The following is a 143,779-nucleotide window of genomic DNA, read 5'->3' as shown; positions in this document are numbered from 1 at the left end:
ATGTCGGTGAGTCATACATTCACGCCTCGACATGCCCGGCTCAGACGCTTCGCTATCGGCGCGATCAACATTCGATGGCGCGCCGACTGAACAAGCCCAGGCATGTTTCAAGGACACAGAGGCCCCGTCGGTCGCAGCGGAATCCTCCTCTCTCCCCTCTCTCGGACTCAACGTGCGCCGAGGCTACCGACGACTCGCGAACTGTGGAAATAGCGTTGTGTGTGTCTGTGACGTTCGTGGCGTGTTGCTACTTGTTGGCGTTTTGACCGTTGCGGCTTTTGGGTATAAATAGAAGCCGCCCAAGCGCTGTAATTCATTCCTGTTTGAGCAGCGAATCCATGCTGTCGCTCTGCTCGAGTCCTATATTGTAACCTCGCCCGTCGGGGCATTGTTTTTTTTTTTTTTTTTTTGGCTTCGGCTCACCTCTCGCTATGAAGTAAACAGTTACGTTAGCCTACGGCTTTTGGACTTCTTCACGGCTGCAACAGCGGCTGGCCGCTCGCATCATACACGCTACCACTCGTATGTCGGAGGCCACGGAGCTCGGATCGGGTGCCCCCGCCCGGTCGCAACAACTGGTGTCAGCGCTGGGATGACACGGTTGCAACACCGCCAGCACGACACCGCGAGGGAGGAACTACGGGCCGCACTCCAGCGACTCAGTGCACCAAGCTAGAAGCTGGAAGACTTCCTGTTCCCCACGGGATCGGACGCCTTACGACGGGAGGTCTTCCAGCACCTCCTCATATTCTTGGTTGTGACAGGACTAGTGCAGCGTTTGTAGCCGTCGAGACTCGGAAGAGACGATCGCGACATAGACTGTGCCCCACTCTCTTCCTTCTTTCCTCTTTCTCTCTTCCTATCCTTTGAAACCCCCCTTCCCTTCCCTGGACTGGGTTATATGAGGGTGAACTCCCTGACTGAGTTCAACAATATCCCCAGTTCTTTTCTCTTCCCTGCTTTCTTAATAAATCACCACCACCACCCACCACCTATTCGGTGTTGGTTGGAGGAGGGCTCTGAGAAACGACGACGGAAGGGTAGGCCGCTTCCGAATGTGCAATACAAGCCACCTTGAGAGGCGAAGGTACCGACAGGGGGGCGAACAGGAGGCTCCTGGCGATGGCGGGCGAGCCGAACGAGCTTCAGCGGGTGCTGCAGCGGGCTTGTAAAGCGGTACCGCCCGCGGCCGCAAAGTTCAGCACTAAGTTCAACAGCAGATCAACAGAAGGTCGTAGGCTTTCGCCTTCACATTCTTAGAAAGTTCTAAGCATCCCCGTAATTCTCAGCAGTAAAGGGGGGGGGGGGATATTGCTTTTTGCAACTTCCAGATACGTCAGAAGAAAACAGGCAAGCTGACATTACCAGTCAGCTTTCCGGCCATCTTGGACTGGACCTGCTCATTCTTTTCCCAATTCGCAATTTGGGCTACAATATATAGCAATGTATGGCACCCAACGCCAACTCTTCATCAGAAGTGTCCCTTGCTTTTTGTGGGCCATATGCGATTTACCTCGGTCGTGCTGTACGTTACACTATATAACTACCGCCAAACCAATTTGACCCCGAACTGACGACCTCACAGTGACTTATCCGTATGATCACGGACATGCCGTCTCTGTATGTTACGGCACGTACTTGTTTTACCCTACGTGGCATTAACGTCATAAAAATTCGGACTACGCTCTGTTCTATTTCGTATACCCGCAGGAACCTGCTCTGTCCTTGGACGCCTTAACTCCACTGCCGTCTCGTCAAGCACGCATGTATACGCATGTCACGACTGCCGCTCTGCCTTCCCTTCCCACATCGCCCGTGCCCGCCTCTCTGCGCCACATTGCTAACATGGGTTTCTTTGAAATCACCCGCAAAAGGAAATATTTAGCTGTGTGTAAAATAAATGCATAATGAACGCAAGGGTAGTGGCCAGCCCCGATTCGACTGCCTAACACCGTTTATCAGGTGCTGCAGTAAGAGGCTTGTCTTTAACGTGTGTCTATGCGCACCACCTGCCTCTGGCATATGGTTCACCATGCAACAATAAAGCGTACCTGGGGTGGCCCACACCATGACTTATAAGAACGCTGCATGCTACAACTCTTATCACGAGCATCGTTTCAGTTAAACTACCCAACAGTTACATATGTGATTTCGTGCTGCATGCAAGTCCGGAAGAAATAATAACGTCAGCTACCCGCAGTGTGGCTGTCCGCCATGGGCTCGAACACATCGACCCGAGTGAGAGGCGCTGCCGCATTCATCTCATACGGTGGCAGGAAGTTGGAGGACGTGCCCACCAGCCTAGAATATTTACCTCCAACCGTGGAAACACTGGTGCTCCACGTCGGAACTGTGGATATATGTAGCAGCAAGGGGATCGTCGTCATTTCGGCAGAAGTTGAGGATGCTCGTCAGGGTTCGCCTCCATCTCCCGGCATTGAGGAGAACATGTCTGACGTGGGAGAGACGGGCGATTTGTTGCATTTTTCAACCACGAGGTCCACCGCCTGTGTCACCGGAAGGAGCTGGGGGACGACGTGCGATACATCGAGCACGCATTCCATGAACTGCCTGCACGAAGAGTTTTCGATGCTGACGGTTTGTACGCAAGCGAAGGCGTTGCCCCGTTGGTGGAGTACTTCCGCAACGTGATCTCCATCAGAGCGCTCGGCTGGCAGCAGATATCCTACCACGAGCACCGGACAGTCCAACACCAGGTGCAACGCCGGCACAGCGGGAAGGCCAGCAAACTCTTCCTTCTGCAGCGATTTCGCCCGCCACAGTTGTGACACCATAGACTGCGCCACGCCAGTGCAACGGGACACGCCGGACAGGTTGTCGGACATCTTCCCAGGTGATCGGCGCGGGTGCCCGTAGCGACGAACTCTTCCCGAGTAAAGGTACGGCCCGCACGACATGACCCTGGTCTCGTGCCTTTATCTTCGCAAAAGCATTGCTAAGCGCGTGCGCTACAAATTGCGCAGTGCTACGTTAAAATCCTATCTATCAGGACGTAAAATACCGCGAGTGCGGCTAAGGCTGACCCCGGCAATGACTGCACTTAATGCAGATGAAATGGCACGGTAGAACAATATTCTCGAGGACGCATCGCGGCAGCTCATGAAGAAGATGTCGGTCGGGATCGGGATCGTCGAAAGGGACGCGAAGAGTTTTGGTGAATTAGTCGTTTGGCATGAGCCATGGCCTCTGTAAGCGTATATATTAATGCTCTGAATGGAGTCATATTCCATCAGGAGTCCTCGATGTTTGTCCCAATGGGTGACGCATTCCATTTTAATCTTGTTAGACCCTGGCGTTGACGTAGTATCCTTCGTCGCAGTTATTGCTGTGGGGAGATAATAGTACACGGTGAAACATGGCCATACGTAGCCAGAATTTTTTTTAGGAGGGGGTTATGGGTGATCGGAAGGGAGGAGATTTGCAGAAAGGAACACTAAGCCTTGCTTAGGCGCTGCCTGGAAAAGAATTGCGGAGGGAGTTCAAATTTCGGTTCCCCCCCTTTTGGCTACGTTCCTGCAGTTCAAGAAAGACATTAGAGTTGGAGCGGTCGGAAAACTCCCTTCGTAGCAATGCGTACATATCCGGAACGGAAAGATTGGAAGAATGTGAATCACGAAAAGAAGAAGGTACAATGAAAAAAAAAAATAAAAAGATGCAGGTATACGATATTCCCATTCCAGATAATTTGACTGCTGAGCCTTTGGGTGAGCAGGAAAGCGGATGTTCTGAGAGTCAAACCAGAGCTGAAAGTTCGGCACATCCTGGGTCAACCGTTGTCAACCTATCGGACGTACCACTCCTGGAATCGGAACTTCATATATTATCAACATGTCTCACTTTGTCCATCCACGGGAAAATGCAATGAATTTAAGCTGTACCGGGACTTAGACAATTACGCGGGGAACCCGCGCCTTCGGGAATACTTCTATGACCGGGAAACGAACCCAGACAAAACATTTCCGGGAGCATCAGACAAATGTTAGACACCAAGCGATGGCCGTGACACACATCTTGACATGTACATTTCGGCCGTTCAAAAAGACGTGCCGAACGCATACAAAAAAAAAAACTGTGGTTGATTCCTCTGTCATAGGAATCGGTAAAACACGAAAGTGAAATGTGCAGCGAAATCTCCAGCTGAGCATGATTTGCGGGTCGGCGGCTGTCTTGTGGGTGTGCTTGGCGAGCAACGTCCTGCAGTGCTGGCGGGTCGCTTCGGCAAAGGTGTACTGGCATCATTTCCGTGACGGATATGACGTCAGTGAAATCTTCGTGTATCCCGGCGTAATACACTTTCGTGTTAAAACATAAAACCCGAAAACGAACAACCCTAAATATAACGTAGTCTTTAGTAATAAAGGTTGCTTCCCCGCAAGAAGGCCCTGTGTGCAGGGATGCACCCTTTACAGGCCGCTTGCTTCGTTGTACTGGCGTCACTCCCGTGACGAAAATGACGTAAGCGAAATCTTCGTGAATCCCGCAGTAAAACACTTTCGTGTTTAAAAAAAGCCCTGTCCGCAGCAACCTATCGGCTGATGAGCGCAAGGCCCTTTTCTCCCTGCCATCGTGATGACATTGTTATAAAGCTGGCGGACAAGGGCGGAGCAATAGTCGTAATTAACAAAACCGACTACATTAAAGAAGGACTCGGACAACTGAGTAACCAGAATTTTTATGAGAACGTCCTGCAGACCCAACACAACAATTCGAATTTCGGAAATCGCCCGTGAACTCCCAACACTTCTTGAAAATGGCGATATAGCTAAGGACATGTTCAAAGCAATGAAGCCCAGCCAATCTGTACCTAGTTGTTTTTACCTACTTCCCAAAATTCCCAAAACTGGTAATCCGGTCCGCCATATTGCAATGGTACTTCAACAGAATCGATATCCAGCTTTCGTGATTTTCTATCGAAGAACGCAGTTCCCACAATACCCGCCACGGTGGCTCAGTGGCTAAGGCGTTGTGCTGCTGAGCACGAGGACGAGGTTTCGATTCCCGGCCGTGGCGGCCGCTTTTCTGATGGAGGCGAAAAGCAAAAACGCCCGTGTGTGCGAGATTTCGGCGCACGTTAAAGATCTCCAGGTGGCCAAAATTAATCCGGAGCCCTCCACTACGGCGCGCCTCATCGCCTGCGTTGCGTCGGCGCGTTAAACCCCACAAACAGTCAACAACAACAACAGTCCCACAACACCGGCCTACATTAAGGACACGAACCACTCTTTGAGAGAGATGTCTGGATTGGTAATCCCTCCTGGCAGCTTCCTAGTGACAATGGGTGATGCATCGGTTTACACTAATATCCCACATTCAGACGGCGTCAAGTATACCGTGGAAACATGTCGTAACGCTGATATGCCTTGAGCACGCCCTTAATACACTACTCAACTCGGTGCTTCATTATAATTATATTATTTTGCATTCGAAAATAAAAATTTCCTCCGAATTAGCGGCGCAGCTACCAAGTTACGCAAGCTTGTTCGTGGCGTCGATCGAGGGACCCTTTTTCGAAGCGCAACCCGTTCGCCCGCTCATATACAAGAGGGTTTCAGATGGCATCTGTTTTGTTTGCCCACATGACGAAGCAAGTTTGCCGAGTTCATTTCGGATTTTAATGCAGTCCAACCGTCCATATCGTTCAGATATCGGTGAATTTCCTGGACGTCACCATTCAGGTGGAGGGCACGACTACCTCCACAGAATCTATAGAAAACCAATCGATCACCAGCAGCACCTGCACTTTGAAAGTGACCATCCACGACATTATAAGATGATTAATCCGCATTCCAGGCCCACAGATACCACAGAATTGGCTCTAATAACGCCTGCTTTGATCGCAGCTCCCAACAACTCAAAAATGCCCTCATTCGTCAAAAGTATCGAGCAGCAATGGTCGAGGACTCTCTCAATAGACCTCGTAACCTAAATGGAACGAAACCCAGGAATGAATAGAACCAGAAAATCCTTGTTCTGACCCACTCGTTTGCGCTGCCTAACACTATTCTTTACAGACATAACAAAGTAGCCGCCTATCTTCAATCTTCCCAAAGCCTCCCCCCCCCCCCCCGCCCCCCCCCCCGCCGAGTGGTTTATCGCTGTGGAGAAAACTTGAAAGATGTGCTATTCACAGCCAAGACGAGTACCATTGAAAACACCCAGCAGAGATGCTAGCCATGCCAAAAAGCGCGTTGTAATGTCTGCCCACATATGAGAACCACCGCCAGCTCCTCGTACGACGTATAGAAAAATAAATGCACATCTAAACTCTGACAGCCTTAACGTCGTCTGCATGCTTCACTGTGACGTCTGTGGCATGCAGTACATCGGACGAACAGAAACCGCCTTCCGAAAGCGCTTTATTAATAACCGTTCTCACGCTAAAACACAACCGAACTTGTCCCTATCAAGACATGTGAGCCTCCCGGGACATTCATTCGACCAAATAAAAGTCACTCTGCTAGAGACAGGTTTTCACACATGACGCGACCGTGAGCAGAAAGAATCGTACGCATCTAATTTATAAGTTCGAAACGCTGACTCACGGTATCAACGAGAGCGCGGGCAGCATGTCGTGCCTCCGGAGGACCACGGACGTCGGTTGACAACTGGACATGGATACACATTGGCTTCCCTCCCCCACCCCCCACCCCCTTCCCACACACACACACACACGCATATTATAGAACTTTTTTTTTTTTTCTGGACCGCCCGCCAATAACACGGGTAACGGACGCATAGAGAGGTGAATGCTGTCCAAGAAAAGCCCCCAAAGTCTCGCACTCCAGTGTGTAGCCGGTGGCTGTACGTGCTGTGCGATAAAGGGCTGTCCGCGTTGGGACAATTGAGAAGAGAGAGAGAGAAGTCAACGTGGAACGGGAGTGCCGGTCTTGCCGTACCTGCTTATGGTAATACAAAATTGTGTTTTTATGACCCCCCCTCCCGCTTTGCTTTGCATTGTCGCGTTGTGTTTAAACATAGCGGTGGCGTAATCCAGAGGTTTTCTTTTTACGGCCCTTCTTTCAACTTCACGCCTTTCGCGCTATATGTGTACCTTTACTTTGCTCTACACTGCCGCTGAGGCCGTATGGGGCAGTCGTCGTGTTTTCCGACATCAGCGCGCCGACCGCCTGTAACATGATCCGTGTCTTTACTGCGGTCTGTCCGCTTTGCGACTTGTCGCTGACTACCTACCGCGAGAGTCTTTCTCTGTCGCCATGACTCGGATGCAGAAAGGGCGTACAAAGTAGTAGTATCACCGGTTTCTTGGTAAAAGCAATGCCTCTCCTCTTAACGGCCTGTCATGCGTTCATCCGCGCAGCAAGTGTCGGCCCAAGACTGCGCCCTTAGTTACACCACCGCCCTGTCCTTCCCCGGCTGTATACATGCGTTGTCTGTATTTTGTTGGTTTCATTTTCATCACCGTCGCGGATAGCCGATTCATACCTTTTTGCCCGCTCCCCATCCCCCACCCTTTTCACGATTGGACTATGGAAGTGTTGCTTATGGGTCTGCAAATAAAACATCCCCCAAAATGCTCGACCCAGTGCTTCATCTGGGGCTTTGCCTGGCATGTGGCGCCTTCCGCACTAGCCCGGTCGAAAGTCTTATGTGGAGTGTAATAAATGGAACCTAGAACGTAAGCGAGCATACACAGATCTCCTTTATGCTTTTAAAATTTCATCCATTCCTCGTTTTAAATAACTTTTTTATGATACATCCATGACTCAACTCCTGCTAAATCGACCATGCATCGACCATGCAGCTTGCTGCCTCCTTTTTAGATACCATACAAACTTCTGTAACAGATTTTATAGCACCATGGCATCTCCGCCCTGTATCATGTGACTCATCTTTCACACATATAGATAAAAACCGAGCTCCCAGATGTGCAATTCTGCAGAACTTCTTGTATTTGCAGCAGAAGCAACAGTGTCCTGAATTTTATACGGACGCCTCTAAAACTGCCACCTCTGTGTCCTGCGCTGCGCATGGACCCGGCCTTATAATGTCACTAAAACTCTGAATAGTAATACTAGTATCTTTACGGCAGAGGCTTATGGTGTACTTCTTGTTGTTAATCATATATTTCAAAGCCACATTCCACAATCAATTATCTATACAGATTCCCTCAGTGTTGTGCGGGCATTGTCGTTAACAAAGTCTTCCAAAGACCACGTTGTCAATCTGATCGTCAAGGGTATTATGTCTGTATATGTCCACAAATTTGAATTGGTTCTTTGCTGGGTCCCTGGCCACTGGGGTATAGCCGGGAACGAAGCCGCGGATCGAATGGCTGCTGCTGCTACACTCTTGACTACAGTAGACATAACCACATTACCTTACACCGACGTGAAGCCACACATCAGACAATAACTTCGCAAAACATGGCAAACACACTGGAGTGAACAAACAGACAACAAGTTACACGTAATAAAACCACACTTGGGACCATACACCACCGACACACGCAATAGATACACAGAAGTCGCCTTGGCTAGATTACGGATAGGGCACACACATGCAACGCACTCGCACCTTCTCACTGGATCTCCAAGACCTCTGTGCAGCAGGTGCGGAGAGGCCCTATCCGTGATCCACATAATCACACAATGCAAGGCACTAGAAACAACACGACACAAACACTTCGCACAACTCTACTCACAACACTACACCCATCGTACTTCTTAGGAGACGACGCCATATTACCCACAAGTGTACTTTTAAGTTTCTTAGTGATGTACAGTTTTTACACCTCATTACTTACCATGCATATTGACACCCCGGCCCTTTACACCAGTCATCTAGATTGGTTTTTAAGTCATCTTATGTGTGTTTTTAGCTAGATTTACTATCACTTAGTTCTCGTAAAACAACTCTCCCGTGGCGCTCTTTGCCTTTAGTCGGCCTTGCGCCATAAAAACCCAATAATAATAATAATAATAATAATAATAATAATAATAATAATAATAATAATAATAATAATAATAATAATAATAATAATAATAATAATAATACTCAATCAATGTTTATTAGAGTGCCCAGGAACAGCCGAGGCCTTGGTTCTGGCGCACTGAGGAAGACAAAATGCGACACTAATATACAGCAGAAACTCACAATATAAACAGTCAACAAGAAGAACGAGCGAAGAAAAAAAAAAAGAGCAGTAAAACCCTAAGGATAATAAAAAGGTATTCCAAACACAATTAGACGATTAAGAAACTCTAATGGTGGATCAATGGCAAAAGTATATGGAACAATGGTCACAGCAGTTGGATGAAGTAAGCAGACATAAAAACATATTCGCAGATATAGGCGAAAACACAAAGCTTCAATTAAACATGAATGTATGAAACAAAATACAGGAACTGATTTATGAAAAACAGCAACAGAAGATGGAAAGTACCAGACACATCACAATAAATCGGGTGCGATGGAAAGCAAGTAGCATACCGTAATATATGACAAGTCGATGAAGCAGTTACAGCCACAAAGTCACGAATATATTGGACTTACAAACCAGAAACAAGAACTATGAAGACATTTCATACATAAAAACCATATAAAAACTATAAAAAAAAGTGCCGAAAAGAAGAGCAATTTTTGTATCACAGCTAACAACCCAGTCAAAAAATAATAATAATAATAATAATAATCCCCCACCCTTGCCCTGTTTTCTCATTCCTCCGCCCCCCGTTTTCTTTTCTTTTTTATTTTAGGGGCTGGGGCTGTTGGCGTCTCCTGTCATCGTCGTCGTCGTCGTAATCGTCGTCTCATGTACTAAAACACCGGGAAACTCGTTTACGCCTCGCGCTAGTACGTAACGCGTACTGAAAAAAAACACCGGAACACTCGTTTACGCCTCGCGCTAGAGAGCTTCGTGCTTCAAAGGCAAGAGAGAGAGAGAGAGAGAGAGAGAGAGAGAGAGAGAGAGAGAGAGAGAGAGAGAGAGAGAGAGAGAGAGAGAGAGAGAGAGAGAGAGAGAGAGAGAGAGAGAGAGAGAGAGAGAGAGAGAGAGAGAGAGAGAGAGAGAGAGAGAGAAACTTTATTCTGGAGCCGTTGGGTCAACGACGAGTGGTGACCAGCGCTTGGAGGGCGCCGGTGACCTGGGCTGCTCGTTCAGCGAGTCCTTGCTGGACCCGCGGATCCGAGCTGCCTAACGCCGCCTCCCAGTGCTCCACACAAGAGATGAGAGGGAATGAGTTTTGAGGGCATTGCCAAATTATATGAGCAACTGTTTCGTGGGCTCCACAGTCGGGACATTGGGGAGAGGAAAATACAGATGGATAAATTGCATGTAGTCTGGCGCGACAGGGGAGGGTGTTGGTTTGGAGAAGGTGCCAGTATCGTTCCTCGGTGATAGAGAGTGACCAATGGGGTGGAGGGTAGCGCCGGCGAGAGAGGCGGTAGTGGCAGGTAATTTCCTGGAAAGTCAGAAGGCTGTCGCGGGTTGATTGGGCTCCGTGGGAAGGGGTGCGACGTGGCCCAGCTCGGTGGGTTAGCTCTCGAGCTGCAAGGTTAGCCGCCTCGTTTCCTTCCAGCCCCGCATGGGCTGGAGTCCAAATCAACTCCGCGTGGGAAGTGGGAGGATTTTGAAGGAGAATTTTAAAAGCCTGCGGGGAAATAATCCCCCGGGCGAAATTTCGAATGGCCGTTTTCGAATCGGAGATAACAATTGTTGGGGTAGGCCGATGAGTGAGTGCTAGCGCAATAGCCGCCTCTTCCGCAGTGGCAGGGGAGCGCGTTCGGATAGTGAGTGAATGGTAAGAGGTTGCTTTTGGATCAAAGATGGCGGTGACTGCGTAGGCGTTGTGACGGGTATAACTCGCGGCGTCCACATAGGCGGTGGACTGGCCCATGGGGTATTTGCGGCCTAGGACGCGTGGGCGATGTTCACGGCGTTCAATATTGTGCTCCGGGTGCATATTGCGGGGAATCGGCCGCACAAGCAGGAGATTGTGCAAGTCGGGTGGAATGTAGACTCTGGGGTCAGTAACAATCGGTGCATGAAGCCCTAGCGACTCTAGGATGTATCTGCCAGTAGAAGTGGTAGAAAGGCGGGAACGTTCACTGACAGAATGGGCTTCTATGAGCTCTTCAGTTGTGTTGTAAATGCCGAGGCGTTCCAGTTTGGCAGTGTAAGTACTTTGAGGTAGTAAAAGCGCCGTTTTGTATATTTTTCGTATTAGGCAGTTAATTTTACACAACTCCGTTTTACTTAGGTTAAGGTACGGGAGGGCGTATGTCAGGCGACTGAGCACGAAGGCTTGAACCAGCCGGAGGCGCTCAAATTCCGTCACTCCTTTGTTTCGAGCTGCCATGCGACGGATGAGGCCAATAGTTTGGTTACCATGTGAGGTGAGTTGAGAGATATATCGCGTATTGGCTCTGTTGCGCTGTATGGTCAAACCGAAGGGATTATTATATGGGATTATTCTGTATTCGTATAGTTACGTCTGGAGTGGAGCGTGACCGGTGGGGGGCAGGGAGAGTCAAGAGCTCCGACCTACTTGGGGAGCATTCAAGACCGGCCAGTGCCGCTTCTGCTACGACGATGTCTGTGCCTGACTGAAGCGCCTCCTCAATTTGTGCATCGCTACCTCCGGCGCACCACAGAGTAATGTCATCAGCATAGAGACTATGTCTAAGATGTTGAATTTGAGCTAAACGCTTAGGGAGATTAAGGAGAGCCAGATTAAAAAGGAGAGGAGAAAAGACTGCACCTTGAAGATTACCAAAGGAGGGCATGTGAATGGTGCCCGATAGTCACCGACGTGAATCACGGCAGTACGATTAGTAAGAAATTCTTTTATATAAGTGTAAACCCGTTGCCCGGGATTAAACATTGCGAGATTTTGGAGTATAGCTCGGTGTGAAACCCTGTCGAAGGCTTTGGTGAGATCTAGTGCTATAGAATAGCAGCTGTATCTACTTTGGAGGCCGGGATAATGATCTCATGTTGAAGTTGCAAAAGGAGATCCTGTGTCTAAAGACCCTGCCTGAAGCCTAGCGTGGTGTGGGGAAGTGCATTGGTTTTGGTAAGATGTTGAACTAAGCGGGCATGGATGGTGTGCTCAAGAACTTTCCCTACACATGAAGTGAGGGATATTGGGCGGAGATACTCCAATTTCAATGATTTGCCCGGTTTAGGTATTAGAGTTATTTTAGCGTGCTTCCATGAAGGAGGCAAAGTTCCTGTGGTCCAATAGAGATTATAGTACTGTGTGAGGATGCAGATGGAGTTGTCGTCTAAATTTCGAAGGAGTTTATTGGTTACACCATCTTGCCCAGGTGTTATCCAGGCCTAATCTTCATGAGTGCCGCTCTGACCTCCGTTTCGGAGATTTCTCTGTCTAAGTCCGGGTTACTATCGCCCATGTATGACGGCAGCTCCATGGTATCCCCTTCAGCAATGTAGAGAGTACGAAGGTGGTCTAGGAGTTGTATATCTTCACCGGGAAATTGTTGAGTAATTTTCATGATCCGATTATTTGTAGCTATTCGCGAGTGAGTGGGATCCAACATGTGTTTAAGGAGGGCCAAGTACGCCTCATGCTGAGATTATCTTTCATCTGTTCACATACCTGGCCCCATTGAGCACGAGCAAGTTCAGAGGTATAAGTCTCTAGCAAGAGAGGCTAACCTAACTTTAAGGCGCTTATTGTGTTTTTGCTTACGCCATCTACGCTGTATGCTGCGATAAGCGTCCCACAGATGATAAGCGTCCCACAGATGCCCACAGGCGGGCATCTACTAATTCCGCAGGTATTTTTACAGCAAAGCTGTATACCTCTACCCCCCAACGGTTTCATCTCCGTCGGCAAAAACGACAAGGCGCCAAGAATACACTTATACACTGCATGCTTCGCCCCTCCCCATGTTTCCCGTTAGTAGAGACGGCCCGGGATTTTTTTTTTTAAGTTCGCTTCCGTTTACATCATCCCTCAACCCCCAAAAAATCCGCAGAATGACCAAAGCAAATAACCAGACGTACTCTGGTAGCAACGCAGGTAGAGCTTAATATGCACGAGAATTGTGCTGATTGCCTGCTTATCTACACTGATATATCGTGCACAAGCAACTATTTCCTCTTTGGTTCCTTCATTTCCCTTTTTTTCCTCTCCTTAGTTTTTTACCCTCTCCCTCTCAGCCCCATGCGCTACTACTGCCGTATGGTTACTGGATTTATTTATTTTCTTCGAGGCGTCCTCTTTGACGAGGGTGAGCAGACAAGGAGTTACAGTCGAACCTCGTTATAACGAACATGGATATAGTGAATTATCGGCTATAGCGAACTAAATGTGAACTTTGGTTGGTTTCAGGGACACTCTTTCTTTTTATAACGAAACCTTAACAGCCAGAGCCACGCACGATATCGGATATAACGAAGAAATATTTGATTCGCGTGAGGCTCAGAACTCAAAACTTAGCTTAGAACTCAAAACTTAGCTCAAAACTTAGCTTAGTTTGTAAAACTAGAAAAGTAGAAAAGACCCTTTTGTGCGTGGACATTATGGAAAACATCATTCTGCAGCGTTGTCAAATGCCGCCAGACGAAGTTCACATCCTTCTTCAAGTAAACAAGAATGCAGGCCTGTTTTGCCAAATGAACTTTGTTCTGTTCTTATTTCATGTTTTCATGTACCGGCCCATTTAGTTCGAAATTCCGCCAGGAGACAGGTAAGGATTACTTCGTTTATAGCGGGTTCGAAGCCAAGAATAATGCGTGTTAGTCTAGGAATTTTGCGTTAGTATCCAGGATATTCGAGCCGAATTTTGCGTCTACTGTTACGACGAATATCGGATATAACGAACTAATTTACTGATCTCGATACATCTTCGTTGTAACGAGCTTCGAATGTACTCCCATGCAAAGTGTACATAAGCGTTTTGTGTGCAGTGTAAGAGACTCCCCGACGAAGAAAGTTCCCACTTTCCAGACTGTTGGGCCAATTTGTAATAAATAATTAACCGCGAAGTTGTTCATATCTCTCACCTAAAAGTTCTTTTTGGCCCGTTGCAAAACTCATTAAATTCATATATGTGCGTGCGTGCGTGTGCGTGCACGTGCGTGCATGCGTGTGCGTGTGTGCGTGTGTGTGTGTGGGCGTGTGTGCGTGTGTGTGTAAACAGCTTCGTTAACTCCGGATGCGCACAGTTTCCCCTGTTTATCTACAAATGTTTTCCGGGCGTATCTCGGATTCCGGGTAGCTAAAAGTATTGTCTAATGGAAGACCGGAAGCAGATCAGGAGCTTAGAGTGATTTATTCGGTAAGGGGCGTCTGCTGTGCCCTAAAAGAGGGACAGGCATCACGGAACAAATTAAGAGAAAGTGTTCAGTCACAGCCACAAGCGACGTAAAGTGCGCTGAAAATTTCAAGGGTCGGTTATGTTTGGCGCCTCATCGCTTAGCCCCTCTTCGCCCCCACACCGCATCCACTGTTTGTGTACGCTAGCTCTCTCCCCCGCTCCCCTTTTCTTCTGGTACCATTTTTTTTTTCAAATCAGCTCTCTTCTCAATCAAGCGACTTTAAGAGCCTTCACAGGAAACACATTCGAACGGAAAACAAAGCAACAATAGCGTGATTGCCTGTTGTCTTGGCGAGTTCGAATTCCCATGGTGGGCATCTTCTCAGCACGAATTGTGCTGGATAAGATACTCCCCCAAGCTTTGTATTTTCAAGAGCTAACCGGATGGCTTCTTGACCTAATAAGGATATAGATCTGCGACCTTCTCTTTTTGTTTGCTGAAACGTTAGCGCCGAAAGTTAGAACATTCGGAGTTCAACATTTTAAAATTCTTTTTGACTGCATCTGTGTCGCCATACGCAGATTTGACAGCGTTTGAAGGGGAAAAAATTAAAGGGGGGGTCTTGTTTTTAGGTTACACTGTAAGGATTCATTTTGTCACAACGACGGCAGAAGACTCTAACATGAGCCTCTATAATCTTAAACAAAATACAAACTTTACACAATCTGCCCTGGGGGGTTAATTATCCACCAATATCATCTTGCAAGAGATTGTGCGTTCATGCATAGAATGTAGAAGGGGGAAATAACCATTACGCCGTTAAACCTCGCGCCCACGTCTGCTTCTTCTGGAGCAAATCTAATAGAGAACACCAAAGCCCTAGCGAACGCCGGGTGAAAAAAATATATGTCTAAACTTCTCTTCGCAATTCTAATTCCCATCGCCCAGAATAGAGTCTGGATTTATCCGTGGCCCCGGTAGATCGATTTCTCTCTCCCAACTGCGACCTGTGTTTACCACTGCAGCTGGTTGGCACTCGCCGAGGTGTATTGGATTCTCAAGATTCTCGTTGGGCGCAAATCCGCTGGATCAACGGACTAGCGTGCCAGAGGTGTTGCGGCATTTTTTTTTTCTCAACTGCTAGAGAACGAAAAGGTTAAGGCATGCCTTGGACGACCAGGTGACACAACAAAGAACTTGCACGAAATCAACACGGAGAAGATTGGTTCCGCATAATCCCCAATGGCCAAAAACAACACTCCACTGTTGCCCGAAACGCTCTTATTTATTGGAAGAACGCGGCCAAATTTTTAATGTCGCGGCCAAAATTTTAAAGTCCCGAGCTTTGTGATTACCACCTCTCTCCCCTCCCCAAATATAAAGCGTCTTTTGGATACAGTTGGACGCCCGAACGTCCAAGATTTATAAACTTGGCCCGCGTGCAGTCTTGCCTGCAAAATTCGGGTGAAATGTGCTTTCACAGATTGAAAAATCTGTTCACAAAATTTAGGAGCAAAAATAAACAGATGGAGATGGACTGTTAGTAACGTCCCTTTCATCAAAACAAGTCCAGTAGATTTTGTACTGGGAACTCCGTTTGTATGCCAGGCAATAAACGCGACCTCTAAGTTGTTGCTTATGTGCTCGCTGTTGAACAAAATTAAACAAAAATGTGTTTGCGTGCGTGCGTGCACGCGTGTGTGTGTGTGTGTGTGTGTGTGTGTGTGTGTGTGTGTGTGTGTGTGTGTGTGTGTGTGTGTGTGTGTGTGTGTGTGTGTGTGTGTGTGTGTGTGTGTGTATGTGTGTGTGTACGCGCGCGCGCGCGCGTGTGTGTGCGCGTGTGTGCGTGCTTGTGGGTAGGGGTTGCTGGTAATTTCTTATGCATGCAATGACCCCCGTACTGGCTGTGGTCGTTGATTGTGTTATTACTGGGAACGAATAAACTATTCACCAGATGCTTACATGCTGTTTGTATGAACTGGGCCGCTCCTCCCGGATCTTCGCCGGATCCTCTGGTCTCGCCTCTCCCTACACGCTGCCCACGCGCAGGAACTGGATCCTGCGGAGGGAGTACCCGTTTAGGCGCTTTCCCGGCCCACCAGAACCCCACCTTCGGCAGCCCGAACTTCTGCTCTCTCTCTCTCTCTCTCTCTCTCTCTCTCTCTCTCTCTCTCTCTCTCTCTCTCTCTCTCTCTCTCTCTCTCTCTCTCTCTCTCTCTCTCTCTCTCTCTCTCTCTCTCCTCTCTCTCTCTCTCTCTCTCTCTCTCTCTCTCTCTCACACACACACACACGTGTACACACACACTTACAATACTGGCCCATCTGTCTAGATTGTTGACGATGGGGTAAGATACGGCTGGAATCGACGCTTGTAGTGGGTAAGAGCAACGTCAGGGTAAGACACGGCTGGAATCGAAGCTTGTAGTGGGTAAGAGCAATGTTTGTGTTAAAAGCTAAGGTCTGAAGAGAAATCAAAATTAACGGCATTCGAGAAAAATTATCAAGTCATGGGCAGTAGCTTGTCTAAAGTCGCATTGAAAATGCTAGCAAATTAGTAATGAATACGTCCAGTGTCCACAGTAGCGCTTCTTTGTCTTGGACGTTCAGCGTTCGGTAGCTAATGAAATTGTCCGCGCATCTGCTCACTTTGTCCGCGAATCTGCAAATGTATTCGAAAGACGACAGTCTTCTGCCGCCTCTGCCACGTAAATGCCACTCTGCTCGCCCCCGCCCACCGCTCACGCTCTTCGCCTCCCATCTCGCCGTCCCCACGATAAACGCAGTGGAGGTTTGCTCAGGTAAATTCAATTTCACCGCATTCCACTGCTCGCGCTCCATTTACTAGAACCCTTTGTTGCTGGCGGACGTTTTGGAATACCGCCTCGAGAGGGCGCTGGCTCGCTTTCTGTAATTTCGGGGTCAATACATTTTTTTTCAAGGCGTATTTCTTATTTGCCATCGCAAAAATCAATCCGCCATGTATTTTTGAATAAAATAACAGTGCACATACATCACTTTTGTATTGAGGTTATGGCTGGAATATGCCTAATGTGTTGCTTTTTCTCAGCAATGTTGACAAGCATGAACACTGACACCAGATTCAGTAGTTTGGAAATATTTTGCCTATATAAACGTCTGGTTCAAGAATATTTTTTTCAACTTTGGGCCGGGCGGCTGAATTGAGGTACAGACAGACAGGTATACAGTCCATAGAGTATCGTACTAATATATACTAGAGGGAAATCTGGTACCGCTGTCTAGAGGAACTACTTTTCAGCCAGCGTTTCATCAAGTACAGGGCAAGCACGTTCCACTTGTCCTTGACATGGCTCATGAACAGACTGATAAGCTGCCTCTCGCTGCAAAAAAAAAGCAACAATATTACTGTAAAAGGTTATTCAAATTTGTTTTGTTATAATGAAATTGAAGCTCCAAAAAAGGTTTAGTTGTCAGTGCTTATTTAGAAGCCTCACGCAAGATGAACAAGAAAAAGGTGTTGCACTTTTTTGTTTATTTTGGCTTCGAGACAAAAAAGAAGTCATGTGGCTAGCCAAACCAAGTAGGCGAGGAACGTCGTTAGCTGAAATGTCGCCAAGTTTCCCTCTAGTATATATCACTATGAAACTCTTTAATACAGGCAGACGAAAATTTTCGCGTACGTTTCAGTAGCCCAAAAGAGACCATCTTTTTTAAAAAAAATCTGCACCGAATCACGCCAATGTGATTCCGTAATTTTACCAACACAACAGCCGGTCACCGCTTTTGCAACTCTACTCTCAACTTCTTTATACATTGGAGGAGGCTCATCGCGAATCCTTAAAGGAATTTCGGATCTCCAGGTACGTTAGCACGCCCAGCCAACAGCAAGCGAGCACGCAAGCAAGTCGGCACGCCGCCAATGGACACGCTTGTGCCGCACGCGTCTCGGGCACAAAGCATGCCCAGCGAGCATGCTCACGAAAACTATAATCCGTGAAACCTGCTATAGTGGAAAACAATAGCAATAACTTCCGTATTTACTGCTGAGGCATCAAAAAGAACTAAAAAAAAAAGGAGACAATTTGGCGGCGTCAACCACGGAACATCGTGCGAAAGCAGCTGCAGCATACGTTTCTGCGTCTAAAGCATTGTCCAGTACGCCAACATGCATGTGCTTCTCTGTGGGTGAGAGACACTTTTTTTAAGCTCCTTATTACGCACGCAGTATTGAGAGTATAGGTACAAGTTTCTCATAAAGCATTGTCTAATAAACCATCACTGGTATGCTAACAGCAGCAGCAGCGGTCGGGTATGCGCCCGAGCTTAGAAGCTTAGGCCTAACGCAGCAACGCTACACTTCGACGTGTTCCCGAATGAGGATTCATAAATTCACAGTCCACGAATGTCCCGCCAAATCGGCACAGATATATCGGCTATAATAGGATCCCCACCCCAACGGTTGCAGAATGGCTATACCATTGAGTTGCTAATCTGTAGGTCACATTTTCAACTTTCGACTTTTCGTCTGCTGTGGCTCTGTTTTTTCTAACGAAAAGCGCGAACACCCATGTGTGTGACATTTCGTCTGACGTTAAAGAACCGTAAGGGAAGGAGGTAATAGCCGCTCAAATCCCAGGGGCTAGGGTGCGTAAAACCCCAATTTCAAATTTTTTCTCTATCTTTCCTCATTCCAAAAATATTAATGGAAAAGAATTACTCCTCGTTGCGCGCCAATAGCGGTATGCTTTGCCCTTTTTTGATAATTTTATTCTGCGTGAACTACCTGTCATTCTTCAGGTTCAAAAGACGAGAAATGCATCAAGGAATGGCCGACTAAACATGTACCTGTCACCCGGCAAGCGAAATTCGCCTTTGTGTTGGTTTTAAACAGTCTGTTATTAATTTTAACTGGTGGAGAAAAATGCAAATGCCTTATATGCAATAGCACATGAACACGACGTGGTAAATTGATTTTCATGCGTATTAAAAGGAAAATTTGGAAAAAAGAAAGAATAAGAAACTTCTTTTTTAGCTAAGTCATTTCGCAAAAAAAAAAGATAGAGAAAAGAAAAAAAAACGCGTTGAAATCCACCGTGCGAAAGTCGGATGAGTCGAGGTCCAATCGTACTTTCATTTGGCGGAGTGCATTAACGAAATAGGAAGAGAGATAGAACAGACTTCAAAACAGAGGCGATGAGTTCAGCTGCGCTCATGACTCGAAAAATACGGCCTGTGGACTGTGACATTTCAGAAAAGGATTAAAGAATACCGTTTTGCACTGCGCGATATCACAGCGGAGATATATTTCTAGTCAAATCGCATGTGGGCTTCATTGTACGTCGGATTTGCTCCCTTGGACGCAGGATTCGGCGGATGGTTGAGGACACCCACGGGAAATGCTTTAGTGCCTGTATGCTTGGAACATTTCACGTTCGCTTAACCTTTCCGCTCTATTCGCCTTCGGACCAACGCATGGTGTTCATGGCAAGAGTAATGGCGCGTCCGTGGCTTCACACACCATTCACCCTGTAATAATATGTGCCAAGATTGCTTCCAAGAGCAAATTTTCTGCTTCATGGATCCGCACTGCCTGCTGCTCGTGTTCATTTTTCACTCGACTAATAAGGAGCAAGTTGCAGTATTTGCTTGCATTGAATCTGTAAAATCCACAGCCCATTCGTTTCTGTCGAGCGTGAACGTCCTTCTTTACAGCTCTAGCCGGAAAAAGAGAATTAAATAACAATAGAAGGAGAGCTTTGTGTACGGAGGCTTGCAGCTCCTGTGAACGCGTAAATCTTTTCATCGGCGCCATGTCGACTAGCCAGTCTTGGGCTGTCTACGAGTTTGTCGTGGATCTGGTGTTGTGCACAACCAGCAAGGAAAGAAAAATAAAATGGTGGGCGGGGGCGGACAAGAGCGGGGAGTTTCAGCGGCCGTTTCGGAGAACCCTCTTTGGGGACACGCCGACGGGTTGGAGCGGTATGGCGTCCAGAAGCGGGGGGCAGAGCCGGAATCTCCGCCTCGAGAATGGTGGTGCCCAGGACCTTTCCAGCAGCGTACGCAAGTGCACGGAAGCTCGTATTTCCGTTGGAGAGAGCGTCTCGGCACTTGCTTGCTTTGGCTACTTGCCAGTGCATACCACTTCGTTGGTCGTCAAACCAATCGGAATATGTTTCGTGAATAATTTGGGGGCGCGCTACGCACCACAAAAGTGTTTAAGTTAGCTATTTCTCTTTAGTGCGAGTTTGAGTATGCATATGTAGACTGAATGGAGAAGCTCTCTGAAACACGACAGTCAATTGCTTTCCACGGGCACGTGGAGGGCAAAAAAGAAAAAAGAAAGTTGTTTACTGTGTACAAAGTGGCTACTTTATCCTGCCTATCTTTAACATGACAAGAAGTTGTTTATCAACTTTGATATCTATGCCTATCTTTAACATGACAAGAAGTTGTTTATCAACTTTGATATCTACAAACTCGTGGCCAACCTCAATGGCCTCTTAATGCCGCTGTCTTTAAACGTTCTCTGTGTGTTTCGTAGATCTTCTTGTAGTTTGTAAAAGCCCGCACTATAACGCTGCCTCAGATTCCCTTTTGGGCGATGGACCGCAGTAACGGCTAAGAGTGCCTTTGACCGCGGATGAGTCAACAAGCGAAGGTGAGTTCTTTACCATACAGTGGTAGTGGGAAAATGATTTTGTTAGACGCCGAATCACGCCTAAAATACGTGTAATCTGGAGTCCAAGGAGTGCCCAGAAGCCACAGGTTCCAACTGCCTAAGATCTAAATGCACGTAGCTCTATCCAGATAACTTCAAACTTAAAATCTCTTGCTGGGTGGGCTGTTGGAAATCTGTTACCTTGACGAGAGGTAGAAAAGCCGTGGCTTACTGAATTGTTGCTTGCAGTCTGAAGTTTGCTTATTTCAGCATTTCTAACGTACAGAAACGTAGGGAACAGGGTCAAAAAGCTTTTCATACAACTTCAAGGGGTTCCGGTAACCGTGGCATAGGAAATGACAGGCAGTTTTATGAAGTGTTAACACTAAAAGCAACGCAACTCAATAATAAAACATGCGAATGTAGCTCTCCTAAGTAACATAAAGGCGTAGCATAAACACAGATGCAAATGTTATTTTCTTAAGTACAATAATAGCTTATGCATATACAAGCTGCACCTGATTGGGTGTAACGAGTCAATAACTGACCAGAATATCAGGTGTACATGACAATACCCTCGAGTACGCATTGTTATTTCCGCAAATGCGTCCCAGTACCGATATCCGTCAATAGCGCGGTGGGCGAGCGGCAAGCAGGAGAACCTCCATTTCGAACGACGAGGAGCCGAGAGCAAAACTTAACTGATTTAATTCATGTCGAGAAGAGAGTAGCAATGATACAGGAGCAGCGCCCATGACAGTCGAACGGACAGAGCAACGCTTTCAACAAGAACCCGGGGGAAACGGCTGGGTAATGGACCTTTTTCCAGTACCGCTCTGCGCATGCGCTACTCTCGCTCCCAGCAACCGATACGCCATTATTGGAAGGGGGGGGGGGGGGGGGCAAAATGTAAACAAAACGACGCCATACTGGATTAGCCAGTTACGAACGCCGAGCCAGCTAAGTGCTGCTCCGTTTTCTGAGCCCTGGAAGAAGTTGTTTATCAACTATGACATATATATGCCTATCTTTAAGATGACAAGAAGTTGTTTATAAACTTTGATATCTACAAACTCGTTTATATTTTCTATAACTGTATCTGACGTTGTAAATATAAATACCCCAGAAAGTGAAGGAGAACACAGTCGCCCAGATAGAATTGGTAAGGCATTCGCGATCTAATCGAAAGGCATGGGTTCGGTCCCCACTCTGGGCGCGTGTTTTTCTTTCTTCTTTCTACGTAAATTAATAAAAATATATAGCTTTACTAACGGTCAAAAAATAGTCTAACCATTCCCTTATGCCTCCTTTGGCGTTGTAGACTGCCGGCATTTCTTTCTGTCTATATATATATATATATATATATATATATATATATATATATATATATATATATATATATATTGTGGGGAGCGCTTCGGCGCCCCTCGCCGCGAGCTCTCTTTTCGGGCCCTCTCCGCCACCGGACGCCAACCGGCCGCGCATGGCCTCCGAGATCCCCCCGCACACGCTTTGCTGCCGCGGGACCTGGGGACGTCGGGGCCCGAGAGATGGCGCTGGCGGACACGGGGCAGCGGGTGGCGAGGTGAAGAATCGGGCGGGGGTGCTGGAGAACCGCGCGCGGGGACTCGGGACTCGGGACGCTGGAGAGTTTTGGTGTGTGTGCGTGTGTATGCCCGGAGGGGCGACAGCGAGGTAATGTAAGTAAAGAGTTCTTTCACGCAACCGCAGTGTGCCTCATTCCTTGGCATGCCGTAGAGAGCAGGGACCACCTGGGGATCTTTAACGTACGCCGAATCTCGGACACACGGGCGTTTTTGCTTTTCGCCTCCATCAGAAAAGCGGCCGCCGCGGCCGGGAACCGAACCCGCGTCCTCGTGCTCAGCAGCACAACGCAGTAACCATTCAGCCACCGCGGCGGGTCTACGGTCCCTTCCACCAACTGGTGACAGAAATTCGATAATTATTTCACCAGGCCGTCATAAAGAGCCATACTATTTTATTTCAGTGGCTGCTTAGTCACTGTGGAATCACCATTATTGCTTTGGCTGATGCAGGTGCCCGCACAGGCCACGGCAGTGAAAGCACCGTCTTGCCGGTGCTCTCAAGGGCCGATGCCGCTAGGATGCTTCGTCGTTTCGTGCGTATGAGCTCGATTAGTCAATGGAATACACCGGACTTTGTGCATCCGCGCCTCCACTGCAGGACCCTTTACTTCAGCGCCGTCTTCCGCGTGAGCTGTCTCGACCACAGTCTATTTTACTTTGTAGACTTGCTGGGAGTGGCCTTCCCGTAAACCTACTCCTTCCTCATCGCGAAGGCCAGTACCGTCCACTGCGACACCTACGGGGTAGAAGAGACAATCGAGCGTGCGCTTTGTCGTTGCCGCCAGTATTCATCGGAAAGACGCGCGTTGGCCGCCGAACTCAGCTGATTGGTCAATCAACAGTTCACAGTAGATATCATCTTAGGAACTGGGTCCCTTCCATCGACTTCGCAGAAGGCAACAAAAGCCATTCTACGTTTCATGCAGGACGCAGGCTTAAATGAAAGACTAAGAGCCCACAAAGGGACGAAAGTGTGTGCGCGCCCCGCTCCTTTCCCCTCCTTTTCGCATGCCTTCTCTTTCATGCCCTGAACACCCCTACTCCCAGTGTCGAGTAGCAAACCGGGCTGTACGCCAGAATAACCTCTATACCTTTCCGTTCAGTTTAGATGAGAAGCATCTCATGCCCGGGGCTGTGTCCCTCCCTCCCTTGTTGTTCTCCGCCGTCCGCACTCTACTGCGCATGCGCGTCTCTTCAGCCCCGTCAGCGTTTGGACTGACGTCAGCGCAGTCAACTATAAAAAGAAATAGTTAGGCGGCGCCCGGTTTCGATCCCACAACTCTCTGGCCGCAACGGGAGGTACGTGGCGCTCTTCCCACTGCGCTACAAACCGAGACGGGAGCATCTGCTACGAACGCGGCTTATGTCCTTCACTCATTCAAACTACGTCAAGAAGCTACTGATACAACGAAGGCACGCGAAGCTGAACGTCAACGGAAACGACGAACTGAAAACTTTAAAGGAGTATGTTGAATTTCCTGCGGGAAAGATGTGGCGGGAAGCGCCACGCGCCTTGCAGCTCAACCAGAGAAGAGGACGAAGAGGGCGGGCAGCGGGGTAGGAGCGTGCAGCACGCAATTAAGAAAGACGAGAACCAGGAGGTGTTCGATCAGGTAACGCGGGTGTCGGTCTCTTCGCTGTCTCTACATTTCTCTGTCTCTACATGGGGGTTCACACTACGTTCCCATTCGTGCTCCGATAAATGAAACAACATAACGGCAACACAATGGAACCTACACGGAACCCCCATGATGCTTCGCATCCTCTTCATGGTTCCCCACGGGAAGATGGTGTAATTTTTTTCTCCTCCTCCTCTCCTCCTCTCCCTCCCCCTATAGATTCTCTTTTTAACACGGAAGTGTTTTATTCCCGGATACACCAAGATGTCAGTGACGCGCCAGTACAACGAAGCAAGTGGCCTGTAAAGGGTGCACCCCTGCACAAAGGGTCGTCTTTCGGGGAAGCAACCTTTAGTACTAAAGAATACGTTATACTTAAGGCTGTTCGTTTTCGGGTTTTATATGTTAACACGAAAATATTTTATGCCGGGATACACCAAGATTTCACTGACGTCATATCCATCACGGAAAGGACGCCAGTACATTGTTGCCGGAGAGACCCGCCAGCAGGACGTCGCTCGCCAAGCAGACCCACAAGACAGCCGCCGACCCGCAAATCATGCTCCGCTGCAGATTTCGCTGCACATTTTATTTTAGTGTTTTACCGATTCCTATGACAGAGGAATCAACCACATTTTTTGACAAACCTTTCTGCCAATGCAAATATGTGGTGTCACTGCATGATCTGGTGCACTCATATACAGTCGAACACGGATATATCGAACACGGGTATATCGAATTATTGTCTATATCGAACCCATAAATTATCCCCTTGAAAATTCTGTGTAAAAGTATAGGAATTCGTACGTTTATATCGAACCGTATTTTTCCCGACATCGGGTATATCGAACGCCGCGGGAGCTGGTAGGTGCTCTTCGGCGGTCGCTGCACCCCCGATTGAGGTTGAGGAGGATGTGGAGGAATGCGCGGGCATGGCGAGGTCGGGTACAGGAGGCGACTCCTCGATAGGATTTTGATAAACCTCCCCGTGGGCACCGAGCTTAAGGTTGACCTGCTGGGAGCCATACATATGATGACAAGCGCTTGGAACGGCGTGAAGAAGGATACCCGGGCCAACTGCTTCCGGAAGGCAGGCTTTGTGACGGCCGAACTTTCCGAAGCTTGCGAAGACGGCGACGACGACGACGAGTGCATGGGCGACACGTTTAGTGAGTTGTCGTCCCTTTTCCCGGCTGCTGTTCCAGCCGGAGTGTCTGCCGACGACTTCGTGAACGCTGACACCAATGTTCAGGCTGTTTCGAGCCTCGGTGACGAGGATATTGTAGCTGCGGTCGCAGGAACCCAAACCGATAGCTCGAGTGGTGAAGATCGTCCGGACGAGGAGGCGGCTACACGATCGTACTCCGCGGGCGAAGTGGCCGCTGCGTTCAGCTTGATTCGCCGTTGTTGCGGCGACATGGAAGGAACTGGGCTGTCGCACCTGGACGGCCTCGAGAAGATTAAGACCAGCGTCTTTAATTTCATTTCCACGACGAAGAAGCAGGCCAAGATCAGCGATTTTTTTTCACGGAAATAAAGCGTCCTGTTGCGTCGTGAGTGCGGAATTAGTTGTCATTCTTGAATGCGCCCATCGGTAAGTGATCGTTCGCCATAGGTGAGGTCTCAGAGCCCATATTTTTTATATCGAATTTTTCATATATCGAACTATTTCGCGATCCCCTTGGAGTTCGATATATCCGTGTTCGACTGTAGCACATCTTTTAACGTCGGCTTTTTTGCAGAGCACACCAGCTGTGCAACAAAGCCAGACACACAAAAGCAGCATATACAAGTTGGGAGACTTCTAGCTGCAAGAGGAAATAGTTTCGCAACATGTATAAGCATGAAAGTCAGCCTCGAAAGGTTGACACTGGTTATGTGCTGGCGACTTTAGCTGAATGTGAAAACTGTTTCCCATTATGACACGGACGAATGTAGGTCATTGCACTTTTGCAAGCCCAGAAGGCGTCCAAAGCACTTTCATGTTTGGGAACCGCTGCCTTAGCCAACTGTTGTGCACACATTGATGTTGCTGCAATTATCACCTCGTTGCAGTCGTTATGGCTACGAAGAGGGGCCACTATGGAGCGTCCTTCAAGTGCGAGGTAGTTTTACTTGCCGACTGCAAGACGAAGCGAGCAGCATCACGCACGCTGGGCGTCTGGAGACTAAAGTGTGGGATTGGCGTAAACAAGGCGGAGTCATAGCTGCACGAAAGGCTTCACCGGCGCTGATCACTGACGTTTTCGAGAGCTTGAAGACTCCTAGGTGCAATTCAAGTTCCATTCTTGAATTTGTACCATCTTACCGTTATTCAGGAGTACACATATTCTCTGACCTTATTTGGTCAATTCACTTTAATGGTATAATTAATAATGCCAACCGAACGCTAGGCTACCTCCGTCGTTACTTTTCTACTGCCCCTATCGGCCTGAAAACACCTCCGTACCAAACATTAGTTCGTTCTAAACTTGACTGCGCTTCTCCGATCCCAGCTGAGAACTTTTGACTGACTATCTCGAACGCGTTCAAAATAATGCCGCCCATTTCATTTACCGTAGCTATAGTCGTACATCGAGTGTCACTTCTATGAAAAGCGCACTGTGTTTAACAGAATTAGCAACTCGCCGCAGGTACTTCCGTCTTTGTTTCTTTCACAAGATTTATTACCATAATCCCGTTCTCCGCACCACTTCCATTCCTTCCCCATCTTACGTTTCCTCACCCACAGATCATCAACATAAAGTCGGGATAATACATTGCCACACTAAGACATGTTTTCAGTCATTTTATACCTAAAACATCGCAGGACTGGAACAACTTTCCCGGGCCAACCGCTGCCATTGAAGAACCCTCACAGTTCCGAAGAACTTTAGTTGACACTGTTTTTTTCTGGCACAATATAATCATGTGGAACATCAAACACGCTGCTTTTGTTGTAATCTTTGTATAACTGCACCCCACTCCCCACTGTAAAGCTTCTGGCATTGAGGGCAAAATAAATGAAATAAAGGAGCAGCGAAATAATTAAAGGTCCGTCACGTCTAAAAATACGAATGCCCAGGCGATTGAAATAGCAAACACTTTCAATGTTACCTGCTCCAGTTTTAATGCCAACAAGAACTGGACAGGCAAGTTTGTGAAGCACAAATGATTTGTGCTGCCACGGTTGCGTGCATTAAAATTTCGTCTGCCAGGTGCGTGGTGTTATGTTTTTACATCTGCGCGGTGGAATCGGCGTCAAACTATTTTTCGAATTTTACTCAATAAACTTTACCTGCGCGTTACAACCGTGGGCGCTTTAGTATAGTGCAAATACTTAACGTGTGGGCGAAAAAAAAGGAGGAGGCAACCGGCAAGCTACGGTACCGGCCGCCACCGAAGGAAGGGCTAACCAAGTGTGCCTAGAAAACCAGTGGCCAGCTGACCTCCATGCGGACGCAGGCCATTCCTATTGACGAGCCACCTGGGGCGTGCGCAGGTTGGGAGAAGTCTTTGGAGAGCCATCGTCGTTCAACCGCATCCTCCTGGAAGGCCGGCGAAAACCGGCGGAAGAAAATGAGCTCAGAATCCCCAACATCTCGGTCGGCGAAGAGCTCTATCCGCAACGTCATCGGATAATCTGTGCGCAGCTCGTCGGCATCGCCAACATGAGTAGCAGTGCCGCCAACAGTTCGGCGCTCTCCCTGTCGCATCCATTGCCCGCCGGAACGGCGGCCACAGGTGTTCACGCTCACGCCAGCCAGGCCAAGCAAACGAAGGGAGTCCCAACGTTACGACGTTACGATGGCCAACGTTACGACGGCCGCACTCTCGACCCAGGGTAGCGTCAGGCCTGGAGGTCCATTGAAACGCTTCAACTCCTTCAAGGTGCCGGCGGAAGATCACGTTCCGTTCAGCGCGACGTGCGATTCCAACTGCCGCACGGACCGCTTCTTGTCCCTACAAGAACGCGATAAGACGATCAAGATGGATACCCCGATCAACGCATTCGCTGACGCCTCTCAAGTGTCCGTTAAAGAACAAGCCATCGTTTCAGCTTAGCCCGATGAGGCTGAACACAAAGACATGCTGGGGAAGCTAGCAACCAGGCGTCAAACATCCAAACAGACGACGAAAGCACTAAAGAACACAAGAACGCTTCTGCCGCTTACAAGGATGTTTAATTAAGCGACCGTGGTCGAAGAGCACAACGACAACGCCAACAAAAGCGTCAAGAGTCAAGGCCAGCTTAAACCATCCCGACAGCAAGGACAGCATTACGCGTGTCTTTTGGCGCGCAAGATATGACCTTTCTGGAAATCACCATGACTCACTCGTCAACGGAACAAATCGTAGCCCCGGCACAAACCGGAAAGGAAGACTTGAACCGAGCAGCGATACATATCCACCGACAGGAAACCTATAACGAGCTCCTCTGCTGTTCGTGGGTCGACCGTCAAGCCAGAACCAGGGGCCCACACAAAGAGTTTAGTTGGGTTCAAGCTTATATATATATATATATATATATATATATATATATATATATATTATATATATATATATATATATATATATATATATATATATATATATATATATATATATATATATATATATATATATATATCCGCCGCGGTGGATCAGTGGCCAAGGCGTTGCGCTGCTGAGCACGAGGTCGCGGGTTCGATCTTTTGAGACAGAAAGAAAGTGGTGAAAAAATGCCCGCCGGGTGGGCATTTTTTTCAACACTTTCTTTCTGTCTCAAAAAATTCTTCATCTGGTTCTATGTCCTACCGCATTTTCCCCTTTGCTTTCCGAGATTTTCTTGACTGCCAACCCTTATACAGTCTAGTCCACTATAACAATATCCAAGTGCCAAGGAAATCCCATCGTTAAAACCAATAATTGGTATAAACGGGTTGCGAAATGAAAAGACGGAACAGAGCGCAAAACATCTTATTCGCACGCCAGCAAGGTCGTACTACTACTAATTTGCGGAAAAGAAGCCACAGTCGGTCACCTTTGTTTGGCGCGTGTGAAGCTAGCGCAAATATTTTCCAAGAGCATCTAAAGGGGCTTCACCTAGCTGAGGTAAATATTCTTGGCGGAAACAAAGTCCCCGAGGGGCTGTGTCACGCATTGGGCCTCCTACGAAGACACTACCTGAGTAGGCTGCACAACCACGTCACTGTTGCATTTTTGGTGCACAAGATTACCGGAATCAATCGTTATATCTAATAGCGTGGCACTGGAGCATTGTAATAAGCGGTTTGTTTTACCATATGAAGAATACAAAAGTGTACGGTGCCATAGCTGTTCATCGTTATATCCGATATATTGTTATAAACGGTATCGTTATAAGTAGACTCGACTGTATATATATATATATATATATATATATATATATATATATATATATATATATATATATATATATATATATATATATATATATATATATATATATATATATATATATATATATATATATATATTGGAAAGCTGACACGAACAACTTTAGCTTTACATAAGTTAAATACCCTCATAACTGTGGAAAACTGTGGACTACTACTACTACTACTACTACTACTACTACTTATTATTATTATTATTATTATTATTATTATTATTATTATTATTATTATTATGCTGCAGTTGTCTTGTTGCGATCATGCCAAAACCATTTCGTAATTACTTACTCTAACCTACACGCTGAGTTATGAATCGGACTAGCTATTGACGTACCCATGAGCGAAACCGTGTGTGAAACCACACCGTTCCCGGCAAAGAAACTTGTGATATGTGTTTTTGGAAGGTTTTCCTCGAAGTGAACCGGCTACGTTACCGCGAAGTCGGGGGGAAATCTGTTAGCATTAATAGCAACTTATTACAAAAAGCAGGGGGCAATTTCTAGAGCGTAATTCAGAGATCGTGCCGTTTCCAATTAAAGAGCCCGCGACGCTCCTGCGTTGCCGGCCGAGCTGCGCGTAACGATAGCAGCACGGCGGAACGAAAAGTAGATCGAGAAAGAGATCGACGCATCGCCGGGCCATCGGGTTTTTCTGGTCAATCTTGAGTCATCCCTCTCGGATGGTGATGACAACACGCTCAATGTGTGTAGGTGCGAGCTGCTTTCGCGTAGTGAGAGCGATGCGCGGAGGCCGCACATTCGGTAGAGCGGGAGGAGAGATGAGCGCTTGCTGACGTCACGGGCACGCGCGCCTCTTCCACCAATGGCAAAAGTTTGCGCCCGTGACGTCACGCACGGCGCGCCTTCTCGGTGGGCCGGTCGCCGCACCGAGCGAGCGCAACCGGCGTGTGCGGCCGTCAGTTGTGGAAAACGCTGCTGCCGGCGGGTCGTTTGTGGGCGCGCGCGCGCTGTGGTAGCGTTCTCCGTGCTGCCGGGACTTGTGGAGGATAACCGTATCCGCGCCGTGGCGGCACCATGCTCAAGCACGTGCACACGTCGACGACGACGCTGTCTCCGTTCCGCTGCATCAAGCCGCAAGCCAACGATGCTCTGAGCCTCAACAGCAGCATGAGCTTTGGTAGCGGTGGCGCCGAGCAACTGTCTTCGCGGTCGTCGAGCACAAGCAGCCTTCACGAGGCACTGCCGCCTAGGAAGGTCAGTTGTTGCGCCCCTTGGCTGTCCACTTCATTTGCGGCGTTTTCCAGCGGAGAAGCAAGCATATCAATCATTTGCTCCAGCTTAGTACAACACGAGCTTCGCGCATGCGATTTTTTCAGTGATTTCAGGTTGCAAACCCCGTTTTAATTAAGAGCAAACGCTTTTACTCCTGCTCTACCCCTGGAAATAGCCCCTCTGCATGCATTTTCCAGTTATGCGCGGCGGCTGGTTTTGCATGCAACGTTCCATTTTTTTTTTTCGTGTGTATTATGCAAACAGTAGGTGCTTTGAGCAACTTCCGAGCGGCACTCGAGGTGTTACAGGGCGAATGGGCGCTACTTTCGCAACAAACATCACTTTGAGTGCCCACTGAGAGCAACAGTAGGAGCTGCTATCCTTATCTCAAACCTTGAAGACGGTCGGGGCTCCTCTCTCGGATAGCGAAGCGCTGCTGTTGGCATCCGAGGGGAGGACGCGTGTTTGCCCTCCGGCGACCGTGTGCTTCTGGTCCCCATGTTTCCCCCGGAATTCGCTCGGGGGAGGGGACGACGGGCATGCGGCGCCGGCAAAGCCGCAGCTTTTGACGCCGCGAGGCGGGGGACGGGCTCCCAGTGCCGACAGAGCCCCTGCGGGGCTGGGGTTCTCTTCAAGGTCGACGGCTGCGGTTGGTGCCCCCCCCCCCCAAGTTCGTTGCCCGACGTGTAAAACACCAAGTAGTTCCGAAAGGAAGAGAATGCGGCGGAACATTTCTGGTTTCAGTCACCCAATGCGTACTCTACGTCGTCTTTCTCCGGTACCGCGAATGCTTTGCACCGCGGCAGGTAGTAGATGGGTAGAAGTTCTGTAGAACAGGGCTAAATCCTGGACCTGAGCATACAATGAAATATAGCTTTACTGTACCCCGTTTCATTTCGGTGCTTTTAAATGAGTAAAATTAAGACAAAAATGGAGATGTCCTTAGAAGTTGTTGTCTCTAGCCTTTACGTCATTTCCCTGCTGAGATTGCCCAACTGAAGTGACGCTAACTAGGTTCTAGTAGTAGTAGTAAAGAACGTTTCAGTGAGCCGGTGAAGTGGGAGTGATTCCGTATTCCAGGAAAGCATATGAAGAGCGGGCAGCTTTCGCTCTGGAGGCTGGTTGGGTGCACGAAATAAGGGAGCGCCCCGCCCCCGCCACTTCAATAACAAGGAACCTAATGGGGAGAGTGCGTTTGCCGATCGGAGCCCTGGAGAGATTCTTTTCCCTTTTAATTCGACTGTTAATCGACCAGATTTAGGGGAAATCCCCAAGGTGGAGTAAGTTTCTGCGAAGAAAAATTCGACATACATCTCAATGCAGCCGTACGGCTACAAAGGAAGGCCGTACAACTCTCTCAGAAACTTCGCAGTTGAAGAAAAATTCGTCCTCGTCCAGGATTCGAACCCGGGAACACCGCCTATCTAGGGCAGCCGCTCTACCAACTGAGCTAATCAGGAGGCTAGCCGTTTGTAGCGCGAGAGCGAATTGATCACCAATTCGAAGTGAAGAACAGGTGTTAATCGACCATATTTAGGGGAAATCCCCAAGGTGGAGTAAGTTTCTGCGAAGGAAAATTTGACATCCACCTCAATGTAGCCGCGCGGCTGCATTAAGGTGTATGTCGAATTTTTCTTCGCATTAATTCGATTGTGTTCGCTTCCTACTGTTGGAGCATCGCGGATGGGTCCTCAGCTCTCGTTGGAGTACAGCCTTTCAGTGCAGCGGCCTTAGCCCTGACCAACAAACGAATGAAATCTAATGAAAAGAGCAAGTAATATCTTCAGAATCTGGATGTAGCACAAAAGAACAACTTCGCCATGGAGTGGCGGCGAGTGAAAAAAAACATGCACCTTCATGACACCTACAAATCGAGATTTAGTGTATCACAACTACGAACGGCATCGTAATTTATAATAATGACGTTTTCATAGTCGTTACTTGTTATAAGCGACAAGAAAAAAAAATATTCCGTAGGTCTACTGTGCAGTGGTAGAGCCAACGCTATATGGATGAATAACGGGGCCAGGCGTACGATTTGACTTAAAAGAGCCATCTGCGCGGTGACATCACGCAATGCAAAACGTAATCGTTATGTCATATCCCTCATTTTGCCGGTCAAATCGCGTGCCGAGACTCGTCATTGGCCTACTGTGCTCGTTTGATGGCAATTCATTCACGAAAGTGCCCTCTGGTCACGAAAGTGCCTTCTGCTGAGCCGGAAGAAGGCAGTTGATTTACTCCGGGGAACAAGAGCCTTCAAGTATGTATGTTCAACTTCCCATCCTCGTGCAGGCCATACATTTTGTAAGCATAATAATACAATTCGCTTCGCGTCAACGGAATATAAATCTCGGCATGGCAGTCAGCAGTGTAACTGTCGCTTTCATGACCACCGTTATTTGCTTACCTTGAAGTTTTGATTTCCTTTTTCGTGATTCGATTTACCTCAGCCGGATGTTAGCGAGCAATGAATCCATCGAACAGTTCAAATCTGTCTTGGGCAGACTTCGGAGGGAAGAATCTCGAATTGTGATGGCGACACACCGATTCGGAGGAGATCTGAGCTCTTGTTTATCGCGTTGCCGCAGCTGACAGGGGCGACAGATTCCGCGAAACACTGTTCTCCTGCTCCGTGGTGGACGGTGAAGTAGACTGCTGCTGGAAGTCCCTTCCCCAGCTTAGGTCTCACCTATGCCGCTCGCGAGTGTAGTAAGGCGCGCGGCCACTTTCCGGTAAGGCGAATGCAACGCTGTGGGTGCGCCCGGCCTCGACGCACGCACGGCGTCGCTGCTTCTTCGGACACCAGCGGCCAGTGAGTTCATTCCCGCCCTCCCGCACTGCTCCAGTGTTATCGCGCCTCGACTGACACTGCGGAATGGATGATGGAGCCATGCTGTGAGGCATTTGTTTCTGTCCAAATTAAGCGCGCCGCCCTCTTGGCCAAGCGACGGAGCGGAAGCAGGGCGGGCCGGGCCCACGACTCGAGGGCGCTTGCGAAATGTGTGTTTCGGCCGGCGTTAAAGTTGTTCACGCCCAGAAGCGATCGGAAACAAAAGGACGACGCTGCTTGGGCGTTTATGCGGCAGCGCCGGCCGCCGCAGCAGCACTGCCTCGGTGGTTGCTGCCGTGCTGGCGCGACCCCTTTTCGCGCGCAAGTCGTTGGTGTGCAGCTGGACGTACACAGTTTATACTCGACTCGGCCGCTAATGTTTCGCGCGCCTTGTTTTTGCAAACTGTGTTTGCTTAGGCGGTCTGCGGGACATATTGTTTCGAATCGTTGCCAATGGCTTCCATGTGCCGCAATCCGGGTCCCACGTGCGGCGGGCTGCTGCCGGATGGGCCCTTGCACAACAGCCTGCGCTGATCCATTGCGGACACGGTTCGCAGCTTGGCAGTCCCCGCTCACCCGGGGCTGCTTGCTTTTGTTGCACGATTAGGGAACGCTGGGCCTTCTGTCTCGTTTTATTCCCTACCCGGAAATACGCCGAACTCGACCAGGTCGATGTCGAAGTGTGTGTGTGTGTTTTTTTTTTTTTTTTGTTATTCCTCGCAACTCCATTTCCCGTTTTCTAGAGCCTTGCGGGTGATGTCAGTTGGGACCGCTGTTTCATACCGTTACTTTCGGTCTTGGTGTACAGCGTGCTAACAAGCGTCTAAGTAAGCGTATCCTAAACATGTGGTTAATTGCGGACACAGGCAGCCAAATGCTGCAGCAAGTTTTAAGTGCGAATGCACTTTATAAGCGACCCCAAACCATCCACCGCCGGCGGCGTCGGCGTCCGCAGTGCTCCTCTATATTTAAAAAAGAAACAGCATCCGGCGCCAGGTTTCGATCCGAGGACTTTGCGGGCCGCAGCCCGACGCTCTACCAAATAAGCCACGGACGCGACGCTCATATCGGTGTCAGTAACGCGCCTTATATCTTTAACGCATTCAAACTACGTCGTCAGCGGCGTGCGTTGGCGACTCAGCGGCGTTATAGCGGCTTGATAACTGCGTGGTGTACACGTGATACTACAAACCCGATGGAAGAGATGGAAGAGAAGGCGGCGAGGCGGTGGGCTGCGGGGGCCGAGCGCAAGCGCCGCAAGCGGGCCGACAACCGTGCATTCGCACTTTCACATTCTCCCCCTCGGGGAAATGCGGGGGAATTTTTTCGCGATGCCTCGTAGGAAAACGTTCCTCGCTTTCAGACATACTCAGGCGTTTTACCATGGTCCGAAAATCGCCATTTACCCCTGTCGTGTTTAACCGATAAGCCAACAACAGAGGGGTAGGTAGTTTTTCTATAGAGAAACAAAGGGCACCGGCTTACAAACGAGATGTTGATGACCAGACGCCTAGTTCACACTGACCGTCTTGTGGCATTTATTATCATTGTTATTAATATAGTGTCAGACAGCGCGTGGAGTAGACAATCGAAATCGTTATCTTGATTGTTTACATTTTTTTTCTGTTCCCCGCTGTACCCGCGCCTTTGTTAGCGATAGGTGGGGGCGGTCATTCCGCGGTTCTGTCTCGGAGGCTGCTCCCTGCACATTCTGGCCGCGCAGCTTATCAGCCGCCTTGTCGTCGGCGGAGGTCTCAATGGCCCCTTGTCCGGATATCTGCAGGCGTCGTGGAGCCACAAGCGAGGTAAATAAGTGGAGAGGGAGGCATTGAGGGAGTGCAGCGTGGCGGCCACGGCACCGCGCTGAGCGAAAGAACAGACCCCGCCGTGCGACCAGTGGTTACAGGCAGTTATGTCGAGGCCGTATTTTACTGCTGTGAAGATTCGAATGCGTTCCGCTGCTGAGCTAAAAACCGGAAGGGGGGGGGGGGGGGGGCATTGCTGGTTGCGACGTTTACATTTCGGTATAAAGATGGAAAAACGCCGGTGTACCGATATTTCGATATAGATTTGAGAAGTTCTGGTGGTCCGCATTAGCCTAGATGCGTTTTACCCGCCTCAAGGGTCCTCAAGGGTCTTTGGGGTAACCTCGAAGACCCTCTAAGAACGGTTTCACCTATGTACTACTATCTCGAACCTTCGGGGTTCCTCTTCAAAACATACCAAAAAGTACGCTTTGCTGAGAGAAAGCGCGTAGCGGTGTGCTAGAGAGATGTTTGACGGTGGCCTGGATTTATACCTCAGCAGCGTCCCCCACCGACGTCATCTCGGCGGAAAAGCGTCATCTTCTGTCTCTGCAAAAATAGCCCACGAGCATATATGAGCGCAGTTTGTTTTGAATCTCGTCTGCTGTATCAACACTCCTCGCGCACGCAGTCTGCGGCAGTGGTGGCTTAAAAATGCGTCGTTTCCGTGTGGACGTTACGTAGTGCCTCCTCGTTGTATGGGACGTCGTGAGTCATGCTTGTTTGCGCTGGCGTCGCGCTTTTCACTCCGCGTGGAATGTCGTCGGAAAACGCTTCCTCGAGGTCCGTCAAGACCGGCTGCGTACTGCCTCGTCTCCATCAGGGCCGCGTGTTGACTTTCTGCCGAAATCCTGTTGGACTGCTGCCGCGAAGGCTCTTTTGAAACGAAACAAGTTATCTGTTAGCGTGCTTGTGGTCCGTCGAAATAAGTTTGAGCAGCAGTTGCAGTGAGGTAATATATGTTTATTATATAGTCGGTACCACTTGGTGCTATAACCAGAAAGGCTACACTAAGTAATGTGCAGCAGGAATTAATTCGATCGCCTCTTGAGGCAGCTCATATTCGTTGTATTAACTTCAAGTTTATTGTGCGTGACTGAAAGGTTTCCACGTGGGGATAACACGAATTTCAGTGGCACTTTTGTATAGGTTATTATCAACTTTCCGGGACATCGTATCGGATACATATGCCGCAGTGTAAACCTATGGATGCGTCTAAGTAAGCAAAAGTTATTAAGCGCTCCTCAACGTTTTCTGGTCGTGCACTTGACATATTGAAAGAAACCTCTTGCCGGAAGCGAAAAATTAGGCTCCATGTTTCAGAAACCTGGTATCTTGCACGTAACTTAATGGGTGACTGACCCGCCGCGGTGGCTCAGTGGCTAAGGCGTTGCGCTGCCGAGCACGAGGTCGCGGGTTCGATTACCGACCGCGGCGGCCGCTTTTCTGATGGAGGCGAAAAGCAAAAACGCCTGTGTGTACGAGATTTCGGCGCAGGATAAAGATCCCCAGGTGGTCAAAATTAATCCGGAGCCCTCCACTACGGCGCGCCTTGCGTGCCGTAGTGGAGGGCTTGCCTTGCGTCGGCGCGTTAAACCCGACAATGAAATCAATGGCTGACTGTTGACTGTTCTGTATTTGACTTCTTTCACAAAAAAAAAAAAAAATCGTCTTTGCCCGTACTGTTACTGAAGGTGACACGATTGTTTGCGATGTATCACGCGTAAAGAATGGTCCTGCAAGGCGTACCTCTTGTGCAGAATTTCTTAACGTGCGCGCCGCGCCCTGCAGCATTTTCTGGCAGCATCGGTAACGCGAATGAAACCTACCCAGTCTTGATTTCCTAGAAAGGGGGCGGCATAGTAGCGGCGTATAGTTGAGTTGGCAGCAGTGGTTCGCACGCGCGAATACTTGCATACGCTTATAGCTCAGGCCCGTGGGATAGCCACTGTTGGCTGGGGGAGCCTGACGTAAAAGACAACCATTTTACGCGGCCAGCGATCCGTTCATCCCGAGAGCGCTGTCGGGCGAACGTAACTTTCTCGCTAATATGACTGCGGCCCACCGCTTTGCTTCGTGGGCTCCGAACAGCTTCTGGTTTCTCCCGCTCGCCGACGATACGATCGGCTGCCGCAGACCGCTCGCGTTGCGGCCAGCGAGCGCGTAAAAGGCGACCCTGAAAGCTGTCGCGTGTGCGCACTCTGCACAAATGCCCCGGGGCTTCTACCGGGCGGTGATTTTTAATTGCGGCCGCTGTACTCCGATTATTACGTCTCGCTGTCCCCCCCCCCGATTCGCTATCGGGCGCCGAAATCCGTCCACGCATGTCGGAGTCAGCAAAGGCGTTCCGTGGGAAAAGCCTGGGCGGCGTTCTAATGGGGAGCGGTTTAGTGGTCCGCGTCTTGGACGCGTTCCACGTCGCGTTCGTCTGTCACCGCCTCGTACTTACGCGCATAGCGGCGCCAATGCGCCTGGACAAGTAATGCGTGGCCGGCATGACCGCAGTTTGTCCGCTGCTTTGTCGCGTGGGCTACGAGGAAGCGTCTTTTTTGTGCGTGGAGCGCGGGCCTCATTCAGCGCGAGAGCCATGAATGCCACTTCGTAATGAGCTCGGGGGCCGTGGCTTTCGGGTGTTCCCAAGGGCGCTGGAGATGCTGGCGCTGGCCGCGGCGAGCCATTGTAGGCGTTCTCCGAGGCTGTGTTCGTGGCCGAAAGCGATACTGCGTGGGAATCGTGCGCCTGACGAGGGTCCTTACATTTAGGCGTTGGAGGGATTTCATCTTCTGCCTGCGTGCACTCGCTGTTTCGCCAGGAGTGCTTGATTATCCGAGTACGGGTTACCGCGAACCGCCTTTCACGCGACTGTGTACATGGTGACCTTTCTGTAATGAGATATAACCAGCTCTCCACCTTTATTAGCCGGAAAAATCAAACTCATTGCCGCTGACCACACGTCATTTCTTCGAGCAATATGACTGATAGTTCAGCTGTGAGAGCGAAACGCCTGCGTGGGCGAGATTTCGGTGCACTTTAACTTAAGGGCAACTCTGAGGCCTTTTATTTTCGATCACGCAAAGCTGGTGCTTCTATTATGTTCCCGATCCTTTCATTTTTGCAGTGTGTAATTTCTCAAATTTCTAGGGAAGTGTTTTTTTTTTTTTTTTAACAGAGAAACAGTGGAAGCGAAATGTAAACGCTCATATTGGCGATATTTTTCGGCGCACTCCGCGGCTTCCTTGGTCGTATTGAGTTCATGGTTGTATTATGTTTCAAATGGCTTCCTCTGGAGTTGCGCGTCTCTTACGTTATTTTTCAAATTTTATGAACATTTCAAATTGAAAATGGCAAGGGTGAAACGTAAAACTCATTTCTGGGTAAGAAAAATTTGGCTCACGTAAAAGGCAGGCACACTCAGAGGATTTTTTGTTCATGTTAAGTTGACGGTTATGCATCACCTGGTGGCTCCTTTTTTTTTCTGCTGTATATATTTTTCTCGAACGTCTAAATTATATTGAAAAAAAAAAAAACTGCGAACCGAATACTCTGCAGTGGAAAGGAAGGGATGGTCTTGGGGTGCCGCCGATGATGTGGGATGTAACCAACCCGTGTGTGCGGTGGGAAGCTAAATTAAGTATGCATGGTATACGCCGTATCGTTGTCGGGTGACCTTCACTATACGGGCCACCATCACAGTGACCGTTGCCCACTTCTGCGGGACGCACATACTGCGGGTATACTATGCAAGCGAGTAAACAAAACGCCAGCATGTCGCACTGAAGATGTGGTGGCGCGGCAGCAATAGATCCTATAGTTTGCGGAAAGGCTTAAACTCTCCTTTAGTTGTGACCGCTTTTCGTCAAACGGGCCGCACACGTTTGGTGAGAAGCGGGTGACGCGATTCATTCAAGGGACAGGAATGGAGCTAGTTTACTGTGGCAGCGGCCTGCCTCTGTTGGTGTGGCGCTGCATGTATGTGGTTGCATGGGAAGACGGGGGCTGGAGAGTGGGTCTCGCGCTTTCGGGGAGGCTAGCGGCAGCGCGGGTCATCTGCAGAATTACTTGTTTCCGACCGAGCCTAATCTGTCGGAGCGCGCAATCTGGAAGCGGCGAACCTGTCTTCGCAGCCAGCGAACACACGCACCTGTCGCGAGGAGAGGACCGTTTCATCGCTCCTGCACGAGCGCGTAGGCAAACCGTCCTCCGAGAGGGAGGGAGAGAGGAGGCACGGATGCGCAAGAGCGACCGCGCGGGACGGAGCCGACAGAGCGTTTGCGTTGGCGCATTAGGCACTACAAGGCATTTGCGACCGTTGTTCTTCTGCCCGATCGCCCAAAGGTACACACCAATAAATATCGCTGGCCAGTATGTAGGACAGCGATGCACCCGGAGGGGTCCGCACTCACGGGCCTGGCTGCTTGGTTTGTTTGAACGAATATTTTTTTCTGGGTCACGGGGAAATAAAAAATCAGTTGAGCGAGCCATTTCTAAAAATGTGAACGAGCGAGCTCGTGTAGTGCCTGGCTACTGGCATAGGAAGCACGCGGCTTAACCGTTATAAAGTGGCTCACAGTCATTTTATCGCCCTTGCTGGGAAGTTGAACAGTCAGTTGGACCGTAACGGACGACTTTATGATATGATTTCTTGGGTTGTTTAGTAAAGTTTTTAAATAAATGACAGCACAAAGAGGAGGGCAATGAGGAAAAAAAACAGGAGGGACTTCGGTTGTGGCGCTTTTGGCTTAAGCACCTTCTCAAATGAGCTTCATTCAAAGTAGACATATATATATATATATATATATTAATATCGAGGTTTTAGCGACAAGACGCCTGTAGGGATTCCCCAATAGCCTGTCACTTATAGTACGGTCCCTCTCTTATTGACAAATTCTCCAAATCTCTCGGTGAACTTGATTGCAGAAGCAGCTACACGTTGCTTTCTGTGTCGTGTCGCGGGCTTCCGTGACAGCATGGTGCGCGTTGCCGGCCATGGCCGCAAGTACCAGCTCCCGAGTTGTGTGCGGACGGTCGGACGGTCCTCCCCCTCCGAAGGGGGTGGAAGGAAGAGGGCAATTTGGGGCGCTGGCTCGTCATAATTGAGGCAACGCAGCGGCGCGCGCGACACGCGGCCAAACTGTTTCCGTGCTGGCTGGCTGCGGCGGCAGAAACGCGCCAGCGGCGACCAGGACATTGGCCCTGCCGGCGATACGCGGCCGACAAGAGGAGCGGCCCCCGGATGAGCCGTTCCTCCTCCTCGCCCAGGGCTTTGTCTCATCGCGCGCTGTTATAAGAGGCCTTCCTGCCTTCGAGTAACTGGATGCAACAGGATTGGCGACGACGCCATGCTTCCTTGCTTCTTCTTCCCCAGCAGGCGCCGTCCTCGTCGACGCTGCCACTGGAGACTGCAGTACCCCCGTCTTCGGCGCAAAAACATTGTCTTCGTTTCGGTGCTGCGGACGCTGGCTTAGTTTCTCAGGCCGGTGGCTGCAAAGTAATGATAAAAGAAAGAAGCGGTGCGCGTATAGTAGTTGCTTTGCGCACAGAGCAGTAGGATGCGCCCAAGAAAAATATCCAGGGAAGGTAATTGCCATTGTTTGGCAGGCGGAAACCGGTGTGCGTGAAACTGGGCGCAGCTTCGCTAAATTCACCACCCCGGACGCGCACTAAACGGTGCTCACACATTTTAGCGCCTTGAATTGCAGGCAAAACGCAGGAACAGTGAAGAAATAACGCAGAGCTGCATTGATGCGAACGTTTAGGCTGTTCAGAGTTTAGACAGGAACTTTCTGATTCTTCGTGAGCACGCTTTTCTTTTTCGACTTTCAAGCACGAAGACGAAATCGTTCCTTAATTGTGTGTAGGTTGTAAGTAGTTGTGATTTGTGATTGTTTACGAAAAACGCCTAGATCGCTAGGGCCCGCTGAAAGGCACGCAGATCGCGCTGGTGTTGCTTTCCTGGGTATGCTTCAGTTTTCGGCTTCTCGTCTTCTTGCGCCGCATTAAACGGCCTGTGGCCAACACGAAGATGGGCAAATGTAGGCGTGATGACAAAAAAAAAAAATGGCAGCGTAAACGGAACTAGAAATGGAACTTCTTGTGAAACCCATCGGGATGAGAATCAGCTTTTTACGCTTCCGGCTGTTTAGTTTTTCTTTTTCTTTTTCTTCCTCCATGTTTTTTTGACCTCGTTGGCCTCGTAAGCCTCGTCTCATTAATAGGGTTCTCGCAGTACGGGGACTCGAAATGACATCCAAGTTGCGTCGCGAGTGACATCCGATTTGCGCCCCGGCCGTCATTCGATTTGAGCCATGAGTTGCACCTTGATTATTTCCTAAATGAAACTGCAACTCACGGCTGAAATGGAATTTCGCTTGATTTTGGCTTGATGGTGGTATGCGCATAGATGGACGCGGACGGCGGACATTGGGAGCTCGTCCTAAGGTACTCCGCACCGTTACAGGCGCGGGAGTAAGCCGTTTGACTCTCGGGTACTAACTCACGGTCGTAGCCCAATGGGTAAGACGACTGACACTAACTCTGTCTGGTCTACCAGACACAGGCTCGAATCCTGCCGGTTCCTGTGTGATTTTTTGCGATTGTAAATGCTATGCGCACGGACGCGGACGGACATTGCGCGGTCCTAAGGTACTCCGCACCTAAGATAGACGTGCAAACGTTGAAGACCTACGTTGGTCTGCTTTGCAACAGTGCACCTGAATGGCCAATCCCAGCTGCGTTCGAGGGAGCGAATCTAGCTGGGAAACACTGCTTGTGCTGTGAGCCTACGCAGTAGAAAACGTCAAGCTCGCATCGCGTAATGTAACAGCACAAAACGCGATAGTCAATCGTATGATGGACGTTGTCGTTGACCCACTGTGCAGCGTTGGTCGCTTAGTTTGATCATTCAGCTGCAAAAAACGGCTCTTCGTAAGACTGCGGAAAACTCGGTGTTGGCGCCTCGCGGAGAGAGGTGGGAACGTTTCCTTTCGTACATGCGTGGATATATATGTGCCTGTCAGCACGGTGTTACGCGTTGAATGATAACGCCGCATATGGTGATCATGTGTTTATACAGCCAGTGCCTCTTCAGGAGGTACTGCACAGCACGCTGGTATGCCGCCGCCGCGGTAGCAGCGCGCGGCGCAATTTGCGCCATTTATCGGCCCAGCCGCCGCATAATCGGCGCGGTCGACAACCGACAGCGTGGCCGCCCATTGATATCGGAGAGTCGAGCGCGTTCCCCCGCTGTGCCCGGAGAGAGAACGCGCGTCGGGCGCACTTTCATCGTGCTGCTTGCCGAAACAAGCCGTGCTAGCAGCGCGTGCCACAGTACACAACGGTCGTTTATAAGACGATCATCTCGTGCCGCCTGCAGCAGCTCTCCTGGGAAGCGCAGTTTGCACCGCGTCCGTGCTTCTGCAAATAGCCCTTGCCGTGTCACGAGGAGAGGCAGGCCGGCCGATGCGCGCGGCCGCCGCCCGCGGGCGTGACGCCCGTGCTCGCCATCGCGCCGCTGGCGCCTTGGCGTGGTCCGCCGACGTCTGTGTCGCCTGGTACGGTGCTGATCTAGTTTGCGCGCGTGTCGCGAGGACAGCCCCCTCGGAGCGCCGCGACACCAGCGTGGCGCTCGATTCGGATGTGGGACGCGAAAAGCACAGAGCGCCGTCCCATAGCTGCGCCACCGTGTGATTGCGACAGGTGGAAGACTCTGAGGCGACCGTGATTTTCATACACCGCCGCCGCCACGGATCGGTAGAGCTCAGCGGGTGGGCGTTGCTCGTGCCGAGCTCTCGGCTTGCGTACCGAGCAGCAGCCGGGTCAGCGGCCCTTCTTCGCGCCCCTCTTTCCGACACGACGTGGTCGCCCAGGCTGTCCGCCTGGCGTCGACCGACGGCCAGCGCGCACACATGAGGTCACGCGCGCGGTCGACCTTCGTGGCTCGATGGCTACTGCGGCGGCGCTAATGTGCACCGACTCGGTCGGCCCGCGCCGTCATTAATTACCGCGTCGGCTTCGGCGCTTTGTGCCGGCGCGACGCCAGCCGGGAGTCGGCAGCCGGCCGCCGATCGGATCCACGTTTCGCATCCTTCGGCTGCCGTACTCATCGATCACGCGACACTGCCGGGACAGCAACATCCTGCCGGGATTCCTGTTTCGCGGCAAGTTCCGATGCTTTCGCCGGCCCCTTCTCACGTCTCTAGCTGGGAACGAAATGCGAACTTGCTGTTTTTCTCCGGCGAAGCTGAAAAATACGATCCAAGTTGCTCCACCTATACGCGTGGATACTGGCACGTATCGCCGAGCCCTCTCGTCAATCATCCTAACATTCGACGGTTTTTCAGTGTCCGTTACCGCATAGCCCGAATCTGCATGTATGTGGTTCGTTTATCGAATTCGATCTCACGTCCCGGCTTTCCCAAGGACGTGTACGTTGCCTTCAGGCCAATATGTAGCGAATGTTCCTACGCAGTGAAGAAACAGTGAAAGAGAAAATAAACAGCTGACGTCTTAGAAGAGCGGACAGTGAACGCGAGGGTACTTGCTGCGGCTCTGTTCCGGTGTTCTCTTTGCTAACCGAGCGGCGACGAGCTCCCACGGTCCAGCGTGCGTGCCTTCGTGCGGCATCTTGATTGCGCAGCGCCCTGCCGGCCCTCGCCGCGTTGCCCCTGGGCAAGGAGTTTATCGCGGGCGGGCGAAAATTTCCCATGGCCGGTGGGGGAAAGGCCTACTTCCATGTTGCGGCCGATGTTGAGTCGGTGCTCGCGACTGGACGCAGCGCAGCCGGAGGAGCGCTTCCTGTCGCCGAGCCGTTTTGAATGGCGCCGGCTTTGGTGCATTCCTAGTTTTATCTCGGACGGGTATCCATTCCGCCGTTTGCTCCGGCGGATACTCCCTTGTGCCGCGCCTCTGTATAAGTGCTTTTATCAGATTGTTTTACTCGTTTCTCAGTCATGCATGGAGCCGCGGAACAAATTACACGCTTTATTATTTTGTTACGTGTGAATGTTAAAGGTTGTAACATTTTGCTTTGGAGCAATTATTAATTCCGAGACACTTCTTTCATACATGAAGTCTTACTTTTATTACTTTTACCTGCGTACTATTATTTAATGTATGTATTGGTTGCCGTAAAAAGCGTGCACCCGGATCGATAAGCGATGATCCCGGCGGCATTTCAGTGTGACATATAAAGGCAAAATTCGCAGACCGAAGAAAACTTGGAATATTACTCTGAGAAAGATGTTTTCTCTACGTGCCTAGAAAAATTTCTGTCGTCTCGTACATTTCGTTTTTTTTTTTGTCACTTTCGCTTCTTTTCAGCAAAAAATTTCTCACACGTCTAGAACATGTTCACATGAACGTCCAACGCTTTGTTCGAGCCGGCTCTATCATCTAATGCGGACACAACGTTTTCAACGGTTTTTGTGGACATGTTTTCGTACAGTTAGTCTGATAAGTTCACAGATAGGGCCTCCACCCCGTGAAAGGTATCCTTAGCCTAGGATGCCTTGGTGCTGGCTGGACGTCCGGGCCTACTCCACCTGTCGGCCGAGAGCTCGCAGCTGGTCAGCTGCTACATCCGCCGCTACTCGGTAGGATTGCGATGAGGGGCAGGAGAAATGTGGCATAGTGTCACGGGACCAGTGGACATTGCCCCATGGCGGCATAGCTCGGCATCGAAGACGACGTGGAAGAGGGCACGTGCAGACTCGGCGGACTCGGCCATGGCCGCTTGTAAATGCTGTGAATAGAGTAAATGGGGTAAATACTGTACCCCATTACAATATTAAAGCAGGTTGCAAGTGCAGGAAAGCCCGCTGTAGTGACTCCCTCGCATAAAGTCCGTTTGAACATTTTCTGAATGCTGTTTTCGCTGCTTGCATGCCAGGTTTCTCAAGATACGCTTGAGTGAATGCTCGGTCAAGAGAGTTAACAAGAATTAACTACATTGAGAATTAACGATGTCGGACCGAGGCGAAAAGCAAAAACGCCCGTGTGTACGAGATTTCGGCGCACGTTAAAGATCCCCAGGTGGTCGAAATTAATCCGGAGCCCTCCACTACGGCGCGCCTCATCGCCTGCGTTGCGTCGGCGCGTTAAACCCTACAATCATAATCATAACGATGTCGGACCGTGAAGCTGCGAGAAGCAATACTTGGGCAAGTATGGTTCGTTTTTAAGATTACCGGGACGTCAAGGAACAATACGGCGAGCATTGCTTGTGCAGCGAGCGATGCGTGGAATTAAATCTGGATAAACTTTGGTTGTTAAATAGTGCAATATTCGGGTTTGCGTTAGACTTTACTACTGCGCACAATCAGTACTTGTCATCACTTCGGCGCGATTTTGTACTTGCGCGCGCGCACACACACACGCACACACACAGACAGACACATACACGCACGCATGCACACACGCGCGCGGGCGCGGAGCTTTTGTTTGTCCCAGTGCGTGCTTTAGGCAAAATTGTGTGCTTCAAGTGTATGCTTTCATGGTGGGCTCTAGAAGTTCGCACTTCGTCCCATTCATCCTATCAAGAATGGGAAAAAAAGTAAGTCGACTGTGGGTGATACTAATGCACCACTGTAAACTCTGCTGCAGTCTGTAGTGTGAAATATCTTTTGCTGCTGCTACTGGTGTTGCAGCACTTGAGCGAGAAGTTCATTCCTTCTGCCCGTATTAGATAAGGGCGAGATGGCGGTAGCAAAGCGAGGGCTGTCCGCATAACTTTACTTGCCCCCCACAAACGTTGGAAGATTTTGAGATGTGCGTGCCGCGCTTATGTAGGGTGGAGCCCGCCGCGGAAAAAGAAGACGAGCAGAGCCTGTGGGAGGGGGTTGTAGTCGCGGGATAAGCGGAACCGAGCGAAGGAGATTCACGACCGGAAACGTGCTGTGTGTAACCCGGTGAAGGGGGACGCGGTCCACCGAGGCCCCCCCATCGAGCGCAGCGGCGGACGTGGCCCGAAGGGCATCCAAGCGTCGCTTTGTGGCAGCGCCCGCGGCATCGGAAATGAACGAGAGGAGGAAGATAAATGGCAAGAAAAAGCAAGATGCACCCACTGGAGATGGCGCCGAGGCCGTTGCCTCGTCCTTGTTTCCTGTGATTGTTAAGCTCAGTGTTTATTCGTGCGCAAATTTAGAACAATAATTTAAATGCAGTATCGGAATTATGGCCATAGCAAGCTGCCCTAACTGAGCCCCCTTATACACGTAATTTGCCGCGCCAGGCTGTTCCTAAAAATTGATTGCCGTGGAGGTTGCGGGGGAAACTACCGGGAGGTCAAAACCTGGCGTATTTTTATTTGCTGTACCGTAGATAACAGCGCCTTCAAAGCACGACTTAGCGGTTGGCACTGGGGCCTGTCATCATTCAATCAGAGACTACATTAAGACAGCGCTTTCCGAGCCCCCAGTGACAGCGAAAACAACCCGGTCTGGACTCAGGAGTGCGGTGCATACATTATAATTGAGTGTGCCGCGAAAAGAGAGAGAGAGAGAGAGAGCGTCAAACAAACCCGCTAGCGTAATCTTGACAGCGTTTGAAGAAGTTCTCGGTGCGACCCCGTGAGCCGCGCGCGCCGTTCCCAGGCGGGAGGCCCGAACGCGGTGTTCAAAGGCTTGCGCGCACGCTCGGGCTGCGGCAGCTGCTCCGAAACTGGTTTCGCAACGCCGATGCCGTCGGCCGCTGTCGCCGGCGAAAGTGACACGCCAGTTTTTCCCACTGGGTGGCGCTTGTTTTTGTCCGCTTGTGTTGTTCGTCGCTGCGGGTAATGGGCTCCGTCGCCAAGGCCGTTCTCCGCCGGGGAGGCCCCCCTCCCTCCCCACCTGGCCGATCTCACGGGAAAGAACGCCGCGCCCCTCGGAGCTCTCCTGGTCGGAGGGGCGAGCAGGATCTGCGGAGGAAGCGCTCGCATCCGCCTGGCGTGCCGTTGCGGCGCTCTTCTAATCGGCCCGGTAGTGGCGGCAATTCTTCTTCGTTCCCCCCGCCTCCTTTCTCGCCGGAGTACGAGAATGAACGTCCCATTGAAGGCTCGCCGTCATCTGATCGAGCCGCTAATAGGCCTCGCGCTGCTCGCTCTGCGTGCCCCCAGCGTGGGCCCTCGTGCGCGCCGTGGGCGCTCCTCTACGGCGCCGGAATTTCGGCCAGTGTGTTTGGAGACGCGCCTAGGTAGTGGATCATGGGCCTCTCGTAGTAGCGTGGATCTCGGTTCGTACGCAGCCTCTTGCGGTGGTCTCGCGAGTGAAAATCGCGCATAGGTGCCGGCTGCAATCTAGGCCCATTCTTTCCGAACCGGTGTATCACAGTGAGAGCGCTAATGAGCGAAAACTCGCCCACGGGGGCTGCAGCGTGCTCTCTCACCCTGCTGCTCCCCGGATGCTCTGGCGAGCCGGACTACGGAAATTGTGTGTCGCTGATCCCTCACGCTGCGCGATTTTTTGTAACTCTATTATTATTATTATTATTATTATTATTATTATTATTATTATTATTATTATTATTATTATTATTATTATTATTATATGAGTATTTGCTTGTGTATTTTCAATTTTTCGCGTGCCTTCAACGTTTTGCTGGCCGGGTGTCATGGCTTCTAACACTAGGCTTCCTTTTTTTTTTGCTGTTTTGCTTTCTGGGATCTCTCTAACTATTTTTACCTTATTGTTTCTTTCATATATATGGTCTTCTGTGTTGTATTGTCTTGATTTTAGTTTGTTTTTATGAATGCTTGTATATGGTGTACCAGTACCAAGACCCTAGGGTTGTTCCTGGGCACCAAAAATAAAGGTTGATTGATTGATTGATTGATTGATTATTATTATTATAGTGGATGGCTCTGATCTCATTTTGAGGACGGGGATATTTACCGGGCGCTGAAATACCGACGCATGCATCCACGCAAGAAACTACCGCCTCGGCCGTTTTTTTTTTTTTAAGTAATTGCGTCGGTTAAGGTTGTGTTGATCAAACTTGGGAGCCCCCTCGTCACTGCTAATTGTTAATTATACACGTTATCATTCGGCTCCCTGGTGCCCCTGACATTTCTCCTCGGCCCGAGGGGCGAGCGCAATTTCCGCCGCTCGATGAAAAGAGCGTGTGTTTGCTCCGCGTTGCGGTCCCGATGGAAGTCGTCGCGCAGGAAGGATGGATACACTCCGTAAGCCGTTGCTCACCGCAGCGGCCGTGGTCTCGTTACACTGCCCGCGGCGAGGGAATCGCGCGGTGCTCCAGTTGGTGGAGGGCGAGGGCGTGCTCCACTTGGCCGGCGCGCGTCCGAGGCCAGTCGCACCGCGCGGCCTGTTAGCGTGTCGCAGTCGATCAGGGCGCGCCGCCTTCTCGGCCTGTTGTGGCGTTCTGTTGGACGCCCGCGCAAGAGCCAGCGTGGGAGACGCGTGTGACTCGGCTTGCTGGCGCATTCGTGCGAAAACGCGGATGAATATGTTTACCGGACGGAGAAAAAGTGCCGGCGATCGCAGTGCCGGCGGTTGCCTGCCAGACGCGGGAATTTCGGCACACGAGAAATCGAACCTTGGTTTGCAGGATGTCCTTACGATGATTCGACAAAAAACCCCAACGCTAACAGCAAGTGCTTACAATGGCCTACTTGCACGAACTTGCATTCGCGGAAAATATTTTCTGGTGCTTTTCACACAAGATGCGAGTGTCCTGGAACGATGGAAACCGAAAACATGCCTACTGTGGAGATACGCAGCACTGTAGCTTACGTATTTACGTATGTTAAGGGACGAGAGTTGTACAAAAGAAAGAAAGATAAGCAACATGAGCCAAACGCACTGCGTGCCAACCTGCAGTTTTTGCTGTAGTTTTTACCCGTAATGAGCGCTTGCTGCAATATCAAGTGTTTAATCAGTCACTCTGTGACAAGAGAGGGGATAATGGATCGGTGAATAGAAATCACCCGGCCCAGCTCCCCGAAGAGTATGATTAAGAGGTTTCATCCATACGGCAACAATGACATCCTGGGCTTCTTTTTATTCCCCGTTGCCGGTACACTGTATTCTGACAGCTAATGCTAGTAGCACTACGCTTGACTGCGTGGGAATGGAGCGCGTTAAGAGACGCGAGGAAACCTGTCGCTCAGCCACAACAGACGAGACGTGCGTGGTTCTGTCGGTTGCGGGTCGGCTGGCTGGATGGCCCTGACCTGCCATACGGAAATACGCAGCGGCGCGCACGAAGGCCCGAAAATTCGCGCGCGATCTTCGCCATTGCGCCACTCGCTCGGACAGCTGAACCGGCGGATGGGTCACGAACCTTCTTCCGCCCGTGCGGGAGTCCGACGTCGTGACGTCGCTTTCACGGGGAGCCCCCACCGCTCGATTCGCGGTGCGTGGGGACCGTTTGGGACCGGAGGACGACCTTGGGCCGCATTTGCCTCCACTCTTGTCTTTGTTTGCACGACCGCAATTCCCGGCCGCATCTCTTCTGTGTGGCGTACGCAAGCTTCCGCGCCTCGACTTCCGCGTCCACATCCTGCGGACGACTTTCGGAGTTGCCTCCCCCTTGATGCAATAGCGCTGGCGCCGTGGCGCAGCTTCATTCCTATGGCATAGGAATGAAGCTATGCCGAACAGGAGCCATTTAACTGTGCCTCCCGATATATTAATCAAATTGAAGGTTTGCGTCAGCCTGCGTGATTTTCGTTCTTATGCGAATTGAAAATTCTTCTGCGCGCTCTAGCATCTTGATTTTTATGCTTCGCCTAACCTTTCGTCGAAGTAGCACAGTTACAGTGTCCGCAAAGGTGAATAAAAACGAGAGTGAAAGAAATGGAGGGAGAAGGGGATTAGATAACAGTAGACCTAGATTAAGACCGACTGTTCTTGCTGCAGAGTAAGTTTCTTCGTCACAGGCACGTCCCAGTTGGCCCAACTTTGTCCTTTTTGTCGCTCTTTCGCTTCGTCTCCGGCGCGGACAGAATGGTTTGCTCGTAAAGTGAGAAACCGTTTCTGAGCAAATGGAATCGTCTTCACATTCGCGGCGTTGCCGTCGTCTTTGGCTGGGAGGACGTCGCCTTCTTCCGCAAAGTAACTAACCGCTGAGCAAATCGATTCAACCCGGCGCGAAGAACAGTTCCGCGAAAGTAGGTTTCCAGATAGCCGGCCAGTGTGATGACGCCGGCGGAAGCTAGCGCGGAATGGTCTCGCTTTTCTGCGTCCCGCCAAAGCGCCGCTCGCTTTTTTCGACGTCCGTCTTTGTTCTTTTACTTCTTAAAGTTTTTGTCCCCCTCTTCAGATAGAGCTGACCCGAGCGTGGCGCAACGAGGGAAGTGTCAAAAGCGTGCTAATATCGCTGCTAGATGGGTGGGCGCATAGTCGTTGACCTGGTTGGCGCGGCTAAGCGGTTGTGCCCGTTCTGGCGCCGCATGCCGAGGCGCTCCCATTGTCGTGCCAGCGTTGTCCCTTTGCGCCGACTAATTGGTCGTTTCGTCCCCGCAACGTTTCCGTCCGCCATCTTGCCTGATGTTCTCGAAAGCGCCGTCTCCGGTTGGGCGCATGCGCACCGTGACGCGTCAATTGCCACAATTTAGACGGGCACTCCTTGGTCACTGCCCCGGTAAACATGTGTCGCCGCAGGTGCAACCCTTTGCCAGCCCTCCTGCGTGATGGTCCAGCGGCTGCGGCATGTCTCTGCAGTTTGAGACGTTTGGGAAAGTTGTTTGTGAGGGGGGATGTAGAAGTGGTCAGCCGGCAGTGCACGAAAGCCGGAAACGGGGGAGGAACGCGCCAGAAAAAAATTAAAATGATAGCCTTACCAGCTATGACCGGAAGCATTGCGAAACTTGTACGTGTATCTCACCATGGTCGCTCCTCGATCGAGCGTGGCATGTAACACACGACAAGTTTTGTGCGTGCAGTTAAAAAAAAACAGATTAAAAAACTTTCAGGCTGCGGGGTGTCATTGGCGGAAAGACGTCTCAATAGTGAGCTGCATATGCTGTCTTTTTAAGAGCATGTGTTGTTACCTCCAAAGGCGCTTGTTTTTGTTATTAGGCGTATGTTCCTATCGCATCCCTCCACACAATACTACTGAGTGATTAAAAGTAACAGTTGGAACTATTTACGCTTGGTTGACCTATGGTGCGTGTCTTGGTCGTAATCTTACCTGTAGCCAGCAGCATGCAGGCCATATGAGCGAAAGTGCACTAACTAAGCACAGCGCACTAACCCAAGGGTTCAAACCTATAGGCTGCTGTTAGTATGGGCTTACTGTAAATGCGCTCGCAACGCCGTCTTGTGCTCTTCTGGCGTTTGTCGTGGTTTGTCTAAATTTTAGTGTGTGAAAGATTGCAACACAAGGCGTTTCACTGGGCCCTATATCAATCTACAATTGAGAGCATCTTGTTGCAAATTGTTTGATGAACATTGACGTGATGTTTCACAGCACAATCGTGACCGTAACCGTAAGCCACGGGAAGAAAAGGCTAGGAATCCGGGTGCGTCTGCGACTCTCAGCTGCTGTTAGGAGCGCGTTTTGGTGCTAGGCCACTGTGAACAGGCGTTCAGCGACGAAATTTGGGCTGGGTTATTTTTTCGTACACCGACCCCGGTGCTCGAGGGATGAACTCGCTAGAAAGTGAGTTGAGCGCACTCACCGCATCCCCCCCCCCTCCTCCTCCTCCCTTACTCCTCTTCGGAGGTACTCACTTCCCGTGCCGTGCACTGAGGCACGGTTGACGTGCACGCAGTGGAGGAATAAGCTGCTGCGCCTTTATGGCGCCCGAGGTCGTAATCGCTCAGGCGCAGCTTTTCTTGGTCTTCCGTCGGCAGTGCTTTTCTGGCGGTGCGTGCGCGGGGCTCCTTGTTCCAGCCTGGTCTCGGTGCTGTCCGCGCCACGGGGTTCCTCTCGCTCAGGGCCGCCGGGAGCTGTGGACTGTGCGCGGAGGAGGACGTCGCGCGAGTTGCGGTCGGGCAGAGCCCAGCTCGGCGAATGTGTGTCCGCAGGCAGTAATGCGTCGATAATGGCGCCAGGAGGACCCACCTGATGCTGCCGCCGCACGCATCGCTGGCGCTGTCCGCGCGGGCCGGAGCCGAGGTCGTTAGCGGGAACCGAGGTCGCTGGTGCGGATCCCACCGCGGACGATGATGGATGGGTGCCGCCGAGCAGCCGCTCTTGTTCTTGTCTGCGGCCGCCGACGAGAACGCCCCCTCTTTTCCTCCCGTCTCGTTTTCATCGACGGAATGCCGTTACAGCCCCGGCGGCGCCATTTTATGTGCCTCGCTCGTGCCACCCTCGTTGCGCCGCCGCCCCCCTGTCATCACTCGTGGCCTTAGCGACGACGGCCTTATCAGGCGCGAACCCCGGGATTGAGCGCCGCGGACGAGTCCAAGTTCGCGGATTATCAAGTCGAAACCCTGTTGCGATGGGACGGCAACTTTCGCGTCCCAAGTAGACAAAGGCACACAGGCCAGAGCGCCGTCGCAGGCGGCCCGTGTCAGCATTGGAGCCGTGTGAACGGCGGTTGAGTCGGCGCGTACTGCGCCTATATGAAATGAGCCCCGACGTCGTCATTGTCGCTTTGGCTTAGTCGGCTGTGACGAGTGCCCGGAGCAATGAACTGGCGGGCGTGCTCGTTAGCCGCAGCCGCGACAGCCACCTTCGCTGCTGGGGCACCCTGAGGTTTCCCCCTCCCTCCGCTGCTTTTTCCCCGCGATGGAGGAAAGGCCCAGCCGGGGCAGCGAGTACCGCGACCGGACAGTGGTTCCTGGCCTCTGCCGCTTGTGACGTCTGCTGCGTTTAGCCGACCCGTGACTTCTTTCCCATTTCATAGGAGGCTTTTTCCAGGTCTTGATTTTGACGCACGTTATTTTTAAACAGCGGGACAAGTCCCGGCGCCTTGTCTTCGCTCTCTGTTGCGCTGGAACTACTTAATATGAACTCCGGGATGCTAATCTAGCTTCCTGGATGTAACCCCATCCCGCTCCTCACCCACTAAACGTGATCACAATATCATTGATTGTAGAGTTTAACGCGCCGACGCAACGCAGGCGATGAGGCGCGCCGTAGTGGAGGGTTCCGGATTAATTTTGACCACCTAGGGATCTTTAACGCGCGCCGAAATCTTGTACACACGGGCGTTTTTGCTTTTCGCTTCCGTCAGTGATCACACTATCAACAACTCGCCCAACAGTAGACGTTGCTGAACCGAATTTCGCTGCAATATTGCTCAGGCGAAGTGCAAACTTGCTTCACTAGCTACAATTCCGAACCTTGATGCGGGATCGGTATTTCCACTCGAAAGCCGGGATCTTCGATTGCGGCCAGGCCCACCCGAGGCAAGCCTGAGCGGCGGCCGACCCCTCCTCGCCGTTTCCTCCCTCCGCGTGCACGTCCCTCGTGCGAAACTCGTGATCCGTTGCCGAAACAGCTGCCCCTCTCGCGCGTGCGAACTCTCCCGGCGTCTTCTTCGTGCGGCCGCTCCTTGTCACGCCGCTTGGCTCTTCTTGATGGCGGCGGCGGCCTTCATTAGCGCGGGGCCGGGCTCCGTTGTATCTCCTCTGGCCCCCTTACTAAGCTGTCCCTTGCGGCCGAGTAGTACGATGGCGAGAAAGTCTACGGGGAACCCAAGGGTCGCTGGTGCACGCGCGTTTTTAGTCCCCTTTTCTGATGAAGCTTCTGCGGGACGCCGCCATGTAGTGTGGGAAAGCCACAAATGTCGCCTCCGACAACTTGCTCCGCGCGTTTTGTGTGGTTACAGGGCCGGCGTGGTTCCCCCAGGAATGGGTGTATCTGCAGCACGTGAAGCGCCCGTGGTTTGAAGGAATGCCGAAGTGCTGAGACGGTCAAGAACAAAAATGTTTAAGCACAAAAATATTTGCAGAAACTCCCTGCCTGGTTTTGTCGTATACACATTCCAAACACCGAGCCTCATTTAAGGTCGGCTTCACTACTATAAACCAATGCATTGCTGGGAGGACATTTTTGGGGTCTATATAGTAGTTAGTTTGATAACAAAGTGCGAAGGCCCTGTTATCGAATACCTCCGTAAGGCACCATGTATCCGTAAAAAGTCGGGTTTTAAAAGTCGAGGCTTTTTAAAGTCGGATTCACCACTCTACACAAATGCAATGGTGGAAAGACATTGTTTGTGGGCAATATAACAGTTCTAAAGAAATATGAAGGCCATAAAGCCTTTTAATCAATATAATTTTCGTGTGCGTCCTAAGTGTGACAGACATCAAGCGTTACAGACGGGCAGACGGGTTTTCTTGTTGAGAATCCTTTAAGCATTTCTATGTGGAATACGCATTCAGTTATTCAAAGGTTTACATTCAGTCTTACCGAGCTGGGAGCTGTGTGCACTGTACCCCTTGACCATGAAACGTGCAGCAGAGTGGGGCACTACGAATTAATTTTGGCTGCGTGGGCCCTCGAGCATGCTCTGAAAACCTCGCACACAGGGGCGTCTATTTCGCCTCCAGCAGTAATAATGCAGCCTCCATCGATTTGAATCGAACTCGCGGCGTCGTTCGTAGCAGCACAACGCCCTGGCCACTATATGCCACCTCTGCTGGTCAAAAATAATGGTTGTCTTGAATTGCCCTGAATCCATCACGAGCTCCACGAGGCCTTCGTTGATTCGCGCTTTGACGTCGGTAAAATATTCTCGCGCTACGCTTCCAGCGTTGCTTGTTCTCGCTGCAATCGTCGTGAAGTTATCTCGATTTCCCCGGAAGGCTGTGTATTGCGTTTGCGTGTCTTACAGTGACAGTGCGACAGACACCACCTGAAATTAAATGAGGGTACGCGCACTCGTATTGCCGTGTTTTCTTTTTATTTGTGGAGTGTGTCGCGCAGTTACCGTGCTATCATGCAAGCGGTCCGACTAGCCGGGATTCGTCTATGTTCTCCTACGTGTGTGGCGTGCGCGAACTCTTGCGCGTTCATTTGAATGCCGAAGCAACCGTCGCGACATACTTAACAGTTCTCGGTGTTAATCGTTTGAGCTTACCGATTTAGAAATGTCGGGGAATGTGGCTAGACTGCGGATATCAGCTTGACCGGCTCTTAGCTCACAGGTCGCTGCCGTCCGACTCGACTCGTTCCTGGAGGCCGTCCAAAGACGTTCGCCTTCACCAAGGCCGAGCGACTTACAGCGTCCGGAGCAACGTATGCCTTCGCGAGAATAGCGTCTGCCAGGTCATGTCCTGTTTTCTGGAAAAGACGGCCAATTGAGACGTATTTTCTCGGTGAGGGCCAGGCACCTCACCGGCGACGACACGCGATTCGTTTCGGTCGTACGTCGGGGCTTTGTGCGCTTCCATCCTCGTATTGCAACGAATGTGTTCGTAGGTATCGGATTGGCCCTATGGTCACGTGTAGGAAGGGCGATAGAAGCGGACTCTGGATTCTGCGCTAATGTGATCGTGACAGTTTCCTGAACATGCACTTGAGAAACAGGTGGCTATTCACGTATTTAATACAGCCGGCAGACACTCGTATCAATATTCATGAGATCTTTCAGCGTTTGTCTTCTACCGGAACTGAATAACAATTGTCCTGGAAATGTAATCAAACTACGTTTTTAATTGCCTGTACCGTGTTAAACAAATTCGTGTTTCAATCTCCGGGTCAATAAATTCTAATATAATTACAATAATGAGAAAGAATTGTCTGATTAGGTTAAAGGGAAATAGAGACGAGGCTGTTTGTTTTTTGAACAACGGCGCGTCTCGGGCGTTTTGCTTTGTTTGTATTATCCTGGAGAGGACTTTATCACAGTGAATACGGCCAACACCCCCGCCGTGACTTACGCTGTGCTGGCATGACAGCGCGTGCGCAGTCTTATCGATGCGGCAGATCAACCTCGCCCTCCCACAGATTTTTTCCCGCTAGCTATTCCGTTAGTCACTGAGTCAGACATATTGTACAGACATCTTGTACATCTTGCTACATGTCACTTCTGGCTGACGCTGACGTTTAACACGACCGAGTTATGCTCGCTAATGTCTAAAACTACTTACAAATGACCCAATTACCCACAAATCCAAATGATAAATTGGTGGCCAAGTATTGGTCGTGTGACACGTGTGTGTGGAGAGGGGTGAATTCATTTAGGATAGCTGGGGTTACTCGGTGTGTACCGTCATTCCCAATAAACGATGTCATTTTTTTTTTCTTTAGGCATGTTAAGTGCCGTCTTTCTAGAATGGGATAGAACATTTCAGTTCGCCTTCGAAAATAGTGGTCCTTCCAACCACTTTTCGCCACGGGATATTTCACCGCAGAGTGCGAGCAGCGTTCGCCTGCTGCGTAGTCTGTCTCGTTTCGTTTCGTTCCTTCATTCAAGAGTATTACGTTTCATTTGCTGCGTGACGCCGATTACTTAGTGCGACAGAAGACACTTTGGTGCGGGTGCTGCCCTCAGCCTAACTGAACCGTTGCTCGTGCGCTGCTCATTAGGGTCTGAAGCGGCTGCATTGCAGCGCAAGTATCGCCCGAGAAGTCGAAACTGGCGCGCAACAGATCGAAGGGTATTCCGTCAGTGTTGAATGGCGCCGCTACGTCGCCTGCGCTCATTCTGTACTCCTAGCGTGCGGGGAGCCATTAGGCATCGGCTCCCGTCGGATGCGTGTTTGTCCTCCCCCCTCGGAGCCGTGCGTAGCGCTGGTCGTCATCTGTTTGTGAGCGCGCCGCCGCACGTGCTGGCACAGAAAGCCGTGTCCCCCGGCCCGGCGCTGAGCCGAAGACAACCGGGGTCGGCGGCCAAGGGAGTCCCCCCCGGCCGGCCCCCCAAACAACGGTTGCACGCATGGCTGAGAAGCGCAGCAGGTGCCCCCGCCCGTCCTCGGACAACAATGGCGGGCTCCCCCGCTCTGGAATGCGGCGCGGGGGGGAGCCCTGCGCAAAGAAACCGGCGACCAGCGGCCCCAGGATAGCCGCGCCAGACCGGAGTCTGCGGTTGACTTGCAGGGATCGCGAAGCTCTCTTTCGGAAGGGCCCCCACTCCCTCCCGGTGCCCCTTTTGCTCGGTCCGAGTTCTCTGGCGTGTGCCTCGCTTTGCGAACTTGCCCCTCGGCACTCGCTCGACTTCTGGGGTTCCCATCTTTTAGAGGGCGACGCGTGGCGTTTCTTGATAGTAAAGATAGCGGCTGTACGAAAGCCTGAGATAACACGGTCGCGTGAAAGTGCTATGACAGCTGCTGGCTCGGACTCCATGGCTGGCGCCCAGCGCGGCCGTTTGGAAATATGGTGCGATACATCTTTAGTGTTCGAGACATTCGGACTCTCCGGACTTTGCCTGGCCAAAATATTTTCTGCTCGGGTATGCACTCGTACCGCCAGCCTCCGGGAAGGCTGGCGCGGGTGTTAGACGTGAACATGGCTGAGCAAAATAAGCAGCGTGCCGTTCCCCTAATTGCTGACTTCCCGCCGAATGACTGCTCGATGCTCTGGAGTCCGTGGCAAGCTTGACTGTGTAATAGCCCGCAAATAATGGTCATTGTTATTGCCAAAGTCCGGCTATCCGTGTGTTCGGAACTTAAAACAAGGTCACTATGGGAGACTTGTAGGTGAATGAAGGTGACGAAAAAGAAAACCTTAAGCAGCTTTTCTCAGTGGCCGCGCAAATCTTACTCGTGGCTGCATACACCTAAGGAGTCTTCTGCTCAATAGTGCTCGGGAAGAGAAGTGGTGGAGCGTATGTCATTAACCGGGCACTGCATGGACTAATTTAGAAAATAAAAATAAACTATCCATTCTGGCTTCATACACACAGTACCTTGCCCGCTTATTTTTCTTTCTTTTGATTGGCGTTATTCCGCAGATATTGGAATGGTGCCGGGCATTAGTTCATTCTCTGCCGCCACCCGTTCCCAACTACGTGTAAAATGCATAAAGAGGGGCGCTGCAAAGCGATAGATGTCGTGTTTCGAACTCGGAAACCTGTTGCTGGCTCACTGGCCGTGAAAAGGACCCGGTATCTGTCCTCTCCACTCTGGCGTCCGCCCCCTCTCCTTCGTTGGCGCGCGGAAACGAGCGAAGTGCGCGGGTCAGTGATGGATTCGCGTATGGTCATCGCGGAGCCAACGATCCGGCGGCCTGACCAGTGGCGTTGGTTACAAGGAGCCGTAATGCCGCGGGCGACGGCTCCGCCAGGGCGGGATTCCAGCGGCGGTGTCGCTGGCGGCCGGAGTGGCGCGTCGGGTTCCATGCTGATCAGGGAGACCCTCCGTGGGAAAGGCGCCCTGGGAAAGCGGGCCCCCGGATAAGGACGTGCCGCTATGCGATGTCGGCGCCCTGCCCGGGCCAGCCGTGCGAACAGGTGTCCGACAACCACCGCCGGCCGATTCGTTCATTTGTCGATGCACCCTTCCGATTTGGGACGCCCGGGCGGAGCTTCGTCGGTCCAGAGATGGCGTACACCTCCCGCGGAGGGGCGGAAGCCAGGACTCCGACGCGAAGTCGCTAAATGTCGAGGGCGCTGTCGCGACCTTGGTTGTGCGATTATCGCGATGCGCTGAAACATCCCTTCCTGCTATTACCCACCGTCGTGGTGCCCCCGTTTAGGCAGTGCCCGATGCAGTGCCAAATACCGTTACGTATGCGTTGGCTGCGCGACGATGGCGCAGTGGCGTTCGGCTGCTACCCGCTAGGTCGCGGGTTCGGCTGCCTGACACGACGGCTGTAGTTTGCACGCAGGCCAGATGGAAAGGACGTCCGTACCGATGGTGTTGAAGTGCATGTTAGACAACGACGGATGAACTAAATGAACCCGGAGCTCTTGACTTTACCCTCGAGGTCCGGTGAGGGTTAAACTCTAAATTATAATAAATTCTCGACGGATCAGCTCGTGGCAAAAAGATTTGAGTCAGTGTAGCCATCCTAACCGCCAACAGAAAACACTTCCTTGCACAACATTATACTTCGAACGAATCTTCCTAGTAAGGCCGGTCACTACTCCCGAAGGGCTGCTTCACCAATTTCAATGTTAACCGCAAAGATAGCGGGGCGATCGGTGGCACAGAAAAGGCACAATCAGGCCCTGTGGCTCTGACTTTTTGTGTCCTGCGCCCGATACGGGCCCAGCCGATGTTCGGGTGCTTCGGTGACTGGACGGGAACATCTATAAGCTCTTGGCAGCAGCGTTCCGATGTGGTTGGACGCCTTGCAGCATTACCCGTGACTCCAGGAAGCTCGTAAGTGCGACCAGGATTGGCCGCGCGAGGCTGCCTGACGTATCTCGTGAGAACGAGCGAGCGCGGCCCGGCAGATAAACGTCGCGCGGTTACCCTGCCGACCCAAGAACGCGCGTCGGCCGAAATCTCGTTGTCTCCCCTCCCTTGCCCTTTGTTTTCCGGGGGGAGGGTGGGGGCACTTAATTCACAGCCTCCTCCCCTTCTTCTTTCTCGTATTGCGTCCACGCCCCGCTGCGTTTCGTGGCCACTGTCCTTGCAAGGCCACGGGTGCCGTGTGTCCCCAAACTCTACACCCCGTGCATGCTCAGCTCACACGGTCCGCCTCCTTGTTCGCTGCTGCTGGAGCTTAGCGCTCGTCGGGATTATCCGGCTGGTATTGTTTCGCGACCCCCGCCGATATAGAGTGCACGCGCTAAGCCGGCCAGGGTTGACACTTGAAAGAATAGTGCGGCCACGGTTTGCGTGCGTTTTGTTCTGGAGGAAAGCTAGATCGCGGATCGCTCGACGTCTGATGCGAGCGTATATACAAACATGCACCTCACGCGCCGACCTCGTTCCCTCGTGGACAAAAGAACGTCACCAGCGCGTTCCGCGCCTATGCACCTACGAGCACGCGACGAAAGAGGACGAGAAGGAAAGTGGGTTTTTCTGGGTGATTCTGTTCACTCTTGGTTCAGTGAAGCGGAAACTTTTTCCTATTCACGTCTCCGACGGACAATTGTGTTGTCCGTATGTGATCTTGTTGGATCAGAAGGTGTACTGGAAAGTTTCTTTTGCGTTTGAAAGGAAGTTGCTCCTGGTATAATTGTGCGCTGGTTGTTTAAACTGAATACAAAGGGCAACACATGCATGCGCCGCGCAGTCCCCTCGTTGTTCTCGAATTCCATTGCTCCGGCCATTGAACTAATTTCAGAAAGTCTGCGACAAAGCACGTCAATTCTTCAGCACATATTGTCGTGCAGGAAGCGAAAGGGGCGGCTTGTCTTTCGTCTCGAGTCGCGGCTGATCCACCGGGGGAATAAGGTATAAATAGGTGAAGGAAACGAGGCTCCTTCTCCCCCACGCGTGGTCCTTTTTCTCTTCAAGTGCTTCGAATTTCATTTCCTTGTCCTGGACATTTCTTTTCATTGAAACGCCTTTTCGTCTTTTCTCCGCCGTCGCCTAACGACACTTTAATCGCGTTCATTTGTTGTGCGATCCTTGCGATAGAGGCGCTTAACGCGCGTCAGGCTTAGCGACGGCCGGGAATGACTGACTGCCCGCACCTAACGTCCCATTGTCTTCCCGTAACTTAGAGCGAGGTAATGCTGTCACGGATATGGGCGGAGATGCCAAAGCGCGTTGCCTCTCGTTGCCCCTTTCCTCCGTTGTTTTTTTATCCACTCTTGCTTACACGGAGCAGTTTGGACGACCGGCCGCCTCGCATCATTGCCGCCACCCCCTAGTCGAGAGAGGATGTCGAGCCACCGCCTCGGTGTCAAACCCATTGTTCGCCGGCCCTCAGCGCTGGTCGGTTTAGGGGAAATAGATTTATCGTCTCGGAGCACGTATCGACGGCGTGCCGAAAGCGGCGCTTTCCTGCTGCCCCGAGACGGCTCGGATGGTCTCGAGCTTGCACTTTTAACCCGGAATGCGGCTCGCTCCGGGCCGACGGGCGAGCGCGAGGGGCGAAACGCGGGGCCCGCCGTCTGCTTCGGTACGGCTCTGTGGGCGCCGCGTCACGAAGCGGCGAAATTCCGCCGTGCACCACCGCTGCTGCTATCGCTGGCTCTCTGAGCACAAGAGGGGCAGGCGAGAGCAAAAGAAAGGGAGAGGGGCGGTAAACGAAAAAGAAGTGGACGCCACGCGGGGAGGTGTGGGAGCGCAGGGTGGAGACGAGAAAATTACACGTATTACGGCTGTCCGTTCGAATTCCAGGCCAGTTGATCCGTCTCGCCTGCAACTGGTGCTCGTGGAGCCGATTCAAGAAAGTGCGCTGCTGGAGGTGAAATGTTCTCGCGCACTGGCCGGATGTCACTCGGCGAGGAGGAGAAAGGGAGAGAAAATGCTTCTGCTTGAATGGGAATTGAGCGCTCCGGAGCTGCGCTATAAAAACAGTGCTCGCGGTGCTACTGGAAACGTCCCGTGGATCGCTGAATGACCGCTGGCTGCTGTGGCGCTTCGCTACCGGAGAAGCCGCTGTGCAGCGCCGTGGTCGCGCCGTGGGCGCTGTGCTATGCGGGGAAGCTGGCCGGCTGCACTGCCGAGTTCAGGGAGGTGCGTTGTGTTCCCAGTGTGGCGTAATTTATAGGCGCAAATGAAACGTAATTTGTGTTTTAACATTTTAACATCCCCCAAGAAGAGTGCGAAATAACGCCACATGGATCGCAGCGCTACCGCTACTACTTCGCCGTATGAATGGCGATGGCTGTTCTGATATAACCTTGTATATATTGCGGTAGCTAGCGGTGGCTAGCGTGGTGATCTAGCGAATAAGAAAGACCGAAGATGACGTGAGCGAAGGTCGCGCTCTGCACGCTCCGAGCCGTGGCTGCGCACCGGGGCTCGGGCAGTGGGTTGCTGGGCCAGAAGCGGATCGGACTCAGTGGTAAAGGTGTAACTTCCGCTCGGCGCAGTGTTGTTCCCCATAGCTGGTTGCTATAGGACCCCGCAGCCGCTATATATTGGAGGCCGTACCATTACGGTTACTGTGACAGTTCCGCCCGCCGCAGCGATGGCTCAAAAGCTGTCCTTATGCGCTGGTTTCGCGGCCGTGGTGGCCGACGCTTTGTGCCCCGCATGGGCGGCGTAACTCGCAGTACGTAGTGCATCTTAGCCCCTGCTCGTTAACAAAAGAAACGTTTATTTTCAAGAAATGCGAGGGACGTCTACTGAAAGCGAAACTGCACGTTGTTAGTAGCCGATGAAGGCGCGCAGCATTCTTTGACGACTTTTTTTTTTTTTTTTTTTTTTGCGCGCTTCCCGGCCGATGTCCGTTGCCAGAGACGACTGTGGGCGCCCATTCGCCGTTTTCCTTGCGGTTTCGCCCACTCTCGCTGTGTACACAACGCCGTGACGAGTTCGTGAGAAGATGGGGCTCCGCAGCAGCCTTCTTTTGCTCCTCTCCTCGTTCGCCGTTCGGGGCAAAGACAATGGCCGCGAAAGGACGGCGGCATTAAGTTCGCCGGCTTTCCTTTCAGCGCGGCTATTTCGAGTGATTTGGAGAGTTCCAGCTCAGAGCGACGCGCCTCGGAGTTTTAGTGTCGCCCGGCCTTCCGGCTTCTCCGCGGTCTCCTTGGGCGGAATGTGGGTCAGGCGACGGCGCCGAATGCACTCCGCGTCCACGCGCAATTGACCGACCGAGCCCACGAAGCCCATGTGCGCGCGTCGCACGAGAGCCCCGAGGCCCGGCCCGGGGAAAACGGGGGGAGCGCGGGTTAAGGGACCGCCGCCGTCGGCTCGAAGATGAAAACCATCTCGTATTTATAGCGGCGCGCGCGAACATCTGCGACGCATCGTTGGGGTGAGCCGCGGTTTTGTCGGGGTCCTTCAAACGAGCCGAGACGGCGACAATAGCGGACGCTGATGAAAGGCGGCCGTCGCTGTCGTCCTGGCGCCCGAGTATTTACGCCGAGCTGCCGGCAGGCTTTATGAGCGCACGCGTGGCGCATGTCGGACGCAGATGGGGCGACGAGATCGCCCGCGGCTGGCGTGGCACAGCTGGCCCGGAGGAGGACCAATTGCTCCGTGCCAAGGCTGCTGCTGGCCGACTTGCACTAATTAGGGCTGCGGGATGCGCTTTCGCCGCCGGGGTGTGAGCCGATGTTCCGCCAGGGCTGCCCCCCAGAGAAGAAGAGATGACGCTTTCTAGTCACGGCCATTGTTTAACCAGAGCGTGTCGGAGAGGCCTGGCACCGCCATGAGCAAAAAGCGTCGGGCTCGGCAACCTTTGTTCTGCGCTGTCCAAGATGTCGTCGCTGGTTCCGCTTTTCCCCGCCGCTGAAATATTAGCAGAGGTCCAGAGGGCCAGCACAGCGGAACACAGATAGGTTGGGGAAATTATGAAGCAGGGGTCTGATAGAGTGCGGTATAGCATTCCGATTCCATATCTCGCAGCTGATCGGAGCCCAACGCATGTTTTCCCCCAAGTTTCTTTAACGAGGCTGTGGGGTGCGTCTTGCTCGTCCCATTGCCAATGTGCGGTGTCGAGCCGAGAGACGCGCTGTGGTGGCTAAATCGGGCGGTAGCAAAAACATCGTCGTCCGAGTCGAGAGTTACTGGCGAAAACAGGAAAGCTGGATTGGGCTTGATTGCAAAAATAGCGGCCGGGGGAATACCGACGGGAAATGTGGTGACGCATCGAGCCGGCTACCGGCGGATCTCCCCGCGTCGGGCCTGTGCGGGTTTGTTCCGAGGCCCATCCGTCTTGATTGGCTCTCGTCGGCGGCGGCAGGCTTTCGCGCAGGCCCGGCAGCGCTCCCGACTCGCACTGCGGGGGAGCCACACGCTGAGGCGACCTACTTCGACTCGCGCGCGACCCTCGGAGCTCGGGTCGGGGGCCGCGATTAGAACTGCATACTAGACTGTCTTGAAGCTTTTATCACGGCCGTGAACGATGCTACTCTATCGTGTCGTTGATTTTTACATGTGCGAATATCTCACTAGTCGACACTTAATTAGGGACGTGAATGTTTTCCAAGTTCGGACTGTAGGAATCACTAGGGGAATTTTCCCCTTTCGTACAAGGTACAGATGCGCGACGACAACGGCTAGCAGTTTCCCCAACGAAATTGCGAGTTTTTAGGTCGATGTGACAATGGGACTCAACGCTGCGCCCACTCGTTTTGAACAGTTAGACAGATGCTATCGCAGAGCAGTTCCTAGTCTCTTGTTGAATACTGTATCGGCAGAGGCGGAACAGAAAACGTGGCCTGCAATACAGAAACCGCAAATGCGAATGCCTAAAGCCGGATGTTTCTGTGACGGAAAGGATAACCCAATCCAAGTCGACGAAAGCAGAGACGCGGAGGAAGGGTTCCCCGTCAACACCCAAGCAGGAGGAGCTTGAAGAGTATCTACTCTGTGACAAGATTCCGGTTAAGCTTAACGTCCAAGTCGCGGTATGCGATGGTGGTAAGGAGAGCGATGTCATATGCAACAGAAACGGTCCCTCTGAATAGCATCCACATAAAAACTGCCAAAATGAGGATGCCGAGACGGACATGGAGATTGACAAGACTGGGGAAGTCACGACACTAAATGAAAAGTCAAACAAGGAAGGGTGAGGAGGTTTGACCATGTAATGAAGAGGGAAGACGGTGTCGCTGCCGAGAAAGTGGCAAAGCTGGAAGTCGAAGGCAAGAAACCGAAAGCAAAAACAAGTTGTTACGAAAGCAAAAACAAGTTGTTATGGGACGGACAGCGTCTAAGTGGACCTCGGAGCCAAAAGCCTCATGACGAAGTGAGTCCCTGACGAAATGCAGGGCACTCACCAGAAACTGCGGTATCATGCAAGAAACGTGCTACATCTGCACGTAGTAGCAGCCAGTTTTTTTATGTGTTCTTACTGCTTTGATTTCGAGTACCTTTTTGGTGTGCACTTCTCGCTCATTAAAAAAAAATACAGTAGTAAGCGGTAGTGATGTCATTCGTTAATTCGAAAGTCTCTACAAAAGCGAAATGGTTTCTACCTCCATGCTACGTTTACACCGGACACTTGGCTCCGGTGAATGTTAGCCCACATGCGGTGTAGCGACTTGTCTGATCGTGCAAGCTCCTAAAGTGTACATTTACTAACAATCTTTCAGTTACCGCCTTTTAGGCGCGCGGGTTGCAAAAGAAGATGTACTTAAGCTCCTCATAAACGCTTCGCCGTATACAACTCGTTCAGGTGTCCTAGCCGTGTCCCGTGTCCCGAAGTCTTTGCCAAAATCGTCTGCTGGACCACGAGCGATCAAATCTCTCTGCAAGCGTTAGAAGCGCAAGCGCAGAAACGCCTTGTGTGTGCACAAGACGTTGTCTCGATCGCGTCCTAATCCTCAGCGGCGCACCATGTGTTGACGCTCCCACTCCTCTGTGTTATCTCCTCTTTCGCCCCCCTCGTGGTCTGGTCTGCATTGGCCTGCGAGGGAAGGTCCACGCGCGCGTGGTTGGCCGTCTTCGCAGCAGCGGCGTGCACTGAGAAATGGTAGCCTCGCTCTGTGTACACACACGTACGTACATACACGCCCCATAGCGGGAGGGGGCAATCTCGCTGGGGACTCAGCTGGCAACCGCAAAGCGTTCGGCGCTATCGCAAAGTTGACACGGCCGCCTTGCCTGGACGCAGGACCGCGGGACGCGGGGCGGATATCGAAAAAACACGCGCCGGGTTGCCTCCTCGGGGCGTCCTCCCCAGTCAGAGCGCGAAAGCTGGACGGCGCCAATGGGAAGGCGCATGTGCGTCGCGGAGCACTATCGCACTGCAGTAGGCAACGAGTAGAGCGCCAACATGGAAATGTGAACCTGAGCACATGACAGTTTCATTAAGCAAAGGCTGATTAACTGTACGGCTAACTTACAGCAGTGGATCTGAACCGCGACTGTGCCGGGTACCACTTCTGGGCGTGCAAAAGTGATGAAGGACTCCACGATGAACTGTATTGATCCATGTCATAATGTCAAACAATTTTCACATGCAGCCGAGCTCGCCCATGCACATATTTCTATGCCCGCCTTTTGAGGCCGACTTTTAGGCTGATGGGTGTCATATTTTCGAACGATTTGCACCTGCAGCTAAAGTCGCCCAAACACTTATGCGCTGCCTTTTGCGTGTCTGGCTTTTTTGCATAGCTGGCGTGTTGTGCAAAAAGTGAACGTTAAAAGATGTGTTACGCGGGAGAGAGAGAGAGAGAGAGAGAGAGAGAGAGAGAGAGAGAGAGAGAGAGAGAGAGAGAGAGAGAGAGAGAGAGAGAGAGAGAGAGAGAGAGAGAGAGAGAGAGAGAGAGAGAGAGAGAGAGAGAGAGAGAGAGAGATAAACGTACACATGTCATGCAGCGAAGCAACATATTTGCATTGTCAGCAAGGTTTGTCAAGAAGGAGAAATTAATTTTGGGAGTTTTGGGAAGACTTCGCGGACCCCTGATATCCCGTCGCGGACCCAGCGGGGTCCGCGGACTCCCGTTTGAAGACCGCTGATTTATAGTATTAAAGTGAGATGAGAACGACGGTATATTTAGCCTCGATAATCTGTTAGCGGGTTCAACTTGACCTTTTAGTTCGCGAGTCCCATGTATGCGCACCCACAGGACTGGAGAGCTAAAAAAAAAAAAAAAAAGGAAACCGCTTCAAATATGCACGTCTATATAAAGTTATGTTAAGTCCAAGTCCACATTTCCGCCCTCTCTTGTGATGATTGCACAGCCCAGCCGACCGGCCTGTATACATACAAGGCCGTATTTTCATTCCGTTAAACGTTTTGTGGGTACATATATTGCCGTTTACCCATTTTACATGGCGAGCATCCTTAATCCTCAGTGTTTCTCCTATGACATCAATCGGCTGTAACAGAATTGTGTCCCCCTCTTTTTACTTATTAAAGCCTTCATTGTGCCGCTTCTTTAATTAGCAGAAGTGCAGTGGTAATTACCTAAGAAAGCAGCGTTTACGGGTTCATGGTCCCGTGGGTCACAGTGTGTGGGCACTGGCATGAGTTCACATATTCTGTAGGAAACAGTGGCAGTGCGGAACCAACAAAGGTCGCTCATCCTGATATTGTGTGTTGTTCGTGCACCGGTTTTCGTGAGGAGTACCGTGCGCTATCGTGGTGGTATACGTGGTCGTGACGTAGACGCACGAGTGGAGCTCTTTCTTTCCCTGGCCTTCTTGTCCTTGCTCGCTCCTTGAACCGTTTTGCGCGCTACACATTCGTTTTCTGTTTCCTCAACAGAGGTCGCCTTTCCGATCCGGGGAAGATGATTTGGTGAGTCGCTTATCTATCACACAATATTCTTCTTCTTTTTTTAAATTTCGTGCCGGCGTGCTTTTAAACATCGTATGCTAACGCAGCGTGCGAAACGCATACCACTGTAGGTTGGAACGGTATACTTCAGTGGCATGCATTGCGCACCGCCAGTGTCGTGCTTCCAGATTGATTTTACGTAACTCTCGCGTTTCCTCCCGCACATGTGGTGGTTTCATCGGACAAGTGTTTTATAACGTACCCCGTGACGCACGCCATTGTAGGTTGGAACGACAATACCGCTCGCATGCTTGGCGCAACGCCTGTGTTGGGCTGTAATGAAAAGTTCCCAATCGGTGTTACGAAACTCTCGCGTTTCTTTGCGCGTAAGCATTTTAGCGGCGATGCATTACGTAAGTACGCCAGTGTGTCTTCCTTTTCTGTGCCGCCGAAAAACGCTTCTCTTAAAAACAAAAACGAAAAGAAAACTCGACCGCGCAACCAATGTTTGTCAGAAGCTTGTTGAAAGACTGTCGAAAACACTGGTCTATTTGTCATAAGATTGTCGAAAACACTTGCAAGTGGGTGGGTTATATAAATACACTCGCAAGTTGTGGTTATAGAGAGGAGGGGAGGAAGGGCAGGAACGTGGCAAATGTGTGGGCGCGAACTGCAAGCGAACTACATGCGCCGAAATATTGTAAATCCGGTTTTTTTTTTGTAGAGTGAGCTACACTGGCTGAGGTTGAGCAGTTCCGCGTGACTCCTGGAGAGCCGTGCTGCGCATGCGCGAGGAGCAGTGACGTCTCACTGCGCATAGCTGGCGCGCCGGAGCCGCCGCCGCCGCGACTGAATTAGATAGGATTGGATTGGATTGAACTGCATTAGATTAAATTGTATTGTATTGGATTAGAAATCGTTTTAGCAGCAGTAAGCATAATAATACGCTAATCCTAGACAACCAGGAAACCTAAGAATAACCAGCTGAACCATACCTCACGCTACGTATATCCTGGCATAGCCGAGCTAAGCCACTGCTGATTTTAAGTGCGAATGCACTTCTTAAGCGAGCCTGAAGCGTCCGCCGCCGTCCGCATAGCAACAGCTGCGGGTGCGCGCGCTCCTCGTCTTCCTTGGCAACGGGGGGAGATGGGCGCGCGCTGCCTGGCCGCTGACATGGCACATACCCACGTGGGGGATTGGCCAAGAATCGGGCGTGAGAAGGGCTAATGCACCCGCTTAAAGGAGTACTGACACGAAATTTCAAAGCTGAGATCCGCTCTAGCAATCAAGTACAACGACAACACATATAGGTGTCTGTGAATAAATGCATCTTTCTTTCTTTGTAGTTGTGTGTGTGTGTGTGATCTCTCTTTCGCGAACATTACCGAACCGCGCAAATTCAACTCGTGCATTCGCACTTTCACATTCTTCCCCTCGGGGAAATGCGGGGAATTTTTTTTTAACTTTTCTTCGCCATTGGAATAGCAGCCGACTAGCCAAATATCCAACCCGCGACTCCGCGTGGCAGAATGCCTTAGCCCATATACGACACTGCAGCGGGCGGGCTTCTGAAATTTATTCCAGCCCGCGAGCGGGCGGAGAACGTATAACCCCCATCTTCTTGTTCGTACAATCTTGATCACTCCGATGAAAGTCGGTACACGCACTTCAGATGGTGGGAGGATGTACAACTATGTTCGTACCATGCGGAAATCGTCTATCGACTCAAATCGAACGCCTTTACATGCAACGTATGTGTTTGGGAGAACTAAGGCTCGTTGGCTCGTTTTTGGGCGTCGGTTTCATTAAAGCCGAATTCAGTTTTTTGGGTCGAATACATGATTACGGTAAATGCTTTACGTTGTAGTACAAATAAAATGAAACACATTGCATTATGATTGGTCGCCGTGATTAATCTTTAGCGACATGATGTTTAGTAATGCTGGTTATGTATTAGCGCATTTACTGGAACATTGGAAGCGATGTTGCCTTCTCGTATGGCTGTGGGAAGATAGCCGAAGCTAACTGCACCTACTTTAGAACAAATAATGCCACAGTTGAACGCTAGAAATATGGCTTAGCATGCGAAATTTCATTGAGGTTAGTTTGCTTAAATTACCTTTATTCGTAGCTAAAAATGCCGTTAGTTTCGCCTTGGATGCTTGCTGGGAGGTGGGGTGCTAATGTTCTTTGGACATCATCGAGCAGCGGGCCAACCGAGGTGCTTTGCAAAAACTACTCTTATTATATGCGGTACAGGCTCGCTTATTTAAAACGCGACAAATGATCACTTATGGGGAATATTATACGCGACTGAGTCATTATATGCTTTGCCTCACTTGAGAAACCCTCGGGGTGACCTCTCTTGATCTTCCATTTTATTCGTTGTTGTTGCGGCTGTAGTTTCTGCCTAAGCGTCAGGTATTTCTGCCGTGTACGTTTTTCTTGGAGTGTGCAGCGTACCGGGCGGCTCGTGACGTTGGCGTCAACTTCTCCTGTTCCTGTACGCATTTCTCCTGCATAGTGAAGCGAAACAAGATCACGTAACAGTACGCCATCTGTTGATGACGAAGTGAGGAGAAAAAAAAAAAAGCCATGGTCTCAAAAGGGATGACTCGTGATGGTGCGGTGGTGCGCCAACCCGTCGGTGTAGCTTAGAGAGGAATGTTTGCACTGAGTCAGCTCTATAGATGCCTTTGCGTCGCCATTGTCCCCCTCCGGCGAATGCCTGGCGCGCTCATTTGCCCGCGTTTATTTCTCGCGGGAATTCTCGGAGGGGCGGCTTGCGTCAGGGCTGCAGGCGAGGAGCAATCGGCCATGCGTGTCCACGACAGCCACGCGGTATGACAAAGACGATGAGGTATACGTGCGAAAGACGAGACCTGCGCCGCGCGGAGGCCGCCACAGTTTTCCAGCCTCTTGCATAACGAACCGCTGGCCCCGGGGCTCGATCGAGGGCATTGTTCCCGCGTGTGGCGGGGGGACCTTGTGGCGGCACTGACGCGCGCCTCTTTAACGATCGTTTTGCCGCGAGCCCTTTTTTCCTAGCCTATGCGCCGACAACTCTCTCGCGCACGAGCTGCGGCCGTCACCCAGCGCATCACACGGGAACGCATTTTGGCAACAACCAGTTAAACTGCACTGACCGCGTACCACGTGACTGCGCATTTCGCCGCTTGCGTTGCGGTGGCTCAATCGTTTATGCCAGTGGTAATAGGCGGGAGTGACGGTTCGTTTTGAGCGAAGAGCCTCGTTAGTGCAAAATACCTCGCCCGCGCGGATTTGAACGCGCGTCCTCCGTCATTTGACGCCTTTTACTTACCAAACGTGTGGCATTTGTTCTGCTATACACGCCTTCCGCCCACTATTTTTTTTCTTTCCGTCATTTTTTTGAGGAGGTTTGGAAGCGGCCGAGATGGGGATGGCAGTGTAGGTATGCGTACGCGCTTCGGCAGAACGCACGCGCTCCTTGTGGGTTGGCCTGCGCTGGAACTGGTCAGGATTGAATGTTTGAATCACATTTTACAGCAATCAACGGTTACTTCGGTACAGTTGCAGGCACTATGACGACGTGTGCCGATAAACGAGCCGAGTCACGAGCGTAATACACCTCGACTTTGTTTCGATGCGCGCAATTGGCAATTTTGGGTCTACATGCTCCGCTATAGTCGATCGGGCTGATTCCTGGCTTGTACGTTTCCCCGGCGGCATCGCTATTAATTCTATCTCAGTCAAGCCTTATCCAACGGAGAGCGGGGATGCAGAAGAGGGCGAAGCAATCCGTTACTATTGTAGTAATTAATTTCGCTGTTCTTTTTTACTCGTTCGTCGTCTCTTCGGCCGTTCTGCTCTGTAGCGACCGTAACGATCGAGGGGTACGCGATTTATCATCTCGGAGCTCGTTGCGCTAATGTGGCTTCGATTGCGCCGCGGGAGGAACTTTCGTCCAACGCATTATTCTATTCGCGGCCAAGCCTTGCGGCCAGCGTGGCCGGCATCCCTCAAGAGTGCGGCTGGCCGCTTCGAACGGTCCACGAGGAAGAAGAAAAAGCGCACGCGCTCGTGTCGGGGAAGCCAACGCGCCCGACTCATCGCGTGTGCTTTCTCTGCGCCTCTGCGCGGGGCTCGCACCTCTGGCGAGCAGTGCGCCGACGAAAATAAATGTGCTCGCGTATTACTGCCGGGCCATCGCAGGTGGGATGCTTTCTGCCCCATTCCTCGCTCGCGCTTTTGGCGCAAGGTTAACGCTCCGCCACCCCGACGTGTTGTTCCTCGACGCGCGGTGCTTTGTTGCCCCTCCGGCCTGGCCGTGAAAAAAGAGCGCCACGGGCGCCCGTTTGTTTCCCCGGTGCCGTTTCGCCCCAAAATGCGCGCCACGATTCTTCTATTAGGCCCAGAGAAAGCGGCGATCGACGCGCATGCCGCGTCGGGCTAATTCTGGCCAAGATTCGCAAGGTGCGTGAGCGTCGCGGAGAAACCCGGAAAGCCTTTGCGCACTCTGCATTCATTTTCCAAAAGAAAAAAAAATACCCTGAAGGTAAAGGCCGTTGTGAGAAACCTCGAAATTTGGGGCTTATAGCGGAATACCGTAAACCCTGGGCCAATATATATATATATATATATATATATATATATATATATATATATATATATATATATATATCGCTTTTGAAAAGTCGTAGACGCTCGAGTCACAGGGCGGGGGGTGGGGGTAAAAAGAAGGCCCCCTTCACCCCGAGGTGTCGGAGTGTCGCTGGCTTCCACCTCCAAGCGCACGAAACAATTACCTTAACATAAGTACCCAAGAAAGTGGAAAGAGCACAGCCTCCTCTGTAGCGTAGTCGGTATTGCGCCACACCGTTATTCTAGAGGTCGTGGGTTCAGGTCCCACTCTGGGAGAATGTTTTAGATGCGGAGCATCTCTTGCTCGGGGGTGTCCGTCCCTCTCTTGCCCGCACTCTACTGCGCATGTGCGTCTCTTGAGCCCCGTCAAAGTTTGGGCTGACGGCAGCGCAGTCCACTATAAAAAGAAATAGTTAGGCGGTGCCCGGTTTCGATCCCATGACTCTCTGGCCGCAACGAGAGGTACGTGGCGCTCTTCCCACTGCGCTACAAACCGAGACGGGAGGATGTACTACGAACGTGCCTTATGTCCTTCACTCATTCAAACTACATCAAGAAGCTACTGATACAACGAAGGCACGCGAAGCTGAACGTCAACGGAAACTACGAACTGAAAACTAATGGGAACTTCAGTCGACCCCATGGCTGCTTTGCATACTACTCAGGGTTCCCCTACGGGAAGATGGTGTAATTTTTTTCTCCGCTTTCTGTCTGTAAAGTGTTTCGAAAACCATATCTGTTTGAAGAAGAAGAATGAATGACGAACCACATTTTCCCCTTTGCCTTCCTTAGCGTTCTTGACTGCTGGCCCCTATTTCTGTATAAATGAACCCGTTTCTCGCCGGCAACAACCACCTCTGGGAGGTGCCCCCACAACCATGCTAAAGAGTTTGTTAGTTGATTCCGTTTATTGATTTGATTGTGGGGTTTAACGCGCCGACGCAACGCAAGCGATGAGGCGCGCCGTAGTGGAGGGCTCCGGATTAATTTTGACCACCTGGGGATCTTTATCGTGCGCCGAAATCTCGTACACACGGGCGTTTTTGCTTTTCGCCTCCATCAGAAAAGCGGCCGCCGCGGCCGGGAATCGAACCCGCGACCTCGTGCTCAGCAGCGCAACGCCTTAGCCACTGAGCCACCGCGGCGGGTTGGATTCCGTTTAGGTTCCGCAGAAGGCTGCTGTTCCATCTACTTTGGCAGTTGGGATGAATTTTCGAGGTTGCTTCGGCGGCCTTTAATTTCCCTTCCCCCGGGTGGCGCTAGCTGGGAAAGGCCGAACGGTCCCCTCTCGTCTCGCTTGTGGAGGGGTGGCAGCGGCAGCTCGGCAGAAAATCCCCGCGCTCATTCCGTAAGAGCGAAGAACGAGCCGGCTCTGTGCGGCGAACTTGGCCCTGATGCCGACGGCGACCTCGCGTTTTCGCGCCGCCGCTGTGAGGAGCGCCTTTTGTTTCAGCCGCTCCACTTCTGCAGGCGCCGCGATTTCTGTTTTCCAGGACCTCGTTGGTGGCTGCCTAAATGGCCCAGAATTACGAGCGTGGCCCATGGAGACAAAGCTCTCTTTTTCTATTCTTGCTGTGTGGCGCGTCCCGCCGCAGCTTGTAACCTCCCCGCTCGCTGAGGTGACAGGTCACTCCGCGGCTACCCTTGTGACGTCCTTCGTGTTGAAATTATCGCGCGGCAGTTGCAAGCCCCTCTGCGTTTTCGTGGGCTTAGAGCCTGCAAAGTGTCCTGGAGATAGACAAGTGCCGTTCTACTTTCTGCGCTGACCTATGACCGCGTGATAAGCATGCCCGGGAGCATTGAGCAAACATTGAATCGACGGACCTCCGGATACATTCATCAATATTCTATTGTAAAAGCTCCAGCGTCCAGATGTGTTATAGGTAACCACTCCGTAAGGATCAAAACACAGGGTTCAGCGTTCTGGTTAACGTAAACACAAACTGCCGGTCATTCATTCATTCATTCATTCATTCATTCATTCATTCATTCATTCATTCATTTAGCAGTGCGGAGAAGAAAAAAAATATCGATGATGTTTTTGTTACTTGTAAGCGTCCAGGGTTTTCCACCGAGGCTGTGCTCCACTGATCGCAATGGTTGAATCCAAGCAACGCATTATTGGTAATTTCTGGCAGTTATGAAACCAGAAACGGAAGCATGCGGGCAACAACGTTCCAGATTACTAAGCTGCTTATGGGTGCAGACTGTCTTTTTTTTTCTCACTGTGTTCCCTGACATTGGAAGAGCGCTTTTCTCGCCGGATTCCCGCCGTCTTGTGTACTCAGTATCTCGAAAAACGCGATTGTCCTCCGACTGCTGCGTTGGTGCTCCCAGGAGGAAACGGGACTCGTTGGCTAAAACGAGAACTGCAGCGAGACTCTGCCCCGCACGCATGGCGCTTTTGTACCGTCGGTGTTGGCCTATGTACAAGAAGAAGCCTGGACAGATAGCGGAATAGGAGAGCCCAGGTGCCGCTTTCGTGGCTCGACCCAGCCGAGTCACGCCTGGTGGCTCCGATTCGAGCCGGGATTGGGTCGGCCGCTTCCTCGTGGAGCTCATCGAATCTAATCGGGGATGGCGCCCGGAAGCAGCGCGTTTTTTATTGAAAGTGCGGCCGCCTCCGAGCCGCGACCTCGCGCCGACGGCGGGGCCTCAATGACCCTGATCTCTGGACCGGAGAAGAAGCCCGGTAGCGGCTCGGCCGAGGCCCGCCGTGATGGGTTGAGGAGGAGCGGCCCATAGAAAGTGCACTCTGACAAAAGTAGCTGCTGCCCGGGGCGGCGTGGTGGCGTGCGCGGCTCGACCCCTTCCCGGCCGATGCGCTGCCGGCGGCCAATTGGCCTCATTGAGCCTGGCCGCTTCCCACTGCCCCTTCCGTCCGTGACTGGGAGGAGTTCAATGGGTGACGAGACGAGCGCCTGACGGCTGCGCGCTCTCTTCTGGCCCGGTGACGATTTCCCAATGCTGGCGGCCGTCGTCACTCACGTCGAGAGCGTGCGATTCGTTCGGGGATCCCATCGCCACTTGGGCAGATATGCTCGTTTTCCAGATCCGCGCTAGCCGTCAGGAATTGCACGATAGATAACCCAGCACAATGGGCGCAGTTCGCTTGCTTTGCTTACTCCGGACCTGTTGGAGTGCTTGTAACTTTTTAGTACGGTTTTATTTTAGAAGTTCTTGGCTCTAAAAGTACTTTTTAGTAGTGTCCTTTGCCTGACAACATGATCCGCCAGATTTATCCAGCAACGAGCTGTTTTCGTTCTCCGTTGGTGCGCATTGTATTTTACGAATCTGCGATGGAAGTGCCCACACATGCACGCGAACGCAGGAATTTTAACATGGATTGGCTTTGGACGGTAAAGACGTTTCGCGCATATAAATCGTTCGAAGCATGAGGGGCGCGTACTAAAGTGACTTAATTTATTACAGCGAGCTGTTACGGGGTCATTTACTTCATTCAGGGTCTTGCCGAAGTCGTGCCGTCGCGTGCAGGTCACAAGAGACGGCCAGTCTTCATTCAGACTGCTTTGGACGGAAATGGAAGGCCACCAGATAGTGCCACAACAAGTCCCGGGTGTTTTTGTTTCCAGTGGGGTTATGTCTTGGATACTAACAAGTGCGGGCAAGGATAATCGGCGAGTTTAAGAAACTTGGAGCGTGTGCGGGGAGAAAGCTGAAAGAAAGAATTGACCCTGGGGGTCGCATCCTCGACCGCGCTTGGAGCTCGTCCAGCTTCGAATCCCCACCTGCTGCAGCCCGTCTGGTGGGAGACACCTGCAACATAACGCGCGCTATACTTGCGTTCCGCCTCCACCGTGTCCAGAAATGAAGCACTGTCACCTGCTTGTAACGACTGCGTGACCGGTCGCACCTTTCGCTTCTTGGACGTCCGGCAAGCCTCGGTTCGGTTGCGATAGAAAGGCTTGAAAGTTCTGCCAGGAGCCTGTAATTTTTGCACCAATTAGCACTGACTGCGTAGCCAGCTGCAGCGCCCGGCGTGTACGGTAAGAGGCTTCGAGTCCTCAGAGGTCAGTTTCGTTGGCTGGTCTTATTAAAAAAAAAAGCGAGTTGCGCGGCTGTTTTCTTGGGGCGCATCCAGCCCGGTCACCTGCACCGCCAAGCTTGTTACGGCGAAGCTGGATATGTCTAATGGTCTCTACCCCTCTCAGTTCTCGCGCCCGTGTGGAACGACTACTCGGTGTGTGAAATGAAAATTCGGGGACTTGTGTTCAGCCTATGGGAAAATTCATGAAAAATAGTAGACAAAGTCTTAGGGCCTCCATATTTTGGTTCAAGATGTCTTATAGTACTCCTGAAAAAATGTCTTCCCAGCAATGCATTTGTGTTTAGAGGTGAAACAGACTAAGGAGATCGGTGTAAGCTTGGTCTGTCTAAGCTGGCTTTCCCGCATTGTGTGTTGCGCAGTGAAGCATGGCCATCTATGTTGGGAGTATGGTTACAGCCGCACTTTAAATTCCTCCCCACCGCCGCCGCCTTTTTCCCGAGTGCGGCGCCTATCTCCCCCAGGCAGGCTTCACGCGCTCACCGTTCACATAGCCGGTCTGCTGGGGGAGATTTCGACTTGGATGTCTCATGGCACGGTGCGACCCGACTGCTGTCCTCCGTAGTCGAGAGGTTTGGGCTGGTGTGTTACACAGACAGTAAGATGTCTACGACGCGGGTGCGAAGCAGACAGCCCCGTGACTGTCCCGGGGACCCCTTTTGGTCTAGCGAAAGTGAATGTCCGGGGACCCCACAACGGAGCATATGTTGATCGGTGTCATAATGTCAAAAGATTTGCACTTGCAGCTTACGTCGACAACGGTTATCCAATGCCCACCTTTCTTGCTTGATGTTAATGACGATGCGCGTCATTGGGTAAACAATTTGCTCTTGAATCTAAAAGTCTCCTAAACACATATATGGTGCCTTTTCTGTGTCTGTTTTCTTATGCTCTTGGCTGGCATATTATGCAAAAAACGTGTTAAAATATGTCCTACGCGAAGAAATTAAACGCGCATGTATTGTGGTGCAGCCACCTTTTTGCAATTGCAAGCAAGTGCTAGCAAAATTGAGAAGAGAATGGCGGAGGGAAAAGTTTTGAGGGAGGCTTCGCGGAACACTCAAGTGTTCTCGCGGACCACCTGGGGCCCGTGGACCCCCATTTGAGAACCACTTCCTTAGAGTAAAACTGTCGTCTGTCCCATTTTGAATCAGCTATTATTGTCTAGGAAGTATGCTCAATCGCAAATTACAAACAAGCGTGTTTTCTTTCGTGCACCCCTTGCGCTGAGCCAAGCTTCGCTGGTCATCCTTCTGCACAGAGTGGAAGGGCACTGATTTGACGGCAAATTTTTATTTATTTCTTGAGACAAAGCGTATTTTCTCTCTCTCTCTCTCTCTCTCTCTCTCTCTCTCTCTCTCTCTCTCTCTCTCTCTCTCTCTCTCTCTCTCTCTCTCTCTCTCTCTCTCTCTCTCTCTCTCTCTCTCTCTCTCTCTCTCTCTCTCTCTCTCTCTCTCTCTCTCTCTCCTGGAGCATCCGCAATCTATCACGCGCTCTCACAAAGGCGTTTTGCGCGTAACCGACGATTCCTTTGTCCGTGAGCCCGGGTGCCGATTATCTCGTCTGCTTACATTGGCACAGAGTCAACGTAGTTTTGTATTCGGGATGGCTCCGCAACTGCGTTTGGAAGCGGCAGTGACAGGACGGATTCGCCGTTGAGCGAGGCGCATTTGTTTCCGGCGATCGCGCGCGCTGCCGGGGCCACGGAGGTTGCATCCTTGGGCATAACTCGGAGCAGGAACTGGTGCCGCGTGGGCGATCCTGCTCGCGTGCCGTGCCTCGATGACAATCCACGGCGAAAGCAGCGATCTCCGCGCGAGCCGCGGCAGGAGCCTGCGCGTCGTCGTCTCCCCCGCTGTGCGCTGGCTCTTCGTTCGTGTTGCTCCAGTCAGCCTTTTGCTTCTCGACGCGCAGCTGGCGTCGACGCAGGCAAAACTGCTCTAATGCTGTTCGCGCGATTCGGCTTTGGGTGCCCGACGAGGCAGCACGTGGGCCATGGAAGAAGGTTCGGTGTTAATGTAGGTCCCTGGGCTACATTAATTAATGTGCACGTAACTGTTTGTACGGGGCTGTTCTTCTCTCTTTTTTTTTTCGCCGTTTCCATTGAAACCGCCGCCACAGGATGACATCGATAAATTGAGGCCCCTTTCGTTTACCTAAGGGCATAGTGCCTCTGCTACACGGCAACGTTCCGCCTGCAGTTGAACGCTTGTTTACAAGTGCGCCTAATAGACAGTCAAAGCACCGCTCGATAGACAGTTGGTTCGAAGGCCTTCGGAGGGCCTTTGAAGCGGCAGTGTAGCTCGTGTATAAGACTACATTCTGACGAGTAGAACACAATTTGTGACGTCCATGTTTGTCTTGACAATCATATTGGGCTGGTCGCCTGTCAACGATACCAACGGGAGCTGTCGTCTGAAGTGCCATCGTGTCGTATGGAAGATACGACGTCATCGTATAGTTGCAAAAGGCAGTCAGCTCTGTATGACGATCACGGCTCTTGCAACCCTGCAGTGATATTACTGTGTGTGAGTGTTCATGGTGTGAAATAGCACGTTCAGAAGGGTGCAACTTTTTCAACCTGACTATCGCCGCGTTGCTGCATGTATTTCAGGTTCTACGAGGGCCTTTCTTTTTTGCGTGGGGCACTTATTTCCCCCGTCTATTATATGCGTACGCACGTTTCGCTGGCGCGGCGCAATACGATATCCGCCCACGTGAGCCGGAAGGTTCGGCGGTCTGGCGGTGGCTCGGTGTGCGCCCAGCGCTTCCCTTTTTGTGGGAACCTCGCTTGGTCGCGAGCAGAAGCCGTGAAATTTCAGCTCCGCCAGGGAGACGCGGCGCATGGGAATGCTCTCACGCGACGCGAGTAAAACAACGCGACGCCTTCCGCCGGGCGAGGCAGTTCCGCTGGCGCTATTAAAACCCCGGGCTCTATTGAGCGTCACGGATGCAGGCCCCCTTTTATTTCGGCAGCGATCGGGCGGATGTCAGTCGTGGACGGCGGAGGCCCAACTGCTGCGTGGATTTCCGGTGGAAATTCGCCAAGGTCCGACCATTGTATGGTCGGCGCGCACGTGTGTACGCGGAGGGGCAGGCCCGCGTCTTTGGATGCCGGAAACCCCGACCGGCGCCCGCTTCCGGCCGCCGGCTGTGCACGGGACCGTGGCGCGTGGCTCGAGCCGCGGAACTACTGCGCGCTGGACAGCGGCCGTCACTTGGCCGCCACGAGGTCGAGGGTGCCGGCCAGGCGCCGGCATCGCGTGTTGCGCCTCGTAAACGAGGGAGCAGGACCCTGCTTGGTGAGGAGCGGAATTTGGTGCCTGCGTAGTACGAAGACGCCGCTCCTCCGGTTCCCTGACGAGCAGTGCGTCTAGCATTGAAAATTAAAGGTACGCTACCACAAGCTAAAGCGTCTCTCAGTGCGAAAGCATTCGCGAACTCCAGAGCTGGCCGCGGGGAAGGGGTGTGGAAGAGGAGGTGTCGCGTCATAAATGCGGTTAGAGGTACTACCCGTATCAGGTTACGAACGGACGTTGAACAGTAGGAAATTACAGATAGCGTCGCATAAATAAAGGTGCGATGCATTGTGCCTCTGGGGTGTGGCTGCTGCAAGGCGGGCTCGGCATGTGTTGCGGCTGTCGTGCCTTCGCTAAAGGCTTAGGGCCCGAACATTCCATATTGGGGCTACAGGGTTGGATCAGCGAAAGATCTCACCCCTTGTTCCTTGCAGAGTGCCACGGGTGCGTCTCTGGGGGCTTGTCGGACACCTTTCCTAAAATGTAAACTGACATTGCGGTGAAGATTGGTTTGAGCAATGAACTACGAAGATTATTTCCTCGCACTGTTCACGATAATTATCAACAAGCATGGTGGATATGCGGTATAACCGTACTTGAAAACCAATGAATATGAGCAGTATATGTATATGAGAACACGAGCAACACGCACTCGCACCGTTACAAACAGTCATTCTGAAAATTTGTAGGCTAAGTGATGCTTAGAGTGTCGTAAAAATACGGCGGGAAATTAATGTGCGGCTCCGCAAAGCGTGTAATGCATAGCTGGAACTCTGCGGGCAAAAAGTTCGACGTTGGAGTTAACACTGGCTGCGGAGTAGCGTGAGAAGTGGAGTCAGACAGGCAGAGACAGGACAACTGCCCGAGTTACGATTTGTCGTACTCGTATTGATCGCTTCCCGGGCGTCGTTCGGCGTTCAGGCTGGCCCTACTGTTCGTGCTGCGCTGTCGCACGCTTCTGATTAGTGACCACCGAACCGTTAGCCCACATAGCACCAACACCGTCGACGTTCTGTTCGCCCAGGGAGGTGTCGCTTGGAACGATGGGCTGCAGTGTACGCTGGTGGGGCCTTAGCCGAGTGTCTCCTCCATAGGCGCACGGTGCGTAAGCGCTGACGCACGCGCCTTTTGCCTCGGCGCTTCTACAATCCGGCTCATTGTGGCTTCTATTGTAGATGTGCTCACAGGCCCGCCCCCTCGCTTGTTTTCTTTCTTTCGCATGCCACCACGAGCGGTTTAATGATGGCGCTCGTACAATGGCGGTCGTGTTGCGTGCGGCTGGAGGAGAAGGTCGGCGCGCGGGCCAGCTCTTCATTGGGACTCGTCATAAAACTTGGCCTTGCGCCCGCATTAGTCTCGCGCACGAGTGCGTGCGCTGCCGCCGCGTCCCTCCGTCTTGCCGCGTTTTTGGCGAAAAAAGGGCCGCCGTATCTGTGACTGCTTCGTGTGAACATGAGCGTGCTCGGCAATCCGAAATCGGCTCCGCCGCCCCAGGCGCGCAAGAGCGGCCGCCAAGAACAGCAGCGCTCTTTCCGACAGGAACCGCGCCACAATGAAACAATGGCATGCATCACGATAAGTGACACACGAGTGCCTCGGCTGCAAAGTAGAGCACAGAAGGCGACCGCGGGTCTTGACAAGAAGGGCAAAGCTGGCTCTGTACGTGTCCTGCCTACACGTTCCACAGCCCCGGCCAGCTGGAGTTCAGCTAGGTGCCCTCGAAAGGCGCAAACGCTCCTGTTGGCGCCCTCGACTGCTCCTCACTTTGGTAACAAAGCCAACGTGCCCGCCATTTGACGCCGACCTTTCTTTGCTCTCCCCATCGGCCAACCTCACTTTTATCTACGATTGGTCGTGACGAAACACTGTGGGAGTTGCGGTGCGTTGAGCGACTACTGGCTTGAGCTGAGTGTGCGTGCCGTGAGGCGACAGGCAGCTATTCTTGCCCATTTCTGCGTGCGGGGTTCACTGTCTGGCGCCTCCGTCTCTGACAGCTTTGCGCTGCGAACACCATTGAGAAGTTGCGTTCGACCCCTTTTGTGTGTGTGTGTGTGTATGTGTGTGCTGATTACACGTGCGCTCTATTTACGGACACGATTCAGATGGCCGCTTTACGTATTGCGCTCGTGTACGTTAGGTTTCTTGCACGAAGCGCTATGGGCCGCGATTTCGTGGTCCAGGCAATGACGGCCCTTGCGGAGTGTAGGGCACCCGGTGTCCGCATGCGTGTTCATCTCACGCGACGGATACTCGCCCAAGACGTCACGGCGGCACGCGGTGCTGCACCATTGTTCCGCCAGCGCCTGTGTGTCGCGTTTCCTCTCACGCTCTGAGTAATTGCCAGCCGGCTCAGCCGCACTGCAGTGGACGCCCGATCGGCGCCAATCCTGGTCGGCCCACATAGCGGCGCCCACAAGCTAGCTCCTGGGTGTGCCCGCTGCGGAAAGTGGGGGGGCGACGTGGGCATCAGCTGGGGCCCAAGGAGCTCCTTGTCCTTGACACGGGCCCCGGCGGATGCAATTAAGGCGCCGCGCGGGTTGCCCTTTACCCGGCGCCGGGTGGGGGCCAAGGTTCTGAACCGGCGGTGTTTGGCCCCCCTGTTCGTCGGACCGCGGCGTCTCCCGGCCCGGTTTCGCTCCTGTTTACACTGCAGCACGCTCCCTCTCGTTACGTATTCGAGCGCACGCGTCCAGCGTGTGTTTGTCTTAGGCCGGTCCCGCATTCGGTTGCCCGGCCCATCTGGGGACGTTAAGTTAGCGCTGCGAGGCGCGGGGGCCACGTCTGGGAGTGCGTGTGGCAGTTGTGATCAATGGATGTTTGGTCTGGCCGCCGTCGTGTTTGCTGTACGCTCATTTGGCACCCGCGTGGCGGGCTCAAGGAGGGGTCACTTCCAGTTGCAAGTGTCTTTCGGGCCCCGCTTCTCTTTCGTCTGCCCCCGCGGTGCACCTTCGGCTCCTTGTTTGGTACATTGGTCTAAACGCAACTATTGATCACATGCTTCAATTGTCAAGTTTATCTCGGGACTTTGCTCGGCTTCGGATTAATCTAGACCCGCTGCGACCCTTTTATTTGGGACGAACGTCCTCAGAACGGGAGTTATTTGGACTTCACCAGTAATACGGCTCCCGAGGCGAACAGTATAATCCGCGACCATACCGTAAAACTCGACGACGCGATCACAGGGGTTGCCTGCACCTTGCCGCACCGGTACGTTTACTTCGCAAACTCAGCAACTACTGGCTGGTTTTGTGACCATTAACATAAACGTCCTTGTTTTGTAGCGCCCATACACGCATAAGATCCGTGTACTACAAACTAGTTATACCAAACCCGTTTCCAATCGAACTATTTCTATCGATACAGATAAGATCGACAGTTTCAGTGCTATACTATGTAGCCGCCGCTTTAGCTTTTTGTATACCTACGTGCGGCATACTCCACCCATGTTGCGGGCACGAAGCCCACGCTCATCGCTCTCGGGACGTGTACAGTTCGCACTCCGTCGCCCGGCTCGTTTCAAGCGCCGGTAGATTACTGCTCGCGGGTTCATTGAGGACCGGCGGAGTTTCGAAATACGGCGAAGGAGCCAGGAGAATATCGAAGCAGGTAACTCATCTGGCGTTGTTCGATCCCGCCCGCAGCTGCGCGATAGCCCGGCGGCACGTTCCTGCTGTACGCTACTACGCGCCCGCCGTTCTTCTCAATGAACTCCAAGGGCGTGCTCTTACGTGGCCGCGTATCGGAGCGCGTCGGTGGCGTGGGATGAGTGGCGGCGCCGTGACTAGCACCGCAGGGCGCGGACCTCCCCGCTTATCGACGATCCAGCCCGGCAATGTCCGCGCGCCGTTTCCGTCCGCGCAGCGGTGGCGATCGTACGGCATGATTCGGCTTCCTGGGCACGCGATGTAGCGGTCTTGGCCCCCCTCCTGGCCCCGAGGGAACGCATCCCAGATAGCAGCAGCTGCGGCGCGTGCATCGCGGCGTTGGTCGGCTCGGTCACCCACGCCGGGCCGTTGTTTTCTGGGCCAGGGGTGTCCACGCGTGCGGCTCCCACGCCGCTGCCTCTTCTCTCGAGGGAAGTCCGCCCCGATACGGCCGAACGGTCGCCCCGAGATGTTTCAACCTCGACCGCGCCAAAGCACGCCGGCTGTGTGCACATGTGCCATCTGCCTCGCTGCTCTTGGGCGCTGCTGCTAGTATTTGTTCGCAGGGTGGGTGTGTTGTGTTGGAGGACTCTTCTTTCAGCTCCGCATGATATGCCACGGCGCACCACTCATAGGCGTTATGTCCGAATGTGCGTTGGCTGGTTACGGGTCGATAGCGTGCACCTGTCGAGACGCCGTATACCGATTTATCTGAGTTCAGGTCGTCCTTGGGAATTGAAAACCAGTGGACCAAGTCCCCGACTGTCGGCGCTCACATCTGGAGGCTGAATTGTGGTGGGCAAGTGACAGGGAGAAAGCTTCAACAGTGTCAAATTAGCGGCGCCGGAGATGACCGCTGTGCTTTTCCGCTACTTTCCGCGGGGCCGCATCGCAGTTTCGGAAGACACGTCTTGATACGACCTAGGAAAAGTGCATCTCCGGCATTTGCAGTTACCGTTGACAAAGACATGCCTCATGAATTCCGTTCAGAAGTTTGGTTCCATTCGATAACGGTTAGTCGACTGCATCCATGGCTCCGGATCAGCACGTACGTATCATTCTAAGTGGAACTGAAGAGTTCTCTCGACTCCTGAAGCTTGCTGTCAGAGGCATGTCACGATAAATGGGCGCTGCGGGGAAAAAAGCCGTTGTCTGCCTGTGTACACGATACCTGGTGAACGCAAGATTTTCCACTTACGCCGCGCTTCGTAGCCCGGCGTGGTTGGACACGAAATTTTAACTCGCAATGAATGAAAGTAGCATATCAAGAAATCAAACGCGTGAACCGTTGAATGAAATACCCATAAAATACATGGGTGTTATTGCTATTAGGTAAAACTGGTTATGGAGACCAGTTACGCAAAATTCAAGGGAATTGGTCAAAAGGTGGCTGGTTAAATGGTCATAAATGTTTGCCTCATCTAAAACTGTTGCATGCCACTCCTTCGTTTATTTTTGTCGCTTTGTACGGGTGAAACTCAACAAATAAACGGTTCCTGTTGTATCGACCTTGCCGTCACGTTGTCGGTTCATCCAGGTTGTTGTTTCATTGTCTATGATTGTAACCTGACGTGCATCTATGTGTACCCACAAGTATTTTCGGATTGGTTGCAAATGCAGTAATGGCCCAGTGCCAATGAAATCGAAACAAATACGGTCACGTATTGTGTTCTGTAGATTCCAATTCACAGAAAGGAAATAAAAATAAAACCTGAACTTTAGGAAGGAATTTTCTCCGAAAAAAACCTAAAGCCTGTTTTAAAATAGCAACCAAGAAAATTACGCCGCATTGAAAAAAATAACTAAAAGTCGAGAACCCTCAACTTCGTTGATGCTTTTTTTATGTCATTAATTTCCTGGTCGTCTAGTAAACCACACAAAGGCGTGAGATTTATTTTCGTTTCTCAAAACTACTTTAATTATAACGCTCTTGGTCTTTTCCGTCACATTCCCGTTCCTCTCAGCTTCACCGTGTTTGGCTAAGGCGTTGTGCTGCTGAGCACGAGGACGCAGGTTCGATTCCCGACCGCGGCAGCCGCTTTTCTGATGGAGGCAAAAAGCAAAAACGCCCGTGTGTACGAGATTTCGGGATCCCAAGGTGTTCAAACATGAGATCCCAAGGTGTTCAAAATTAATCCGTAGCCCTCCACTACGGCGCGCCTCATCGCCTGCGTTGCGTCGGCGCGTTAAACCCTACAGTCAATCAATCAGTCAACTCCACCGTGTTCCAGGCGACAAGCACCGCGTGTTTCCTTCGCGCTGCACGCTGAAACAGCACCGGTTGGTATGTCGTCGCATGGTATGGACAATCCGTTGCGACGGCGACATTTCCCGTCTATAGCAGTGACGGAAAATCTCTTACATTTATGTGAATGGTGGCTGAGCGGCTCGCAACGCCGGCCGCCTTTGATCTCCCAAGCTTCCGGTTCTCAAAGTGCTGTTATCTCTGGCCGGAGTAGTGTCGCGTATCGCTCCGTGTAATACGTTCTCGGAAGAAACCCCGAAGTTATCTCACACACTGCGCGAGAGGCATGCGCGATATGTCGGGGCAGTATTCCTATGCACACCAGCTACGCGGCTTTTACGTTGGGAAGTATATCTCTTATGTGTCACTAAACTCCCGGCGAGGACTTCGTAAATAGAGAACAGAGTCAACGCGAAAATTTCTTCTCTCTACTGATCCATTCACTGTTAGATATTACGCATGCGGAAATTCATTGTGATCGTTTTCCCCCCGTTTCTCTGATTCTTTGAAATAAATAATTGTGCCAGCCTTGGAGCCTTGTAACGTGACGCGTAGATCAGTGGCATCATTTCCCTCGCCGAGGCGGCATTCATGACGGCACATAAAACTTCCGCGGCGCGGCGGGAGAGAGAACCCATTGTCGACACCCAAGCTCGGGCTCTGGGCTTACGGTGGGAAAGCACACGGGAGGGGAACAGCGCTGCGTGCGATCCCTTTCTCACGCTCCATCCCCGTCCCGATCACGCGCCTTTGCCACACATCGCGCTCCCTGTTGAGCAAATTTGGGCCGGCGTCCGTCCGGTGGTCTCACTGGCAGGCAACTGGTGGTCACCTGCACTCCTGAACGCCGCTGCCGTTATCTCGTGCATCGAGGAGCGCCTGAACGTTTCTGGCCAGAGACGTCCACCGCAGAGCGGCGGGTGCATTTGGGCGTCGGTGACGCCAAGAACGAAGGTGGCAGATAAACGCAGAGTATAGAGGGACCAACACTCGGTCGGAAGCGTTTTTTTCTTGCGTTGGTGTATTTCCCATTGTGGTGAGTCGGCTGGGGGGCGGTACAGTCAACGCTCTGCGGTTGCGTAATGGATGGAAGCTTTCTAATTTCAAATCCTGAATCTTTATGGGCGCTCAGTAACGGCGCTGCGAGTGGCGGGGGTGTGTAGGCGGCTGCTCGTTTAGTTCGGTGCTGGCTTTGTGGCGCGCGGCAGCTTCGTCGGCAGCGCCAGATTCGCGACGTGCGATGTGCGCGATACCGTGGCAGGCGCACGTTCGGCCGGCGTTCCCCCCTCCTGGCGGGCGTGTCCGGTGGATCTGCCCCCGCTGGGAAGCGGAACTCGCGTGGCCCTGTCCCCCTTTAAAAAGTTTAAAGGGAGCGCCGGAGTTTGGGCTCCCCTCATCCGCCGCCTTGAAAGGAAACCGGCTTCCTGCCCGGAAGTTGTGTGCCGCCGTGTGTATGCCAGCTGCGCCGCGGGGAGAAACCGCGCCTCCAGGGGGACAAGTTTTCCCGTCCTCCTCCTTCCTCCTGGGGTACCGGGGCTCTTGACAGCTGGGCACAGGTGCTATGCCCCGCGACAGGCGCCGTGGCGGCGCGCATGTGCCAGCACTGAAGGAATCGGTTAATTGGAAGTCCTATAATTGGATCACCCGCCCGGGCTGTAGCACGGACAATGGCCTCCTCTCTTTATAAGTGTTCCCCAAAAAGCCTTCGGAGCGTCGGCTGTTATGTGCCTCCAGATTTCTGCAAAGAACAGAAATATTTCCTGCACTGTCTCGCAGGGTCGTAAGCGAGGACACTGGAGAGTTTGGTTCCCGGGAATACACCCAGAGAAGAGGGGGTGGGGGTCTCATTCACTCTTGCCGTTTTCGCGTAGTTCGTGGTGAACAGCAAGGACAGGTTCACGATGTGAGCGGGATTTCTTTATATTGCCATCTTTGTGCACTTTTGTGTTTATTCTTTTACGGTTATAGCCGTAAATGTCGTGGGCTGTTTTCATGAGCGTGCCCGGTTGCTGGCGTACCGGCATGCCTGCGTGCCGGAAGCACTTGCCTGCGTGCCGGCTCTCTGGCATACGCAAGGTCAACAAAGGCCCGAAAGAGTTCGCGCCACCGAGCACTATGTAGGGCAACGTAACGGTATCCACAAGAATTCCCGACGGAAGACGGAGTACTTCTAAGTCACGGGCACGTGGCATTCACTGCGTTACACCCAAAACGTGGCCTATGGCTGGTCATCGACTGCGCCTGTTCCTGAAAATTGTCTGCTCATTGTAGATCGTATACATGTGAAACGAAAACACACGCACGCACGCACTTTCTTGCTAGCTCATTTATATTTACGTCTTATTTATGACGTGTGACAATGTCAAGTTGTTCGTGCGAGGCGGAAGCTGTCGGGTGATGATAGCCTGAGACTCCACCCGGGTCAGTTGACAGCAGCGCTTGTGGAACGCCTTCGAGTGCTGCGCGCTCCAATATCTTGCGTTGTGCATATGCTGCTCTACCACTGATAGCAGATGCTGCGCAGAACATAATACGGTTCGCACACGTGCGTGCGGCCTTCAAGGTTACAACTTTTACCATGGCGCTGTACATGGCTCGGTCCCCGGGATTTTTTCGTGCGCGTCAGCAGCATACGCTTTGCGGCGAAGCCAACTTCCTCGCGAATGGACCGCAGATCTCAATCTAATGTAGATCTCTTAGCAAAAATCATTATGCAATTGGCCGCCTAGACGACTGTACATCATTACGAGAAGTTTCATTTCGTTATTAGTTCACCGTGCAGTTGTTGTCAATATGTAGACTTGTAAGGGAAGAGCATGGTTGCAGAAAACGGCCGTAACTCGTTCTTTACCGAAATGATTTCGAAACGAACAGTATGACTGCTCAGACCATACATTGCTTTCGCAGTCACAGCTCATAATAAGTGCCTTGGTCTCCTCGGAATTTTTCTCAGCCGGTATCATGGACAATTAAATGTCAGTCGCCGCTTAACAAATACATAAAGCCGCCTATTAAGCCATTCCGTCAACATCACAAGGTCGCCGTGAAACGGACAGCCACATGTAAAATAAAACACATGCTAAAATAAAACTGTAGTTTTATTTTAGCAAACTACTCTTAAACCCTGTGCTAAACCGCAAATTCACATTAATCGGGTTTCGTTTCGTGCACTCCTTTGGACTGGTCAACCGTGTTTTGTGCCTTGCATTCGCTTGGCAGCTCCGCTGTCCAACCCGGTTCACAGCGCGGATTGGGGGCGGCCATTTTCTTGCGTGTTCTCTTAAATCTGGAGCCGAATAACTCGCTTTGCTGATGTTTAAGCACCTAAACGAAAATCCCGCATCGTCCCTGAAAGGGAAAGGGCGTTTTTCCGTCAGAGCCGCCAGAAAGCGCCGATCGCAGGCAAAAAGGCCACGTAAGAAGGCGAAAACGGCATTGAGGTCAAGTGACACGCATGTTTCTCGATTGGACAGGCTATCAGAACGGCGTGTCTTGCTCTTTCTTAACTAGCAAAATCGGTGGTGGAGGTAATCACATCACCAGGAACCAGTGCTTTCACTTTGTCCGATCGGAGCGGAGCGGTGGAGAGCAACCGAAACGTCGCAGCGCAGTGCACGGCGACGGGGGAGGGGCCTGCGCACACGTGCGTCTCCGCTGGCAGCGTCGGAGTTGTGATGCGCTGCGCCACGTGCGCTGCACCACGCGTCGAGGAGAGCCTCGGCGGGAGAGAGCCACCATCTGTCGCCAGTGCCCCTCGCCCCGCGGACCCCCGACGAGGCCCGCGGCGGAGAACATCCGGTGGCCGCCGCCGCGGCGCACCGGAGGAGGGCAGGCACACTGAACTGTAGCAGCTGCGCACGCGACGGCCATCTTTAAAGGGACGTGGCCGCGTTCCGGGCCCGCCTTTGTGAACGCCAGCTGCACCCCCCTCCGTCTTTCCCGGTCCTACTCCGCCTGCGGTCCCGGCCAGAGGCTCGACCGCTCTTGCGTGCGCCGCGTTTCGAGGAAAGCCGCCTCCGATTCGCGATGCTTTTTCTTGCGCTCCCTTCTCGAGTGGCGGTGAACAGCGTCAGCTTACTCCTCTACTGATAATTCGTAGCTACCTGCGGAAGAAGAATGCCGTTTCGGTGTTGTAATTGCTTCATAGTCTTTGGGCAAACCGTGTTGAAAGCTGGCCTGAATGCCACCCGTAAATTGGCCTCGTGGTTACTCCCTGCCTCTAATCACACCCTGGAGCGGCGCCCTCCCGGCAGTCTGTGCCGAAGATGGTTCAGTCTTCAATACGGCACTTACTCGATAACCGCTAAGTTCAGTCTTTGTTTCGTTTGTGGTGAACATTGATCAAAATTGGGAATAAGGTGCTCGTTGAATGAACGAATGACACGAAATACAGCAGTCAAGAACGCAGAGGGAAGTAGTTCGTCATTTCTTTTTCTTGTGAAAAAGAAATGAAAAGATAAAAACTGCGGTCTGCTACTCAACTGTTCATCGGATATAAAAACGTGCGTTGAATGTGACCCCATTTTTCCAAGTTGGAACAAAACTAATGCAATACATTTATAGCTTTCTAGAATACTCAGTTACTGAGTGCCATTTTGTGTAAATATCGCAAAAATTGATAGCATCGTTTTTTAAATCACGCCAAAAGGTTCTTTTTTCACAGATTTTAATTTTTTTTTTTGGTCGCACTTTACGAAGAGTATTTCGAAAAGCTTCTTTTCTGGAGGAATGAGCATTGCATGAACTGTTCAGCAGCCCCTGGTAAACAAGTCTGAAAAACTAGACAGCTTAGCCTTAAGGCCGATGGAAAAGAGAGTTTTTTAGAAGTGCCACTTTTGAACGACGTTGCTCTCGCTAATAAGCTTGAGAAATATTTCTTTTTCAAAAAAATATAAGTTTGACGAAGTCAACTTTTCGGAATACAGCAGCAAAATTTTTCAAATATTTGGCCAAAAAATTAGGAAGATTTGGAAACATTTTCGCTTTGTTTTACAGGTCCCCAAAGTTGCCACACCATGCAATCTGGAAAGTATACATGCCCCTGCCCGATCGCGTCCTAAATATTTCTGTACTAAACCAACTATGGGGTTTCTCACTAAAGTATTGCCAGTTCCAGGTGAAGACACAGTGTTCTGCACAATATTAAATTTTCATTTCAAACAAAAAAAAAATGGTCATGGCACCACTTTGGCTGTCCTTATATGCACGCACCCTGCTGGCTTTCGTTTCTGTATTTATTGAACGGGCCCCCCTGTCTCCCCGTTAAGTGGCCCGACTGAGTTCGTTCAAAGAAACAGAGCATTCAATGAGTGCGCCGATAAGCAAGTATCCTTGCTGGCTTAGCAAAATTTGTGCCCAAGCTGTTGCCAGACGATCACCCGGATGCATCGTGTATCGCGCAGCAGAACGCCACAGACAGACCCGGGTTCATTGCACTGGGCGAAATATGCTGGGCGCGCTTGTAAAGGGCGCGGTGTGTGTGCGCCCTCGGCGCGCAGTGGCATTTTGTACGGTCGTAAATGCCGTCTCATCAAGGCCTCTCGAGATGCGCGGCGTTGAGGGTTGCCTGGCGGGCGCTGAAACTGTACGAGGTGGCAGCTGAATTTGGAGCTGGGTGGTTGGGAGCTGTGAAGTCGGAGACGAATCCTTATGCCAGTTTTGTGCGGCACAGCTGCATGCTCCTCGCTTTTGACGAAGGTTCAAGATATGATTGCCGGACAATGTAAAAGAGCAACTGTCGCGATAATTTGCTTCCTCAAACAAGTCAGTCGTTGTCTCTTCGAATAATAACTTCTGGCCACTTCTTCCAACAAAGCGAAAGGAGTCCTTCTCAGACATAGGGTTAGAGATCCAAAGCAACTCTGGGACCATGCGGCTTGACATGGTGCATGCACAGCTCCTGATTAAGTAAGGCCACTTGCAATTCCTTAGCAGCGGTGTTTTGTTGTCCTTTTGCGATCACTAATTACCACAACTAGTAGATAATTAATTCCCAAGCTTAACGAAACTCTTATTTCGTTAATTGCCGCTGGCGAGCTGTTTTCTTTTTTTCTGCAATGTGTAGCCGAACGTATACGGTGCACATCATGTAGCAGCGCTACCTGCTTATGCATAGCGACGGCTTTGTGAGGTTTGAATAACAAATAAAAGCTTTCGAAGACAGAATCAGCACCCCCGAAGCCTCAAAGCCACAGGGTGTGGATAGTGGTATGATTAGATCGCACTTTGGTACGCCATTTTTACCAACCAGTGCGCTATGTAATGAAAATGCTGTATTGTGCAACCGGCAAGTCACTTGTAGATTTAAGATTAAAAAAAAAAAGGAGGCAGACGGCAGAGCAAAGAAAAGGGTGACCTGGCAAAGAATTCTAAAATGTGGATCCTTAAAGGGGCCCTAAATAGGCTGCCAAATGTTACGATTTTGCGTGCGCGGTCACTGGAGTACTATCCAAGGAACGTCATCCCGCAAAAATTGTTCAAATGCGTTAAGTATTAGCCGAGTTATGGCTCATTAAAAGGGGCCACCCATAAGGCCTGGGGCTCTCCTCCTCTAGTAGCTCCTCCGAAGCACTGTGGAAGCCGCGACGTCATCGACCTGGCGCAAGACCACCGAGAGAAACAGGGCAATCCATCACCCTCCTTGATGTACGTGTAGTCATTGGCTGCGCCAAGCCCTGCGCGCGCTTTTTTTTTTTTTTAGCACTCGACGCGCATGCTCCGCCCACCAGATTCCGGTTGCACGGTGAGCGCTGTCGCTGTGGTTCGCGTTCGCGGCGCCGCACTGGGCAGTGTGTCGTGCGTCATAGAGGCGCGTCAGAGCCGGAAAGAACTGCGTCAGAGCGCGCAAGTGTGGCGGCAAGGTATGGTTGGTGAGCCAGGGGAGGAAGTGAAATCTTTTTTTCGTGTTTGTGCGGCCCCTGCTTTACGCAGAGGTGTAATATTTGGTACACGTTGTCGTGAAGGGGTACTCTAGCGATTGCGCGATTGAAATGGCGACATTCGGAAGCCTATTTAGGGCCCCTTTAAACACAGCTGCGCCCCCCCCCCCCTTTTTTTTTTGGAGTGGAGGAAGAGGGGGGGGGGGGGAGATTTGAAGGATAGCTTTGGAGACGAGTCTTCTAGTTGCGACAACAGGGGCGTCCTTGCGACGAAGGGTTAAAGAGCATCAAGGTCGGCCACAACGGCCAGCCGAGTGCCACGGGGACCGTCTCAGAAGGGCCTTCTCCTCCAGGCGTCTTGCGTCCGGGACGCCGGAGAGCAGAGCCGGCGCGGATTATCATCGCGTCACGGCCCAGCGCCCGCGAGGCAATTACAAAAGCTCGCAACAAAGGGTCCGGCCAGGGACCGGCGAGAGTGCACGCATGCCAACAGCCAGTCTGCGGGGCTTCCCGACGGCGCCGAGTCCTCGGCACCTGCAGCAGTAACGTCGCAACGCCGCGTGGCGAGCTGCTCTTTTGTCGCTGGCGGCACGAATAATCGCCGCCCCGTCGCTCTGCGGCGCAGACTATGCGCGTACCACCCTCTCCTCAAGCTTCAACGGTCGTCTTAGACACGGTGCACCTTAATGCGCGACGGCGCAGAGTCGGCAAGTCGCGTATCGTCGCTGCACGGCCTGCAGGAATGCGGCAATTATTTCCGTCCTTAATGAAAAATGTGCGTGTTGACGGTCCTGCATGCATGCTTCAGCCGCGTTTGTTCACTCTGCGCTCCTCTTGGCTTCTCACGTAACGTTTGCCTTACCCGGGAAGGGCCTTTTTTTTCTTCGTGCGGCTGGAAGCTGCAAGGTAGAACCCTAACCGTTTATACAACCTTTACTACGGAACACTTGGCATATGGAAGAGCACAGTGGTCCATGATCCGTTGTCGCAGGCTATAATAGCTCTCATACGCCGCATGCCTGTAGCGGTCTTGTGTGGACCGTGTAAGCGGACGCCACACAGCCAGAGTCTACTCTTCATGGCTCCAAGCCTCTCGTTTCTGGTGGCCCAAGTTTCCCGTTTACCGAAATGTGACGGAAAGCATTGCTGCTATGGGGCGCCCGATAAAGGTCTTCCCGGGCCGTCCCCGACCCTTTCATCGACGAGCGGTAGCTTCCGCCGCCGCCTTTTTCCGAAGCCAGGCATTCGACGAAGCGCTCGACGCGGCCCTCCCTGCTCCCAGGAACTGCGGCAGCCAGGGAATTCCTCACGGCTCATTAGCGGCCGCGGCTGGGGACAATGGTCTCCGTGCATGCGTTTTCGGAGGAACTGCTGGCTGTCGTGTCGCCGCCGTATCTGGAGCTCCGATCTGGCGTCTCGCGGTGGCGAAGACGCGGAAGCGGCCGGCTGGCTGGCCGCTCGTCCAGCTACCGCGGTCCACCATTGTGGGCTCGGTTTGTCGCCACAGTCGCGCTTGGAAATGCACGATTGTTTTCGTCAGCTGATGCGGCAAGAACAGGTCATCGAGAACATGTCTTATGAATTTCAAGTGCCGCTGGCTGCGACCCACATAGTGGGGCGTGCACGCCCCGTCGCCCGTGATACGGGCGGCGTGATTCTCCCGTGACCGAACGGCGTGTCGGTGTCTATATTGGATGCGCCTGTTTGCGGTCGGCCCCCCGAGCGGTCAGTCGAGCCTGAAGAACACCCCGCGTGGTGTCTGCAGGCAGCTGTGCCACGGGATGACTGGCGGCTGGACGCTGCTCTGGAAAAGCCATTTCGAAATTTTGCAGCCGCCTCCATTTGCACAACGGTATGGGACAGCCGCCATGCGCTCTTCCCTCGCGCCCTTTGTACGTGGCGCGGCCGGTCATTATGCGCTCCTGCGGCGTTACATAACCGTCGCGGCTTAACCGAAGGAGCCACAAAAGCTGCCCCGGAGCGTCACTGTGGCCGTTCTTTGCTCGCACGGTGTGCACTATAACAATTTCTCACGCCTAATGAACGCGCCGGCCCTGTTCTCGTCGGAGGAGCCGAGTTTCGAAACGTTGCTTTTACGTGTAAAGTGGCCCGGGTCGTTTTCGCCTCTACGCTTTGTACGCAAACGAAGAGGCACCGGCGTACGCTTACAAAGCCCATGTGCAATCCTCGAGCAACTGGAGACGAGCCGCGCGCAGGCTCTCCCTATTGAAGCTGCACAGCGCGTCAGATTTCACACAGAAGCACACTGCCCCCAGAAGTTCGCTCTCTTTGAAGCACCAGTTCCTCTTATTGTCAGGCATAGAACTATTTCCCGGGAAATAAAATACAGTCATGCAGTTACGTGGGTATTTTATCTATATAGAAGTATCGGGATACGTCTGCAATCGCCGATTCGACGGAATTATGCACTTTCAGCCGGAGTGTATCTTCTTACTCCGTGTATTAGGGCTTGCGGTTCAGGATGCATATCTTTTCCAAGAGCATCGTATTGTTATCATATTATTCTATTTCTAAGAATTGGGCCTGGTGCGCAAAATATTTGAACAGCGATCGCGTAGTTCTTGCCATTAGATTCGGGAAATTTATATTCGATGTCTGCAAATATCCGGGTTCGCCTTGGCTGCAAAACACGCCGCACCCCCACAAACTCGGCGTCCGAGAATAAGTCGCTCCTGCGTCACACATTTCGAAGGTGAAAGCGAAAATACGCGTCCTGGTTTGTTTTTATTGCTGGTGTTTGTTGATGTAATAGAGGGTTTGCGTCAGCTGCAAAACACGCCGTAGCCCCAAACTCCGCGCTCGGCAATAAATCGCTTCTGTGTCACACATTTTAAATGTGGAGACGAAAACACATGTCCTGGTTTGTCTTTCCCTCTAGCGTTTGATGATTTCCTAGAGCGCGTACCAACGCAAGTAAGCAGCACAGCGTGTTGTAGGGCGATATTTCCGGCATTCCACTTCATATTCGAAGCCAGTTTTTTCAATCCAATTTTCGCATTCTATTTACTTGGATGATGATGATGATGATGATGATTAAAGGCCTCCCCTTTGAATCGGGGTGACGGCGTGCGCCATCTAGAAAATCTCCATTCTAGCGCCCCTAGTGTTCGGGAAGCGCGTACCCTTGTCACATACGCACAATTACCATTCAAATTGCAATTCATACGCGCAAATTACCATTAATTCATTACCATTCATTTGTTCCCAGCCCATTTTTAACCCCTTTGCGTGCCTTTCCCGTACGCACCAGGCGTACTGGCTCGCACGACTATGTATTTTTGCGTTTCCGTCTCTGGCCAGCAGCGCGGAGCGTGGCGTACCGTGCAGCACCCTTGGCGTTACGCCACGCGCGGAATCGCAGCGTCGTCTTCCTGCTCCGGGCAGTGTATAGGAAGGTCGTCAAGCGCGGGACGCCCGGATCGATTTAGGCCCCGGGAGGGGGCAAGCCCACATCCGCTAAGGCGTTGCTCACAAGGAGAAGACGCCTGGGGGCAACGCTTCCTTGACGGCGGGGCTTCGCTCGCAGCGGCACGGCCGTTGCTGAAAGATTCATCTGCGGGCGCGTCCACTTCGGGAATGGGCGCAGCATTCGGCGTGAACCGCACGGTGGCTCTCGATGCGCGTTCGCCCTGGCGGATCGCACGCAAGGCATCCCCCCTCCCCCGCCAAATAGTTGCGGGCTATTCATTCCCCTTGTAGATCTGCGCCAGGCATGACCATGCAGCCTGAATGGGCGCTGGTAGTGAGAACAGGATGCCTATTCCTTTGTAGCGCCATGGGCCACTGTGGCTTGTGTGTTCCTTAGTGCGAGAACACGACGTTGACGAAAATTGGAACGAATGTTTGCTGGCGTGCGTTCACTGTGGAGGTACGCGCTCACGCTGGTTTGGGGTACAGGTCTTTGGAGTCGGGCTTCCTCCCCTCTCTGAGCGGTCGCTTTCTTGGTATATATATATATAAGGAAATCTGGCCGGCAATTATACTTCCTTGTGATGCGAATTTTGAGCGCAGCTGTTGAGATATTTTTATTTCTTATGGCATCACATTTTATTGCGATGATATATGGCTTCTATCAACCCGAAACCAAAGGCAGCCCCAAAGACACTTGTAACGAGCCGTCGAGTAGCCGCTGCTTTGCTACCCACCCCCCACAGACCAATCCCTTCGCAGTGCCACGGGTCGCTTTCACACTACGGACACTCCGGGTTACCTTAACAGCGAGCCCCTCCCATCCTCCCCCTGCAGCGCGCGCTCTCCTCGTACCATAGCGATCGGTTCACTATGTTCATCCCCATCTGAAGTTACAACTCGTGGGGGTAGCCTCTTTAGTATTCATTACGGCTTTCTCTCTGTATCTCCAGATAGAGCGAACAGGGTGCAGACCTCCGCTGACGCGTCGCTGTATTTCCTCGTCCGCTACTCTCCCGCTCCGCTTTCTTCCTCAATGTTTCCGCCGTACCTTTCTGCGCTTTCCTCCTTGCGCTTCGCGCTCGCTCTTTCGTCCTCCCGTGTGCAAATACATCGTTCGCGCCGACGCCAAACACACGAACGGGTGCCCCCTGAAAGAGAAGGACCTGGTTGTCGCCCAAAGCTGGGGAATTGCTATGTGCACAGAAGGTCGCAGATTCGAATCCCAGGCGCGTATGGTTCATGTTTTCTGATGCAGGCGAAACGCAAAAGCTGCGCCTAAGGCCCCTATTTGAACTCCGATCTTGACCGGATCCTTGCGCAGCTGAAAGCTAAAAAGCAGGAGCTTAGCCAACGATGTTTACAGATAGCCAATCACGAGATTGTCCGAACGCGGCGTGGTCGACCGCATAAACACCGACGATAAACGGTTTATCAGTAGCTCTTCTTGGATTACTTCTCAACGGCCGTTGATAAGCGCTTGTTGGGGAGCTCGCCTGCTGGCGTGGCACTGTTTTTATCGCTAGTCACCACTAGCTGTCGCTGGCCCTGTGCAGCGGCGCTGCCGCTGATAGCGGAGGCCATGGTGCAGCTGGACAAACTTGCTCGCTTCCCGTCGTGGAACCCCCTGGGAACCCACGCCAAATAAGACGGGAGCTATGCTCGTTTCGACAAACGAGTAGCTATTTCATCAATCAGCTTACATACTCGCACGGTGTGCATGCGAACGATCAGGGAAGCTGGTGTGGTTTCATCAGAGCAGCCGAAGATGTGTGTACAGGGTAAAGGTCGGAACTGTTTTTTGTTGCCTCTCTTGTCCGAGCAAAGCGATGGCAAAGTAGTCTGTCACTTGCAAATCTTCGCTATCTAAACAAACGCAGTATTTGCAATCATCTGTTTCATTGACGTTATTATCGCAGGAGTAAAGAAACCCGAGCTAGTGTGTAGGGTTGCATACTTCAAACAGCGCTAACACGGCGGGGACAATATTGTCCTTCCTTAGCCCCAGTCGTGTTAGCACTGTTCCAACTATGCGTTATTATCATTTGCTATACCCCTTTGAAGCGCCGTTGGCCTGGCTCTTGACTATCGTGGCTTTTGATATTTAGGACAGGGCGATGGCGATCGAGTTGATCGATTTTCTGACCAGATGTGGTAGCAAGCACGTTACCTTGCGCCTGAAATATGTCTCCGCGAACCACTATATGATGCTTAATTTGACCCTGCCGATATATACGGTGACAATCATCAAATTCATATTTTCGTGTTTGCGTTTTTTTTAGCAGAACTTTCTTAAAATTGGGTTAACACTGAGATGTGATAACCGTCAGCTTTTCTGGCACCGTTCACGTGTAATACATGCAGCAGGAACATGGTTTCACAGCAGTAAAATGCCGTTGCGAGCTCATACGCATATGTTCCAAGTTCATTATTTTGCAAATTTTCTTTTGCGAAGCTTTCTGTTGGCGTATTACTGACGGCGTATGTTGCGTCGAGAACGCACTGCAGGAAATCCAACTTTCTTAAACGATTGCGATGATCGCGTGGGTGAAGTGAAAGGAAAAAAAAATGCTTCCCGGGATCGAAATCGAACCGAGGTCTCTCGCGTTATGAAGCCGACGTTTATCCGACTGCGCCATTTCGACACTTTTCTTTTTACCCGCCATTCCGACATGGACGTGCAAAATTAGACAGAAAAATCATGCACCCCTCCGTCAAATGGCGGCGACAACGCGACGTTAACGTGTGAAATCAAATGTCGAAGGGTCAGAGTCAAAGCTCGAGCCAAAGTCCAAACTCGGACGACAACCAAGAAATCCCTCACGAGAAAGCTCGCGTTTAACCATCGTCGTCATTAGACGGAGGGGTGCATGTTCTTTTTTTGTTTTTAAATCTCGGGGCCTTACCGCAACCTCCTTCCTACGACCCCTCCTCTTGCGTCGTTCGCTAGCGGCGCTCGTTACGTGCGTTTGCTTTCTCATAAAGCGGCTGACGTTAGGTAATGTCGCCGACGTTCCTGCAAGCTACAGTGTGGCTGGTAAAAGAGAAGCGGTTGTAGATTCCATCTGGTGACACGTATGCACATTGCTTTCATGGTTCGTGTACCGGACACGAACGCTATGAACGATCCCAAAGAGGCGAGCGGGAGGCACTGTGTTTCGCGGGAATGACAATTACTCTTCGATCGCTAGATTTAGCTTAGACTGTCATTTGAGCTAGAGCGCGCCGCCGGTCCTACCCTTTTCAATTTCTCCTGGAACTGGTTGGAACCGTCCTTGCGCGACGTTTTCGAGGAAAATGGAGCCTGTAATGATGGACTCTGCGTTACGCATATATTGTTGCCGTGAAGCGCATTGTAGGGAGAAGTGGCAGCAGCAGCAGCAGGCGTCACAGCGCTGTGGCCACGGTTGCGTGCTGGCAGCAAAGACTGCGGTCGGTTGGCTCAGCAGGAGAAAACGTCCTTGGTAGGCCGTCGGTCCGCGCGCGACACGGACCACGGCGTTTGGTCCGTGTTCACCCGGAAACTCTCCGGAAGCGACTGGCGTGCGATGGCTGGGCGGCAGCTGTCTGGGTTTCGAGCATGCCGCGAGCCCTTTACGTGACCACCGGCCCTAGAGCACCCCTCCCTCCACCCAGTCTGGAAAGCTCCGTGCTCGCGTGCCTCTCATCTCGGCGGCAGCGTGTTTATTTATGGCGCCGGGCGTCCGCGTCCTTTGCGAGCACGAGCAGAGGCACACACGGCTGCGGGCTGCTGGTGCACGCTTCCAACAGCACGCCAGTGAAAAGAGTTCAAGGTTCGCTGTGTCGTGCGGGCTCCCCTTGTGCACAAGCGGCCGTGAATCCTAGACTCGTGCGCCCTTGAACTGCGGCTCTGGAACGGGGAGTGCCGCCACTCGAACCGGGAGTATGTCCGTGCCGTTGCGTATTGAATGTTGCCGGCGCGGTGCAGAAGAAAAAAATATATGAATGTTACCTTTTTTTTTTTTTTTTCGTGCGTGAAGCACGGTAGCGTCTGTGCCTCATTCCAATGTCGCCCTTCATACGCAAAGAACGCTGGCATTTATGCCCACGTGAAGCGCGTGCACATACAGTAGCGCTATTTGGGAAGAAGGAAAATACTGAAAAACCCATTCTTAGGAGGCGGTGATGGATAAAACGCTGCCCACGTCTCTCTTCCAGAAAAGGAAGCAGCCATGCACTGTTGCGTAAATGCTATCGCATCCAAAACTGCTCCGTTCACACGCGTCTTCTCTCCTCCTCCTCTTCCGCAGACGATGGTGAAGGTGTACGCGCGTGTGCTGTGCGCCGACATGGAGTACAAGACGCTGTGCATCGACGCGAACACGTGCAGCTCGGAGGTGGTGCGGCTGCTGCTGAGCAAGTTCAAGATGAAGCACCGCGACCCGAACCTCTTCTACCTCACCATGGAGGTGTGGGTGCGCAAGACGGGCATTCCCGTCCGCACCATCATGGTGCTCGACGACGAGGCGAGGCCCGTGGAACTGCAGTCCTGCCACCCGAAGGGCGAATCCAAGTGAGTGTAATAGAAAAGAACGGTTCGCCACACTCAGTGCGAATCGCTAGTATAATTATCGGGCACGCGCAGGCGTTCCCTCTTTATTCTCTGCGCGTTTCATTTGCTTGCTGCTCACACATTGCGCTAGTTAACCCAATGTTGTCGTTGCCTTTGTTTTTTTTATCTTCCAGATTTCTTCTTCAGATGAGGCGAGGGGGCTTGGTCAAAGTCTACGACAGCTGTTTAATGGCTGGTGTAAGTATCTCCTATAAGACTGAACTATTTCTGGTCCTCAAAATCGCATTTTCTCCACTTCTAAAAGAGTCAGAGAGCCGCAGCCATGCTATACATTGGTAATTTACGAATCCTTTTAGGTAACAAGGACTTAACACGCATAACATTTTCACCCAACAAACGGTCAGTTTTTTACTCTGCAAGAAGAAAAGTAATTTTATTGATAGATGTTTCTCTCTCTCTCTCTCTCTCTCTCTCTCTCTCTCTCTCTCTCTCTCTCTCTCTCTCTCTCTCTCTCTAGAATCAATAAACCAAATCTTTGAGGAAGAACACATATGTCTGACGGGTAGTTTTTTTTTTTAACCAACCAACAAAGTGGAATCCCGCTTAAACTGTTGCGGGACCGCGCGGTTATCCGAGAGCCGTACGATAAAAAAAAATCTTTATGGCGGCGTAACAAAGATGTTTAGGGTATTACAACAACTGGTGCATAATTGTGCTGGGCTCTGATGAAGCTGAAATTGTTAATAAAAGAAAATAGACGTCCCTTGGGTTAAATCCACTGAAGGCAGCATTTATTCACGATTTTGCACGAGTTTCGATAAGAATTATGCTGTAATGGTAGGAAAAGCATGAGTGTACTTATTATGCGTCAGTTTGACGTAGCTTCGAAATGCCCCGACGGGGAAAACTTGACGTTCTCGGCCTTCGGCACAGTCACCGACAATCGACTGTAATTAGTTGTGCAACCGATCACTTGCACGTCCGCTGGTAAGCTTTCCCTCGAGCCGGCATCGGAGGAGCTCTTCGTAGCAAACAGCCAAGTACCCCAGTGCGGGAGAGAATCTGGCATCGTCGGCACCGCGCCACGTCACTGGTTTTCGAACAAGCTCAGTTGAAGAGGAGTCGTTATTAACCCGGAAACGCTGACGCATTTTTGGGGGGAGGGCAATAGGTGGTTTCTGCGACGTAACCGCGGAGAAAAGCGCTCAGCATCCTTGCTAGGCCAACCAGACGACATTCGCTGGAGGAAAAATTGGAAAGGTGGGCCCTCGAAGTGCCACGCATATAGAAGAAAACCAAGCCAAACACGTTCTTATCTAATAAAAGAAATGGAGAACCCTCTAAAGAAAGACGCATACTGCCTGTGCGAACGGCCGGCGCACTGTCTTCCTTGCGCACGGCCCCCGGAGTCCGCGCAAACAAAACTATGCGGTAGAACGCGTCGCACGCGGAAATAGCATTGTGGGAGAACTCGGCCGCACTGTCATTCCGAAGTGCGGAATTCATGAAACATCGTTTGGCATGGAGCGTCTTCCAGCGCTGACCTCGGTGTCCGCTTTTTCCGCCCGCTCCTCTCCTTCCGCTTCTCCGACGTACGCGTTGATCATCGATGATAACGGCGACCGACCAAAAAAAAAAAGGGGGGGGGGGGGGTGTGGAGGGGGGATCCGAGGCATCGAGACCTTTGCTTGGGATAAAACGATAACGCTGTGCAGAGTAACGGTCTTAAGGGACTCTGGCATGGGGAAAGGTGAGGGAGCAGCGGAAATCGCCGGGTAAAGCCGCCGCGCTCGTCGTCGGCATACGCGTCGTAGGAGTGCGGGCTCCGGAAAAGTTGATCAACGCCGATAGAAAGCGAACGTCTCTAAAAAAAGAAAATGGAGGTGGGGTGGGAGCGATAGCGCAAGGGGAAAGGTGAGGGAGCGGCAGATAAAGAGACGAGGCGGACATATAGAGGCAGATCGAGACGCCGCATACGCGTCATAGGGGTATGGGTTGGTTGATCATCCACGGTGAAAGGCGAACGTCTAAAAAAAGGGGGCAAGGGAGTCGGAGGCTTCAAGGGTTGTTCGTGGGATAAAACGATAACGAGCTCAGAGATGCAGGGAGCGGCGGATAAAGCGGCCAGGCAGAGATAGCGAGGTGAAGCCCTCGCGCAGCTTACCCGCGCCACCCTCTTGTCCTTGTATGAAGCGGTACACACATTCGTACGCCGGATATACTGCATAGTGTAAACTCTTTACGACCCAATTGTTCGCCGTTAAATGCGGGACATTGCACCAGCAGGGGAACCTGTAATGACGATTCTCTGCATGCTAATTTCAGTTCACTTCGTGTTCGTTACTTTTTATATCTGCGTGCACATGTTCGCTTCATGAATGCTTTGGGTGTTCTGACCCATTGGTTTAATTTCATGTCTTCTATCTTGTCCCAATTTCAGTCTCTCTACAAGAGCCTGTTGGTGTCTGAGAGGACAACAGCGGAAGAAGTGGTTCAGCTTGTCCTTCACTGCTACAATTCCAGTGACCGAGGATCCAAGTACTCCCTCTACGAAGTGTGCCCCATCAAGAACTGTACGTACCAAAAATCGAAAGCATGCGTATATTGCATATTGCAATCCATGACTCGCTTTCTTTTTCTAAGACAACCAGCACTTTTTGTTGCGTGTGCTTCACCACTTCGTTGTGCAGGTTCTCGTTCCGCTGAAAAAATGTTTTGTGGCTGGTTTAGCATAGCTTAGTTTGGCTTAGCCTTATTACCTTACTTTGCTAAATGCGGAACCATTTTTCTTATCAGGTCAGGACCAGGAAAGAAGGTAGGAGGCTGAGGATGGCTCGTCTGATGTTACCACTTCTCTGATAGTAGCACTTTTAGCTACTGCTAATTGCACCGAAAACAACATGATATTTCCAGTGCAGAAGCATTTATGAGGATTTGCCATGGGTTTACTTCCTGCATGACATTCTGTCAAGTAAATGCAGCCCGCTCTGCATAACAGTGCAGTACTAGTTTAGGATTAACAAAACATAAGCATCGAGTTCTTTGGGCCTTTTGTTTTCAGATTTCACAATTTTCCATATTGAGAAGAAACAAACAATGTGCATTTTTTTATATTTTTGAACCAGGAAAAAATATTGAATTGGTGATTACGTTCTTAAAATTATTTGTCATCATTACGTATTGCCGGACACAAAAAATTGGACTCGGGTAATGCACATAAAAAAAAAAAAAACTGGCAGCAGCACTAGAATGAAGGTGCATAACTTGTAAAACATAAAAAAAAAACTGGCAGCAGCACTAGAATTAAGGAGTATAACTTGTAAAATCTCTGTCAATCAGCTAATTTTTTTAACGTAATGGCAGAATGCACCTGAAATTTTTACTTCGAAATCACAGCACTGGCTGTGAGCTGGCACAAGGGTGCTTAGCAATTGCCTTCGCTGTCTTTATAAAAGCATTTTCACTTTTGAGACTACAGCCAATTTTGTGGCTATAAGAATTTTAGGAATGACATATTTTTGGGAAGAAATCGGATTTAACTCTGCCTTTATAAATATGGTTTATTTATTTATTTATAAATGGGAAAACACAAGTTGTTTGTGTATGTTCCACCTTTATTCTGATGTATGTTATGAACTTGTTCTAAGAGGAATGCCATTGTAAAATTTTTTGGATGTGTGCCTAATGCCCAAAGTTTTTTTGATGTGTGCTGAATGGCTAAATTCTGGTATTCTCCTGTCTTGTCTTGTTTTTTGTTTACACTCGGGTTATTGCTTTTTGTTTGTTGTTGTACCAGACGAAAGAGCACTTCATTCGCACGAGCTTCCTTTGAGGATCCAGCAAAACTGGCCATCGCCAGAGCACTTTGCCTTCCATCTTCGAAGAAACCAGGAAAACATGCATCAAAAACGCCAGGTTTGTGTGGGCTTGTTGTTTTGCTGACACAGATGGATAGGGGTGGGCACTCACGCAGAAAAAAAAAAGCCATGCACAGTACCATTTATAACTGAAGTCCAGTAACATGTAAATGCCCTGTGATTATCTGGCTCCACGCTTGCATTTAACTGCTCTCATCCCCTCTACATTCTGTTCCTTTGGGTTTCTGCACAGAGGCAATCTATTAGCATGGTTGCAACCTCATTGGGGGGGTTCTGTCTCCTCAAAGGAGTCACGAAGGCAGGCTCCTAGTGATGCTGCGGATGCAACCTTTTATAAAGAAGAGGCTTTGCCAGGCAACTACTGCCTCATGGTTGGGTGCAGTGGCACAACCGGGAATTTATTTAAGGAAAGAGGGAGGATGAGGGGAGGTTAAGGGCCCAGGGGTTACCTGTCAAGAGAAGTAGTCCGTTGGCAAGGTGATAACAGAAGAGTCGCTCTTCTAAGCACGACGACAGTTATTTTGATTTTATCACTTATTTCAGTCACATTTGGAGGTCCTACAAAGCTATAAAGCTATGTATTTCAGCTTTGATTTATTTAGTTTTCTGCTTGTTTGACCAAATTTCAGTGGTCCCGCTGGGACCAAATTAACGTAGCTGATTCTAGTACACTTCCATAAAATAATACGGAAGAGGGGTGAGGCACTAATGCCCATAAGCACTCCCACTAGTTACATTCGTGGTTGATTGTTCGGTTACAATATAGTCAATGCATTGAAAAGGAAAGGCACCGTGAATACTCTACTAAATTGCTTTGTTCAAATTTGCTTGTAGGTCCACTATTGTGTTTGCCAAAGACGCGCTGATCTCTTGAGGAAAGTAAAGCGAAGTATGCTTTTGTAGGTGAAATGCTTCCACAACGAACAGAGTGGCCCTCACTTTTCTTGCGTTTGGTGACAATTAAAGTGGGGTATACATCGTTAATTAGTGGATGTTAGTGATCTTGAATTAAATTGGTTTTGTAAGCAAATTGTAAGAGCCTGTTGTATTCTTTGCTGCAGCTACCCTGGACATGCCAAACTGATATGGCTGGTCATCTCAACTTCCGGCTGAATGTCTCGAGGAACGAGCTGAGCCCTGCAGCTATTCATTCACCCACATTGAAGCCATCGTACAACAACTACGAGAACTGTTTTTACATTTGAAACGTGGAGGAGTTGACTGGTGCCACGTCGGGAGTGCACAGCCATCGCAAGCAGCAACCGATGTACGATGTGTACTGAACATACGAGCCACATCATCCGGGTGCTCCAGCACACACTCTCTACAAGAAAGAAGTGCACTACTAAAAGCGCTTAGCAAAGCCATGTTGACTGACAAAACTGGCATTAGCATCTTGTCATCATAAGTGCTTGGCACTTGTTTGCAAGTCCACTGGCTGTGACTAGCGATGTTCATGTACCAACCAGTGCACCTTGAACTTTGTAAGGGTTGTCTGCTTATCTGAACTTGCGTAGCAGTGGCCAATGCTTCGCTGGGCCAGATACAATTGTGAATTGCACCTTGATAAAGGGGCAGTTTGCCGCTTGTAAGCTGGCTCTGGGGCACAAAAGCATGCTGCCAGAAGATGGTAGGTGATGTTATAGGACCACTATGGGCTGAATGTAGTGGCTTGTTTCTCCGAAGTGCAGCTTCTTTCGTTGTGTACAGCTCCAACTGTAAATGTGTGCAATTAATTCCCTGACTGCAGCAGCTGCTGTTCCAGAGGCATATTCATTTGCTTGTATAATATCATTGACCAAAGACTCACACAAAAATGCTCTGTTATGTTAAGGTTCACTGGCACGTTGCTTGAAGTAACTGTTAAAAGATTGGTTGTATAAATTCGTTTAGCAGTTTCATAAACAAAAATGTGGTAAATTTCATTAGTTGTCAGTTGTGGGATGTCACGTTGTCACCTGCCAGTGAATCGTGCATTCACGGGAGTGTTTGTTCATAGCTGTAAGAGCATTCAAAGCTTATATCACATTCATGTAATATATCACGCACCGTTTCAAATCTTGATCGTGTTGTAGATAAGTGAAAACTGAAAATAAGCACCACACATTACTCAAGCCACAGGTCGTCATGCATGTCATCAGCACCTAACATACTAGTCATGCAGGAAAGTAGAAATAACGAAGGCTCTACAAAGTGTCTCAATTTGTAACATGCCGCTGTACTTTCTGTTCAACACTGTTCTCCACAAATAACTGAACTTGGTTTGTCAAAAATTGTTTGGATCATATATTTTATTCTTTCACTTGTGCTTATTACATTTGAGATTGTTACTTCAAAACTTGTAATTCTACAAACTGTGACTGTATGGCAAAATTTTAACCAGTTGCTACTATGAAAAAAGAGGCCAGATTGAAAGCTTTAAAACTTTGTCAAAAACTTGCATTTCAGAGTGAAGTAGCATCTGTACAGTTTTTCTCTCTTTTTTCTTGTTGTGACGATTAGCCTGACCTAAAAGAGACCTAAAGAAGTAGACCTAGACAGGCTTCCGTCCATAATGAATGTCACAGCCTTGAGTGCTCTAAAACTCAGTGATTGAAGTGGCACAGCTTTCCCAAAACGTGTCCTGCCACTCAAGAGTAAACCAGCACTGTGGTTTTCTCCCTTACCATAACCAGTGTTTCATACCATATGGTGTGCCTCATCACAGCCTTTCCACTGTAGCCAAATGCCATCCCTGCTGAAGGAGAGAATACACATGGGTGCAGATGTCAAATTGCTAGCCTTTGGCATACAAACAATGGAGAGCCCATGCCAGGGTGGAGATTAGAGCATTTCAGTGTAGGATTCGCACAGCTCAGTTTGTCAAAGTGCATGGCATTGGTGTCTTTGCACCATGTGGCAGCAAATTTTGCCAACTAGCCAGCCAGCTCACTAAAACAATTGCAAATCAGGGCCTCAAGGTGTCATTGGGGGTGTTGCTTTGCTGCAGTGTGCTCTGCCAGTGCCACACTGACCAGCAAAGTTTCATTCCAGGTATTGTTTCAATATCGGCAGTTCTGTGTTGCAGTCCTGTGCTGCATCTTATAAACCTGAGCTCTGAACATTTTCTATTAAGTGTGTAGAGTCCATACCGTCTGTTACCTGATTAAGTCAAAACTTCAATAGTTGATGTGCAGTCAGTTATCAGTTTTTCTATGGGTACAGGAAAGATGTCACATCACATTATTTCAGTTTGCATTCTGACAGCTATGTCACTTGTGCAAAAAAATTTAAAATTTGACCATCAGCACATTTTAACCATGCGAAATTCCAACCACACCCACACCTTGTTTTATTTTTCTCTTGATTTAATTAAGCCTGATTTTTATACACATGTAATACACATAGATATCTGCAAAACACCTTCTAGTGCAATGGCACATGTGTTTCACATGTGTGGCGGTCATGTCACTCAGCACAGCCATGGCAACTTGTCATGTAGCTGCATCAATGTCATGCACTTTGAACAGCTGTTACAAGCATTGCCAGTCGCGATCCCCACACTTGTGGCCTAGAGGGCACCCTGTATTGTAAGCCTTTGAAAGGGAGGCCAATTATTCTTTTGCTGAGAGCATTCTCGCAATGAGTCTGTCTCTGAGGTCTCTATACTGTACTAATTAGACACTGTACAGCACTGAATTGTGAAATCGAAGGATAAATTTATACTATATATATATATATATTGCAATGTTCTATTTAATTCTATTTTGAGGCACATTACAATGACCAAAGCAGAGTATAGAATATTTTATTTCTGTACATACATATTATTGTAAGATACAGCAATAATAAAATTATTGTTTCTAAGAAACTGGATTCTCTTCTCTTGCTATTTTTGATGCTTAGTTGTTCACTTTGTTACTGAGCTTAATACTTGATGTCCCGGTTAGTTGCTGCTGCTGTTCTTCACACTCGCCTTTTGACTGATGGGTGCAACTAGAACCACTAAATAACCTGCTCTAGTGGCTCTAGGTGCAGCATTATGGACCTTATAAGCTTGTTCCCATCGTGGAAATGTGGCTCTAGAAGGACGAAAGGTAGGGAGAGTTTTTGGGCTTTGCCTTGGAAATGGCTAAGAGTGGCATTGAAGAATGTTTATAAAAATCAGTGCAATCTTTAGGTTATGTGGTCATGAATGCCTGTGCCAAATATTGCACTGCTGCGCTACAACAAGGAACTCGCTGATTCACTTGAAATTTTGTCGCCGGTTTTCTTTTCTGTTTTGACACCAGCCCACTAAGGCTGTGCAAAATGACATCACCTAGGGCAAATCTGCTATTGGTTGAAGCTTGCTGAGCACAAGGAAAGTGAAGGAATTTGGGCCCCCCACTTCCTTTTCGCATAGGCAAAAAAAAAATGCATAGCGTGGTGAAGTACTGGAAGTTGAGCTTCCTTCCGTGGCCCAACACCAGATAGCCTTTCAATGAAATCGCGAAGTGGCCTCCTGGACTGAAGAGGCTCAGCCAATAAGGGACATACAGCTCTCTCTCTCTCTCTCTCTCTCTCTCTCTCTCTCTCTCTCTCTCTCTCTCTCTCTCTCTCTCTCTCTCTCTCTCTCTCTCTCTCTCTCTCTCTCTCTCTCTCTCTCTCTCTCAGAAGCAGAGCGGAAGAAATGTGCAGCTTGCACTTTGGGCTACGTTTCATGACACAGGCTACATTTCACTTTCTCAGCACAAAACTTACTGTTATTGCCAAGCAGAGACTTCAAATTGCCTCCACAATTTCCACGCTGGAACTGGAACCTTGTGGGCAGCTCTGCCCTTTGCACCCCTGCGTGCATGGGACAAATCCTAATTAATGCAAATGAAGTATTGGCATTGACATATGTAGGATACGGTATTAGGGAGGAAACCCCCCCCCCCCCCAATAAAAAAGAAAAAAAAAAGTGGTGGGTTAAAAACAAGTACAAAGGAAAGAAGTTCAAAATTAAAGATGGCATACTCGACCTCAATTTCTGATTGTTTTGTTTTTGTTTATTCTTCATAGGGTTGATGCAAAAAAGGTAGTCTGGTGAAATGTCGAAGCTGCGTAAGCTAGTGCATAGCTTGTAAGAGAAAAGTAAAAGTCGATAGTTGTGTGATGATAGGCACACAGTGACCTTAGTGAATTTCCTGGCATGGAACATTGTATACTGCACCCACACCACCTCTGGTTGGGCTGGTTGGAAGAAAATGCACGTGCAGAAATTCATTGAAGCGTACAATATAAAACTTCATTAACCGCGATATGAATGTCCATTGTCAGATATGCATAAGAAAGAAAAAAGCACACTAAAAAATCCTGAAATCGTATAGACAAGTGCCTACGGCAAATACAGTGCTAACCTGCATACAGGATGGACAACACTCGGGTACAGTGGAACGTTCGGCAAACAAGGGGAAGGGGGGTGTATTTTCAGCTCGGATAGATCAAGCAACTAGGAGGCAGAAAAAATTACACCATCTTCCCACGTGGGAAACCTGAGGGGATGCAAAGCCGTGGAGTAGTAGCGTGTTAATTGGTTGTTAGAGTAAAGACGTGTAGTAGCGTATTAAATGTATTCTTTATTTATCGAGGAGTGGGGAACGTTTTGCGGCTTCTCGTTCTCGAAGCGAGGAATCCGCTGTTCGACGGTGGCGTTTCGAAGCGTTGTCACGTTGCCGAACGCCAGCGTCCATTGTCAGCTCATCGGACGGCGCAGTGTTGTCTCGACAGAAAGCAGCAACTGAAGGGAGCAGCGGCGCGGACCTGGTTATCTGAAGTGGAGAGGAGGAGCAGCGCGCACAGGTGGTGTGGATAGGGGGAGAGGAGGAGGAGCGCGCGCGCTATCGCACAGGTGGTGTGGAGAGGAGTAGGGGAGAGAGAGCGGCGTTATCAAAGCTGTTGTTGAGAGGAAAAGAGGTGTGGACGCCGGACCCTGGATGACGGAGCCTCGACTAAGAGATGCTTTGCATCTAAAATAGGAAGTTCCATCACGAAAACCTTAGATGTGCGAAATGCAGACGAAAGTGACCCTAAAAACCCGACGAAACCCCGGCTTATCTAACAACTTGCTCCAACGGGCATGCATGGCGCTGTTGATTGGCGCCAATTTAATGCGGTACAGGATCCAAACATATTCGAACTCGCTAGCCTCCTCATGCACATTGCCCATGTGCGGGGCCCTGAATCCTGCTGAGTACCTGGCTATACCGGCCCTGCGGGACCCCATCTTCGGCAGCCCGGGCATGGGTCGCTTCATTGATTGATTGATTGATTGATTGATTGCCATTGGTTTCCCCTTTGTAGCGGGGTGATGACATGTCATCTTACCAAAAAGGACTAATATACCTATGTTTTATACTCTTGGTTTAATACTAGCGCTGCTTAGGGCAGGCACAAAAAGCATATTAGGCACAAAATACTTTTTTTTTCTGTTACACGTGGCAACTGTCCTAAGCAATATTCCCCTCTCTGCTTTTTGTCCACCAGCAGTCTAATCTTCAAATAAAGCTCTCTCTCTCTCTCTCTCTCTCTCTCTCTCTCTCTCTCTCTCTCTCTCTCTCTCTTTCTGTGTCTCTCTCCCTCTCTTTCTCTGTCTCTGTCTAAAGCCTGGAAGAAGGATGAATCAAATCTTTCGCGATAAAAGAAAGTAAGGCCGAGGGGAGTTAGTACAGACAGGTTGCAGTGTACAAATACAGTTTAATCTCGTTAATTCGACCTCGAGGGGGAATGAAAATTTTTTTCGTACTGAATGTAGTTCGAATAAGGAAGATGACACCCAAAATCGGTCCTTTTCAAAAGTACAACCAATAAATGATTTATGTCATGGATAACATGTCCAGCAAGTGGCTCGCTGCCATAACAACCGATTGCATTTTCAATCTAAATAAAATGTGATAAAAATTGGGCCCATCTCCCCGCGAGGGGGACTCGAGTAAATGCGTCGCATAGGGGGTGGGTGTATTGCGTTAAAGTTTAGTGTTTGGGGAGTTGGTGGTAGTGAATGCGTTGTATCAGCAGCTTCTTGACGTAGTTTGAATGAGTCAAGGAAAGGCGCGTTCGTAGCCTCCCATTCAGTGTCGGCTTTGTGGCGCAGTGGGTAGAGCACCATGTACATTGCGTTCCGCCCGCAGGGTCGAGGGATCGAAACCAGGCGCCGGATAGTATTTTTTTTATATATAGTGTAGGGGGAGGGGTGCGGACTACGACTACGGACGTCAACGCGGGTGACATCGTGAGTTACTGAAATGCTCTGCATTTAAAACCCTTTTTTAACACGAAAGTGTTTTATTCCGGGGTACACAAAGATTTCACTGATGCCATATCCGTCACGGAAACGACGCCAGTACACCGAAGCAAGCGGCCTGAAACGGGTGCCCCCCTGCACACAGGGTCATCTTACGGGGAAGCAACCTTTAGAACTAAAGAGTACCTTATACTTAGGGTTGTTCGTTTTTGGGGTTTTATATTTTAAGACGGAAGTGTTTTATGCCGGGATACACTAAGATTTCACTGACGTCATATCCGTCACAGAAATGACGCCAGTACACCTTTGCTGAAGCGACCCGCCAGAAGGACATCGCTCGCCAAGCACACCCACAAGACAGCCGCCGACCCGCAAATCATGCTCAGCTGCAGATTTCGCTGGACATTTCACTTTCGTGCTTTACCGATTCCTGTGACAGAGGAATCAACCACAGTTTTTGCTATAGGGACTGGGTGGCCGATGTATGGCACCACCGTCGCTCCAGCGAACAGCGCCGCCCGTGGCGAACCGCTCGTCAGTGGAATGCCGGTCGCGGTCAGCGCAGCGTAGTTGTGCATGGCTTTCTGTCGTTCGGCGGCGGTGCGGCGTGCAAAGCGTAGATAACCACAAGGACTTTTTTCAGATCGTTAAATCTTGAAAGTAGAAGCGACCTTTACGAGGCACGCCATGTGATTTATTACAAAAAACAGACGACACTCTTGCGTCAAGGTCGAAGTCAAGCTCGAAGTGCAGGTCCATTCCTTCGTGCAAATTTTTCATCCCTGCATACAGTGTGGCGTATTGAAGAATATATTGCAGTTAAATGCTCCAACAAAGCCGGTGTGTGCAGGAATGCTGCGGCGCTGGCCGTTGGCAGTTGATTACGAAACGGCGTCGTGCACAAGCGAAAGACAAACTTGTGGGGTGCCTTGTAAGATTTACCCCAAACCGGAAATTGTGATGGAAGACGCTCCGTAACTTCATTAACTAGGGTGCAAATTTGTTTAATTTCACAGAAATACGTTTACTACAGTAATCGGTGTTTAATTTCACAGAAATATGTGTGCTACAGTAAGTGGAAATCGTTTACAGAATAAATACCGCATGAAAGTAGAACGTTATTGCTTGTCATGGAAAAGCAGTGCTTTACAAGACTTGCAGTGGTTGCTGGCTAGTTGGTTAATGGTTTTTCAAAAATGGCTGCGGCTTAGCTGAGCTAACCTTGGATATGCAAAGCAAAAGCTTGGCTTAGTCTGGTTGAGTCTTGGTTTCGCTTGGTTAACCTTTGATGTAGCTGTATTGCCGACCACGTCTCAAAGTCGTTCGGTTCCGTGCAACGCTCACAGAGGGAGGCCGGACGAACGCGGCGTTTGCCGGGGCGAACGCGGCGAACGCGGCGTTCGTTCACGATGAACGCACCGTCGCTGGGCGCGAGACGAGTCACGTTGCCCGAGGCGACCCAGCGGCTGGGAGGCTGTAGGGGTGGTCGGCTGCCTCGACCGCAGCAGCGGCAGCGCCTGCCGATCGTGCTGCGCAGAACGACTAAAACGTGGCCTTGCGCGCAGCGGAGACAGCGGGCTCGGCGAATCACGCGATGCGCTTCGACCGCACTGGGTTAAGCAATGGAAGTGTTTGGGCCTGTTGGTTAATACTTCACACAAAAAACAGCGCTCAAGACGGGACAGAAGGAAGGAGGCTACACACACAGCGCTGACTACCAACAAAGTGTTTATTTGCCGCTCAGCAATATAAACGAAAAGGTTACAGCAAGATAAGTGCGGAAAGAATCCAGAAACAAGAAAGAATACATAAAACTTTAAAAGTATAGACAAGTAAGAGCATCTTTGCGCAATCATATCACCAGTTCGATCATTTCGCTTCGTCTTCAATAAACGCTATCTCCTTTGCAGACAAAGCAACAGAAGGGGTGCTTACGCAATCATCGCCTCCCTTATAAATCGTGTATGCTTCCAGCAGCTCACGCGTGCGCTGATTGGTGTAGTGCTTAATCACTTTACACTGATCAAATTTAGGAGTGCACTTGCAGGACGACACGTGCGATTGGAGCCAACCACCGGATTTGGCTTTGACATTGCACGCGTGCTCCATAAGCCGTACGTTCAGGCACCGCCCAGTTTGGCCTACATACTGGCGGTCACAGTCCAGAGGAAAGGAGTAAACCACGCCGGCCCTGCACTTGGTGAAGGGTCGCACGAGATTTATGTCACAATCTCTACGGGAGGGCGAACCATCATTAACTCGCGCACACATCTTGCTGACTTTGTTGGGGGCCGAGAAAACCAGGCGCACACCTGCTCTTCCCACAACCTTCTTCAGCCTGTGGCTAACACCATGAATGCAAGGCATCACAGCAGTCTTGTCACTGTCCCTTGCAAGTTCCTGTACACACGAAGGAGTGCGCAGTTCCCGCCAAATCTTGTTGCCCACGCTCTTGAGGACGGAATCAGGGAACCCAGCTGAGTGCAACCGGTTTACCTGCGCCTGAAAGCTGTCACTAATGCGATGGTGGCACGACCGCTGCAAGGCATTTTTCAAAGCTGCCGTGGCGACACTGCGTTTCACTAACTTTGAGTGAGCAGACGTGAAAGGCAGCAATGCCTTCTTTGATCTTGGTGCGTAGCTCCAGCATAAGTGTGCTTCCTCTATATGCAGCCTCATGTCCAGGAATTGGAGCTCCTGATTCTTTGGCGTTTCATTCGTCAGCTCAAACCCTATCAAATGGGTAGAGAAGGTTCCCAGCACATCATGTACAAGTTTGCAAGTGTCATCACCTGCAGCTTTGAAGACAATCAAGAAATCATCTACAAAGCGAAACACTTTTACGACCGGCGACCCCTGTAAAGCGGCTTGTAAAAGCCTATCGCAGCGGGCGAGAACAAGGTCGCTGAGGATGGGCGCTAAGCACGAGCCAATGCACACACCTTTTTGCTGTACATATAGGCTGCCTTCATATTCCACGAATGTAGACTGCAAATAGTAGGACATCAGCTCAAGGAACCTGCCCACACTAATGCCGCATGCATTCTGGAACCGAACAGTTCCTGCAGTTTCAATTGCCTGCTCAACAGCCTCACAAATAGATGCATGTGGCAACGAGTAGTACATGTCCTTCAGGTCAATCGAAAACACACTCACCCCCGGAGGACAGTCGCTCATAAGGAAGTCAGATACGTCTTGTGGCCTTCTTACTTGATACGGGTCGTCCACTGACAACAAGGAAAGACACTGCTGCAAGAACAGGCCTACTCGGTGTTGCCAGGAGCCCTTCTCAGACACGATCACTCTGAAAGGGCAACCGTCTTTGTGTGTCTTTGCATTGAAAAACACCTCCAAACAGAGCGCGGCACTTTTCTTCACCGAGGCAGCCAACTTCGATAAGCTCAGCTCTTCACACATTTTCGCTGCTTGCTTCCTCACTCTCTCCGGCTTGACATCCTGCAGCAGGCGAAAGTTCTTCAAAATTGCCTCCTTTGCCTTCTCTTCATACGTTGCCTTAGGCATAACAGCGAAGCCCCCTTCCTTGTCAGAAAGCAACAGACGAAGGCCAGCTTCCCGCAGAAGTGCAAGTTTTTCTTGGAGAAACCGACGGCTTCTTCCTTGGGGCAGTCTTCAAAATGTCAACACCTTCACTGATACAACGATCAACCTCCTCTGTCCTTGCTCTAGAAACACTGTTTCTGACGCAGGAAAGCAGCTCAAACTTGTCGAGAACTGGCGGAACACAAAACTTTGGCCCGAGCAGTGTCGCCACAAAACGCAGTGTCGCCACGGCAGCTTTGAAAAATGCCTTGCAGCGGTCGTGCCACCATCGCATTAGTGACAGCTTTCAGGCGCAGGTAAACCGGTTGCACTCAGCTGGGTTCCCTGATTCCGTCCTCAAGAGCGTGGGCAACAAGATTTGGCGGGAACTGCGCACTCCTTCGAGTGTACAGGAACTTGCAAGGGACAGTGACAAGACTGCTGTGATGCCTTACATTCATGGTGTTAGCCACAGGCTGAAGAAGGTTGTGGGAAGAGCAGGTGTGCGCCTGGTTTTCTCGGCCCCCAACAAACTCAGCAAGATGTGTGCGCGAGTTAATGATGGTTCGCCCTCCCGTAGAGATTGTGACATAAATCACGTGCGACCCTTCACCAAGTGCAGGGCCGGCTTGGTTTACTCCTTTCCTCTGGACTGTGACCGCCAGTATGTAGGCCAAACTGGGCGGTGCCTGAACGTTCGGCTTATGGAGCACGCGTGCAATGTCAAAGCCAAATCCGGTGGTTGGCTCCAATCGCACGTGTCGTCCTGCAAGTGCACTCCTAAATTTGATCAGTGTAAAGTGATTAAGCACTACACCAATCAGCGCACGCGTGAGCTGCTGGAATCATACACGATTTATAAGGGGGGCGATGATTGCGTAAGCACCCCTTCTGTTGCTTTGTCTGCAAAGGAGATAGCGTTTATTGAAGACGAAGCGAAATGATCGAACTGGTGATATGATTGCGCAAAGATGCTCTTACTTGTCTATACTTTTAAAGTTTTATGTATTCTTTCTTGTTTCTGGATTCTTTCCGCACTTATCTTGCTGTAACCTTTTCATTTATATTGCTGAGCGGCAAATAAACACTTTGTTGGTAGTCAGCGCTGTGTGTGTAGCCTCCTTCCTTCTGTCCCGTCTTGAGCGCTGTTTTTTGTGTGAAGTATGAACCAACAGGCCCAAACGCTTCCATTGCTTAAGTTAATTTCTTCTACATCGGACGTCTCTTTTCCTTGGTTTCTTCAGAACTCTTCGTTGTGTACTAGTATGCTCGTTCTTGCTACTTGCCGTGCCCGCCTCTACGGATACGCAGTCAAGCGGGGCTTCATCCCACAAGACGTTCACTGGATCGTGGGACCACTCGCTCCATGCCAAGGACACGGGGCCCGTTTGTGTCGCATTCTTCGATCGGAAGCATGGCACCAGGTGGACTACTTCAGAGACTGCCTACAGCTCTCCTGCTTCAGAGAAGCAGCCCCTGGAGGAGGTGTGAAGCGTTTTCAGCAAGCTCTACGAGTTGTTACGCAAACTGCCGACTTCTTGTGGCAAAGCACCTTGACCTCTATCCGACAGAGACCTAAACGTTGCCCTGAACAGGAAGTCCACCTTGTAGGAGCACCAACTGTCCCTGCCCAAGCATTGAGTACACTACGTCTCGGGCCAAAGTTTTGTGTTCCGCCAGTTCTCGACAAGTTTGAGCTGCTTTCCTGCGTCAGAAACAGTGTTTCTAGAGCAAGGACAGAGGAGGTTGATCGTTGTATCAGTGAAGGTGTTGACATTTTGAAGACTGCCCCAAGGAAGAAGCCGTCGGTTTCTCCAAGAAAAACTTGCACTTCTGCGGGAAGCTGGCCTTCGTCTGTTGCTTTCTGACAAGGAAGGGGGCTTCGCTGTTATGCCTAAGGCAACGTATGAAGAGAAGGCAAAGGAGGCAATTTTGAAGAACTTTCGCCTGCTGCAGGATGTCAAGCCGGAGAGAGTGAGGAAGCAAGCAGCGAAAATGTGTGAAGAGCTGAGCTTATCGAAGTTGGCTGCCTCGGTGAAGAAAAGTACCGCGCTCTGTTTGGAGGTGTTTTTCAATGCAAAGACACACAAAGACGGTTGCCCTTTCAGAGTGATCGTGTCTGAGAAGGGCTCCTGGCAACACCGAGTAGGCCTGTTCTTGCAGCAGTGTCTTTCCTTGTTGTCAGTGGACGACCCGTATCAAGTAAGAAGGCCACAAGACGTATCTGACTTCCTTATGAGCGACTGTCCTCCGGGGGTGAGTGTGTTTTCGATTGACCTGAAGGACATGTACTACTCGTTGCCACATGCATCTATTTGTGAGGCTGTTGAGCAGGCAATTGAAACTGCAGGAACTGTTCGGTTCCAGAATGCATGCGGCATTAGTGTGGGCAGGTTCCTTGAACTGATGTCCTACTATTTGCAGTCTACATTCGTGGAATATGAAGGCAGCCTATATGTACAGCAAAAAGGTGTGTGCATTGGCTCGTGCTTAGCGCCCATCCTCAGCGACCTTGTTCTCGCCCGCTGCGATAGGCTTTTACAAGCCGCTTTACAGGGGTCGCCGGTCGTAAAAGTGTTTCGCTTTGTAGATGATTTCTTGATTGTCTTCAAAGCTGCAGGTGATGACACTTGCAAACTTGTACATGATGTGCTGGGAACCTTCTCTACCCATTTGATAGGGTTTGAGCTGACGAATGAAACGCCAAAGAATCAGGAGCTCCAATTCCTGGACATGAGGCTGCATATAGAGGAAGCACACTTATGCTGGAGCTACGCACCAAGATCAAAGAAGGCATTGCTGCCTTTCACGTCTGCTCACTCAAAGTTAGTGAAACGCAGTGTCGCCACGGCAGCTTTGAAAAATGCCTTGCAGCGGTCGTGCCACCATCGCATTAGTGACAGCTTTCAGGCGCAGGTAAACCGGTTGCACTCAGCTGGGTTCCCTGATTCCGTCCTCAAGAGCGTGGGCAACAAGATTTGGCGGGAACTGCGCACTCCTTCGTGTGTACAGGAACTTGCAAGGGACAGTGACAAGACTGCTGTGATGCCTTGCATTCATGGTGTTAGCCACAGGCTGAAGAAGGTTGTGGGAAGAGCAGGTGTGCGCCTGGTTTTCTCGGCCCCCAACAAAGTCAGCAAGATGTGTGCGCGAGTTAATGATGGTTCGCCCTCCCGTAGAGATTGTGACATAAATCTCGTGCGACCCTTCACCAAGTGCAGGGCCGGCGTGGTTTACTCCTTTCCTCTGGACTGTGACCGCCAGTATGTAGGCCAAACTGGGCGGTGCCTGAACGTACGGCTTATGGAGCACGCGTGCAATGTCAAAGCCAAATCCGGTGGTTGGCTCCAATCGCACGTGTCGTCCTGCAAGTGCACTCCTAAATTTGATCAGTGTAAAGTGATTAAGCACTACACCAATCAGCGCACGCGTGAGCTGCTGGAATCATACACGATTTATAAGGGGGGCGATGATTGCGTAAGCACCCCTTCTGTTGCTTTGTCTGCAAAGGAGATAGCGTTTATTGAAGACGAAGCGAAATGATCGAACTGGTGATATGATTGCGCAAAGATGCTCTTACTTGTCTATACTTTTAAAGTTTTATGTATTCTTTCTTGTTTCTGGATTCTTTCCGCACTTATCTTGCTGTAACCTTTTCGTTTATATTGCTGAGCGGCAAATAAACACTTTGTTGGTAGTCAGCGCTGTGTGTGCAGCCTCCTTCCTTCTGTCCCGTCTTGAGCGCTGTTTTTTGAGTGACGCACTGGGTTGTATGCAGGTGAGCCCCCAGCTGGGCTCAATAATATCCCCAGTGCATCTCCTTTCCTTTTCACTCGAACCACTTAGTAGTAGTAGTAGACTAGGGGTGTGTCGCCGGGGGTGTGTCTCCGGCCAAAGGTCACCTTGCGCATCCTCCTAGAAATCACTGAACGAAAGTAGTAAAGCTTGGTTTCAAAACAATTCCTGCGTGGATGAAATACGAGACAGGAGGGTGCCAAAAACCTGCCCTCAGTTTTACAACTAAATGCTGCGGTCGAGGTTAACAAGCTGCCACCTACGCTTGAAAAATCATGCACTCCTGCGTCTAACGACGCTGACGGTTTATCGCAAAGCTTTCTCATGTAGGTTTCCTTGGTTGCCTTCTGGATTTAAATGACTAGTTGAGCTTTGAATTTGACCACCACGCAGTATGGTCTTTTGATCGCAGCGTCTTTGACTTTGACCATTTCCTATTCTATTTCGCACAAAGAAAGCTTTGCGTTCAACCATCGTCGTCGTCAGACAGAGGGCTGAATGATTTTGCTGTTTAATTTCGCACTTCCATGCACTCCCCTCCAAATCTTAATTGCTTCCAGCGTGTCGGAGATGCGTCTGTGCTGGAGGACTCGGGCTGATGCCCCCCTATTTGAGGCAACTAGTCGCGAGTTTTTGGGTTCTTCACGGGGCATATTACACGATTTTTTAGGTACTCGGCAAATAATACTTACGCATTAAAAACCCCAGGCCGACATTAACACTGCCACATTTTTAACTATCGGTGCCAGGATTTATTCCACGCAGGTGGTAAAATGGGACGGGGATGGTTTGTAGCTTGGGCTTTTTGGCGGTTGAATAACTTTGGCTCTTGATAAAGTGACCACTACAAACGTGGGAGTTCCGCTTCGGCTCTCAGGCTCCCATGATGTTACTAATAGAAACAGAAGGCACAAAGCTTACGGTTACAGAAAGAAAGTGTAAACTGCCGCGACGTTTCCACGGCCACACGGTAATAGAACTCGTACGTAAGTGCCTTCCTCTTCAAAGCACACGTATCGAGGTATCCCACCGTTAAGGCTGGCGTGGAAACCGCAGTCATTGAAACCAGTGAAAATAATTTAAAGCGGTAGAAATGAATACTACTAATAATAGTTTTATTCCTACTCAAATAGCGCGGAGCCAGGTGCAGAGCGCTGCAAAAAAGCGCTCATGTCATGTAGCGCATTCCCAACTTAAGAAGCGTCCAATAAGTTTACGTAGCTGTTATTGCATTTAAGAAGAAATGAATACTAATAATAGCAGTTTTATTCGCGCTCAGAACGGGTGGAGCCAAGCGTAGATCGTTGCAAAAAGCGCTCACGTCATTGTAGCCCATACCCAACTGTAGAAGCATCCGACAAGTTTACGTAGCCGTTATTGCATCTAAATGCCGACCTCCATGCAGCGAAATGTAGGCGAAAAGGCGGCGAACGTCGCCCGGCGGCGGCCGCTCCGCCGCCGGCGTCGAAAATACGGCTGTTCGCCGGCGATCTACGCGAGCTAGATGTCGAACGCGCGGCGGCGAACGCGACCGGAAGCGGCAAACTGCATTTTGAGGCCGCAGCCAATCACAGCCTCGTACTTCGTTGTACTTCCTGTCCTGTCTTCTATCGGCGGCGTTCGCCGCGTCACGTTGCATGGAGGGTGGGGTGGACGAAAACTGAGCGGCGCGTCAAACCACGGCGTCCGCCGCGCCAAGTTCGCCGAGAAACTTCGCTGCATGGAGGTCGGCCTTAAGAACCCAACACATCTGTCTAGACTTCGTTTCACCGCATATATCCGCTCACAACTCCACCAAAACACTCAAAGCCCTTTGGCGGCCGTCTCTGGGCTGAGCCACGTTGTCGGCGTAACCGAGTGAACGATGGCAAGTGAAAGAAAAAGCGAACGATGAAAGAAAGCAAAGGAGGAGAGCGTCGCGAAATTGGGAGGGGAGGGCGGTTTGCCGTTGTGGCGGCGCTAGCCACGCTCTCCGAAAGTGTGTGGTTGGGGAGGCGAGGGGGCAGTATGCTGTGCCTGGACGAAGCGCTCGACGGCGCGACCCTTGGCGAAAAAGGATGGGGGCGTGCGCGTGACTATGATGTGCGTTCGCTTAAGACGCAGTTCGCAGTCTCTTCCTGAGACGCATTTCGCGCCGCCGAAGCAGAGGCTCATCATCGCTACCGTCGAGAGAACCCACGAGTGAGTGCGGCCTCAACACACTGGTGCTGCGCCCAAATATCGCATTAGGTAGTATCGTAATCGCCAGCCAATTTTTTTTTCAGCTGCGCTGTCAGACACTACAGCGGCCGCGGACAATTTCATCGTGCCTTCGGATTTCTACTGACCGCAAACACCAAATGAGGGCAAGAAAATGAGTCAGAAGAGGTTTCGAAAACTCGTCTGTTGCAGATGCTCCAGACGTTGCAGACTACGCCGCAGGGCATATTAAATGGGTGGCCGAACAAATGAAACTCGAAATTCTCAAAGATATCTCAAAGATTTTCTCGACAGATTTCTCAAATAACTTTTTCAAAGAACTTTCCCAAAGATTTTTTGAAACGCTGTTTTGACTTTTATAAGGGACATTTTTTCTGCAATGAATTATCAGTTTCATCCGAAATTTTAACCACGAATTGCTGAGCGGTCATTGGAGAGTCTAAACCAGAGCGTATTTATTGAATAGACACTTTTTTTTTGCTGAAAACTTTTTTTCATCCGAAAACCCCATAACTTAGAATCGAATACATTAAATATATATCAAAAATGCCTTGACGAAGTTTATTTCCTTTGGTTCAGCAAAAAGCTTGTTTTGCAAGTTAGGTGAGAGCACTTTTGACACCTAGATATTATAGTTATTTTTAAATTGTTCCTCGATTAAGGAAAACGAAAAAAAAATATCACATTTACAACAAAACTGTTTCTTTACTTTAATAAAGTAACACTGTTGTTTTCCTCATGTTTTTATGAATTCTGAACTAAACTTTTCGGTCGAATTCTCACATGGAAGCAGTTAAAACATTAAATAGGCGGGTGAGTTTCGAAGTGTTTATAGCGAGTAGATGTAGATAGTGATGTAGAGATATTTGCGAAAAAAAGTAAAGCCATCTCCCAGGGATACGTGCACTTGCGACTGGACCGACAAAAGCGACGTTATTCCGGCCTGGCTGTCTATTTTCCGGAGTCGAATGATACTGTGGCGAAAAACTGCGCTAGGGATCTCCGTCCGCGCAGCTTAATTGTTTTAAGGCCACGGCCGAAAAACGCTAAGCCTTACACGAACCGGCAACGGAAAGACGTGTTCGCCGCAGAGCGCCCATGCAAGAAACGCACGTCATCCGACATGTAATCCGACATTGATGGACTAGTCGTTGGTTCTAAAATTTTTGTAAGCGAGCGTGTTATGTTTGGGCCCCCCCTATCTTGCCTCCAAAATGCTCGATCGGCTCACCTATTCCTAAACTAACTCGCGGTCGCGAGCACGACGGACACGAGAAGGAAGGCGACAGGGCGAAACCAGTCGGCGGAGCATACGCGTCGGCCGCTAAAAAAGAAAAAGATACCGCCGAGTGGAGCATAAGATACTGAGTGGAGTGGAGCATAGCATAAGGAGCATAATTGGAGCATAAGCATAAGATACTGCCGAGTGGAGCCAATGACTACGTGTATCATGTAGCAACAAGGGCATTTACGATGTCTCCACTTGGTCTTGCTCCGAGCTGGGGAAGCTGGTAGTATCCGCGGTGCTTGAGGCTGGAGAAAAGAACGAAAGCCTCAGGCCTTGTAGTTGGCCCTTTTTTACTGAACGATAACTCGCCTAATACTTTACGCTTCTAAACCCTTTCTGTGGGAGGACGTTCCTTGAATAGTACTCCAACGATTGCACGCGTAAAATCGCATCCTTCGGAACCCTACTTCGGGTCCCTTCAAGAAGCGAAGTTGCTCCGTAGCACAAGCGATCACACAAAAACGTGTGCACAAGGCAGGCGGATGAGGCACTAACTACCAACTGGTTTAATAATGTTGGAATATGTAAGTGAAGACAATAAGCAGTAAATGCAAGTAGCGCTCACTTCTCCCAGTAGTAAATAGTTCGCTCGAGCCGTGATGCACCCAAAAGGCGTTGCTCAATGAATTCATTCTTGCTTTTCTCCATGAGACCTGCCTTATGCACTAGACCTTTCCGGTAGGACCTACCTTTTTACAGCGACAGCTTGATATGGGACTGACCTCCACAGCGGTGAGCTACTTCAAGCACAACCATGACGTCATAGGCATAGTGATCGGTGAACGTTTCTTCCCAGTTGGTTCCAAGCGCCTTGTTAGCCACCATAGCCATGCCCTCGGTTGTACTCCCCATGTCCTCTCCCCATCGGACCAGCAAAACAACGAAGCTGCTGAGGTACCGTTGTATTGCTGAGGTGCCGTTGCAAATATAGCGGCTAGCGACCGCTAGCCGCTATATTTGCAGCGCGCGCAGTAGAGAGAGAGCAGTACGGGGGGGGAGAGCGCGCATGCGCAAGCAGCGCGCGCCCTTCCACGACCCACCGCGCTGCTATCACGCACCTGTTAGGCCGAGACCGCGACGGAGCGAACGGGCTGACTACGACGCATGCGCGCGCCAGCTGCTGTTGAGACAGAGGAGGGAAGGAGAGGCGCACCTGCTGCGGACGCGAAACTGTTGACACCGTCCGACGAAGGAACAGGCGAGGCTAAGAAATGCTCTGCATTTAAAAATACGTTAAGGATTGGCTTGCAGGGCGGGAATGCAAAATGTACAAACCACATACAGACATCTGGTCGCTAGAGAAACGCTACCTTTTGCGCTTGCCACGAATGGGGCTCCGTTTTCTAAATTGGTGATTACCAATTCGGTTGTGTTTTAAGAGGTATTACAAAAGGCGAAAGTAGCAACTGTTTCTGATGAATAGCGATTATAAAAGTCCTCTCAGCTTTCTCGCAATTCTCAAACTTACTAAACTAACTAGTTTAAATCGGTACCTATAAATGGGAATCACTACTCTCACATGCCGAATTGTTTCAGTGTCTGCGCTTGTGTCGCGCGGTGGTGTCACCCAAAGCTAGTACATCGGGATGGCTAGGTTCCGCTGTCTCACCCTTCGAAATACGCTCCTATCCGTTTTCTTTCTCCCGCCTCACGGCCTGGCTATATACGGCGGCGGCGTCCGGCTCTAGCCCGGCCGTTGCCGACGCTGCTGCTGCGTTCGGGACGCCGCCCCCGCGAATACCAGGTAACGGCTGGCAGAATCTCTGGTTTCACTCTTTGTAGAGCCACATGTGTGAATTCAAGTGATGTCGCATGGGCAATTGTGTGTGCCATTCAAGGCTTTGCTTTCCAAACACCTTCACAGCGTGGATTGGAGCCAATTTTTTTAGGAGTCCCTTAGGAGTCCCTTTTTTTGGTCATCCCTTAAAGGATATGTTATGTCTCAAAGCTAACTCTCTCCCGTGACAGAGAGGCTCCTATTAAAGGGGAAAGCGCAGAGAAGTTTGCCGACATGTTACTCTGCAGGAGAGGGGGAAATGGAAAAAAGCCAGTAGATGTGGTAAGTAGGAGAGTGGCAGGGAGAAAAAAATTAAGAAATAAAAATAAAACATACCACTGTTTCAGGGCATTAAGTTAAAATGTCTTTGTATGCGCTCAGGAGAAGGCTCCAATGTCGTAGATACGCCGGTGTCTTCGAGATACACAAATAACGCGGATGGGGCTTTACGCTGAGCAGAGGGAGAGGGTCATGGCCCAAGTAGCAGGCTCAGTGTTAATGGCCCAGTGTGGAGGCATTCAATTTTTTTTGCTGAAAATGGCACATTTGTTCGGCATAAGCACAGAACTTTCAGTAATACATGTTCAACAGTTTCAGGTGAGCCACAGTTGTCACAATACAGGCTTGAAGTCTTCCCAAGCCGATGGTAGACCAGAAAGCAGATGAGGCTGCCCGCAGGGGCCTACAAAGGAGAAACAAAAAGAAGGTTTTCTTCAGAAAAAATTATGCCTCAGCCACGACTAAGGCACTAGTTCTGACGGAACGGAACCGGTTATGGCCCCTTCACGAGTACCATCATACTTTTTTGCATAGCCCAGACCCCTACATGAGAACGAGGCTACCAGAACGATTATCCCGCCACCTGGAGACATTGCTCCACAGACTGCACTTCAACGCAGCGTTTAAAAACTCCCTCCTGTGCGTTGCTTACATTTTCGATTTGCTCCTACTTTTAGTGGACTATTTTATCATTTTTAGATGCATGTGGTTTCAGCTGAATTCAAATTCCAGATCCTCTAACAAGTACCGTACGAGTTTGCTTAGTGTGGGTTATCAATGCTTGTATTTTATCGATAAATGATAAGTACATACCATTGTTTGGTGCGTACAGAGAATTGCTATCTCAACCGATTAAACGAAATATAGTAGCCGATAGAGAAATATCAGTGGAGAAGACATAAACCTCTCAGAGTATCGGACCAATAGTTGTCAGCCTATCTTACCAATATGTATCAGTATTGGTCCCATAGATAAGCTGATATTTATTGATTGATTGATTGTAGGGTTTTAACGCGCCGACGCAACGCAGGCGATGAGGCGCGCCGTAGTGGAGGGCTCCGGATTAATTTTGACCACCTGGAGATCTTTAACGTGCGCCGAAATCTCGTACACACGGGCGCTTTTGCTTTTCGCCTCCATCAGGAAAGCGGCCGCCGCGGCCGGGAAACGAACCCGCGACCTCGTGTTCAGCAGCGCAACGCCTTAGCCACTGAGCCACCGCGGCGGGTAAGCTGATATAAGTCACAGAAACAATACAAATTTATATAGGACCAATACAAACGTCCATCACTATCAACGGGCACTTTTTACAGGGGAGATAAAATGCATCCTGGTGAAACTGCTGTTGAATATAATAGCTAGTGGGACATGCATCGAGTAGTTTACAAATCGAACGGCCAGGTGAAAAAACGTACGATTATGAAGTGGCTGTGAACCCGTGTCTCAGAACAGACAGTTACATGTCGCCAGTAGTGGAGGACATATTTGCAACGTTACGCGCCTTCGCTGCGCTAGATCCACCACCCACCAGCAACTGAACTATTGACACTGATTCTCTGGTCACGCCGTCACGGCGAATTTAGTATGCGCTGCGGCCATAAGGTATACAGTAAGCGCGCCGTCCGATTTTTCGGTTTGTAATAGATGACTTGCTATGCTAAATGTCCGGATAGCATATCACGCCCTATTGATGATATATTGATTGCTGGCGAAACTTCTGAAGAGCCTTGAGGTTTGATCGAGACTGCACATGTGGGGGAGTGCGAACTAAACTATGAAAAGAAAAATGCATTTTTTAGTCGTCACTGAGTTCTCTGGGTCACGTTATCGACAGCAGTAAAAGTATGCCTTCTCACGAAACAATAGCAGTAGCCAATGGAGTGCCAGCGCCAAATGTTCCGAGCTGTGGCTATTGAATTTCTACGGCGAGTTCGTCTCACACCTATCAGCAGAACTGCAACCATGTACATACCAGCTACAAATATCGGGCCATCTGCACTAAAGTGAAACCAGGGGAGGGGTGAAGGCGTTTTTGCCAACGGAGATAAAACCGTTGTGGGGTAGAGGTAGCTTTGCTCTAAAAGCATCGTGTCTTTAAGCCCGAAGCGTTCCAGTGCGAGGCGTAAACGATTGTCCCGGTGTTTTTTTAGTACGCAATACGAAGCGCCCCAGCACGAGGCATAAACGAGTGTCCCGGTGTTTTAGTACCGTGACTACATGAGACGACGGTTACGACGATGACATGAGACGCCAACAGCCCGAGCCCCTAAGGGGCTTCGCCCCTAAAAAGATAACACAAAATGGCGTGCAGTAGTGGAGGGCTCTGGATTAAATTTGGCCACCTGGGGATCTTTAACGTGCGTCGAGATTTCGGCGCACGTAAAATGTTTCCAGGTGGTCAGAATTAATCCGGAGCCGTCCACTACGGCGCGCCTCATAGCCCAGGTGTAGCTTCGGCGAATTAAACCCCAAAAGTTGAATTTTGAAGATGAACAGATGAGGCACGACACAGCAAACGTTTCCACAATGTCGGCTCTGTGCGCGTACTCCACTTGTAGGCGTACCCCAAATACTGACGCAGAGCCAATGACGATGACAATGAGAGGACACATTCGGAAATTGAACACTAAGTCTTCCGCATTCACGGCATCATAAGGAGCGCTCAAGTGTCCTCGTAACGTTTTTAAGCGTGTATATAACAAGCAAATTGGACTCCCTTACAGATTTTTAGCGCCGCCTTTGCCAACCGATCCTTCTCAATACTTCCTGGTATTCACACCTGCTTGCGGTCAATATGGTGAATTTACGGAAATTTTTAAAAGTGGATACACAGAACTTTTTCCCCTCCTTTCCGTGATGACGCTCGCTACTCCCCGATCATGATGATTATGATGATGACGAAGTTTCATTGTGGACGCAAAGAAAACACGGAGTAAGGGGTTCGGAGTCCCAGTGTGTACGCGTGGCGTTACCGTATACGAACGCTTTCCTTCAGCAGCCTTCCCATCGCCGTCACAATCATGACCAATTCATCGCTACTGTGAGGGGCAGAATTAGGGGCGGGGTCACAATCCTGCTGATTCTACCCCTTCGTATAGGAGACAGTGGCATGTCACCCCGCAGCAATATTTCGGGGGGCTGGCTTGCCGTTTACAATCATCAGCATTGGAGGACCGCAAATCGCTTAGAAGGCATCATCAGCACTACCAGCCCTGCACACCTTGACCTATGTCTTCAACACTCATCATCAGGGGCGTAGCCAGGGGAGGGGGGGGGGAACACACCGGGCCCGTGCCCCCCCCCCCGAAATTTTTCATGTCAGGTTGGCTGCGTATGAAGTCGCCCGAAGAACCTCCTGAAGTCGCCTGCAGGCGCGAAACCAGCTTTACAGACATGTTCGTACATGCACAGCGCAAAAGAAAGCCAACATCTGATCCCCGTGGCCGCTTCAAAACTGTGCATGTAAACAAATACGCGCGTCGCCCGGCTCCGAAAAGCTCCTCTTGCACGACATCACACTATGGGTGCCCAGCGGTAGTGATGCCATGATCGAAGAGACCCTCAATCAAGGAGCCTCTATCGTAAACCAGGATGCTATGCTCCAGATTCACGCTGACATCCTCGCCCAGCCACCTAAATCTGACAACGCCGCCATCCTCGCACTTGAGCTACATAAAGCTTTCGATCATGTCTCCCACCACGCCATCCTCGACTCCGTCAACCACCACAATCTTGGCAGTCGCACACACACCTACATAACAAACTTCCTTTCTAACCGCACCGTTACACTGCGCCTCGGCTCACTCCACACCACAACTTTCCCTATGCCCTCTCGCGGCACGCCCCAGGGCGCCGTCCTTTCTCCGCTGCTCTTTAACCTAGCTATGACGCCTCTCGCTCGCGCACTTGAGCACACCCCCAACCTCCGATCTGCGATCTATGCTGACGACATCACACTATGGGTGCCCAGCGGTAGTGATGCCATGATCGAAGAGACCCTCAGTCAGGGAGCCTCTATCGTACACCAGCATGCCCAAGCTGCCGGTCTCTCCTACTCTGTCTCCAAATCACAATTACTTATATTACCTCCACGGCGATCCCGGTCCACCTCCCTACACGGTGCCTCTGAATCCATCCAGGTCTCGCTCGATGGCACAATTATTCCCCATGTCTCACAAGACCGCATCCTTGGCTTTATCATACACTCTACTCGCAGCAGCACACACACCATCGCCTGCAGCTTCGCACTTACACCACGCAGATCATTGCCCTCATTAAACGCATCACGACCCGTAAAAATGGCCTCGTTGAATCTGAGCGCCTTCGCCTCCTTCATAGATTCGTCATCTCTCGCTTCTGCTACCACCTACCGTACGCCACCCTCACCCTCACTCAGAAGCAGTCCTTGGACGCTCTTTTAAGACGTGCCTATCGTGCAGCGCTTCTCTTGCCTACACACGCCCCTACCGAACGACTTCTAGCCCTAGGTCTACACAACACGGTGACGGAGCTACTCGAAGCGCACCGCACTGCCCAAATCACTCGTCTATCCCAAACGCCCACCGGCCGCTGCATTCTTGAACGAGCGCATCTCGACCCACCCATTCTACTCGATCCTATGGCTACCATCCCTCTCTCAATCCGCTCCAGCATCCACACCAAACCCCTTAATCGCAATATGAATCCCGCCTTCCACATTGGTCGCCGTCATGGATATGGTCGCCGTTTAGCCCGTGCCCGGGATCATCTCAGACGCTACTCCCCTTCCCCGAGCGTCGTATATGTAGACGCGGCTGAGTATCCGAGCAAGCCCGCTTTTGGTATTGCGGTCATAGGAACACCTGGCGCCGACCCGCAAGCTTCAGCCACGGTGCTCACCTCGACTTCAGCCTAGCCGCAATTTGACTAGGCGAAAAGCAAAAACGCCTGTGTGTACGAGATTTCGGCGCAGTATGAAGATCTCCAGGTGGTCAAAATCAATCCGGAGCCCTCCACTACGGCGCGTTAAACCCTACAATAAATCAATCAATTCACAATTTTACTGAAACAATACCTGTTCGACTAAACAGCTGGAAATACAATGAAATTTAAAACACGTGCAACAAGGTCTACAGGAGTGCAATAAGGGGCTCCGACGATTGTACATAGTGGTGTTACGAGCACAGAAGACTAATAAAAGGCGATTTCTTGAGGAAGAAGGTGCACGTTTTCTTGCTTCACTGCCATATTATACGAATGGGCCGCAAGTACAGCTCAGCGCAATTTGTTTATCGCGGGAGGGCCTACAAAGAACAGCAATAGCGCCACGGCCAAGAATCCTCTTTCGTGGGGAGGGAAGTATCAGGCCAGCTCCTCTCATTCTTTATGTCGTTCCTTAGGCTGCGCTCACTCCCCCTTTATGTGCGATGTTTATATTTTATGCAACTTAGCAACTCGTCCAAATAAAGCAGGCGGGACACCAGCTTAGCAGATCTTTCCTGCCAATTTTGTTATCGTCGGCGTAAAGGCAACAAAGAGTGATCACAACGAATGTAAAGCCCAAAATAGAAGAGGTTACAAGTTGGTCGTACGCGCCATTGTTGTCGCATGGAAGAGGCAACGGGAGAGAGAAAAATGTTAAATTTTGACTTGTTGTTCCGAAACGAACCGCTAGGCCCTGGGCGCGCTTGGCTGGTCGATGCTGGCGCGATAACCTCAAAATCGTGCTCGACTGTACTTCATAGCTAGTTAGAAAACGACGCGCAAGAAGCCTTGCCCATCTCCTCCCCACCCCCCGACCTTTAGTGGAGCGCCCCCCCCCCCCTCCCCCCCGAAAATAATTTCTGGCTACGCCACTGTCATCATCCCTCCTGGGGCAGCAGGACAACGACGGTTAAAAGGAGGTACTTCTGGACATTGTTCACCGGTACAATATTTGCCTTGTCAACACTGGAGGGCCCACCTTCTACCGGAGAAGTATGTCAAGCATCCTCGACGTCACTTTTGTTTCGTCACCACTCCTCCCTAGGAATAGTTCGGCAGCGGACATTGAGCTGCATGGCAGCGATTACGCACCGACTTACGTTGTAGTCGATGGTCTCCCAGGCTCTCGTCCAGAGGGCGTAATTCGCTCTTCTGACTGAGGCATTCAGAACTGTGATGGAGGAAGCCGTGGACTCGGTGAGCTCATATCAATCGTTCGTGGACACGATGTCAAGAGCTCGAAAGTCAAGCACCAAAGTCCCGAGGCATAGATACACCGCCGCCGACTCGGAGTTTGAGAGGCTTCGCGCAGTGCGTCGAGCAGCAGAAAAACGAGCACGCCGTCGACAAGCGCCTGTCCGAGCTTCGAGGTGGGCGCAGAAGGCGGTTCAGTGGCATATGACCAAGCGTGAGTGGGAAACTTCTGCTCCAAGCTCCAAGCTGGGCCCCCGGAAACCGCTCTCCAGAATATGGCACCTGCTCCAAAGTTTGAGGGCCGCACAAACTAGACTGCACCCGTTCAAATTCACCTCACTGAGCACGAACACTGACCTCCAAGTCGTTGACGCCTTCTGCAGGAAAATTGCTGCAGCGCCATACGCTCTTTTTCCGCCGCGCTCTCCCCCCAGCGCTGTCACCAATGGACGAGCCATTCTCCATGGCAGAGATGCTTGCTGAATTGGCTTTTTTAAAGAAATCTATAGCTGCCCAGGCCCGGATGATATCACCTACACAACCCTCTCGCACCTAGGTTAAAAGGGAAAAGTTGCCTCCTGCATGCCTTCAATCTTTCGTGGGAAAACCGGCCGCCTAGAGCCAAAGTGGAATCACGCTCGCCTTGTCCCAGTCGTCAACCCAGGCAAAGTTCCCACCGCCATCGAGTCCACGTATACCTATTGCACTCTTGAGTTGTGTCGGGAAACTGATGGAAAAAATGGTGCTGTACCGCTTGGATTGGTATTTGACCATCCGAAATATATACTCGGCACATATGTCTGGCTTCCGCAAGGGTCACAGGAGCCTCGACAACGTCCTCGCACTGGCGAATAGCATTAGAAAAGCGAAGTGTCAGCTGAGCTTGACTTTTGCCGTGATCCATGACATGAAGTCAGCATACGACTGCGTGGAGCATGAAGATATCCGCTCGGCGATGGAGTCTTCCGGCATCAGGGGCACATGTACGCATGGTTATCGGACTACCTCTCCGATGGGTATATGTACATGTCTGCAGACAGCGCGCCTCATCGTTACGCAAGGTAACCCGAGGTCTTCCCCAGGGTGGGGTGCTGAGCCTTACACTGTTCAACATCGCCATATAGGCCTGGACACATGCGTGCCACAGTCGGTATAAATCGCTCTGTATGCTGACGTCATTTGCATATGGAGTTCTGGCAGCAATAGGCGAGTGTTACGGTCGAGACTGCAGCGGGCAACTGATTCTATTGCGGCACTCCTGGCAACACGAGGTTTATAAATCTTAGGGAACGGATGTGCTGCGATCGTCTTTACAGCGTGACCTTACGCGCTGCGGCTTCACTGTTGGAGGGACCGCAATTCCATACGTCCCGACCTACAAGTTCTTGGGTATGCCATTTGTTAGAAATCTCACGTAGTCACCCCTTGTTCACCACATCACGGACACGATTACATCATTTACCCCGCACATTCCGCATGCTCTCTACCAACACCGGCGGTTGTTCAGTCAAATCTCTTCTCCAGCTGTACAAAGCGCTTTGCGTTGGCCTGATGCGCTACAGTATCCCTGCTTTGGTCCCTCTCTCAAAAGGAACTGTCAAATCTCTAAAATGAATGCAAGCGCAAATCTGCGGGTTTGCATTGGCGTTCCAAAGACAACCTCTACCATCGGAACGCTGACAGAATGCAGGTGGCTCTCACCCCTGGCTCTAGGCACGCATGCAGGAATTACTTCGTGCACGGCATGCGGGTTGTGGCAATACAGCGCGGCCATGCCTTAGCTACAAGCTGGGCAATAGAAGTGCGCGACCTGCTACCACAGCTCTGTTAACAGCCTGCTTATTTTGAGTACCCGATGTTCCTGCCCATACCAACACGACCACTGTGCCCGGCATAACGAGAAAATAGCACGTTTCGGTTCCCGCCCTGATGTTTTCGCCCTGGACTATATTTCACGAAAATAAAAAGACCACACTCATCTGTACACTGATGGGTCGGTGTCACCCATATCATCCACTATTGGGGTGTGGATACCGTCATAATGCACCACCATCAGTGCCATGCTCAGCCACAGAACGTCAACTACGGCTACAGAACTCGCATCTCTGCGGGTAGCTTTGGCTATAATCATCAAGCAGCCCGCACGAGAGTGGGCTATCTTCACGGATTCCAAGGCTGCACATCAACGTCTCATTCCCAAAAATTCCCCGCATTTCCCCGAGGGGAAGAATGTGAAAGTGCGAATGCACGAGTTGAATTTGCGCGGTTCGGTAATGTTCGCGAAAGAGAGATCACACACACACACACAACTACAAAGAAAGAAAGATGCATTTATTCACAGACACCTATTTGTGTTGTCGTTGTACTTGATTGCTAGAGCGGATCTCAGCTTTGAAATTTCGTGTCAGTACTCCTTTAAGCAGGTGCATTAGCCCTTCTCACGCCCGATTCTTGGCCAATCCCCCACGTGGGTATGTGCCATGTCAGCGGCCAGGCAGCGCGCGCCCATCTCCCCCCGTTGCACCCCGTTGCCAAGGAAGACGAGGAGATTCCTGGCCAATCCCCCACGTGGGTATGTGCCATGTCAGCGGCCAGGCAGCGCGCGCCCATCTCCCCCCGTTGCCAAGGAAGACGAGGAGATTTCTGGCCAATCCCCCACGTGGGTATGTGCCATGTCAGCGGCCAGGCACGAGCATTCGCACGAGCGCGGACATCTCCGGTGGACGCAGGTTCAGGGTCGCTTAAGAAGTGCATTCGCACTTAAAAGATCAGCTTGTGTTTTAAATACATGAAATGCATTTCCAAACTATACAAGCGCACCATCGCATAGCAGTCCCGTATATATTCATGCCTATTGTGGGGTAACTGGCAATGGGAAGGCGGGCGTTGCTGCATCCGTCGCTCATTGACCATCGAGAACCGGAAATATCGATACCATTCTCCAGGAAATATGCTTTTGTTCTTGCATCAATCTTGTAGCATGGAACATGCAGCTTTCAACCTGGGCTGACGTATCGCGTCATTACGAGCCGCTATATTCTATCGATCCACACTGCAAATTCAAGATGCCACCTCTACTCTCCAAGCGGGAAAAAGCAATTCTACATCGCATGCCGGGCTGAATGCCGCATACACGGGCAACTATATACTTCTCTAAGTTGAGACGGACCACGTCGCCACGCTGCCCACACCGCGATGTGTACAAAAACCTGTAGTACCTGCTCTGCGAATCATCATCCGCGTGGCGCAAGAAGTGCCTTACTGGGAATATTTTGAGCGTGACACGAGGCATTTTTGTGATTTCTCGCACTTAATCTTCTTTTAAATTCCTGCAGCGACTGCAAAAAGACTATAGGTCTGAAAAAGAAGACGATGTTACGCCTTAAGCGAAATCTCGTTTCAAAACGCGCGCACGCGGTGACATCCAGGTCCGTCACTTCAGCGGAGTGGTACACTACGTGAGGTATTGCCGTTCTTAACTTGTACCTTGTAGTACAGTGGAACACGGATGTATCGAAGTTCAAGGGGTTCCCGAAATAGTTCGATATATCGATAATCCAAAACATAAAATATGCCTGTCGGAAGATTATCTGACAACTCTGCGCACTACAGAGCTTTCTGAGATTGTGACAAGCAGTAGCTTACAGATTTGTTCCTCACAGCACGAAAAATTCGAACCACAGCGCGACGACCACCGCTGTTTACTTAATATGAAAAGTCAGTGAGATTCGCTTGCTTCTTCTTCTGCGTCAAGTTCCCCACATTGTCTTCAAGCTTATGAACGCCTTCCAAATGAGAAAATCCGGCGTTGTACACTGTGCCACAACAGTGGCGAATCTGAACACTAACGTAAGCTTGACTGCAGTAGGCCGTTGGGAACGTTGTCAGGGCCACTAGTAGCTAGGGTCCGCTTCGACGTCAGGGAAGTCCGCCACAGCCTGGTGTGCGTGGTGTGCCGTTGTACGTGTCATTCAAAATGGCGCATGGGGATTGACAGCTCTCAAAATTCACTGTCGAGGCACTTAGCGCCGTCGTCTTCGGTATCCGAACACTTCTCGTGTGGAGCCGCGCACCAAAGCCGCTTGCACACAACACGCTCCGGATCGGCCCGGCCGAGACCGAGCCGGCCGAGCTGCCTTCGTCTACCCGCCAGGTGCATGGAGGAAAGAAATGGTCAGGTGCGCAGGTTTGATGGGAAGTATCGCGCCCAAAAATGCTGCGAAAAATTTCGAACATTGCTGCAGCCAACATCTTAAAGGGGTCCTGAAATGCCTTCCGCCGATGCATGGATGTACATGTAACCAAATAAAGCAATGTATTAGCAATCTCCTCCTGCAAGAATTTTGTTAAAGCGATGAGTATTAGCTGAGAAATGGTAAATCAAAAACCGCGAATTATCGTCGCGCCGTATTTCCTCCTCCTTTCAACTGTTTCTTCGCTGTTGGCCTCCCCTCCCGTGATGCTCCGCTCCTCAGCGGTGACGTACTTCCGCTATTGCGCTCCCACAGACTGCCGTCTGCTACGGGCCAGCTCTTTCGGCTTTTTCATCTCTGTAGACACCATGGACACAGGCTGGAAAAGCGAACGAATGACCTGGCCGCATTTGTGCGGCCTGGCCTTGCCCTTTCGCGGTGAACGTAGCTGCAGTTGGTATCGGCGGCGAACTCGCAGCCGCGTGGGGAGAATCGTGCGCTCGTTCCCTTTGGTGCACCGCGCACTGTTTATCCAAAAAGCGCGGTCTCAGATGTGGCCCCGCTGGTGCCGGGTGTTATTTTGCGGTGGTTGTAATTCCTACTACCGACGGCATGTGAAAAAAGACATTTTCAACCGACACAGAACCCGTGCACAAAACGCGCCGGATCGGATCGCTTTATCAGCGGCGATGAACGTGAAGGCGAAGAGCAAACCAACGCTGCACTCGATCAGCGAGAACCCGTGTTCTGACAAGCTGCACCCATGTGTTGCATTCAACACTGACGGGAAAGCGTTTGTTTGCACTTGTTTGGATAGTCGTAAAATGTCCAAACACTCCGGCACTCCGCTAGCAGATCAGCCGGCGAGACATTTCGGAAAACATTTGACAGATGGCGCCGTATGCATTAGTGTGTCGCTACGCAAAATTGATGAGACGCTCTACTAAAACTCCCATCGCGGTGTCGCGTAGCGGGACGCAAAAATTTAGCGTTTAGCGTATGCAAAGGCCACAAACGCTGTACTAAAACTCTATTAGCAACAAAATAGCGTGCGTATGTGAAACCGCTTGCGTTTACAAAGCTGCACGCCGAGCGCGTACGTTTCAAACCTAGTGACATCGTTTAAATACACTGGCAAGCACAGTGTAACGTAGTCAGATATCAACCGTATTTCCTCCATGCTCAGGCGACAAGCAAGAGCTTGTTTTATGTGGGGCGGAGAGTGCGCATAAAGGCCCGTTCGCACTTGCGACGAAAGCGAGTGAGAGCGGCAGGAATTCCGTCGCTTTGTCGCGCGACGATCGTTTTTGTCGAATGGTCGGCACAAATTTTGGTTGCGCGACAGAATTCCCGTCGCTTTCGCTCGCTTTCGTCGCAAGCGGGAATGGAAAGTTCTGCCGCTGCCGTCTGCTACGCAGCTCGGAGGTAACCGCGCGATCTGCTCGGGCCGGATGAACGCGCACACTCCCGCACGGCAGCGCCCCAAGCGGCAGACGGCCGCGTACATCGCTCCCGGCCCCCGCCTGGAGCCCGCCCTCGGCACACTAGCCAGTATATTTCAGGCACTATAATGGAGGAAAGATTTTTTGCTTCCGATGAACCTAGTTCTTTGCCCCTGTGTTTTTAAATACGTGAAGTGGCTAGCACGTTGTCCTCACGCAGCTCTGTATCGTCGTAGCATCGCTGATTGTCCGAACGAAGCTTGCAGCTAAGCCAATGCAGCGACCGAAGCTGTGTGTGTGTGTGTGCATCGCCTCCTGTGTGTTGTGGACGCGTTCGTTTCGCGATGAAATGCGACATTGTACTTCTGCGGGTGGATAATGCTTCCCATGGTCTGGATTATCTTTCTCGAACGACGTACCACTCAACCTCGCATGGGGTATGTGCAGTGTGCCTGGCTAAAAGCCTTCTCGCTTGCGCGCCAGAGTTGTGACTTGCTGCTCGTCCCCGCAAACCGGGTGTGAGGTGAGTGCCGAATTTACGACGGGCAGGAGGAGGCAACTCATCGTCTGTCAATCGCGGTTCAGACTTGCAACGCATGTTGTGACGTTGCGTTCGTTCGAAACGCATCTCTGGATTGTTTTGAAGTTGAATAAAATGTACGCGTCAAACCCGGGCATTCGGCTGAGGGCGTTCTCTGCGATTGCACCAAAGAAGTGCCACGGGACTTTCTTTATGGTACGTACTCACGTAAGATAAAATCCACGTCGTGTTATGGCCGTGTTGCATTCAATACAAACGGTTAAGCGTTTGTTTACACTTGTTTCGTTTGTCGTAAAATGTCAAAGCACTCCGGCACTCCGCTGGCAGATCAGCCGGCGAGCCGCGCGACGCTGAGCAGACGACTCATCTCTTTGCCGGAAGTGCGTGAAAAAGCCGCCCAATAGCAGGATGTCTAGCTCATGACGAACATCTGGGAATCGATGATGTAGACATGTGAAGATGGCGGCGTCCAAAAACACGAAGGAAAGGGTGAGAAAAAAGCGACAAACTTTGCAACAAAAGTGTGAGCTTTCCGCTGCGCGTAAAAGAGTAATACTTGGCACAGGTGACGTTGGCGACCCAATCTAGCGATTGCGCTAGTTCATTTAGTGTCCTCAAAATGCCTTTCAGGGCCCCTTTAATATCACCGGCCTGTACCCCTCGAACAATGTCCGCTTTCACCACTAAATCCAAATTCTTCCGTTTTCTCGTGACCATAGCCCCGGATACATGGACCCGACGAGAAAGGGTCGAGTCGACTGGCGGGTTCACCAAACGTTGGGTTCAGCTACCTCGATCCCTCTCGTGTTTATATGAACCCTGTTCAAAGAATCGAGGTAAGGTGAGCGGAAGGGTTTCCGAAAAAAAAGTTACCGTATTTTCACGATTCTAATGTGCACCCTCTTTTGCTAAAAGGTAGCCTAAATATTTGTGTGCGCGTTAAAATCGGGCTCAAAACGAAAATAGACTTTAAAGCGGGCAGCAACATTGCCATGAAGAAGGGCTTGCGTTCGGGCTAGCTGGGGCCCTATTCTCGACTGCACAAATTGCCGGCATTTCGCCCATGTTTTTTCGCGTAAGCACGACGTAAGCAATCAGTGACGTACTGCACCTATAGCTATGACGACATGGAGTGTAATTTGACGAGTCACTCATAAAGATCGCTACCATGGTATCAAATATTGTGCAAGAAAGATATAAAAACACTTGGCATGTACTATAAAAATTAAGACGGTAGCTGAGGCTGACAAGAAAAACACATTTCTGGAGGTCAAATTTGGCGCCAACACCACGAGGCGATCGAGTAACGTTGATCCAAAAGCGAGCGAAAGGCGGATGTCGAGCTAAAGAACATCACACAATTTTTTTACCGTATCTATTTATTTCTTTCAATCGCTTTTATTAACATAGCTGGGCTCTCTGCTTCAATGCAAGCTTTGTTGCGTTATCACCTTCCCTGCCGCCACCGCCGCCACGCCATCGTCTGCTGCTACGTTACAAGTTTATGGCGTGATCACAGAAAAACACGGCCGCGACCATCGCTTCTATGACACATAAGAGCAGCGAAGCGCTACGCCTGATAACCGCAGAGCGCACCGATGTCGCCGATTCACTCATTCGTCAAGCTCGACTGCAATCAGCGCTGTAATGAACTAAATAGTCACTTTTCATTGTTATTTTTCTCTTGAGTTCGATCATGTGACCCAACAGCTTACTAGGACAAGTATGGACAAATGCCATGCATTGGGTTCTCTTTGCCATGGAGAGGCTTGTACTGCCCTCTTATGTTGCGGTTACGCCAAACAAATAATTTTTATTTCATTGCCAAACATAAAAGCAAAATACTGCATGTTATTTGTATGTTCCATGATCACTGACTTGGAAGCAGTTGAAACTATAATTTGTTTCGGTAGGAAACATGCTTTAAGCAGCGCACATGCGAAACTGCGCCTGCTGCAAATTGCCGCACATTTCGCGGCGCCGTAAGCCGGGGCAATATTGTGCCCTATTTTGCTTGTATTTTGCGACAAAAACAGCCGCCATTTTCAAGCTGTTACGTAGCACTACGTCACTTTTACGCAGGCTGAAGTTGCCAATGCATGACGTAATCGTTCCCGCCAACTGTTTAAATTACGTCACGCCTTGTCAGCCAATCACAGAGGGGGTGTGTATTACAAGCAGTATTGTTGTTGAATAGCAAAGACAGGCTTACGTTGTCATGTCCGCTGCATTTAGTCTGGTTTTTCATTGCCGGCCAAGAATTATGCGCCTTTAGTAACTAGAAATAAGGCAAACTTTAGAACTGGTGTCCGTAGACGACATGAAACGTCAAAATGACGACAGCACACACAACCGCTTTGTCAACCGGAAGCACGTGACCAAAATTGAAAGCCAATCGGAAAAGACTTCCGGAAAATTGCCTGAATTGCCGGCAATTTGTGCAGTCGAGAATAGGGCCCCTGGTGTTCCATAACTACTTCTTAAGCGCCAAAAACTACAGGGACATAGATAGCGCGTGTCCCTGTCTCATTCTATGTCCCTGTAGTTTTTGGCGCTTAAGAAGTAGTTAACATTGCCATGCGGTGGACACGAAGTCCCCCCATAATCCAACTCAATCCAATAAAAACAATCCGTCAAAGCCACGTGAATGAATTTCGGCGCACTAATTCCTCAATGGAATGCCGCGTACCTTGGTCAGCTGTTGCACTTTTTTTTGTACTTCTGAAATTAGCCCGTAACACCTAGAATTAAAAAGATCAAAACACTCGAAATCGCAAAGAGCTTCAATGCTCCCCGGTATAACTTTATTTCCAGCAGGAGCTCCATGACTCATGAGCGGTCTTATGAAGCACACTCATTTTTGGCTTCCACAGCTGCATACGCCAAATATAATCTCCCTCTTCCAGGTACGTGGTGTCATGTCTTTTTCATCTGCGCAGTACCGTCAGTGTCAAATTATTTTTTTTTAATTTTCCTTCGCGAACGTATTTTTTTTTAATTTTCCTTCCGATCTGCTATAACTCTCTTCTAGAGAGTTATAGCAGCTCGGAAAAACGGTTCCGGTACGGTACACGGTAGCCGCTACGGGACCGTACCGGGAAGGCTCGTTTTTAGAGTTATTACAGTGCCTAGAGCAGACCGTAACTACCGGCCACGCTACCGTGACTGGGAGCGACTTGTGTTGTACGTCGTTTGGCAATTTTTCGTGAGTCTGTGGCGCTTCCTGTGCTGAAATATTAGTTTTCAGTTCTCAAAAGCGCTAAAGACAGTATTAGAAAAAAAAAAAAAACATCCAACGCCCCCACGGAGATTCGAACTGCGACTGCGTGAACATGGAGCGGCATTTTAACTCTACGCCATTTCAATAGATGGCGCCAGTAGGTCAAGCTCAGTACATACGGCTGGCTGTTTCTAGTTTTTCGTTTTATTTGAGAGTCCCTCGCACTGATACCGCCTGTTCGCCACTCGCCGATTTGTAGACGGGCGCCATGTTGCTGTTAATACTAGTTATGTAACCGTATCGCCTTTATTTAACCTAAAAGAAGCTATCGGACATGCGTCGTTCGACGACACAAGCCGCGGCAGTTTTGCCGGGACCGTGTTTCGCTTGCTGCTTGAGCTGTCAGAATCGCGTGGATTTCACTTGTTGCAACCTCATTTTTCTTAAACGATCTCATATTTACAATCCGTTCGACTAGGCGTGAGCCAATCGAACGTATCCTAAACTCTTCCAAAGCGGCCGCCCGCTTTCGAACGACGGACACGGTATGTCTCGGTACCGCGCGGCCAAGGTTCTGCGCATGCGCGGTGGCGTCCAGACGGTAGACGTTACCGTACCAGAACCGTTTTTCCGATCTGCTATAAATACGGTATTCTGCTCCCCGCGGCCCGTCGACTCAGCCCGACGAAGGAGCCAACCCACCCCCTGCCTCCGGGTCGACTGGACTCGCCACGACGGCTCTCCGAGCCAACCAGTCCGCTAATACATGGGGGTGTCGAGTCAGAAAACCTGTTTATTTCGACTCAACGCGCCCTCGTCGGGTAAGCGGGGCTCATGGCTCCGAAACGCGTGCCGCGGACCACGCCCTTGCGCGAGCCACCATTGGTAACCGCTCAAACACGCTGAAAAAAATGCAGAAGCCCAGCGCTACCGGCCCTTCCGGTCGGCTTCCCCTCCCCCTTTATTGCCTTTGGCACCCAATCACTCCCCGCGTTCTCACTGCCATGCGGCTGCCCGCCGCACCCCCTCCATGCTAGCTTGAGAGCAACAGGTGTTGAAGGCCAGCGACGCGACGCCGCCCCCCTTCTCATCGAGCGCGGCAGCGCTAGGGTGGCTAGAATGGGAAGTCATCGTCATCATCGCATACATACCGTCAGGAGAAGCTTACTTGCAGGGGCACTTTCAGCACAGAGTTCGATATATCGAATGTGCCCGCGATCGGGAGTTCGATACACGCGTACAACAGCGCTATACTTTTGCATGGGATTTCCGCGGGAATGTTGAGACTGTTCGATATGCATAATAATTCGATGTATCCGTGTTCCATATCCATGTTCGACTGTATTTGTCTTGATGGCGCCTGTAAGACCAAAGGGAAAATGCCTCTTGCTTTCCATGACAGTTTTCTTTAGGTCACGGTGTGACAGCCACGCCACAGGTCACCCGGCTACAACTGAGAGAAAAAAGTGGCCGCGTATCTGCTCACTTCGCTGCAAATTACGTCGAAAGACGATGGCCTTGTACGTGCCACCGCTGCACGTAGTAAATGCCCCTCTTCTTTCCTTCGCCCATTTCTCACGCTGTTACCTTCCCCTCCTGTCTCGTTCCTCCCACGATGAACACGGTGGAGGTCAATTCAATGTTCCCGTGCTCCACTGCTTGCGCGCCATCCACTCGAACCTTTCGTTAATGTGGGGCTTCTTGGAATGGCGCCCCGAGGTCTAGGCTCGGGCTCAACCGCTTTTCGTATTTTTGGGTGAGAACATTGTTTTCAACGCGTATTTTTAAAATTTCCTATCACGATAATCAAGCATGCAGTCATGTATATTTATTGAAATGAACACTGAATTGTGTTTTGCCTCAAATATGCCTAATGTTCTCGCTTTGTTTAACAGTACGTGTTTACAAATATGAAGTGTGTTTCCAGACTTAGTGGTTTGGAAAAGTTCTGTCTGTATGAACCTCTCTTTCAACTTTTGGCCGGAATTGGCCGAATCGAGAGACAGAGACATACCAAAATTTTCTGGTTTAAGTAGCCCAAGAAAGACTATCGTCTTTAAAATTGCAGTCCACTCCTCCATGCTAGAGTCACTGTACAGTACCGTTGCTCCTGCTACTGTGACGCTCGTTTAATAGGTTAGTCACAAAGTCATATTAAGGTGGGTCCACGCAGAGCTTGGAGGAAAGGAGACACACTGAGGCGGGTGGAAAACATTAACAATTAGTTTAATGGGGTGCCTCAGTGGTGCCGGCCTCCTCACCAGGTTGGGCGGAATCGTTCGGGTTGCAGGGGGGTCAATCGTCGACGGGACACCGACGGGCCAAGTGGGTCTCGGGGCCAGGAGATGGAGGCAGTGCGGGGCCGGTGGCTCGGTCTGCGCGGCGAACCCGAGGGCAGGAACGAGAGGCTGCGCAGGACCGGTAGCTCGGCGGGCTCGAGGTGAAGACCGGGGCAGCAAACGCTGGCAGCGAGCGGGCTCCTGGGAACCTGTTGTTGTTGTTGAACACGTTTATTTCACATTTTGAAGCCAATTTAAGGCTGCTGTGAAAGAAAAAAAAATGAGAGAAAAAAAGAGGTAAACGTTTCGTCGTTTGATCACTGGCTTCGGTCGTGACGGGCTGTGGTTCTGGCAGTGTGTCCGAGCCGGGAACCGGTGGCAGGAGCTTCTGCATCATCCATAAACTGGTTTAGCGACCGCCAAAGTTCGTTGGCGACCGCTGCAGTTGTACACGGGGGTGGTGCAGCCCAGCTCTGAAGGGAGTTCGGCCTTATGTCACTCGGGAGTGAGGCCAGGGCCCGAGCTCTGGGAGCCGAGTACAGCGGGCAGAACCACAGGAGGTGTTCCAGGTCAGCCCGGGTTCCACATGGGCTGCACATTCCAGTGTTGGGTTGGTCGAGGGAACGGCTGCTTTCCTTGCTTCGGAAGCGCTGCAAAAGGTAGGGGGTAAGGAGGGTGCCAGTCTGTACCCGCCGGAGCATAACTTGCTGCCAGCGGGTAGCAGCCTTGCGAGGAAGTGGAGGGATATTAAGTGGATTGCAGGCGCTGCGTAGAAAGCTGCGTCGGTGCTGCTTGGCAAAAGAAACCGTTATGGCGGGATCTAGCCACTGATTGTGTGTCTCCACGTAATCGGCTAACCGGCTGGAAAATCGCTCGGGTGGTTTCGACTGCGCGGATAGAAGTAAAGCGCGCGCTAGTCGGTGGGCCCGGTCGTTTCCTGGAATTCCGGAGTGTCCTGGGATCCAGTGTACGTGAAAGTCGTGTCCCAGAGCACGGAGGGAGCTAACGTGGAGACGAAGTTTCTTGACAACGACGGTAGTAGTGCGAGTGTTTTGGCAGGCACGATAGGCTTCCTGCGAGTCCGTGTAGACTCGGTAGTGATGGGCGCAATCTTCCCCCGTTTGGTGTTGTGCCAAACTGACGTGCTCGGCAAAATCTACAATGGCGCACAGTTCTGCAAGGGAGCTGCTGACGGCTTCACGGGTGAGGTGGAGTTTGTTTCCTCGCGTTGTTGCATCATGGCTTGTCCATGCCGTGGTGAACATTGGCTGCTGCTCGTGCTCACCGATTGCTGCATCTACATAGATGACATGGGTCTTGCGAGTAAGGTCGTTGCCATCGATGAGTTGCCTTGCTTGGGTGCCGTGTCTTCTTGCGAAAGCTTGTCTCCTTGCCGTTTGTTCTTGTCCCATGTTCTGGGGTAGCGGCTTGGAGTCTACGATGTCGACGTGCTCCCAGGGGGGAGATATTTCTGGGAGCGGTGGTAATGTCGAGATTTCAAAACCAACTTTTTTCAGAGTGAATCTGCCTGCTTCGGTGGACTTTAATCGCGCAATATGCGTGAGCTCATGAGTAGACATTAGGTCCGCTATATCGCTCAACGCGCTGCAGCTTTTGAGAGCCGGAAGGGGCGTATGTTTCGGAAGCCCAGTTATCACCCTCCTGGCTTCATTATTTAGGCGCTCAAGAAGGCTTAGCTGCGTGCGCGTGATCGGATGGAACGGTGCTCCGTATATGATACGGGAGTGTACAAA

At 50.9% G+C, this 143,779-nt stretch overlaps 1 protein-coding gene across 3 annotated transcripts; it reads left to right on the top strand.

Annotated features, from left to right (window-relative positions):
- The first annotated feature begins 30,426 nt into the window (after positions 1-30,426).
- Rau (RA domain-containing protein rau) lies at positions 30,427-107,934 on the top strand. 3 transcript variants are annotated; one of them, XM_077687505.1, is made up of 7 exons: positions 30,427-30,739; positions 67,460-67,492; positions 99,930-100,192; positions 100,366-100,429; positions 102,633-102,765; positions 103,989-104,107; positions 105,132-107,934. In XM_077687505.1, the coding sequence occupies exons 1-7, from the start codon at positions 30,560-30,562 to the stop codon at positions 105,273-105,275; spliced, it is 936 nt and encodes a 311-aa protein (XP_077543631.1). In that variant the 5' UTR covers positions 30,427-30,559; the 3' UTR covers positions 105,276-107,934. The 3 variants fall into 3 exon arrangements, with proteins under 3 accessions (XP_077543631.1, XP_077543632.1, XP_077543633.1); XM_077687507.1 differs by lacking the exon at positions 30,427-30,739 and adding an exon at positions 45,859-45,944; XM_077687506.1 differs by lacking the exon at positions 67,460-67,492 and having other exon boundaries at positions 30,428-30,739.
- The last annotated feature ends 35,845 nt before the right edge of the window (positions 107,935-143,779 follow it).

This window comes from Haemaphysalis longicornis, unplaced genomic scaffold (assembly GCF_048455015.1).
Source record: "Haemaphysalis longicornis isolate Haplotype H1 unplaced genomic scaffold, Haemaphysalis longicornis Haplotype H1 scaffold_1, whole genome shotgun sequence".
NCBI classification, from domain to species: Eukaryota; Metazoa; Arthropoda; class Arachnida; order Ixodida; family Ixodidae; genus Haemaphysalis; species Haemaphysalis longicornis.
Note: the sequence above shows the minus strand (reverse complement) of the source record. Positions and strands in the feature narration are given on the sequence as shown.

Excerpts from the sequence above, each read along its gene's own strand:
- Rau (XM_077687505.1), top strand. The coding sequence starts at position 30,560 with ATGCTCAAGCACGTGCACACGTCGACGACGACGCTGTCTCCGTTCCGC. Across the intron at positions 67,493-99,929 it reads GATCCGGGGAAGATGATTTG|ACGATGGTGAAGGTGTACGC; the intron begins GTGAGTCGCTTA and ends CCTCTTCCGCAG. Across the intron at positions 100,430-102,632 it reads ACAGCTGTTTAATGGCTGGT|TCTCTCTACAAGAGCCTGTT; the intron begins GTAAGTATCTCC and ends TCCCAATTTCAG.